Source organism: Theropithecus gelada, chromosome 13, assembly GCF_003255815.1.
Source record: "Theropithecus gelada isolate Dixy chromosome 13, Tgel_1.0, whole genome shotgun sequence".
NCBI classification, from domain to species: Eukaryota; Metazoa; Chordata; class Mammalia; order Primates; family Cercopithecidae; genus Theropithecus; species Theropithecus gelada.
Window position 1 is genome coordinate 11,441,573 of NC_037681.1, and position 121,896 is coordinate 11,563,468.

At 44.1% G+C, this 121,896-nt stretch overlaps 1 protein-coding gene across 10 annotated transcripts; it reads left to right on the top strand.

Moving 5' to 3' along the window:
• The first annotated feature begins 42,954 nt into the window (after positions 1-42,954).
• Positions 42,955-120,260, top strand: FHL2 (four and a half LIM domains 2). 10 transcript variants are annotated; one of them, XM_025353587.1, is made up of 8 exons: positions 81,860-82,529; positions 84,647-84,697; positions 91,011-91,131; positions 94,746-94,925; positions 107,119-107,293; positions 113,345-113,514; positions 117,625-117,811; positions 119,656-120,260. In XM_025353587.1, exons 4-8 carry the CDS (start codon positions 94,770-94,772, stop codon positions 119,805-119,807), a joined length of 840 nt encoding a protein of 279 aa, XP_025209372.1. In that variant the 5' UTR covers positions 81,860-82,529; positions 84,647-84,697; positions 91,011-91,131; positions 94,746-94,769; the 3' UTR covers positions 119,808-120,260. The 10 variants fall into 10 exon arrangements, with proteins under 10 accessions (XP_025209374.1, XP_025209378.1, XP_025209375.1 ...); XM_025353591.1 differs by lacking the exon at positions 91,011-91,131 and adding an exon at positions 102,646-102,767 and having other exon boundaries at positions 81,860-82,401; XM_025353583.1 differs by lacking the exon at positions 91,011-91,131.
• The last annotated feature ends 1,636 nt before the right edge of the window (positions 120,261-121,896 follow it).

Genomic DNA, 121,896 nt, shown 5'->3' on the forward strand with positions numbered 1-121,896 from the left:
AAGGAAATTCCCCTTTTGCCAATTTTTAAAACCTGATTAGGTGATGAATTTTACAAATGGTTTATTGGGCATTATTTGAGATGATCATATGATTTTTATCTTTTGTTCAATTAATATATGAATTATATTCTTTATTTTGAATAAATTATTGAATTGTTTAATTTGTGGAATAAACACCATTGGTCTGCTTCATCATCTTTTAAAAATATCACTGTATTAAATTCGTTAATATTTTGTTCAGAATTTTTGTATCTGAGTTTATGAGACATGTTGGTCTATAATTTTTCTTTTTGTAATGTCCATGTCATATTTTGGTATCAAGGTTGTGCCAGCCTCATGACACGAGTTAATAAAACTTCCTTTATCTTATAATTTCTGAAAAGTTTTTATAAGATTGATATGATTTCTTCCTTATATGTTTGATGATTTCAGCAGTGAATTATTAGAGTGCACTGTTTTCTTATGGGGACGAGATTTTAATTGCAGATTTAACTTCTTTACAAGGATTATGCTTTTTTCAAATTTCTTCGGTCAATTTTGATAAATTGTGTCTTTAAGAAATTTGATCATTTTATTTAATTGTCAAATGTAGTGACATGAGGTTGTTTATCACATTCTTTTTTATCTTTTTAACATCTATATATTCTATTCTGATTTTCTGGTATTGGCAATTTGTGTTTTTACCCTTTTTTTCCTTGAGTAGTATGGACAGGAGGTTACTAATGTTATAAGTCTTCAAAATATCAACTTTTAGTTTTGTCGTTTTTTTATTATGTGCTTGTTTTTCATTTAACTGATGTATTTTATAATATTGTTTCTTCTATTAGGGGCATTGATTTTTCAACATTTCTGTTTTTTTTAACATGTGCATTTAGTCCCAGGCATTTTGGGTTTATTTTTTATATTTATTTACCAGCTTCTTGAGACAGAAACTTAAATTGCTAATTTTCAACATTTATTCCTTTATAATATATGCAGTTAGTGCTATATATTGTCCTCTAAACATTGCTTTAACTGCAACTCACAGGTTTTGATGTGATATATATTCATTATGAGCCAATTCAAAATATTTCAATTTCATTTCCATTTTTTGTTTTACGATAGGCTATTTAGAAATGTATTTCTTATTTTCCAAATATGTATTGATCTGACAGTTTTCTTTCTCCTTTTGATCTCAAGTTCAATTCCATTGTGATCAAACAATATACTGTATGTGATTTCAGCCTTTTGAAATTTGTTGAGGCTTGCTGTATGGCCCAGAATATGGTCTTTGTTGTTATGTGTTCTTTGTGGTCATGAAAAATTTGTATTCTATCATTGTTGCTTGCATTATTCAATATATATATATCTCAAATAAGTCAAGATGATTTTTTGTGTTGCTCAATCTTTTACATTCTTAGTGGTTTTTTGGTCCACTTGTAACAGTCCCAGAGAGAGGTGTGTTAAAATCTCCACTTATAATTTTATGTTTGTCTGTTTCTCCTTTTAGTTTTGTCACCTTTCCTTTATATACTTTAAAGCTATGTTATTTGGTGCATGGCAATTTAGGACTGTTATATCTTCCTGTTGATTTGGTGTTTTTATCATTATGAAATGTCTCTATCACTAGTAACTCTTTTTTTCCTAAAGTTTACTTTATGTGTTGATAATTTATCTATACTAGCTTTACTTTGGTCAGCATTTGCTTGGTATCTCTTCTATCCATTTACTTTGATCCTATCTGTGTCTTTATATTTAAGATGTGTCTTCTATAATCAGTATATGATGATATTTTTAATTTCCCATTTGGTATTTTTATCTTTTAATCTCAATATTAATCTATTCACAGCTAATGCAACTGTAGATATATTTAGATTTGTCTATCATCCTGCTAATTTTTTTCTATTTGTCTTCTCTCTTCTTTGTTCCTTTATTTCTTCCTTATTACCTTATTTATCAATAAGCATTTTTAGTCCATATTTTTAATCTATTAGCCTGTTACTTATACATTCTTGTATTATTATTTTGTTGATTAACCACGAGATTAAGACTCTATCCTTGACTTAGTATAGCCTATCTTAAATTAGTACTTTTACTTATTTCTGAATAATGCAAGAAACTTAAAACAGTTTACCTTCATTTACACCCCTCCTGTTTTTTTATGTGTGTGCTATTGTTGTCATATACTGCACCCATATTTCAAACTCCTAGTTATTATTATTATTAATTTAATTTACCTTCATATTTACTCTTACAGGGTAAGGGTGCTCACTACTTCTTTTTGTATTTTTATAATTTCTTTTAAAATCATTTGCTTTCTGCCTAAAAAATTCCATTTAATATTTTTTTATTGAGGATGTTATGTTAAAAAATGTCTTGTTGGCATTTTTTTTTCAACACAATAAAGATGTCATTGTCTTCTGGCCAGATAACTGGCCAGACTTTTATTAAAAAGTCAGTCATCAGTCTTACTCTTACTGTTTTAAAGATAATGCATATTTTTATTATGTCTTCTCTTAAAACTTTCCTTTATCTTTCACTTTCAACCATTTGACTATGATGTGACTAGATTTTGTTGGCTTTATATTTATCTGCTGGCATTCTCCAAGATTCTTGAATTTATCGCTTTTGGTCTTTTATTAATTTTGCAGACAGTATTTTTAAGCAATATTTTAAAACATTATATCATTTCTGTCCCATTCTCTGTCTTTCCTCTTCTTCTCCTGGTAATCCAATTATCCATACATAGCCCTTTCCATCATGTCCTCTGTCTTTCGTGTCCCGTTTTGTGTTTTCCATCTTTTTTCCTCTCCATGCTTCAATCTGAATACTTTTGCTTATCCTGTCTTTAGTTCACTAGTCCTTTCTTATACTGAGTCTAATCTTACAATAAAACTGTTGATTTAACTATAGCATATTAATCATAGTTATTTTAAAATCTAGTAACTCAATAAATTACCTGCAAGACTTGTATTGGCAATTTGCGCCAATCTTCTCTTGTGCTAATCTTCTCTTGGTGTTCTGTCATTTCGGCTTAACTGTAGTATGATTTGTGATTTATTTTGAATTACAGATAGTGCATATTGAAAATCACAGGGGCTTTGAAAGATGTCTTTCTGTGATTGGATTAATTTTCCACCTGCAGGCAGAGAGCATGCCTGCTGACCACCATGACCCTGTCATGGTTAATTTTATGCAGACAGCATTGGTCTGTTTCAGTGTTGCCCTTTCCTCTGTGGTGTAGCCCTTATTCCTAAGACAGGGCCCTTCTGGGAGCTCAACTGAGATTCAGTCATACCAATGCCTGTCCTCCTTCCTAGGTCTTAAACTCCATCTCTGTCTCCCCAGCACCTTGTGGCTGCTGGAATCCCTGATTATCTCTTTAACCTCCAAGTTGCAACTTTCTGTTGGTTTCTCAGGCTTGCCTGTTACACCTTAAGAGTTGGCAAATGTTTCAAGGGAAAGTGTGTATAGAAGGTTCATTTCTCTGCAGTTCCTTTGTTGATGCGTTTTAGCCCTTTTTCTAGCCCTGAACTTCAACCTCTCTTTCTTCAGCACCGTGGGACTCTGAACATCCTGCTCACCCAGGCAGAGAACTGGCAAATAAGGTCAAGGAAAGAGGCCAGTTCCCCACAGTGGGTCCCTCCTCTCGAGGATTGCCTCATGTTTGGTCCTGCCAATGTTCATTGCATTTCAATACCTTCAGACTGTTTATGGTGTATGTTTTCCAGCTTTTGTTGTTTTCAGCAGGGGGGATAGTTTAATACTACTGACTCTATCATGGTTAGAAACAGTATTCTCTCCCCCTTCCCCAAATCTCCCTAACATTTCTGTCTTTATCATCAGTTAGAGTCATACTCTGCCTCCTTCTGGGGCACTTGAACTGCATCTTCACACAGAGAGAAAAGATGGGATTCTTTTCTTACAAATGACTTATGATTTAAAAAAAAACACAACTATTTAATTTAAGGAAACTCTCAAAAAATACGTAGCCACAATTTGCATCCCAAGAATCACTAATATCTCTATGTTCAGTGTGTAATACTATATTCTCCAGCCATGGCTGACCAGAATGTTCCAGACCCACCCTTCCAAGAATACCAGAAAAGTAGGCCGGGCATGGTGGCTTACACTTGTAATCCCAGCACTTTGGGAAGCCAAGATGGATGGATCACTTGAGGTCAGGAGTTCAAGACATGCCTGGCCAACATGGCGAAACCCCATCTCTACTAAAAATAGAAAAATTAGCCAGATGTGGTGGCATGCGTCTGTAATCCTATTTACCCCGGAAGCTGAGGCAGGAGATTCTTGAACCCTGGAGGCGGAAGTTGCAGTGAGCCGAGATCGTGCCACTGCACTCCAGCCTGGGTGACAGGGCAAGACTCCATTTCAAAAAAAGAAAAAAAAAAAAAACTGGGCAAGATAATAGAAAATCTATCTGAAGTTATCAGAGAGCTGTGAAGGCAATGCAGATTCAGAGGATCAAGATTTGGGGAGACGGGGGCGTATAGAGGGAGTAGAGGGAAGAGCAATCAGAGGGGTTAGGCTAACATTTTGTGCCAGTTTGCCTTTGAAGCCTGTGCTGATTCCAAAGGAAACAGAGAGGACTCAGCAATTGGTCACTGATGATCATCATTGGAATAAATAAACAAAATGTTAATGACAGGACCCTGGACCCAAACTCATGCCTGAAACACTGTCATCAGAAATCCAGAGCCCAAGGGATTCATAGGTTTATTCTTTGTGTGTTCTTAATTAACTTGGAAAATATTTGTGGGTAGAAGAGGGTGGCCTGCCTGTGCTTCACCCATTAAGAGTAGCCCAATCAAAGAGGAATGAAAAGTCGGAGGACTAGGTTTCTATTAAGTTCAACATGGAGGTAGCAGTAGTATTTATAGCAGCTCTCTCTACTGCGTGTGCACTACCGGTCTATCAGGCACAGGGCGAAGTATCTTAGACCCCAAGGCTCCAGAGGGCCCCAGGTCAGCCTCATCTATGCCACCAGAGAGCTGGTTAGAAGTGCAGAGTCTGGCCAGGCGCAGTGACTCACGCCTCTAATCCCAGCACTTTGGGAGGTCAAGGCAGGTGGATCACTTGAAATCAGGAGTTCGAGACCAGCCTGGCCAACATGGTGAAACTCTGTCTCTACTAAAAATACAAAAGTTAGCTGGGTATGGTGGCACACGTCTCTAATCCCAGCTCCTCAGGAGGCTGAGGCAGGAGAATTGCTTGAACCCGGGAGGCAGAGGTTGTAGTGAGCAGAGATTGCACTACTGTACTCCAGCCTAGGCAACAGAGTGAGACTTTAAAAAAAAAAAAAAAAAAAGTGCCGGTTCTCAGGCCCCACCCCAGACCTACTGAGTCAGCATCTGCTTTCTAGCCAGATGACTAAGGTGATTCATGTGCAAACTAAAGTGTGAATGCTGGTCTGGGCTCATTGTTTCATGACCCCTCACTTAAACAGTGGTCTGGGCTCCTTATTTTAATCCTCATAACAAGCCTACAGGGGAGATACTGTTATCACCTTTCTTTAATAGGTGTGAAAACTGCCTCTCACGTTTCTCTCCTTGTCAAACTTTTCATCTCCATGTGGCTGGCAGCACTGGAGCTAGATCCTGGACCCAAGTTTCCCTGACACCTGAGCTACCGCATATAGGAAATGTGGCATCACATTGCCTACTGGCTCCTTCTACTCTCAGTATCTGGCTGAAGTCCCACATAATAATCCATGATCATTCAGTTTTTTTCAAATATTTAACAGCTTCCTTGCATCTACATTCTAATTGTGTTAGGACCTGAATTGTGTCTTCCCAAAATCCATGTGTTCGTGTTCTAACTTCAACACCTATCTCAGAATGTGACCATTTTTAGACACAGGGTCTTTAAAGAGGTAATTAAGTTGAAATGAGGCTTTTAGAATGGGCCCTCATCCAATCTGACTGGTGTCCTTATAAGAAGAGGAGACTGGGACACAGACACACACAGAAGAAAGAAGGTCATGTGAAGACACAGGGAGGAAACAGCATCTATGAGCCAAGGAGAGGGGCCTCAGAAGAAACCAACCAGACTTACAGCCTCCGGAACTGTGAGAAAACACATTTCTGTTGTTTAACCACCCAGTCTGTGGTACTTAACAATGGCAGCCCTAGCAAACTGATACAAGTTGATATACTTACCTCATGGCCCAAGCCTACCAATCTATTCTAATTTGCACAAGTGAGTTAGGTCTAGTGCTCCATTAGTCACCAACTTTAAGTGAAGTTCTACTATGTCATCCTTACTGTAATTCTATATTCAGAAATAGACACATGGTTCATTTAAAAATTAGTCCACTCAAATCTTATACTTGAAGATCAAAAAGTACCTGTATGATTACTTGACTCACCAAACAGCATGCATTTTTACCTGCTTGAGCATCTTAGCTATGCTGTGTGCCATCTAGATTTAAGATGAAACAGCAGGTCTGAACTCATGTAAGTGTGGGAAGACAGAAAGTGACTGGTGGGGAGTTGGATCCCCAAGGATAACACAGGACTTACAACTGGCCTTCACTAGTGAGTCACCTGTGCTAAGCATGGGAGATGCCCTGAAAAGAACACGTGCTCTGTTTTCTCGGAAAGCTTGTAATAGCTGAAGAAGCTGAAAGTTAAGTGACTTAGTTTAAACAATATCATAAAACAATTAATGGCAACAAAGAGTAGGAGGCCACCATGAATCCCCAGAGACTCAAGTGCAGTGATTCCAGTTACTGTTTTTCTCAATGGGCTACGGGATAGATTCAGTTCCATGTGACCTGGCATTGTAGACCTCTTTGAAACCACATGAGCAGCGCTGGCTTTTAGACCCCAGGGGCATCACACAGGATATTCTTGATATAGTTGCACGAGTTTGGTGAGACAGATGTCTGGTGTTGTCCTCTGATTTAGGACTATTGCACTCATGTGTAGGGGAAAAATGAAGGAGGATCCCTCTGGTTGGAGGTGGAGTTGGTTTGGTTCCAAGATGGACAGTGTACTCCCCTAGCTCCAACTGTCATTCAAGACCAAGCCAGCAGAATAAAACTCAACTCATTGTGCTGTCCTGGGTCAGTAACCTCGTCAGTTACTTCACCTCTCAGGCCTCAGATTCCTTGTCTATAAGCTGAGATGACTTCCCCAGTGCACATGATTATACTGGGATGAAGATCACAGGTGGGGAATGCTCTTTGTTTTTAAGGAATTGGGAGAACTGAGGGCAAGGCAGAAAGGCGGTGGCCTCTGTGACTCCGCGGATGTAAACCCTGCCCTTGTGTCGTGCACCCTGCCGTCCTCCTGGTTCAGTGGAGGAGCTGTCCACCCTCAAACTGGCAGGCTGGGTGTGATGTTGTTAATGGTTCTCCCTGGAGATGTGCCCTAAAGAGAAGGAGTGGGGATTCCATTTCTAAGGCCTCTGCTTAGAGAGAGTACCCGGTGAATCGTCTCAGGAAGTGCTCGACTAATAAGCCAGACTCCACCAAAATGTGCTGGTGTTGAGGTCAATTGTGAACTTTCCCATAGGCCAACGCAGGGACGGAAGTATAGACAGATGTATACGTCACTAGTTAAGCCACTGCTGGGTCAATTTAGATATTTAAACTTTTCCTCTTTCTAATTGTTGTTATCTCTTCATTCTGTTTTCATTTACTCATTTACGTTCCATTTCCTTTGTTGTTGTGGTTGTTTATAAAACATACTCAAAAGATTCTGGGATGTGAGTTTAAAAACTCCTTCAAAATCCAGATACAACTGCCACCCTATTTGAAGCACATCCTCAGTTGTGCTTCTTTTGAAAGACATTCAGTGAGAAGGTACCACTTCACATCTGTTATGATGGCTGTTACAAAACGAGCAGAAAATAACAAGTGTTGGCATGAATGTGGAGAAATTAGCACAGTGTGCTGGCGTGAAATGCTGGAAAACTATATGGTGGCTCCTGAAAAAGTTAAACACAGAATTACCATATGACCCAGCAACGCCACCTCTGGGGACATACCCAAAAGGATTTATAGCAGAGACTCAGACATCAGTAGTCAAAAGATGGAACAATCCAAATGTCCATCAGTGGAAGAGCGGATAAGCAAAATGTGGTGTGTATGTATGATGGAATATTACTCAGCCTTAAAAAGGAAGAAAACTCTGACACATGCTGCAATATGGATGAACCTTGAAAATGTGCTACGTGAGGCCAGGCGCGGTGGCTCATGCTTGTAATCCCAGCACTTTGGGAGGCCAAGGTGGGCAGATCACAAGGTCAGGAGATCGAGACCGTCCTGGCTAACCTGGTGAAACCCCATCTCTACTAAAAATACAAAAAAATTAACCGAGCGTGGTGGCAGGCGCCCGTAGTCCCTGCTACTTGGGAGGCTGAGGCAGGAGAACGGTGTGAACCCAGGAGGCGGAGCTTGCAGTGAGCCAAGATCGCACCACTGCACTCCAGCCTGATTCTTACAGAACGTCGAATAGAGGTTACCAGGGCCTGGGAGGAGGGGGAATGGGGAGTGAGCTGGTGTTTGATGGGGATGGAGTTTCAGTTTGAGAAGATGAAAAGAGTTCTAGTGATGGATGGAAGTGCTGGTTGCTGTATATTATAAATGAGCTTAATGGCACTGAATTGTACACTTAAAAATGGTGAAAGTGTAAATTTTATATCATGTATATTTTACCACCACCACAACAAAAAGACACAAGTGGGGAACAGCCTGGACATTTCCCACTCCCTGGTGTCTGGTTGATCAGACTCATTGCCCAGGAGATGTGTATGGATCTCACAGGCAGCTCATGGGTGGAGTAGAGAGATGCTATGGCAGATGTATCTAGTGGAAAATGCGTATTTCTGTAAAAATGCTCTTTACATCAACCAAGCAAAGAAAACAGGGCCATATATTTTCCTTCTTCCAGTTAGTTGAAAATAGTGAACTGAACCCAGGCCGATGTGCTGATAGCTCTGTTTACTTTCCATCTCAAAGACTTCCTGCCTGTTCTGGGGAAAACTAAGGAACATTTTTGCGTGCATGTCTATGTTTTCTGAGCCTGAGGAATGTGATTGATCATGGCCAGAATTTGAATTGCCAAGTTCTTAGAAAAGGTATGTTTTTCAACTCCACACCCCATGACCCAATGTCCTTTTTTCAGACTCTCCAATACCCTAATTTAACTAAATTTAACTGGGCTGCTGCTGTTTGCTTTCCAGTGCTCCCCACACCCCACCCCAGGTCATGATTTCTAAGCTCACACTCTTCAATTGACAGAGAATATTGAGAACAAATCAACCTAAGGGATGTTATTATAAAAATTAAAATCTCAGGATCACCTCATTAAATTTTAAGTCAGACTTTCCAGTCCAGGGCATCAGAGAAAGTATTTCGTGACCAAATATTTTATGTGGTTTTGTGGTCCTAATCTTACCGTCATAGCCTAAGAGTGATTTTCATCTCATTTTATTGACTTGAGCGTGAACATTGCATCTCATTAGGCCAAAACCTAAGTTGGCATGGACTGGGTGCTGCTGCAGGGTTTCTCAAAGTGGATGCTAAAAAAAAAACCTTCTGAACCACGGAAATGCCCTTGAGCTGCTTGGCCAAAATGCACCTTTAACAGAATTTTTTAGTCATTCTCTTTTCTGTTCCATTTTAAAATTGGGAGTTCAAAAGAGCTTCTACCCTGAGCTAAAACAGAAGACCAGGTCTGGGAAAAAAAAAAAAAAAAAGATTGGCTCACAGCTGTGGAAAAGTTCAGGCAGAGGTCCCTTGAAAAGGTGTGGCCGGGCGCGGTGGCTCATGCCTATAATCCCAACACTTTGGGAGGCCGAAGAGAGAGGATCATGAGGTCAGGAGATCGAGACCAGCCTGGCTAACATGGTGAAACGCTGTCTCTACTAAAAATACAAAAAAATTGGCCGGGCGTGGTGGTGGGTGTCTGTAGTCCCAGCTACTCAGAAGGCTGAGGCAGGAGAATAGCATGAATCCAGGAGTTGGAGCTTGCAGTGAGCCGAGATCACGCCACTGCACTCCAGCCTAAGCAACAGAGCAAGACTCCATCTAAAAAAAAAAAAAAAAAAGAAAAAGAAAAGAAAAGAAAAGTTGTACTTGTCTCTCTAGGTTCATATTGGCTGTTCTGAGCGTAGAGAAGGGTCTGTATTGGATGTGATCCCACTTGAAGGAAGCCTAGCATAGGGCAAGACTGTTAAAGGAGACCTATTATTCCCCTGACGGGTGTAGATGTTTGTGAACTCCGAGTCTCTTGATCTCATTAAAGTGTCCAGTTAAGGCATAAGCACCCTGTCTCATGTGATGGAATGGTTCACTGAAATTGTCATCACATTATTATGGAGGAGTGGGGATGGTCACCAAAGAAAAAGGCAGAAAAACCGAGGGGCTAAGAACCTGGGCTTCAGTCTCTGCTATTTATAATTGTGTGACTGTTAGCAGGTTACTGAACTTTTCTAAGCCTAAATTCCATCATCATCATGCAATAGGAATAGGGATATTACCTAACTTATGGGATGTTTGTAGGGATTAAATGAGGTTGTCTGGGCAAACACAATATAGTAGCCAGTAGAGGGTAAAGCATGTGCTAGTTATTATGTCCAGGTAATTATCTCAATTATAACTGTCATGGGCCACACACAGTTCACATGTCTGTTCATCAGCTGGGGTCCGCACAATGCTGTTTGCATCCAACACCCTGGGAAGTGCTAAGAGGTACATCCCTATAAGGTAGGTGATCTGGGAGTTCACAGACTAATTCAGGAAAGAAAGAAGGGTACACTAAATTCATGGTGAATTGTTTCAGAGTTCAGAGAAGAGCTAGGTCTTCAATAAGCAATAGACTTCAGACTGTACCCAAATAGCAGGTAGAGTTTGGGCAGAGGTTCTGAGCCAGCATTCTAAGCTACACCCATGTACCCAAGCGTGTTCCCACCTGACCTCATGTTCACATCCCTCAGGTCAACATCTCAGAGCAGCCCTGACGTCAGAAGACACAGACCCATCTTTAGGATGAGGACCCCAGATTAGGAGGTGAGGACTGCGAGGACCTGAGAAAAATGTGTTCTTGACCTGATGTTGGGTCACCCTCAGGGGTATGAACACAGGAAGGAAGGAAGTTAAGGGACTGGCCCTTTTTCAACCCTTTAATTTGTTGACAAAGAAATGATGCTCAAAAAAGGTGATCTTCTTCCTTGTGTTTTGCTTGCTCAACATGTCTATGAATTCAGGTTGAAAATAAATCTTTACCCCAAAAAGATGACTACTACTTACTTCTTATGCATCTTTTTCTGTGTGATTCTTTGTCTTTTACGATAGCCAGTTTTACACGTGGCAGAATGGCTTTTCCAGTCTACAGAACATGCGACTTGGTTTCCTTGATTCAGACTCTAGAGAACCAGAGAAAGCCTGGGGGCTGAGCACAAAAGTCACCGAGCCAGGCAGGGTCCAGGCAGGAAACAGATGGCACTCTGCAGGAGGGAGGTCTGCAACGAGTTTAATAAGAGGACTGTTTTAACAAGGGATAGTGGTGTTCCTTAGGGCAGGCAACAAGTAAAAGCACGTACCAGCTGGGACTTGGAGGGATGGGGAAAATGTGATAGCCACCAGCCTGAGAGAGAGGCAGGAGCTGTAAAGAGGGCTCCCTGGCAGAGCTGTTGCTTTTCACAAAGAAAAACAGAAAGAGGCTGGGCATGGTGGCTCACGCCTGTCATCCCAGCACTTTGGGAGACCAAAGCGGATGGATCACTTGAGGTCAGGAGTTCGAGACCAGCCTGGCCAACATGGCAAAACCCTGTCTCTACCAAAACTACAAAAATTAGCCAGGTGTGGTGGCATGTGTGTCTGTAGTCCTAGCTACTTAGGAGACTGAGGCAGGAGAGTCGCTTGAACCCAGGAGGCAGAGGTTGCAGTGAGCTGAGATCTGAGATTGCACCACTACACTCCAGCCTGGGTGACAGAGGGACACTGTCTCAATATATACATATATACACACACACACACACACAATATATAATAGAATATATATAATTAAAATGCATACACATTTTATTATGTAAATAATAAATATTTATTGTTAAAAAAGGAAACAAGAAAATTATTAAGAAAAAAATAAAAGTTACCTACAATCTTATTCAAAGATGACATTTTTAATATTTTAGGGAATACTGTTTCAGTCTTTTTTCTGTGCACGTATGTGGGTGTTTTTATATAACAAAAGTTTTTGTATGACAGAGTGGGATTGTGCTCCTTATTCATTTTTTATGTTTTTATATCCAACTTTCTTCAGTTAAGGTGACAGGTGAGCATGTTCTTGTGTGGCTGGCTACATGGGGCCCGCCTTACTGGTACATCATAATTTATTAGACATCTCCTCGCATTGGACATGCAAGCTGCTTCCTGTTTTTTTTTTTGTTATTATAATTAGACCACAACGAGAGTATGTACACTTTTGGAAAAAGGTGTATCTGATGTCTTGTCCTTGTTGCCTAAGCTCTCTGAAGTACAGAAAAGCAGCAGAGTTTCAAACACATCTTCAAGGTAGAAAAAGTGTACAAACATGAGCCACTCGTGCACAGATTAGGCCTCACTCTTGTTATGTACAGATCATACGCGTGTCCTACCAAGCTCGCCTCGAGTCTCTGTTGTCAGTGGTCTCCTGACATTCAGCAAGAGGAGAGACAACACTGGAAAGCAGGTGACTCCTTCAGACCCTGGGGGGCAGTGTGGCTTGTGTGTCCTTGGCTCCGCACCGCCCTACAGGAACAAGTGATCCCACTGGAGAAGGGCCTGGGATGGAGCACACGTAGGCAGGTGGTTGGGCCTGGAAGACTTTGGATGCATCAAGCTCTAGGTTTCTATTTGGTGTTGGTGTTCACACATCACCATTGCTTTCAACATAGGGCTGCTGAACAGGACCAATGTCCACACGGGATTACCATCTGCACCTCCCCTACCCCAATGTGTGGAGTGCCTTTTAAGTGACTGGAATATTCTTCCTTCCCCAACCCTGCAGACACCCCCACCCAGCCCCTTCTCCTCAGTCTCTCTGCTCTGACCAGCAAGAATTATCCTCCTGGCAAAGGCTTAGATGAAATGAGTTTTCAGAAGGAAGAGAAGGTTAGAGGACTCAAAACCAAAATAGAACAGTTAGCACAAAAATGGTTTCCTGTTGCCTGTTCTCTGGCATAGGCTTACTGGAACCCATCTGCTCCCAACAGAATTGTAGAAACATTAAAGAAGAAATGTTTTTAAGAGTTCACTTGGGGAAGTCTTGCAAGTCTAACCCACTCATAGGAAGAGAACCTGCTCCACGATACTAGCGGGGACTTTAAGATAATGCACTGAAAAAATAATAATACTAGCTCATCGGCAGAGTAGAGAAAACTGCTCTGGCAACACCTAACACTCTGCATTTCCTATTCTCTGGCAACATGGGAAGTGCTGGCAGCACGGGGCCTGTGTGTCCTCGGGGAGCACCCCGAAGTGAGTAGAGGCTGCTTCTCTGCTGGTCCCTCCCCTCAGTCCCAAGCAGCGCTGTCTTGGGTCCTGCATCTCAGTGATGGGGACTGCACTTCTGACAAGTCAGGGAGGCCCCAGGCCTGTCCACTCTCCTGCAGTTGCCTGTTTGGCAGGACAAGAGGAGATGGGAGGGTCTGCTGGGGGCCCATTATGGGGCTCCGAGTCTGAGCCAAGGAATTTAGACCTTGTCTTTGCAGGTGCTATTTGAGAGTTTTACACAGAGGAGTGACAGTCCAGTAGGCAGTGCCGTGGGAACCGCTGGGGGTGACTTGCGGGCCTTTCAGTGATCTGACTTTGACCCTCTCACAGCTGGCTTCCGTGTGGCACCTGGGGGCCCAGCAGAGGGTGTGAACACCTGCAGAGAAGATGCAAAAACATCTTCTCTCCAAGGGTCTCCAGCACCCTCTCCCCTTCCTCATTCTCAGCTGATCACCTTGATTTTTATTTCACTGAGAAAAGAAAAGCAATCAACAAGAGAACCACCTCACCTCCCCACCACCAACTCTCCCCACACAACTGTTACTGAGGCTCCACCCTGCTCCCAGTCAAGGCAATTGCGTCTTTTGTTCACTGGGTCTCACCCCTTCCTCCTATCCAAGGACTTCCCCTGCATTTTCCTCCTCCTGTCTCTCACCCTCTTGCCTTTCCTTTCTGCTGATTCTTCTCATCAGCATACGCACTACACTGTTGTTACCAGAAAGGGGTCCGATCCAGATGCCAAAAATGGTTCTTGGACCTTGCATGAGAAAGAATTCGGGCCAAGTCCATACAGTAAAGTGAAAGAAAGTTTATTAAGAAAGTAAAGGGATAAAAGAATGGCTACTCCATAGGCAGAGCAGCAGCATGGGCTGCTCGCCTGAGTATACTTATAGCTATTTCTTCATTATGTACCAAACAAGCGGTGGATTATTCATGAGTTTTCTGGGAAAGAGGTGGGCAAATCCCAGAACTGAGGGTTCCTCCCCTTTTTAGACCATCTAGGGTAACTTCCTGATATTGCCATGGCATTTGTAGACTGTCATGGCAATGGTGGGAGTGTCTTTTAGCATGCTAATGCATTATAATTAGTGTATAATGAGCAGTGAGGACAACCGGAGGTCACTTTCGTCACCATCTTGGTTTTGGCGGGGTTTAACTGTCTTCTTTAACAGTTTTATCAGCAAGGTCTTTGTGATCTGTATCTTGTGCCGACCTCCTGTCTCATACTGTGACTAAGAACGCCTAACCTTCTGGGAATGCAGCCCAGTAGGTCTCAGCCTCATTTTACCCAACCCCTATTCAAGATGGAGTTGCTCTTGTTCAAGTGCCTGTGACACTATCTTCAATCTTAAACATAAAAACAAACTAACCAGATAAGGCCCCCTTTAATTGCCTCTCGATTTTCCGCTCCCCTTTGCAAGCAGAACCCCCTCAGGAAGGTTGATGTCTCCAGTTCTTTTACTTCCTCACCAGCAATTCCAATGGGGCTGGCATTAGTACATTTCCACAAGACTTCTTTGTCAAGGGCATGGGTGCCTCCACTCTGCATAGCTGAGGGTCCCTTCTGTGTCGTATTTTATACGTCTAGGGCACTGGCCACCCCCAGCCAGTCCCTCCCTCTGGAGATACTTTCTTGGCTTGGTTTTTGGGGCACCATGCTTCCCTGGCTCCCTGCTTTCCTACCCTGTGATTATCCCCATACACACACCACTATTTCCAATATAGGACTTGGTTACTTCGACTTTTGGTCTCCCCAGTTGAGCTCCAAGCTCCGATCTATGCCATTTTCTTCTCTATCCTGAGTGTCCAGACTACCCTGGCACTCAAGAAAGGTGAGCTGAAAAAAGGGGCAGTAAATCGGCCTTCGTTTGTGCAATGCCCAGTGGAGCACAGAGGTACATGTGATGCTTAAGAAGGACAGTCCACTCCTATGGCTGCCCTTACAAATGAACACAGACTTGTTTCAAACAACAGAAATGTATTTTCTCACACTTTTTTTGAGAGAAGTCCAGAGTTTGCATGTCCACAGGACCACACTCCCTTCCTAGGCATTAGAGAGAATACATCCTTGTCTATTTCAATGTCTAGTGGCTCTTGGCATTCAATGGTTTGTGAAGGAATGACTTTAATCTCTGCTCCATCGCCTTCTCCCTGTGTCTTGCTGGGTCTACGCCTGCCTTTCCTTCCTCTTTTAAATACACCAGTCACTGGATTTAGAGCTCATCCAAAATCCAGCATCACAAAAAAAGTTAAAAAGTAACTAATTAATTATATGTGCAAAGACCCTATTTCCAAACAGATCACATTCTATGATTCCTGGTGGATGTGATTTTGGGGGATCCCTATTCAACCCACTATATACAATAAGTTTAGATCTCCCCTTGATATTTAGATTTTCTAAATACCCAAAACAGTCACTAGAGATTCATTTTACTGAGTCTGAAAGATATTTCAGTTCTTCAAATCATATTCTTGAACATTCAAGAAAATGTTTACAAATTAATGGAGCAGACAGTGGTGTGGCATTCCTGACCTATAAACTCAAGTATGTACAAATGCATCTTCTTTTATTCTCTTATCAGTGATTTTTAACTTTCACCTTGCGCTCCCATTCCACCTAATGGAGAAAATCAAGCCAGTCATTTCCAGATCATTTCAGTCTTTTTTCAGTCATTTCAGATTGAAATACATCGAATCCTACTTTCCACTCCAACCACCATCTCTCCCATTTCTGCTTCCATCCAGATCCCCAACTGGCACCGTGAGCAGGGTCTCTGGGGACCTATTTATACCCTGGGGTCGTATTCCCAGGACGACCCTTAGGACTGAGCGCACAGACCCTTTGACCGTGGAGCCCCAGACTTGCTGCCAGTTCTGTGCCTACCACAGACTCGGCACGTACCCATACCAGTGTCCACTTCCCTACATCGTCTCCTACTTTGCCCCTCTTTGCTCCTTCCCTCACTTTATCTAGGCTTGGGAGGGTAGGAGATGAAGGTCATGAATAGAAAACAGGCCGGTTCTGCCGGATGGTGTTATACACGGATTTTCCCTTTTAAAAACTTGGACAAAGGTGTTTTTGTTTTGATTTGGTTTTCATGTTTTAACTTAAAAAGCCAAGAATTGTCCTTCTTCGATCTCAGTTTCCACTGTGGCCATTTTCTCTGAGACAATGACTCCTGTTACTCAGGGCCCAAGTGAGGATGTTCATTAGAGAAAGGATGGAGAGTCCCTGCTGCCAGGACCACGTCCTTACATTAGACCATCCACAGTGCAAGGAAAGACCGCCCATCCCGCCAGAGGCTCTGCTCACAGCACCCTTAGTGTCTGAGAAATCACTGTGTGGTGGCTCTAGGCCAAAGACATACCCACCAGTTCTTTATGTTAAGAAATTACATTCAAACCACTTGGTAAGTATTTATACCCTAACAACATAGCAACCATTTGGAAAAAAAAAAAAATACATCTAAAGTGAAATAAATAAAATGTTTATTTTATTCTGTAATAACCACAATTTTGTATTATTCAGATTCATGTCTATAGGGCACTGAAGCACTTTTCGAACATCACAATCAGATTAAACACCACCTGTTGTGGACTGAATGGTGTCCCCTCAAAATTCATATGTTGAAGCCCTAACCCCCAGTATGACTGTATTTGGAGACAGGACCTTTAGAGAGATAACTAAAGTTAAATGAGGCCATAAGGAAGGGGTCGGGCGCAGTGGCTCACGCCTTCAATGCCAGCACTTTGGGAGGCCGAGGCGGGTGGATCACCTGATGCTGGGAGTTCGAAACCATCCTGGCCAACATGGTGAAACCCCATCTCTACTAAAAATACAAAAATCAGCTGGGCGTGGTGGTGCACGCCTGTGATCCCAGCTACTCAGGAGGCTGAAGCAGGAGAATCACTTGAACCTGGGAGGTGGAATTTGCAGTGAGCTGAGATGGCGTCACTGCACTCCAGCCTGGGCAACAGAGTGAGACTCCATCTCAAATTTAAAAAAAAAGAAGAAGAAGAAAGAAAAGGAAGGGATGCACTAGAAATGTACATGCACAGAGGAAAGGCCACGTGAGGACAAAGAGAAAAGGTGTAGGGGAGGACAGTTTTTTTTTAGGTTTAATACTTCGGGCCTGTGAATTAAACTAATAAAAGATACATTAACAGGAGAAAAGATACATCATTTTTCTCAACATCTGCATGTATAGGAATTCACAGAAAAGAAGCAGAACTCAAAGCAGCTGTTAGACTCAGGGACTTATATATCATTTTAACAAAGAAAGGGGGTCTGGGCTTCAAAGGATGGTGAATCTTAAGTTGATGACCAGGTAATATACGGGAGAACGCGTGGCAGATAAGGTTTAGTAAGGTCTGTTTATGCAAACTCATCTCAGTGCTGACTCCTCATCTCATTGGTAAGGGTGTGCTTCTCTTCCAAGGGAAAGGAGGAAAATTTCACATAGGGAAATTTATGCCCTGCTTTCAGAGAGACAAGGAGAGAGCAGATAGATCTTCCTATATTTGTTGGTTCTTAACTGCCTTCAACTCAATATGGTCCTTAAGACAAAAAATATTTTGGGGTGGCATATTTTGATTCCCTTCAATGGTATCTGTCAGGCAAGAGAGAGGCCTCAAGAGCAGCTAAACCCACTGACACTTTGATCTTGGACTTTCAAGCCTCCAAAACTGTGAGAAAATGAATTTCTGCCATTTAAGCCACCCAATCTGTGGCACTTTGTTATGGCAGCCCTAGCAAACCAAGACGCCATCACCCACATTTCCTTTCTCTTTTTTTTGGAGACCAAGTCTCACTTTGTCACCCAGGCTGGAGTGCAGTGGCGCGATCCCGGCTCACTGCAACCTCGGCCTCCCAGATTTAAGCAATTTTCCTGCCTCAGCCTCCTGAGTAGCTGGGATTACAGGTATGCACCACCACACCTGGCTAATTTTGCGTATTTAGTAGAGATGGGGTTTCACCATGTTAACCAGGCTGGTCTCGAACTCTTGACCTCTGGTGATCCACCCACCTCGGCCTCCCAAAGTGCTGGGATTACAGGCGTGAGCCACTGCACCCGGCCCACATTTCCTTTCTTTACATTTTATTTTATTACAGTGACTTGCCTTTGACATCAAACAGCATATCATCTAGGGCTGAAACTACAAACTACCTCCAGCTTGGAGTCCACATGGTGTGGGCTAGAGTCAAGCATCATAATCTTCCCCACTAGAATTTGAAAGTCCCAGGGATTCTGTGAATTTGCTGTAGCATATCCAGGGCACTGCAGTTTGGGAACCATGGCACCAGATTAAAAAAAATAAAATTATGTCTTTCTCCTTCAAGAGTCATAGGTTTAATGATATGGGTTAATATTTTTTCTTGTATATCCATCCTTACTATTGGGTTCATTTGACTAATAATCTTTGCATCTGCATAGTATTTATAAAAATTCATGGTTTTTAGTATTTGATATCAACCTTATAGGCAAAGTACGGATATACCATTCAAAATAGTGGAAGAAGAGAATGTAAATGTTATGAATTCTATCAAAGAAAATGAATGGAATTGCTTAAGAGTTGTGAGGTGAAGGGCAGAGAGGGGTGCAAGGTGGTGTGGGGGTTTTGTATTCTATAAATGTAGAATAGAAGAATGAAAATAAATATTAAAAAATGAAGGGGGTGGAGAAGATGGGGGAAATACCTGTGAACCAAATTCTTCACTTACATGATGGAAAGATAATAGATTTCATCTAAATCGGATCAATTACCAGAGGGATGAATATGTGCTATTAAATTGTTTTAGATGAACAAGTAAAATGGATACAGGTGGCTATTCCTGGGGTACACTACTGTGTGTGTAGGAGGGGGTTCAAGTTGAAGCAAGATGCCTTTAGTTTCCATTTGATAGCATTCTGCTTTATCTGAATTGTTTCTGGTTATTTGACTTGATCGTTTTCATAATCTAAGTTTCTAAGGAGAAAATGTTGACCCAATGTTAAATGGAAAAAAACAGTATCCATAACAGAATATACAGTATGAGCCTAAGATTCTTCTTACATCTAGTTTTAATATATATTAGGGAAAAAAGAGTGGAACTGAACATTTCAACAACTTAGTTAAGTTCGAATTGGCTTTAATCAATGGTTCATGAATCAGGCAGAATCCCTTGTAAAGATTTAGAAAGATACTCTGATGGGCTGAGCTCAAGAGATGAGCTTTATGGCTCCATTCTGATTTGTCTTGTCTGTTGGGGCCCCGGGGCTCAGTCTAAAACAATCACCTCCCATGCCTTTTATTTAACAGAAATAAACCACACCATTAGCAATGGCTAACTCTAGATGGTGAGAATAACAGTGTTTTTATTTCTGAAATTAGTAGGTAAAACAGTTATAATTGGATAAAAAATTATCTTAAGAGCTGATACCAGACTTTTTATTAGGAAAAGAACTAAATTTTCAGTATATAAGATTTTTGAAAACACTTTCTTAGCCCTTAAGGGGTAGGTGATAGCTGTAAGCACGGATGTCTGCCAACACCCGGGCACTGCAAAGGAACATGCTCTGCACTTTTTTTTTTTTTTTTTTAAGACAGAGTCTTGCTCTCTAGTCCAGGCTGGAGTGCTGTGGTGCCATCACAGCTTACTCACTGAAGCCTTGACCTCCAGGACTCCAGCAATCCTCCTGCCTCAGCTCCCAAATAGCTGGGACTACAAGTGAACACTGGCATGCCCAACTAATTTCTTTATTTTGTGTAGGGGCAGGGTCTTGTTGTGTAGCCCAGGCTGGTCTCGAACTCCTGGGCTCAAGCGATCCTCCCGCCTTGGCCTCCCAAAGTTCTGGGATTTCAGGCGTGAGCCACCATGCCCAACCTCTGCATCTTTTCTCAAGCTGTAGCGCCAGCTTGCACTTGATGACCAAGCCCCAGTCACAGAGATGAGACCACACTCTGAATTGCCGCTCTTCTATAAACTGCTTTTCTGCCAAATTATTTGGCAGTATGGTTCCCACTCTGGTTTCCAAATCTCTATAAAAGTCCAAAATAGCCCCAGGCTGGAAGGATGGCTATCATGGAAGTCTTCATAGGCCTCACGTAGAAATCAGCATGTACAGATTGATCCCAGGATTGACATCAGTGTTTAGGTGTAGCTGTGGTAGATGGGGCAGGAGAGGTTGGTTCTGGCATGAGCCACAAGGACTGTCTTCTTTTTTCCAAGGAGCTTCTTAGGAGACTCAACACATGCTCACACCATGAGATTGAAGTGGGTTAGGAGTCACCGGTGGGTAGGTCTATGTGGTTAGGTCAACCCGGCATTGTCAAAGCTTACAATGTCAGGGCTATGTGCATAAGAAAAACTGCCAGGTAGGTATTGATGGGACACACTGGGGGCAGGTACCTTCCTGTTCCAATTTTTGCATCTCCTTGGAACCTGCTAGGAGCACTTTCACTACTGAATCTACAACCTTTAAGAGAAAGTCCAGAGGTTGCAAACTCATGTGCCTACAACCAGATGGGTGCATGAATGTGTGACATGGACCACTTAAGACAAGAGGAAATAGAGGAGAGACACTAAAGGGGACAAACAGAACCACAGAAAAAGGGTGCAGTGGGATCCAAGCCCCCAGCTGCAGGCAGCCAGCCCTGGAGGAGAACCTAAGGCCAGTCCGGCCAGTTTAAATGATAAGGCCACTGGAAAATCATACCAGGGTCAGAGGCCTTGGTCCCAGCAGTGCTAGCCAAGGTTTCCAGACATCTTACGTGGAACCCTAGCTCTTCCAAACCCAGTTATGTGCAGCAGCCTTTTGCTCTGTTGTTTGCCCCACTTCTTTCCCCTTTCCCTCTCCCTCCTACATTTTTCTTTTCCATTAAGCAAAACAGACCTTGAGTTTCTTGCTTCTGGAATGTTACTGAAAACAGCTTACTTAGAAATTTCCATAAATATCTCAATTTATGAAGAAGAGAACATGATCACTGGGAAGCTGCAGACATTCCTGATTAGTTTCTGTTTGCTTGTTTGGCTTACTCAGGGACATCGGCCAAGGGACACATTCTTTTCAGACCTGCACATTAGTTCTGGAGTCAAGACTAGAATTTCTTAAGCCAAAGGAGTTTACAATCAATGACTCTTCAGAGCCCACTGATGGGGGTAAGAGGAAGTTCATTATCCACATATAGAACACGGAGTTAATGACATTCTGGGTTTAAATGTCTTCATCTGGATATGCCCAGGTATATCAAAACAAGAGATTAAAGCAAGACAAAATCATTTACCTTAATATCTTCATCCACCCCTCATGATGTGTTAGCACAGTGGGAGAACAGAGCAACCCTGAAACTTTCTAGAATAAAGAGCTAATTGGGTACCACACTTATCAATGTGAGGCCGAATACCTAGAGGCTTCCTTTTCTACTGAATTAGTTGGGTTTTCCATACTGAATTCTAAAGCCTTTGGAAGTAACCTTTTCTCTCCACTACTCAAACTTCCCACCACTGGCTATCTCACCCTTTATTGGAGAGGTTGGTTTTGAGAAAAAAGAAATAGGATGTTTTTGTTTTGTGGTTGTTTTATTTTATAATCTGAACTTCTACTTCCTGCCCACCTTAAGTGTTTCAAAATCAATGAATAGCTTCATAAGGGAAAATGAGTATTGCCTCCTTACTCAAAGTCCTTTCTGTTTGATTCCTGTCCCAAATTGAATATTAACTTCGGATGCCCTCTTAATCATACCTTTTTTTTTTTTTTTTTTTTTTTTTTTTTTTTGAGACAGAGTCTCACTCTGTCAACCAGGCTGGAGTGCACTGGCACAACCTCAGTTCATTGCAACCTCAAACTCCCAAGTTGAAATAATCCTCTCACCTCAGTCTCCCAAGTAGCCAGGATCACAGGTGTGAGCTATCATGCCCACACCTGTTTTTTTTTTTTTAATTAAAAAAAATTTTTTTTTTCTGTAGAGATAGGATCTCACTACATTGCCTAGACTGGTCTTAAACTCCTGGACTTAAATAATCCTTCCGCCTTGGCCTCCCAAAGTGCCAAGATTACATAGAAATAGATGATTATGAAAAAAGAGAATAAACATTATGCATTGGAAGAATGGATATGTCACAGTACATTATTGTCACCAGTTACACAGCTGCTTTTTTTGAGACAGGTCAAAACCTGTGCTGTGGTCTGAATGTTTCTATTCTCCCAAAATTTGTATGTTAAAATCCCAAGCCCCAATGTGTTGGTATTAGGAGGTACGTTTTGGGGAGGTGATTAGGTCATGAGGGCTGAGCCCTCATGCATGGGATTAAAAAGACCCCAGAGAGCTCCCTCACACCTCATACCATGTGAGATTATAGTGAGGAGGCACCATCTATGAACCAGGAAACAAGCCCTCACCAGACACCGCATCTGCCTGCTGCTTGATCCTGGACTTCCCAGCCTCCAGAACCGTAAGAAATAAGTTTTTGTTATTTGCAAGCCACCTAGTCTATGGTAGCTGTTATAACAGCTCGAATGGACTAACACAACCTGTATGTAAGAAAAAAGTACACATGGAGAAGATTAGGCAACTCCTTGAATTAGTTCCTCATGATATGCTTAGAAAGGTTTGCTATCTACTTTATCCTTTTGACTTTTTCTTGGAGGGGCATCCCATCCATCCCCTTGGCAAATAAATTGTTGGGTGTGTGGTAGCATTTTCATGTGACATTTTAGTTTCTGGATGTCTTCTAAATCAAAACAAGATGGCTGCAGTCCTGCTTGTTCCTGGCATGCATCTTCTATTTATGTTTCTCACCACCCCCAGCTCCCTCTCTCTGTCCTCTCCCCCGTCCTCCTCTCCAGCACTCTCACATCCTTCCTCCCCCTCATTCCCTTCTTTGTACTCAACCAACCCTGCTTTTAGACCTGAAGTCCATAGTTTTCAGCTTGAGGGTAGAAATCCAGCCTGATATGATCGCTAATCTCTTGTGGCCACCTTTCACCTCTCCCAGTTAAGTGGCAATTCTTCGTGCCTCTGTGCAAATGTCTTCACTATACTACCAACAAGAAATCAGAGAATCAATTAGTGCCAAGACCACTCACATGTGTCGGGAGAGTTTTACAGGTCAATCTATGTTGGCTTAAAACCATCCATATTTTCATAAATTATAATGGTCAATGGTCTGGCACTGTGAAGTGAGCTGGAGAACACGGCCTCTTGTTCTACACAGGGAAGAGTTCATTTCAAGGGGACGTTGACAAATATGGTGACATCTTGATTTTGTCAAATGTCACTATTTATTTTTCAACAATTTTAGCTCAGCAAAACCAAATCTCTCCCTTCCTGGATTTTTTATAACTTTACTGTGACTGTTGAATTTCATGTGTACTTTAGATGAAATATAACCTCTATGTTTCTACAACATTTGCGCTTAATACAACTATTATTTTCTTAATGTCCGAGAACACTTTTAAGAGATTTCAATAAGCCTCTTTTAAAAGGCTTTCTTATGCCCAGGCCCCAAACCAGGAAACTATATTTTACTAAGGGTAAACAAAATTTTGTCATTTCCAAAATTCAAGTGTAGCCTCCACACCAGGCACCCAACATAATTAAAGAGCCTGCTGAATTTGACAAAATGTGTTCTGTTCCCTTTGGTTCAAAAGTGTGTGCCTGTGAAACTCCCAAACAAGTTTATAACCACTAGATACATACATACATACATATATATATATATATAAAATGACAAATATATTCTATAATTGCATTATATATCTCGGTATCACCAACTTAATGCTTCCATTCAAGTTCTGATGCAAAGGTCTGTGAGTGGTCTTTCAATCTAAATACAAGCACAATCAATAAAAGATTTTATATTTAAATCAGGACCTGCTTGACCTGGCATCGCCAGAAGCCTTCTCACATGGCACCTCTAGACCCCATTGCCTTCCCACTCGGAGGCTGTCTGTCCACCATCATCTCCTCCACCCGAATGCCATCCTCGGGCTTTTATAGCTAATTACTTCAGTATGTTACCTAAATTGGTCTCCAAGCTCTTAATGAAGTTGCAAAGCTCATTTGCAATATGACTGCTGTCCTCTTAAAACTGGTAAATACCACCATTACTTTCCCTCCAACTAGGCTGGGCTTGCAGCAGAATGTAAGTGATATATGTGTGTTGCTTTGATGGGGGACACTCCTTTAGACCTTGAATGCTCAGAAGCTCAATGCTTTGTCTGCTTAATGATTTCAAACTCCTGCTAAACATGTTACAATTGCCCAGGACCCATGTGTCTCAGACATCAAATTAACTATTTTCATGTATAGATATGCAGATCTTGTCAAAATATTTGACCCTATTTTCACCTTTCATGGTGTCACTGAAGAACATAAAAAGCATAATTGTCAAAGGAAAGATGTATTATCACAGACAAGACCTTGAGAAAATCTCTAAAGCATTATGTTGAGTCTGAGGCTGTCTCTTGATGTTTCTTTGCTCCCTTAAATATGTGCCTTGAGATTTTTTTCTATGCATCTTCTCCGAATGGGTGGGTGTCACTGTGAGCTCAAAAGCCTGAATCCAACCTTTTCCCTTACTTAATAATTCAGATCACCATCTGGTTTATTCCCCCACAGTTTATCTCTGTGCTACACAGGATAGGGTGTCTTCAGTTCAGCCCAGTTGGAAGATGCTGGGGATGTTCCAGGAATATACTTTCCTACCATGATCACTTGGCTGCTAGTTGTAATCCTCATCAATATGCTCCCTTTTGTGTGTGCCAACAACAGACTTAGGAAAGGGTTCACACCTAATTCACATTCCTTGGTACCCTGCAAGTAGACATGCACACACGCACACGCTCATGCACACAGACATGCACCTAGAGGCACACGGGATTTTCTTTATTCCCACATATCCCGGAATCCAACAAGCTTTCCACTGCCATCCCAAAACCAACTGTAAAATCCCAAGCCCCAATGTGCTGATATTAGGAGGTGTGTTTTGGGGAGGTGAAGCTTGTTAGATTCCCTGAATCCAACAAGCTTCCCACTCCAGCGCCCAAAACCAACTTTAAAGCATAGCTTTTAGCACAGTTACTCCAGTCGTAAGCAAGAGGAATTTCAGTGTGTGACTTGGGACCCAGGACAACTCCCAGCTGGCTTTGACTTGGTAACCTCAGAAGGATGCTTGTCCTCTAACCAGCTGTCTTTTGTGGTATGGCCAACAGTCAGGTCTGTACTCTCTGATTCACTCAGTAGGAAAGACAGGAGAGACAAAGGCTGGAGGGGATGGTATTTGTTCACTGACTCAAAGGCAAATCATTCACGTTAATGCTTCTTTATTGGCATTTGTTTCCTGAATGCGTTGATAACTGGCTTTCCTGCCTCCCATGTGGTGTGCCCATGGCACTGCCCTGAATACAAACACCCTAGCTAGAAATTGGAAGAAATGAAAATATAGGGAGAGAGCGAATGATCCTGATGATTGCTATCTGAGGGTAGGAGAATGAAAGTGGAGGTTTACAATTTAAAAAGGAAGTAAACAACAAAACGGGAAATTCTGACATAAAGTACAGGAATAGCCAATTAAGATAAACATTTTTTAATAAAAATTTCTTTTGTCCAACCCCTAATCCTCAGAGTTACTGGAGATCCAATGGCACGTAGTTCCATGGTTGTGGATCTTGGATTCAGTTTTCTTTAAAAGGCTTGCCTGCCCGCTGCCTGACTTCTTTCAGTCCCAGCCTAATGTCATTCGGGTTATAGGTTATTGGCTGTTGGCACTTGAAGCATCCGTGTTGTGTGTGTAAATCAGTGACTATAGTTAGAGAAAGAAGTTCAAAGTCTGGAATTAATGACTCATGTTGCTGGGAGTCATTTGACCCAACCCTCTGATGTGTCCCAAACCCTAGTTTTACTTGGCCAGAGTCCTCATGAGTGCTCAGTGAGAAGCTGGAATTAGAAATCAGTTCTCCTCTTTGAAATGCAAGCCTGATGGTGGTACAATGATGGAAAGAGACAGAAAGCATTATCCAAGCACAAAACCAAAGCTTACCCTCTGGTTATTAAAATATTGAAATACTTCCTTATTCCTTGGTAACAGCAGCCTCACAAGCTCCCCCAGGTGGCCCCACTATGGCGTGAAGATGCCTAAGTCCCCCCACACTCTACTGGACTGCTGCCTGCTCCAGCAACCTGATTGTTACCCCTGCACCTCCACAGCAGAAGGCCTCTGTGCCCAACTCCATTCCGATTGGCCAGCATCCCATCAGTACAATTCTTTCAATGTCATCCCTGCACCAGTCATCACTCATTTTCTCTTTGGGAAGTTCTGGTTGCCACAATTTTAAGAAGACTCAGTGGGACTGAAGTTAGGTAACTGAAACGTTGCCACAGAAAGTCAGAATACAGTTGAGAATTTTTTGTCAAGAGAGACAAAAGCCTGGAGAAGGCAATGGTTGAATAGGATGCTCCAGGTGAACCAGGGCTCAAGCTCAAACCCGAAGAGCACCTCCTACCAAAAGTATAGAACAGGTGTGCTCAGACAAATGCAAGAAAGTGCTAATTTGTACAGCCTGTTATAAACTTAGGAACACAGCATAATATCCAAGATTGCTGAAGATGTAAACAGCTTCAAAGTGCATAATCAGTTTTTAAAACGTGAGCATCTGTTAGCTTGAATGTGAATGTGCATCTTTTTTTTTTTTTTTTTTTTTTTGAGACAAAGTTTCACTCGTTACCCAGACTGGTGTGCAATGGTGCAATCTCGGCTCATTGTAACCTCACCTCCCAGGTTCAAGCGATTCACCCGCCTCGGCCTCCTGAGTATCTGGGATTACAGGCGCCTGCCACCACGCCCAGCTAATTTTTTGTACTTTTAGTAGAGACAGGGTTTCACCATGTTGGCCAGGATGGTCTCGAACTCCTGACCTCAGATGATCCACTCGCCTCAGCCTCCCAAAGTGCTGGGATTACAGGCGTGAGCCACCATGCCTGGCCGAATGTGCATTCCTAAGGGGCGACTGGATTCTCTGCTGTAGGATTATAACTGTTTGAGGCTGCTGCCAAGGATAGTCATACCTCCAATTATTATCTTGGTGCTTCTATTAAAACAGAATTTTGAACTGAGAGTGATATGTCCACTTGGACATCAGACACTTTTGTCACTGCTGTCATTGTTGACATGGTGAGGTTCAGAAGAGGATGTGGAAATTCTTCCCTAATGGATGGAGGAGGAACCTGAGAACCTTCCTATTTCTTGTCAGGGAAATCTCAGAAGTTTCTAATGGAGCATCCCCTCACTCCCATCATACCGCTACCCATGGAGAGAACTTATGGCTTGGGATTGCTGGTGCAACGTACAGCAGCTGCACAACAAGGTGGGTAAGAAGAGATTAGACAGAGGATCCAGGAGGTAAAATTTTAGTTCCAGCTGAGCCCTTGAATCTTTGTGGATATTTATTATTTGATTAAACATAACTTACCTTTTTTCTGACTAAAAATGATACATATTTGCTGAGTGAAGTGGCTCATGCCTGTAATCCCAGCACTCTGAGAGGCTGAGGTAGGATGATTGCTTGAGCCCATGAGTTTGAGACCAGCCTGGGCAATGTAGTAAGACCCTGTCTCTACAAAAATATTAAAAATCAGCTGAGTGTGGTGGCATATGCCTGTGGTTCCAGTTACTCAGGAGACTGAGACTAAAGCATAGCTTGAACCCAGGAGTTTGAGGCTACAGTGAACTGTGATCATGCCGCTACACTCCAGCCTGAATGACAAAGCAAGATCCTTTCTCAAAAAAAAAAAAAAAGAAAAAAGATATGTGTGTATTATCAAACATAATAATCCAGAAAAGTATAAAGCATAAAATAAAAACCCAATTTCCCACTACCCACATGTGACCCACTGGGTCTAATGTTAACATTGTATTAAATGTATTTCTGGACAGCTTTCTCCATAATATGCATATAAGTACACAAGTAATATGCCATTTATATCAGTTGAATCATACTATACATACTATACATGACACTTACTTTTTTTTTTTTTTTTTTTTTTGGAGACAGAGTTTTGCTCTTGTTGCCCAGGATGGAATGCAATGGTGAGATCTCAGTTCACCACAACCTCTGCTTCCCGGGTTCAAGCGATTCTCCTGCCTCAGCCTCCCAAGTAGCTGGAATTACAGGCCTACGCCACCATGCTGGGCTAATTTTTGTATTATTAGTAGCGATGGGGTTTCACCATGTTGGCCAGGCTGGTCTTGAACTCCTGACCTCAGGTGATCTACCCGCCTCAGCCTCCCAAGGTGCTGGGATTTCAGGCTTGAGTCATGCACCCAGCCTATAATATGCTTTTTACACTCACTATATAATAAGTCAATAAATATAGCCATATTTCATCTTGTTTTTTTTTTTTTTTTGAGTCAGGGTCTTACTCTGCTGCTCAGACTGGAGTGCTGTGGTGCCACACCATGGTTCACTGCAACCGCAACCTCCTGAGCTCAAGAGATCCTCCCACTTCAGTTTCCTGAATGCCTGAGGCCATAGGTACATACCACCATGATAGGCTAATTTAAAAATGTATATATTTTTTGTAGAGATGGGGGTCTCACTATGTTGCCCAAGCTGGTCTTGAACTCCTGGGCTTAAGCAATCATCCTGCCTTAGCCTCCCCAAAAGTAATTGCAGTTTTTGCCATTACTTATAAAAAAAATGGTAAAAACTGCAATGACTTTTGCACCAACCTAATAAAACTCTGCAGAAAAGCATTTAGTTTGTTTCCATTTTTTCTGCTATATGTTCATGATGACAATTCTTCCATCTTATGAGACATGTTCTTAGACCAGAGTTCCAGATATGGAATTTCTACACCAAATGGCATGCTTATTTTAAATTTTAACAAACGTCGTTAAACTGCTCTTAGGGACCTCTAGATTTGTGTGCATATATATATGGATACATATAGATTTGTGTGCATATATATATACACACACATACACATATATGTGTGTGTATATATATATGGAGAAAAAGCAAAGGAAAAAGGATAGATCTATTTACCTATGTATACAAAAAACAACAGAGAGATGTGTAAGGAATTGACTCATGCAATTATGAAGGCTGCTAAGTTTCAAATCTGCGTAACTGATGTCTAGTTCTAGATAAAGAAACCAGCAGGCTGCTGTAGAGCCAAGAAGACCCGATGATTCACGACTGATGAAGACCACCAGGGGGAAGGATTCTTTCTTACTTGGGATAGGGCCAGCCTTTTGTTCTATTCAGGCCTTCAACTATTTGCATGAGGCCCACCCATGGAGGGCATTCTTCTTTACTCTGTCCACTGATTCAAACACTAATCTCATCCAAAATCTCCCTCACAGAAGCACCCACAGTACTGTTTGGCCAAATATCTGGACACCTTATGGCCTAGTTAAGTTGATGCAAAATTAATTTTCACACTTGCCCTCTAGATATCTGACCTAATATATACTCACACTGACAGTACACCAGAGTTGCTCTTTGCCTTCAGTGGCACCAGCATTGGTTACTGCCAATTTCTAATTTTTACCAGAGTGGTAGGAAAAAGTGGTATCTTGATATTGCTAGGGTTTTCTTTACTTTGCACTTTTTTTTTTTTTTTTTTGAGACTATTTCCTCTGTGGCCCAGGCTGGAGTACAGTGACACAATCATGGCTCACGGCAGCTTTTACCTCTTGGGCTCAAGCAATCCTCCCACCTCAGCCTTTCCAGTAGCTGGGACCTCAGGAGTCTACCACCACTCCTGGATAATTTTTGTATTTTTTGTGGAAATGGGATTTCACCATGTTGCCCAGGCTGGTCTCGAACTTCTGAGCTCAACTTCTGCCCATCTTGGCCTCCCAAAGTGCTGGGATTACAGGTGTGAGCTACCGTGCTGGGCCTGCACTTCTTTATAACTAGTGAGGTTAGGCACATTTTCATTAGGTCATTGACGTCTTTTGTTGTTGCTTGGTAAATTAACAGCTTTATGTACTTGACCAAATTTTCTATTGGATTGATTACTTTTGTTATATTAATGTATAAAAACTCTGTATTAGTAATATTAATACTTTGTCATATATATTATAATATTTTCTCCAGTTTGTGTTTGCCTTTTAACCCTTGTAAGTCATGTGTTATGTTATGCCATTTACTTTTTATGTGGTCCAATTCAATGTCTTCCTGAATAGTTGCTATTATGGATGCCTTCCCTTATCTCAGACTTCTGAAAATATTCCATTGTGTAAGTTTCAGCATCTGACAATTAGGGGGAATCCAGCTTCCAAGTTCAAAAATCCTATGTGTTCTGCTTGTTAACACTAACTCTATTCTTTGCCTACAGAGCCAGTTTCTACCCCCTTTCCTAAATTCTCTTTATAGTGCCAAGATGATCAAAATCAACCCATCCCTCCCACTGTAGTGATAGAAGCTCTCCATCAGCACTGGACCAGCCCAGTGCCAGGGGTTGGATTACCGGTTAGGTGCCAGGAGTAACTTTGACATGATCACAGAAAATACACATTAGTTAACACAGCAACAGCTGTGTGGCTGTGCTTCCAAGACACTTGGGTCCACATGTCTTCAACGGTGCCCATGTGCTGAGCACAAGCTAATGCCAGTGACTGCAGTCTGAGAAGTTAACCCCTCGTGGGACCTTAAAGCTCAGAGTGATTTTTGTTTGTTTGTTTGTTTGTTTCGTTTCTTAGCAATTTCATCTACAGGAGACAAGAATTTTCAAACTGTACCAGACTCAAACTTTTAATTCTATTACACAAAGCTAAAGAGTGGCTAAAAATAAAACGGGGACTAATTGAAAGTCAATTAGGGGGCCAGGTGCGGTGGTTTATGCCTGTAATCCCAGCACTTTGGGAGGCTGAGGCAGGAGGATCACCTGAGGTAAGGAATTCGAGACCAGCCTGACCAACATGGTGAAAACCCCTCTCTACTAAACACAAAAGATTAGCTGGGCATGGTGGCGCATGCCTGTAATCCCAGCTACTTGGGAGGCTGAGGCAGGAGAGTCGCTTGAACCCAGGAGGCAGAGGTTACAGTGAGCTGAGATTGCACCACTGCACTCCAGCCTGAGCAACAAGAACAAAACTCCGTCTCAAAAAAAAAAAAAAAGTCAATTAGGAGATCAAGAATGAATCATTAAACATGGATTTTATTTGGACATCTCTTCTTAATATGGCAGAAGCATTGGGTTTTTAAGGTAATAAGAAGCCATTACATTAAGGTAGTGTGAAATGAATACCCAAGGTTGTGTGCACTGGCACCTGTCACTTAAGTGGCAGTCTGTAGGGGTTTGTTGAATGAATGTACAAATGAATGAAACTCAAAATACATTATTGTTGGATCAAGTAAGGCTTAAATAATATATCTGTGGTAAACCATGATAAAGGAACAAACACAAATGATTCTGATTTCTAGTTTCTTCATATGCCATTAAGAGAGGATTGTTGCAAATATCTTTGAGGGTAACTCTCAGACAGAGAGATTGGAGGTGGAGGCAGGGATTCATTAGAAACATCTGAGCAGCTTTTCTAAGCTAAACATACGCCACTTCCTTCTGCTATAATGGTGTGCATGGCCCCACCTCCCTATTCTTTGGCTCACTCTAAGTGGAATTCACTCCTTTGGTGAAATGGGTTCCACTTACAACGTGGGACATGCCCAAAAGAGCCCATCCTTTGTAAGTTTCTCCACAGGTCTTCTCCTGAGCCGGAACTAGCCGTAATACAAAGTGCTGCTCCACCCCTCATCAATATCAACCTCCTTTGCTTGTTAATGACCTCACCGTGATACTGTAAAGGGCAGAGCAGCTGATAATGCACCGAGTCTCTGTGCTCAGGAAGTCTTGGGTGCTCAACATCTGTTGTATCTCTGGCTCAAGTGGGTGATAGTGCCATAAATCAATAGGTGTTCATGAGTTCACTTTGCCTCACCTACCTGGAGCCCTGGGTGCATGGAAGGAAGCCTTGGAGACTGGCCTAGGTGCTGCAGTCCTGCCCCTCCCAACCTTGCCCTACCTGAACAGGCACCTGGACAGGGCTCTGTTACACCCTCAGCTGCCCAGCCCAGCTCTTGGCTCTCCTGCTGTCAGACACACAGTCCCGTGAACTCACTGATTTAATCCATTTTGTTACCACTAACTAAATTTAAGACATTTTCTCCTCTAATACAATAGAGTTTTCTTCAAATTAAATACTCATCGAAGTGATTAATTAAATGAAAGGCTAGTGTATTTATGCTCCATTTTCCGTGTCTGCTTTGCTGCTACCCTTTGTAGTCTGGACTTTCGCATTTTCTAGCTGTCAGAATCCCTTCTTCCCTAATTTGGAGTGTATTTAGCTAATTCCCTCTGCAAAATCCTATTCACTGATTTAGGCTGGTTAAGGAATTCCCCTTCTCAAAGTGTCGCTCTACCGATCTTAGAGGACACCCAGCTCACTTCAACATGAAAATATAAAATAGAGAGGCTCCGAGGATGGGATTATATTTCTAGTTAGTTTGTTCAGACCTTCATATATAATGACACTTTAATTTACATACACTCTGTCAACCTCCAGAAATGGTTTAAAAGGTCTAAATAGGGCCAGGCGCAGTGGCTCACGCCTGTAATCCCAGCACTTTGGGAGGCCGAGGTGGGTGAATCACCTTAGGTCAGGAGTTCGAGACCAGCCTGGCCAAGATGGTGAAACCCCATCTCTACTAAAAATATAAAAAACGGTGGTGGGCACCTGTAATCCCACCTACTCGGGAGGCTGAGGCAGGAGAATCACCTGAACCTGGGAGACAGAGATCGCGCCATTGCGCTCCAGCCTGAGCAACAAGAGTGAAACTCTGTCTAAATAAATAAATAAATAAATAAATAAATAAATAAATAAATAAACAAAAGGTCTAAGGAGGAAAACAGAATCTACTTCAAGCAATTCCAATAGAGGGAACTTATACTAGGCACCAGGTGCACGGATGATGGGGGTGTTGAGAGGATGAATTGGGAGAGTGAGGAGGAGCCACTGCCAGTGGCCCGGGGACTGGGGTCACCCAAAAGAAGCTCAAACCATGGAAGGGACCACAGCTCTGCCAGAGACACCAGCATAGGCACAGAGAGGGGACCACCCAGCTAAGCCCCAGAAGCTGGGAAAGGAGGCTCCAGCACAATGTGCCCTGGGAACCCGGAGCAGAGCAGGCAGGAGAAGGGCTGCGAAGTGGACCGGAGGCAGAGGCCTAAGCCAGGGTCCCAGCCTTCCTTCTCCAGGCTCCAAAACAGTCCACATGATGCAGGCAGCTGAGGCTGATCCATGGCTCCTGACAGTGAGACGTGTGCCTCTGTCCTCCGGGGCCCACTTCACGTCCACAGGATTGAAGAAAATAACTGTCTCACCCCCCTTCCAGCCGCATACTCAGGCAGAGTCTTAGCCATAGTGCTTCCCACGTTGCATCTTTTAACAGGCTGGCTTATGTTCCCAAAATGGTGTTGGACAACTAAGGAAATAAAGAGAGTGATGTTTCCTGCAAACCTACATTCCTAGGCTGGGATACACACCTGCTTCATGAAACACCCGTTCTTCTAACATCTCTCTTAACTGAGTTACACAGGTTGAATTTTTCTGATGTTTAAGTTATGTCTGTGTGAACTTATTCTGAAGACTATTTGGTGATTTACTGAAGAAAGCAAATATTGACCTTGTACAATGCAGGTGTCCATCCACGGGTAAAAGAATAAACAAAATGGAGTATTATTCAGCCTGAAAAAGGAAGGAGATTCTGCCACATGCTGCAACATGGAATGAACCTTGAGGGCTGTATACTTAGTAAAATAAGCCAGTCACAGAAGGATCAAATACTGTATGATGCCACTTGGAGGGGATATCTAGAGTGATCAAGTTTATAGAAACAGAAAGTAGAGTGGGGGTCAGCAGGTGCTGGGTGGGGGGTGGGTGGGGAGCGGAGAGGTGTTCAGTGAGGGCAGAGTTTTAGTTTCAGTTGGGGCAGGTGAAAAGAGTTCTGGAGATGGATGGTGGTGACAGTTGTACGGCAATTTGAATATACTGAATGTCACTGAACTGTATATTTTAAATGGTTAAAATGGTCAATTTTATGTTTACCACAATAATACATTTAAAATTTTAAAAATACCTATTTACCTTGTGGCTTTTTCCTGTACTGGTATCCAGGGAAGACCTGGGCACCTGAAGACCTGACCTCACTCTTCTCCTGCATTTGTTCTCCGGGTGACTCTTCCCATTGGCTAAACCCAACCAGAAGCCAGACAGCAAAGGAGGTCTTTGATGCTTGTTCACATCAGCCACCCTGTCACACAGCAAGGGTGTGGGGGGAGCAGCAGAGTTGCCCAGGGTCCCTTCTGTTCCAGTATCATGTCTCCAGGGATGGTCAGGCTTTTCCAGTGATCTGCCACATGGTGGTTGAAAACGGCCCTAGAATTAGAGTCTTGTTGAACAGATTACAGCCCATTATCTACAGCAACGGACAGGCACATCTGGGAGTGGCTTTCTATATAAACTCAGGGGCTAGCATGGCATTTGGTCCACTCCATGTTCTCCCTCAGCTGCTATTTGAGGTTTGACATGTCACCCGTTCACGTTTCGTCCCTCTGATTGAGAGTGTCGATCGCTGCTAGAGTACAAATAAGTTTAGCCAAGGGATCACCAGCTGTCATCTATAATGTAAGTTGGTGTGGATAAAGACTCTACGCATAAATTCGAGAGGGATTTGAGGGAGAGAAAATAAGGGTACACAGGATCCGGAATGCACAGAGTGATACTGACCTATTGGTATACTGTTATATTCCATTTTTTGTGTATATTTTTAGCATGTGACTTGAGACAGAGTGATGTCCTGAATTTAACTGATGTTTGAAAAGCCCAGCCTTGTCTTCAGTAAGCATGCTTGCTTTCTTGCTGAAGATATGATAATGTAATATGAGGTGCCAATCGTAGTCCTGGAAAGCATTACAGTCCTGAACTCTGTAATCCCAAATGCTGAAATCCCTAAAGATCAAAATTTCTAAAGCCTAAAACCCCAGTTTAAAATAAGGTAACACACAGCACTGTTGCTGTTTGATCAGCAGTGTTGTTTCCACCAAATTTGGGGTCTGTATAGGCATGTGTGCAGAATGAATTTCCCTGTACACAAAACAACTTAGATGTATGGCACAGAAGATGGGAAAAATTAACGGGGATTGCTCATGTCAGTGTACACGGACTCATAGAAGAATTTCAAAAAGAACAGCATCATATAAAAAATGGAGGCGAATGTATTCTCTGAGGAGGGCCATGTCCTACAAGAAAATTTTTGGTGTAAGACTTCAAAATAAAATTAATGATAGTGAAAGTCAGCCAGCATTTGTGGACTATCTCTGTGCAATTGCCCATGATGCATCCCTGTACTACACTTTTTCACATGCTGAATTTTCTTTTTAGTTTATGTGGGGGAGGGTTCTTTTTAAACTTGTTTCCCACTATTTTAAACTGGCAGCATTATGTTTTACAATTCTCTCTGCTATATATTTCATTCTTGCATCATTTCCAATACTGGAGGTTTAAATCGTGTAAAGACTTTGAGAGAGTTCTAAATTGTTTTATTATGCTTTTTTTTTTGCAAATTTGACTCCATGAAAGTGCATTATCACAATGTTGATTTTGTATGTAAGCATTATTTGTGTGCATTCTCAATAAGTAAAGACGTCCTTTTTGTATATCCAGGTTTGTGAAAGACAAAATTTCTCAAGGTCTCGGTTCTTTAGGTGACTGCATATGTGGTAGTGACCATCATGTCAGTTTTTGTTTTTTTTTTTTTTTTTTTGCTTTTTTGTTTTTTTGAGACGGAGTCTCACTCTGTCACCCAGGCTGGAGTGTAGTGGCGTGATCTCGGCTCACTGCAACCTCCACCACCTCCTGGGTTCAGGTGATTCTCCTGCCTCAGCCTCCTGAGTAGCTGGGATTACAGGCATCCACAACTACCCCTGGCTAATTTTTGTATTTTTTTTAGTAGAGACGGGGTTTCACCATGTTGGTCAGGCTGGTCTCGAACTCCTGACCTCGTGATCTGCCCGCCTCAGCCTCCCAAAGTGCTGGGATTACAGGCGTGAGCCCATGGCTCCCAGCCTCATGTAGTTTTTGATCAATCTCATCAAAAGACAGGTTGTCCATAATGATAGTTCACATGACCACAGTTAGGAATCTGGTTCACCTGCTCATAACTGTTATACCCGTATGACTATCGTTAGTATACCTAGAGTGTTTGTGCTTGTAAAAAGATATATGTCATTATTGACTATTTTATTGCGTTTAGTGGCCTATGAAGTAGTCTTTTTTTTATATTTCTCTAATAAGTCCCCTTTTAAAAATGTAAATAAATGTCTTGTAAAGAATTTTCCATTTTTTTTCCTAGAATTATATTTTGGGGATTTTGATCTTTAAGGATTGAAATTTGGGGGATTTAAACTTTAGGGATGTGGGTCTTTGGGGAATTCAACATTCAACGTTATGGCCTTTGGGACTGTATCTTTCCAGGTTATGGCCCGAACTCCTTAACGTCATACTGAGATTATTATTGAGTCAGTTCCCTGATAGGGTAACGTGGTTCATTTCAACACCTAAACTAGGTTCAGCACAAGCCAAGTTCCAAAAGAAGAGGTGCCTGGATTCTGTACACCAGCAAATGGTGGTGCTATTTTTCAGGTTGAAACTTCCCAGAGCTGATCGTAAATGTATTTACATTTACTGGACATTTATGCAACCTTTCCTGCCTGTTTATTGTTCCGGGAAGTGCGAAGGAATGTTTATGTAGAGGTTTCAGGAATAGCGAATGGAATGGCTAGGCAATCAAAGGTATTCACTTGAAAACGAGGCTGGGCTTGTCCTCCCAGATTCTGCAGACAGGCGCTTGGTAAGCAACGCGGTTCACAAACCACTCATCCTCTGCACCCCAACACACACTGGTTCTGCATCTGAGGACTTTCCAGTTCAGAAAAACAAGGCTTTCCTTGGTCTACACTCTTTTCAACTTACAAAAAATGATATCGTTTCATGCACTCCCTCCTAAAACCCTATTCTCTCTGCCCCAGCACTAAGTGCTTCTCTTCTTACCTCTCTGTTATCCTTCTCTGGCTCCTTGGCTAGCTGTCTTCCTCTGACATGCAAATCACGAAGCTAGCAGGGAAAAGCCTGTCCATGGTGAAAGAGACCCAGCTCCCTCTAGCCAGGGGCCAGGTGCGTTACCCCCAACCCCATGGCATCTCAGTTCAGGGAGGGAGAGGAGGAAAAGGCAGTACCAGCAGCAGTCTAGCTGGGTGGGATAGAGGAAATGGAGGGAAACGTGGGCCTGGCTGGTCCTTGTGACAGATGAGAAGCACAAACAGCCCCCGGCAGGCTCAGCAGCGCTAGGCTTACAGCCATGGGCCTGTGCTGCACGCAGGTGGCTGACCGGACGATGCGCCCCATCCCACATACAAAGCTCAGCTCTGGCAGGCTCCAGGAGCCACAGAACCAGGTTCACAGAAAGTTTAAGGCTGCCCACCCCAGAGCAAGAAGCTGTAGTGACAGTGACTCCCTCAAAGATGAGGGTGGTGGCAACAGTGGTAAATGGCACCTACAGTGACTGTAAGGGAAAGGTGCTCCAGGTTCAAGGTGAGAGCCTCAGGCTATGACAACAGTGCACAGTTAGTTCATCGCAAGCTCCTTGACCTGAGGTTCTTCTGTTATGTTCAGGACTGAGGCTCCAAGACCTAGTACAATGCTTGGCACATGGAAGAAGCTCCATGGGCAGTTCTTGGAAAAATGAATGAACAACACTGATGGATGAACAAGAAGATTTTATGTCCCACGGGCAAAATGCCTGAGTGCATGGGCCTGGGGTGCTGAGATTGTGCAGGAGACACTGCCCATGGTGGGGTGCCCTCACCCAGGCTGATAGCTGGGGATAAACTGGAGGAGCTCATGGCCATCTGTGAGTCTCCGTTCTGTCTATCCTCGTGCCTGTCAGTGTCTGGTTCCTAGTGGAGGCTCAGTACATATTTCCCAAATTGAATAAAAAATGTTTGTTTCAGACCTATCTGTCTTGTGGTTTTGGTCTCCAAGTTTTTGAAAACATGACCAAGAAGTATCTGTCCACCTTTCCCCTATGATACCATAGAAGACAGGCAAGTGCCACATTCATGGGCAGTTTCTCTCCTTGGCATGCCCAGTCCTGACCACAGTCCCAAGTCCTGGCCACAGCACCCCCGGCAGATGTGGTTCCTTCCCACAGTGTCTGCTCTGGGTAGTGAATGTCAGGCAGGCACCCTCCTTCACATCTCACCCATCCCCAAGACTGTGAGAGTGAGTCAGCGTGGAGCGGGAAGAATGTGAAGCAGGGCTGCGTGGAGGTAGAAACATACAATACCTTTCCTCGCCTTCAGCAGGGTCACAGCCAACACTTCTCTAACAAAAGACAGGCCAATGAGAGAAAAGCATAATAAGCTTGGTGCAATGGCTCACATCTACAATCTCAGTACTTTGGGAGGCTGAGGCAAGAGGATCACTTGAGCACAGGAGTTTGAGGCCAGCCTGGGCAACATAGCAAGACCCCTGTCTCTACAAAAATAAAAAATAAAAAACTAGCCAGGCATGGTGGTGCATGCCTGTGGTTCCAGCTACTCAGGAGGCTAAGGCAGGAGGATTGCTTGAGCCCAGGAGTTTGAGACAGCAGTTCGTGAGCTGTGATAATGCCATTACATTGCAGCCTGAGTGACAGAAAGAGACCTGTCTAAAAAAAAATTATTTCGTCAAAGCTTTATGTGACATGGGAGCCTTCAGAATGAAGACCCAAAAGGCCCAAGGAAAGCTGTCCATTGTTATGCTTAGATTTGATGAGGGTTGGACAGTCACGTGGAAATACGATGAAAAGGGAATGATCTAACGCTAACAGGCTGAGTGGGAAAACTCAGCAAGGCCTGTCTGCTCAGATTCTTCTTGGCCTCTCCGTGTGGCAATCCTTCCTCCCAGCTATAGAGCAGAGCCTTCTGGAATGAAGATCTTATGATCTCCTTTCAGATGTGGCAGCTCAGAGAATTTCTTTACAGCCAGCTCTTGCCCAGAAAGGCAGGAGAAGGGTAGAGCCATACTTTCAGGTTTTATGGCTGGCTTTGCGGGAGAGTTCTGATTTCTATGACCCACCTTGGGAAGAGGATTCTGGTTTCTTTGAAAGCTGCAGGGGAGGACAAGAGGTGGAAGACAGGAAGGCTGGAAAAGGTCAGAGGGGCTTGCTGCTGAGGCTGTTGCTGAGGCCTTCTGAGTAGTCAATTTGCCAAAGCCCCATACTTAGGAGTATTGTTTCCTGAGTCCCAACAGATGCTGTTGTTAGAGACCAAAATACGCCACTCCTAAATATGCTGGAAAAGTTACCCTTTTGAAGAGTATTTACATCTATGAAGGAAATCTCCATTCCTGCACCAGGAAGAGAAGGATGACCAAATCCCTTGACATGTATCTGTGGAGATGGTGCCAACTTAATATGATCCATTTTGTTCATTTTCTTTGCTTTCTCTGGGCATTCCTCTCTCCCATAACAGGGCTTTCCTACACCATTTTTTCTGTGTTTCAGAAAATGATATATCAGTCCAAAGTTTCAACTCCCTCTTGGATCTACCCTAGAGATTTGCTCAGCTCACTGTGTAACTCCCATGGATATAGAAGGTATCCACGCTATTTAATATTCAACTTGTTTGTTTTTCTCCTGTTGATCTGTCTTGTGTTCCAGGGCATCCCAGCTAAGAACGCATGAAGGGTAGAGAGAAAACTGTTTTCCTCTCGTTCATTTTGGGGGGCTGTTCCCAGAGATCAAAGATGAGACTTGCAAACTGGCGAGCCCTTTCAGAAAGTCCTTTATTTGGGCACCCCAATTCCTTGTCCTCCAGCCTAGCTTCCTCCAAGAGAGATCCTTCCTTAGGACTTTTAGTGCCATCTCTTCCTGATCTTGTCCTTCTCTTGAGAAACTCTACCCTACTCCAGAGGCTGACCTGAGACTGGAAGTGCCCCCTCTTCCCTGGACACCTGCAGGATGCTTTCCATGGTTCAGCTGGCTAGTCTCTGCGGTAGGCAGTCAGCACTTACTCGAGAAGGACTTTGGATAGTCCAAGCAGGGCTTCGGCACCGCAAATTCAAATAATAGTCCAGAGAATGGGTCTCAGCCTGCAGGCTCTGCCCAGGGCTGTGTCTGTCATAGAGGCTCCTCTGGCAATAAGACTCAACACAAAAGCATAGAAACCACCCAGTGCTATGTCTTAGGCCAGGTCCTGTTCATGGGGGAGGCAACCCCATGCTGGTCTCTGTAGACAGACGAGGGAATTAAAGGATTTCGGGCCCTCCGTACTACAGGAGCCAGGTCAGGAAAGGGGTCCCCTCTTCCAACATACATATCACTGAAAATGAGTTCGAAGTAAAAGAAGAGTTCCTCTATATCACACAGTCAGATCGGGAGGTCATTACTTACGTTAAAAACAATTTTTAAAAAACAAAACAATCATCAGAACATGCACCTCCTTTAAACAAAAGGCCCGTTAAGTGCCTTTCTAATGTCCTGATTGGAGCATAAATGGGGCATGTTAGGTCGGATAAAAGTGACTGGGTGTGATAAAAATATACATTATGATTGCATATATTATATAAAGTTTATTTCCTTTTTCCTTCTTTTTCTCTTAGTGCTTTTTTTTTTCTTTTCTTTCTCTCTTTCTTGCTTTGCCTTTGTCTTGACAGGGGCATTTGGAGGATTCGACAGATCCAGCTACATCAGATCATTGGAACTGGCATGAAAAAGAGCTTCTGGGCCTTACATAGGTTTTTTGAAAGAGTGGGGAAATCCCAAGGAAGTCTGTAACCTTAAAATAAACTGAGATTCATTAATGCAGAAACACAGAAAGCTGTCTTCTGATTCTCAGAAACTAAGGTTTTAGATGAAGTTAATTTTCTTATAAAAGAAATACAACATTATTGTAAATAATTTAGAGATTGCATATAAGACAAAGAAGAAAATAAAATCAGCCATATCCGTTCCTCCAGCCATCACCACCTTCCACATTTGTGGCACATCCTTTCAGGATGTGTGTGTGTGTGTGTGTGTGTGTGTGTGTGTGTGTGAGGGGGTGCTTACCTGTGTGTAGTAACCTCATATTATACATACGCCCTTTTCCCCTCAAGGGTGACCACTGTTGTTGCCCAGGCTGGAGTGCAATGGCGCGATCTTGGCTCACTGCAACCTCCGCCTCCTGGATTCAAGCGATTCTGCTGCCTCAGCCTCCCAGGTAGCTGGGATTACACATGCCCACTACCACGCCTGGCTAATTTTTTTTTGTGTTTTTAATAGAAACAGGGTTTCACCATGTTGGCCAGGCTGGTCTCGAACTCCTGACCTCATGTGATCTGCCCCCCTTCGGCCTCCCAAAGTGCTGGGATTACAGGCAGAGCCATGACCTGCTTTTTATTTTCAATATATTATTATATGTATTGTTCCTATATCATTAAATATTCTCCTTTGACATTTCTAAAGGTTGCAGCATGTTTTGCTTTGCTTTATTTTTGATTTTATTTTTAGAGACAGGGTCTTGCTTGGTTGCCCAGACTGGAGTGCAGTGACACGGTCATAACTCACTGCCATCCTGAACTCCAGGGCTCAAGTGATCCTCCTGCCTCAGCCTCTCAAAATGCTGGGATTACAGGCATAAGCCAGTGTGACTGGTCTGTTCTGCTTTTTTATACACTATTTCTCATTTAATCAGCCCCCTTTTGTTAGCCATTTAGGTTGTTTCCAAGTTTTCCTAATTCCAAGAAAAAAAGAGCTTCGAGAAATGTCCTTGCGGTTACGTCGCTGCCCACATCCACTATTCTTTCCTTGGAATAAATCTGCGGGCTTAGGATTGTTGTGGTAATGCAGACAGCTGTCGCCAAACAGTCCTCGGAAGAGGCTGGCCCTCGTCGTGGGTGAGTGCCTTTTCAGCATACTTGTAAGTAAGACATTAAGGAAGAATCAGGAGCTGTTGGTCCCCCAAATCAGTTTTCTCTTTCCTCTCCCAGCATATGGCTTTAAAGAGGCTCCGGGAAGATTCCACTGTTGTAATTCTATAGAGAAAACAGTGTGTGGCTCAGGAAACCCTTATAATCACGCATGAGCAGGGAGGATAGGGAGGCAGAGAACTTTCTGCGAATGTATTCCACTCCACGGCTTCACAAATGCCTGGCATTTGTTAAGCCGATTGTTCGGTCTTCCCAACATCCTCTCACCCAAGCAAAGGCCCTCGTAAGCCAAAGAGAAGGTCAGTGAGCTTGTTCCAAAAGGCAGCACTGGAAATCCACATTTCCCAGCTCACCGAGGTGCTGTGTGGCCTGGGGGAAGTGTCCTTCCACTCCTGGGCCTCCAAGCCAGTCACCTAATCTGAGGGGTTCACAGAGATGGAGCTGGGCAGCCTGTTGGAGGCTCTGCCTCTTGTATGACAAAGTGAGGTCCCTTTCTGGCGCTGATGGCCTTCCCAGTTCAGCCACCCTTTGGATTCCTGGAAAATATGATGCCTGGGCTGTCCTTGAAGCAGGCAGGACAAGTGAGGACATGGCAGCCCCTTCCCATCTGGAAGCTGAGCCTCCTTTAATCTGGAGACCTTAAAAGGCATGTGGGAGCCAGGGGCTGGGTTCTTATCTCCTGGGCCTGGCCGATGTCCAGACGTGCCTTATTTATAGCGCCACTGACAAGGGCAGCGCAGCTGGCTGGCAGCTGCACAGAAGGTTGGGGCCATCCAACCCGGCCATCTGCCTGCACGGCCGCTGTCCCTGCTCATCGGGCTGGAGGACAGAAGACAGAACCCTGACATCGCAGGTAAGCGCCACTGGTTCCCCCGTGCTCTTCTCTCACCCTTGCCATCCTTCCCAGCCTGTCTCTGCAGCAGGCTTGGACAGCAGCTCTGTAGGTGTCTTGTTCCTTGCAGACAGAGGGAGTGTCCCAGCCCTGGGAGGAAGCTCTCGGGCACTGGGAGCTCGCCGACCACAGCAGAGATGCAGGTGGTGCTGGCAGCTGGCTCCCACCAACGACAGAGCCCAAGAACAGAAGCCGCCCTGCCCAGAGCTACCAGGGGTGTCAGCTTGAAGACAGAGAACCCCTGCTCATCGGGAATGAGGAGAGATTTAAATAAAATTGAACTCCTGCCCCCTCTCAGTGGGAATCCGTTTTAAACAACGGAAAACATTTTTTAAGGGGAAAGCAAAAGAAGAAATATTATAAAATAAACATTGGAAAGGGGGCAAACCACAGTGCACTTGAACTTTTTCTCCCTGACAGAATTTCCGGAAAGCCTGGGCTGAAATGGCAAATTACTGATGAGCCTGATTACTCTGGGAAAGTGTGTTTATACAACATGACTCTTCGCAGCTGATGGTTTGAAAGCCCAGAGAGCTATTGCATGCTTTGAAAAGGAAATGCATGAATATTTTACAATTTCCAGAGCAGGGCAAACTCCAAGATACACAGTCCTAAGTAATGCTCAGGTCAATTGTGTAACAATCTCAATACTGATAAGATGCCATATATATGATAATAGAATCATATATATAAACATCCTCTAGCCAGAATCCATGTAAGACACTTTATCAAGTCTAATCTAAAAAGAAAAAAAAAGTTGTCTGTCCAGTCTTTTTTTTTCTAAATTATTCTGAGGTCCAAAGATAGTGTTAATAAACACCTGCGTTACAGATTAATGCTATTGTAGCTCATATTTGCTGTATGTAAGTTTATTATCATTGTTTTATTTGTTTCTTGAGGAATATTATTTGAATTTTATTTTATTGCTAAGCTTTTAAAATTTTATCGATACATAATATTTTACATATTTATGGGGTACATGTGAGTGTTCAGTATATACATAGAATGTGTAATGACCAAGTCAGGGTTTTGGGGTATCCAGGATGGGCTGGAATAAGGTCTATTACATGTTGAGATCCATCTGACCCCTTACACAAGTTTTTGTATTTAGTTGAGTAGCTGACTAATCCACTCAAATGATGACATTTTGGAGGCATTTTCTTACATTAAAAAATATTTTAGTGCATAACTTCCATGAAAAGTTGCATATTTTCCAATACAATGTTCCCTGACTGCTCACCCACCATCTTGCCTTTCAGCACATTTCGTACTTTTAGGTTTCATTGTTCTATTCAGAGTTTCCAGAGTTCTCCATTGATTTCAGATCCCCAAGGCCAGGCCAAGCCATGCCTCTCACTGCATTCCCATGACCTAAAGCACAGGGACCTGCACGCTTTCTACCGATCTCTAAAATATTTCATATTTACAAGATATGGCCCAGAGACTGTTTAATTCATTCTCTCCCCACCAAAGAAAGAGGTAAAATTATATTGATAGTTTTTATTTTTTCACTCTACAAATAATCTATGTTTACTATAAAAAATACAGACCAGCAAAAAGAAGAAAATGGAAAATCGTACATACTCTTACTACTTAAAGATAACTATTCTTGCAATTTATTATCTTAATTATTGATTCTAAGATGTCTTTGATTGAAAGATTAACCATTAACTTAATAGTAGTTTTTTTTAAAAAAAATACCACTGTGAGATATTTTAAGGTGGATCCAAAAACATTAAATTATGTGGGAAACTGTAAATTATAATTAACAAAAACATATATATGTATATATATATACTTATGTATATGAAAAATCAAGTTATTTGGGTCTTCTGCTTTCTGTCTAATTTATGGTCAACATCTTTTACTGTTAATTCAAAATCTAATTCCTTGAAAATTGGTTATCTCTATATATCATTATGACCAATTTGTTTAGTCAACATATTAAAATATTCATAATAGCTGGATAGATGAGAAGTATAAAAAGATAAAGATTTAGATAAGACATGTTATTAGAATATAGCAATATAACATCAGTTCAAAGTATGATCTGGTAATTGACTTCTACACTATTACTGGTCCCTTTGGAATCATGAAAAGCTCAACCACCTTGTGCCTTGATTTGCATGCCCTCCATGCCCCCACAAAATCTGTTTAATGATGTTTTTTAATTACCATTGATTTGTCAGCACCTCCTCACTTAGTCTCTAATACACTAAACTATGGATGAAAAAATAGAAAAGAACTCACATTAAGTTCTGAGAAATTTAATGTTTTACAATTTGGTACTTCATCTGAATTTCGTGGATACATTTTAGATAGAGAAAAGAGGAATAAGAAATCCATTTTAACACAGGACTTTTGTTGCAGTTAGAAAGTAATACAGAAAAATTAAACTGAACTAAAACTATATCATGGCAACAATGTATAAAACATGCTTGATGTGTTTTATTAAGGAGGAACACGTAATTAGATATTAAGAGGAAAGTGCAAGAATTTCATTTTGGTCTTTTTTAATTGTTTGCTTGTTTGTTTATTTATCTTTTGAGAAGGAGTCTCACTCTGTCACCCAGACTGGAGTGCAGTGGCACGATCTCGGCTCACTGCAACCTCCACCTCCCGGGTTCAAGTGATTCTCCTGCCTCAGCCTCTCGAGTAGCTGGGATTACTTAGGCACCTACCACAACACCCGGCTAATTTTTGTATTTTTAGTAGAGATAGTGTTTCGTCACATTGATCAGACCAGTCATGAACTCCTGATCCCAGGTGACCTGCCTGCCTCAGCCTCCCAAAGTTTTGTCATTTTTTTAAAGAGTAAGCATGTCTAGATGGTATCTGAAGCGGCTGTGGGAACCACCTATTTTCATGTTAAGTAAAAGCCATCATAGTGCTTTTTTGCGTGGACTTAGATCTGTGCAGATAAATCTAGACTAATTTCAACGTATCAGTTCATGGTTTTGTATGAATACAAAATAGAAAATGACATGATTTGAATATTCTACTCCAAGTCGTATCCTTTGTAGGAAGATGAAATGGTTAAGATGAAGGCACAATGGGTTATATGAAAACATTTTCTATATATATATGTATATGTAATAATATGTAATAACTTAAACCAACAAACAGTGCAATAGCTCAAAAGTGAAGCATTGTTAAATAAAATATGATACAGCTATAGTATGGAATATATGCAACCACCAAAAATAAAGTTTGCATAGAACTTTTAATTTTTAAAATTCAGACTAGAAAACAATATTCATAATATATGAACTGAAAAAATACACCAAAATATATAAAATTATTGATTCTGAAGGATAAGATTAGTAGTAATTTTACATTTTTCTCTACATTTTAAATAGGTTACTAAATTTTCTACAGTAAGACTAATCATGAAAGTTTTGGTAATGCAAAATTCTATGCAAACACAAAACAGTCTAATTATTACCACCAATTATAAAAATTGTAAATAACCAACCAGAAAGATTTAGTCTATTACAAATAATAGCTAGTTTCGGAGGCTGAGGTAAGAGGATTGGTTGAGCCCAGGAATTTGAAAACAGCCTGGGCAAGAGAGCAAGACCCCATCTAAAAAAAAAAAAAAAAGTTAAAATGTATTGAATGATCCTGATATCCAGGAACTATGTTTAAGCTCATTTAACACAGCAGCCCTATAGGTAAACATTATTATTAATTTTATTATTATTCCTATTTTCAGAGAAGGAAACTGAAGCTTAGAACCGTGTCATTCATTGCTGAGGGTGCAACCAAGTTAAAGATAATGTCTTTTTTTTTTTTTTTCCTGAGATGGAGTCTCACTCTATTGCGCAAGCTGGAGTGCAGTGACACGATCTCAGCTCACTGCAACCTCTGTCTCCCAGGTTCAAGTGATTCTAGTGCCTCAGCCTCCTGAGTAGCTGGGATTACAGGTGTAGGCCACCACACCCTGCTAATTTTTGTATTTTTAGTAGAGACAGGGTTTTACCATGTTGACCAGGCTGGTCTCGAACTCCTGACCTCAGGCGATCTGCCCGCCTTGGCCTCCCAAAATGCTAGGATTACAGGTGTGAGCCACCGTGCCTGGCCAATGTATTTCTTTCCAGTACTTTCTGATCCAGTTAGCATTAGACTTGAATTGCAAAAGAGCAACCCTGTTGCCATATGCAAGGGACAACATGGTTTGAATGACATAAACGAATGCTTCAGGTATTGAGGGCAAAAATCTATGATGTTTTTAAATACTTGGGGTAAAGTTTACAGAGAAAGGGACGTGGCGCCTCGAGGAAAGGAGAAATTAGCAGACACTGAGAACATTACAGGTGGGAAGGAATGTGAACAATATGCAGATGGAAAGTGATAGGACTTCTTCGAAGGTACCAGAAAATATGCCAGATGTGTTGAGGGGTGGGTAATGACTTAAGGACGAGACTACCTCACTTCTTTTTGTTCTCTTTTGGACATTTCAAAAATCCACCATTTTGTAAAATGAAATAAGGAAGTCTCTTGGCTCCCCAAAGTAAAAGGGGAAAAAAGAAAAAAGTCATTTTCATAAAGAATCTGGAATAGGACTAATTTGGATTCCAAATTTAAAATAAAGCAAAGCTCTGAATTAGAGAGATAGTAGTTGTTGACGTTTGAGTGCTCATGGCGTGTGCAGCAGTGTTGGGTGTGCTGCACACACACACACACACAGATGTGTAGGGTGGCTCTGTGACGAGTGCTTCTGGTTTCCTTGTTTACAGGTGAGGACACTGAGGCACTGAGAAGCAAAGGGGCACAGAGGCAGTACAGGGAAAGCGGGATTTGAATGCAGGCAGTGCAATGCCAGTTTCACACTTATCCCACTAGAAATTTGGAAAAGTCCCCACAACGGAGAAAGGACCTCATCTTAAAAATGAAGCCAGGCGCGATGGCTTACGCCTGTAATCCCAGCACTTTGAGAGGCCGAGGTGGGCAGATCACCTGAGGTCAGGAGTTCAAGACTAGCCTGGCCAGCATGGGGAAACCCTGCCTCTCCTAAAAAATACCAAAATTAGCTGGGCATGGTGGCATGTGCCTGTAATCTCAGTTACTCAGGAGGCTGAGGCAGGAAAATTGCTTGAACTTGAGAGGTGGAGGCTGCAGTGAGCTGAGATCGTGCCACTGTACTCCAACCAGGGTGACAGAGAGAGACTCCTTTTAAAAAAAAAAAAGAAAGAAAAAAAGAATGAGGACTTGAACTTATTTTTATTTTTCATTTTTAATTCTCCCTTTAGTTTCAGCACCTTCTCAAGAGGCTGGGAAGTATATTCATCCACCCTAGTTAAACCCTGAGAGCTAGCACTGTAACTTGCACACAGTGCACAGCTGCCTAATAAATATTTGCTGAACCAAACTGTTGCGTTTAATTCAGCTGGGTTCAAGGAGTGTTGAAATCCAAAGGAAGGAGCTAGAAGTATTTCTTCTTGGCTAGTACTTTTCCCTTCTGCAATCCTGGCTGGGAACCAGGTTTCAGATTCACTCCCTACCTTTTGATACGTAGCACAAGGACGTATTTTTTAAACGGAATTTTTGAACGCAATAAGTATTAATATCTGATGATAATGTATGCTTAAGGAGTAGATTCCCTGACTTGGAAGCTTCCATTTACTAATGTATTAGTTTGTGTGGGTGTGTCTGTGTGTGCACATGTCTCTGTGTACACGTGTCTCTGCGTGTGTCTGTGTGTGTCTCTGTATGAGTCTGTGTGTGTCTCTGTATGAGTCTGTGTGTGTTGGGGGAAGAGAAGAGGATGGAAATGCTGAAAAAATTCTGAACTCTGTAAACTTCCTTTTAGAAAAGCTGTCCAATTTTCTTCAGAATCTTTTAATTAACTTACTAGGAAACTGTAATATTTTGCTCTCTTTAAATATACTTTAGGAACCAAAAAAGCAGGCGAGAGAGAATAGTCTCTTTACTTCAACTTTATTTACATTGAAGAGAGAACCAATGGCCAAATGTTATGCCCTTCCAATCCCAAAATCAAAGACAGAGGTCAAACAAGACGTCCAAATCAGTTAGGTCCAGTGAAAAAACAATAGCGCGTGTAAGACGTAAAGCTAAGATGTGGAAAGTGCCTGAGACAAACTCCTTTTAAGCCCCTGTTTCTCTACTCTTGCAAATTGAAAATGCAAAAATCTATGAGCAGGTGCAAATGTGTCGGCACTCCAATTAACCAGCATGGGCGATCGTCCAAGTGAGGGGAGAAATAAGAACACCCACAGTTCCGTGTCTACAAACACTCTCAGGTGGAAAAACTGCAGGCAGTAAGGAAGAGTGGGCTGAGGACCTTCTAATTAAGACAGGGCTCTCCACAAGTCAGCCAGTTTGGAAACTCACAGTGGCAAGCTCAACACTGTTAAAGTAATGAAAGTTGGGTAGAAGGATTGATAAACCCTTCAGCTACTATTATGAAGCAGCAGCGGCAGCATATCCTCCACTCCGGCTGCTGATGAGCCCTGGCAGGATTCTGGCATGCTGCCCTGAGCTGCTTCTACTTTTGTCTGCTGTGCTTCACTCTTTCCTGGGAAGTGTCAGCAAACCTCCGCCAGCCTCCGCCAGGAGCAACCAGGCAACCCCAGAGGCCAATGTGAGCTCCACTTAACCACAGGTCTCTGTTTAAAATTAGTGATCATATTTGTAACTTAAATTAGACAGTGTGTCTCCTTTTCCCCAATGTTCCAATGGCTTCCCAAGTCGAAATAAAATCCTAACTCCAACCGTAGCTGACAGATCCCTACATGATCCATGCCCCAGGAATCTGACCTCATCTCTTCCTTCTCTCTCTGTCCATCTAGAGGGGTTCCAGTCATATTGCCCTGACCCAGCTGTGCCAAACACTGCCCTGCCCCAGGGCCTATCACACTTGCTGGCATCTCTGTCAGACTCTTCTCCAAGACAAACACAAGGCTTCCTCCTTCCTTCATTCATACCCAATCTGAGATCTTCCCCTAAACACTTCATCTAAAATGACACTCCTTATCAATCTCTAGCTCCTTACCCTGATTTACTTGCTATCTCACACATCTACACATCTGCATACATATATATATATATGTTTATCTCTCCTCCAATAAAATGTGAACTCCAATGAATGCAGAAACTCTATTTTATTCACTGAGATATCCCCAATACCTACTACAGTGAATGGTGTCTAGTAGGTGCTAAATAAATGTCTGTTGAAGGATGAAGGTGTGAATAATCTATTGGTATATGTTTAATTTGAGATCTTAGAAACTTTTTGACTGTAATTCATATTGTAGAGGTGGAATGGTACAATACTCTTCCTCCCCATTATAAGGGTCATGGCTGGCATTCCTATTACAAAATCTAGATTAACAAGAGAAAAGCATAACTAATTTATTTCACGTCATGGGAGGCTTCAGAAATGAAGACCCAAAGATCCCAGAGAAGACTGTCCATTTTTATGTTTAGATTTGATGAAGAGTGTATAGTGGTGTAAAAATGTGATTGGACATAAAGGGTATGGCCTAATGGCAACAGACTGAGTGGGGAACCACAACAAGTCCTGTCTGCTTGGATTCATCTTGGTCTGGGAGTCCTTCCTCCCAGACACAGGGCAGGACCTCTGTGGAATGAGGTCTTAGGATCTCCTTTCAGACAAGATAGGTTTGGGAATTTCTTTATAGCCCATTCCTAACAAAAGGGCCAGGGATACCTTACAGTAATATTTCTAGGGTTTTGTTAGACGGAGTTTTGCTCTTGTTGCCTAGGCTGGAGTACAGTGGCTAGATCTCAGCTCACTGCAACCTCTGCTTCCCAGGTTCAAGCGATTCTCATACCTCAGCCGCCCAAGTAGCTGGGACTACAGGTGCCTACCACCACACCCGGCTAATCTTTTGTATGTTTAGTAGAGACGGGGTTACACCATGTTGGCCAGGCTGGTCTCGACCTCCTGACCTCAGGTAATCTGCCTGCCTCAACCTCCCGAAGTGCTGGGATTACAGGCATGAGCCACCACGCCTGGCCTATTTCTAAGTTTTATTTTGTAGGAAGAGTGGTTTTGGCTTCTCTGACCTGCCTTAAGGGAGGAAAGGAAACAGGAGGAGGACAGGAGAAGATCAGAGACAGACTTTGCTTCAGAGGCCTTTCCAGTGTGCTTCGATTCAAAGCACTCAGCAGGCCACAGTGCCACACTTTGGGTTGTCGTTTGCTGAGCCCCAACAATGCCTATCACTGATCACAGTGTTCTTGTTAGGATCCAAGTTTAATGTCCCTTGTTCACCACTGCAACTTCACTTTAAAAACTTCCACTACACTTGCATTTTGTCAAGGAAGGGAGGTGGGAGCTGGCGAGTCAGGTTGCCAGGGCTCAAGGTCCTAGTTCTACCACTCACACTGGGCCCAGGCAAGGTTTTAACTTCCCAGAACCACACCTGTAAAATGAAAATAATAACAGTGACCTTGTCCGTCACTTGCAGGGATTCAAGGAAGCACTAACAGCCATGGCTACCGTCAACTGAGCCCATCCTGTATGGCAGAAAGTACCTCGTAGGCTTGACTTGCTTTGCACTGTCCCGCCGTCTTCACAGCGGCCACCTGGTGCAGGGACAATTACAATTCCTCAGTTGCAGATGATGGAATAAATCCAGAAAAGTATCTGAACTAAGGAGCTCTAGTCGCTGTACTAGTTTCCTATGGGTGTCCTAGCAAATTACCATAAATGTTCTGTCTTAAAGCAATACAGATTTACTGTGTTAAATTTTTGGAGGTCAGAAGTCTGAAATGGGTCTCACTAGGACAGAATCAAGGTATGAGCAGGGATACATTCTGGAGGCTCTAGGGGAGGTATGTTTCCGCACCTTTTCCAGCTTCTGGAAGCTGCCTGCATTCCTTGGCTCATGGCCCCTTCTTCCATCTTCAAAGCCCAGAGCACAGCAACTTCCCATTTCTCTTTCACCCTGGCTCTCCAGCCTCCATCTTTCATATATAAGGGCATTGGTGATTACATTGGGGGCTGCCCAGTTGATGTAGAATAATCCCCCTATCTCAGGATCCTTAACTTAATCACATCTGCAAAGACCCTCTTGCCATGTAAGGTGTCGTATTCACAGGTTCCAGGAATTCAGACGTGCACATTTTGGGAGACTATCATTTTGCTACCAATTACTAAGAGGCAGAACTGCGATTTCTTTACCATCATATTGTGCAGTACAGTCTCTGGTGTTTATTAAGTCGTTTTTCCCTCCTTGTGGCAGTGGAGGGAGGGCGGAAACTTCTGGATCCCAGATTCGGGTTTTGTATGCCACATTAAACAGGACAGGTCATCCCCTTCTGCCCTTCTCCTCTGCAGTAAAGGACGCCAAAGGCTCACAGTCAACTTTCAACATTGTTTTATCTTATCAAGGTGAGGTTTAAAGCAATCCATCTCACCTGATCTCCAAATACATTATTGACTTTTAAGCAATCACAGACGTTCGATAAAAGTAGGTTACAAAGTAAAAATGAAAGCCCAGCGTGGGGACAGGCCATGACATGCCTCCCGTCAAACAGGGTGTCTGTACAGAGTACAGAGCAGCCGCCAAGGGCAGAGCTGGAAGCAGGATCCCCACAGCAAGAGGAGCAGATAAGGAAGAGCTGAGGCGGCCTAGCTCAGGGTACTCCAGTGAGGGACACAGGGTCCGGCCATACAGGTGACCAGGGACAGGGTGGTGACCCAGGCCACAACAGGAACCAGCCTAGCAAGGTGGCGGAACAAGCTGACCCACATGAAGCCAAAGGACAGGACAAGCGTGGTCATGGGGCAGCCACGGGAGGGCCTGTCCGCAGAAGGGCGTAGTGGGAGGGTCTGTCCACAGGAGAGGGTAGTAGGCGGGCCTCCAAGTCAGGCTGGCTGCCTATGAGGAGCACAACCTCTCAGGGATGGAAGGTAGTTCCAAAACCCAGCAAACGAGCCAGCTTTGATCCACCAGGGAGGGAGCAAACCAATGGGACACGAGAATTATTTGTGGACAAAAGAAGTGGGGTTGCAGGGAAACTAGAAGCTGGAGATGAGCTGCAGTTTGGGGAATATGGGGTGTTCACAGCTCAGCAAGCCCCTGGCTCCCAAATCTGTGTCAGCTGAGCTATGTCTAGATCTCACCTATGAATGGCATGGGCCGCCCCACACGTATATTCATACCTCCACCCACTTGGGGACAGCGCAGGGCCTCCAGGACTGGAATCTAAAAGGACCTTTGTTCCTCCAGGTGGGAAGGACTAGGGGACACCCTCAGCAGGTTTTCAGCTGACTGGAACCTTTTATGACCACGCGCTCTCGGAACAGGATTACTTACCTGGTACCCGGTTGCGTTACTTTAACCCTTTCCTTAATATGAGCATCACAGCGTTAGAAATCAGAGGTGAATTTACGTGGGTTGTGTGTTTTTGTGACAAAGCAATAAGAATAAAGTAGACTGCATACTCTAGATATACCTTTCTCAGTTATTCATAATTAGGGTGACCGTTGAATTTATGGTCCAAACTGAGGCGCTTTTGAGAGCGCTTTTAGTAAGTATGTGAGGTCCACAGGTGTAACTGCAGATTCTCAGGGCCCTGTCAGAGGGGCTCCCTTCTCTGAGCCCAAAGCCTCATACCCAGGCACCCAGGGCCTAGTGAAGCTGCCTTAACTATAAGCACAATGGTTTAGAGGGATTCTTCAACACCTAAATGCCTGCCTGCAACCTCAAACACTCTTATTCCTTTCACGTGAAAGACAAGAAATGCCGAAGTAAAGTTTCTTATAAGGCGGACCAATGACGTAACTCCCTCACAAGGGCCTCTGTTTGAAGGTCAGGGACACGTTTCTCCTATTGATTATTGACATTTGAGAGTTGCCCCTCCATCCCCCAAGCCCCAGAGCTCGCTTTTCTTTTGTGACATTGTTGTAAATTGGGGTGCTTTTCTGCTGCCCTCTCCACGTGTTCACGAGACGCTCTGTCTTGTCCAGGCTTTACTGAAACAGAAGTGTTTCAAGCTCGGGGTCAGTTTCATAGTTCATGTTATGGGTCATGTAACATCCAGTTCAGTGGATTGAGATCGGTACATTGTTAACAACAAAATGAAATTGACTAGAGCAGGAAAAAATAGAATTAAAGGGAACAGAATGCTTTTCACATAGTAAGAAATTCTTTCCAGAATTTTTTCATGACAGTATATTTTTCTAGCATTAAATGTGAGGGTCTTTGAAGTGGTTGTGATGTAAAAATGTACTTCCTGGTGTGGGGAGCCACCAAAATTTGCAGTCCCCTGCTATAAACCATCTTTGCAGGTTTTCTTTTTCCTTTTGCCTGGATTCTTACAGTGCCAAGGGCGGCTCTCTTACTCCCACACACCCCTCTCAGGCATCCTCCATTCTCTGCAGATAGCTTACTTGGATCCTTTAGGCTACAGCCCATGAAATACCTTCCTATTTGATCAGTTCTATAAACATAAGTCTTTATCAAAAAAAGGAAAAGAAAGAAAAAGCCAAAACCTTGCACCATTCACCAAGGAGTGATAGGGCCACGTGAGTAGAGATCTCTGAGACGCTTCAAAGCAACTGGACTGATTCTCAGCAGCCCCACACCTCCTCGACAACATCTGCACCCCAGCACTATTTGTGCCTAAGTGTGGGAGTGCCGGGTGTTGCCGTGCGTGTATTCTCATGCACCTCCCTTCTGTGCCACAAAATAAGTGGAAAATATCCCCGCCTGAGTGCCTGGCCCCCCTTCTGCATTGTTTCAGGGTCTTTGCAGCAGCGCAGGGGCTGCCAGCCTCTTCCTGTAATTTTGCAGAAGGTAGATGCAGGAGTGGGGAGCCCTCACATCAAAGGCTGCCTTCCAGGACTGCTGGCTCAGGGAAGGGAGGAGGGGGACCCTGGTGCAAAGCAGAAGAGATCGACCCTAGGCAGGATGTCTGGAAGGAGAGATAAAAGCAAACTGCAAAGGTATTTTAATAGACCATGCCGTTTCCATTCTTTACCATGTGTTTTTCATTCTGCTTTTGGTTGCTTTTGACTTGAATTATGGAGCCTGGTTAAGGTAACTTAGATGCAAATACTTTTATACATCAAAAATGAATACTGACTTTTCCTGGTGGGGCTGGGAGTGATGGGAAGTGGCTAAGACAGAACACACATTGCCTTTTAGAAAGCTGGAAAATTCTTTACTTCTCGCTTCCTTATGGAAGCAGAGAACCTGCTTTTCCAAGAGCTAAGAGCACTTTGACAAATGCACCGGGTAAAAACTTGCATCCAAGATAGAAAGACACCCTTGATGATGACATGGTGTGGCCATTACATTGCCAAAGAGGAAGCAAATACCATATATATATACCATATATATTGCCTGCAACCTCAAACTCTCTTATTCCTTTCACATGAAAGACAAGAAATGCCGAAGTAAAGTTTCTTATAAGGCGGACCAATGACATAACTCCCTCACAAGGGCCTCCGTTTGAAAGTCAGGGACACGTTTCTCCTATTGATTATTGACATTTGAGAGTTGCATCTCCATCCCCCAAGCCCTAGAGCTCGCTTTTCTTTTGTGACATTGTTGTAAATTGGGGTGCTTTTCTGCTGCCCTCTCCACATGAGGGCATATATATAAAGTTTATTTATATATAAATATATATTGTATTTATATTTTATAAATCTATATAAAATCTATATAAAATCTATAAAAATATATAAAAATATATAAATATATAATATTTATATATAAATATATATTATATTTATATTTTATTATATATAATACTTTATATATAAAGTGTGTGTATATATATTTATATGTATATATATATAAAGCCCTCTCCACATATATATAAAGTTTATATATATATACAAAGTGTTTATATAAAGTGTGTGTGTATATATAAAGTGTGTTTATATATAAAGTGTGTGTGTATATATTATATGTATATATATATAAAGCCCTCTCCACATATATATAAAGTGTACATATATATATATACACACACACACTTTAAGTTCTGGGGTACATGTACAGAACATGCAGGTTTGTGCACATGTGCCATGGTGGTTTCCTGCACCCATCAACCCATCATCTATATTAGATATTTCTCCTAATGCTATCCCTCTCCCAGGCCCCCACTCCCCAACAGGCCCCGGTGTGTGATGTTCCCCTCTCTGTGTCCACATGTTCTCATTGTTCAACTCCCATTTGTGAGTGAGAACATGTGGTGTTTGGTTTTCTGTTCTTGTGTTAGTTTGCTGAGAATATGCCAGCTTCATCCATTTCCCTGCAAAGGACATGAACTCATCCTTTTTTATGACTGCATAGTATTCCATGGTGTATATGTGCCACATTTTCTTTATCCAGTCTATCATTGATGGGCATTTGGGTTGGTTCCAAGTCTTTGCTATTGTAAACAGTGCCACAGTAAACATATGTGTGCATGTGTCTTTATAGTAGAATGATTTATAATCCTTTGGGTATATACCCAGTAATGGGATTGCTGGGTCAAATGGTAATTCTAGTTCTAGATCCTTGAGGAATTGCCACACTGTCTTCCACAATGGTTGAACTAATTTACACTCCCACCAACAACGTAAAAGTGTTCCTATTTCTCCATATTCTCTCCAGCATCTGTTGTTTCCTAACTTTTTAATGATCACCATTCTAACTGGCATGAGATGGTATCTCATTGTGGTTTTGATTTGCATTTCTCTGATGGCCAGTGATGATGAGCATTTTTTCATGTGTTTGTTGACTGCATAAATGTCTTCTTTTGAGAAGTGTCTGTTCATATCCTTCACCCACTTTTTGATGGGATTGTTTGTTTTTTCTTGTAAATTTGTTTAAGTTCTTTGTAGATTCTGGATATTAGCCCTTTGTCAGATGGCTAGATTGCAAAAATTTTCTCCCATTCTGTAGGTTGCCTGTTCAACTCTGATGATAGTTTCTTTTACTGTTCAGAAGCTCTTCAGTTTAATTAGATCCCATTTGTCTATTTTAGTTTTTGTTGCCATGGCTTTTGGTGTTTTAGTCATGAAGTCTTTGCCCAAGCCTATGTCCTGAAGGGTATTGCCTAGGTTTTCTTCTAGGGTTTTTATGGTTTTAGGTCTTATGTTTAAGTCTTTAACCCATCTTGAGTTAATTTTTGTACAAGGTGTAAGGAAGGGATCCAGTTGCAGCTTTCTGCATATGGCTAGCTAGTTTTCCCAACACCATTTATATAATAGGGAATCCTTTCCCTATTGCTTGTTTTTGTCAGGTTTGTCAAAGATCAGATGGTTGTAGATGTGTGGTGTTATTTCTGAGGCCTCTGTTCTGTTCCACTGGTCTACATATCTGTTTTGGTATCACTATCATGCTGTTTTTGTTGCTGCAGCCTTGTAGTATAGTTTGAAGTCAGGTAGTGTGATGGAAGCAAATACCCTTAACCAGAAAGACAAGACACAGATATAAACATTCTCCCTACTACAGAAATATGGTGAATTCCTCAGTGACTGTGATCTTTAAAAAGAGAAGCAATTGTTGTCCATCGAGTAGCTAAAAATACTGTTAGAAGTATATGTCCCTTGATATTGTCAGAAGTTTCATCAAAGCCTCAGGCAAGTATAATATGTCCTCTCTTTGTACCTCAATCTCTACTCCTGCAAAATGCAGATAATTATACCAGTAAAGGGCTATTGTTAGAGTTGATGAAATAGGTTTTTGAAATCTTCAAGTGGCTTGCAAGTAATTCAAAACTGAACTGTAATTTCCATTCATTCTAAAAGCTGCATCTTTCATTTCTTGGAGACATTATTGCTCTGTTGGCTTTTTCTAACATATGAGTATCACTGACAGCCTCCATTCTGTACTAAAATCTAGAAGAATCTTCATTCCTCTGGGGGCAAACATCAGAGAGAGGAAGGGAAGAGCTGCCCCAGGGACCTGGCGCTTGCCACCACTTCCTGGGTCAGGCCCAATGCAAGCATCCTCGGCTTGCTTTCCACTATGAGGGAACTGTAATGGGTTCCCATGCCATCTGAGCTGCAGGAAAAGGCAAGAAGCAGGAGAGAAAATTAGTTTCTGACATTATTGATGGAAGCCTTTACTCTGATTTCTTAGTTATCTGAGAGGGACAGTGTCTATTGAGTAAAACTATCAGAATGAAAAACAATGGTTCTGCAATGATTTTGGTATCTTGGCCAGTGCAACCTATTGTATAACTGATCCAGACGATCATTTTCTCAATCAAGTAGTCAAGTGATAAAATAAACAGGACAAAAAAAAGCAACCTAAAGATGCAAGTTCATGGCAGTATTAAACTGCAGACAGTATTTAATTTTGATTTCTTTCATCTGGAGCCTTTTTTTTTTTTTTTTGCCAGAGATAAATCACATCTGTCAGAACAACAACAACAACAAATTAGCAGAAAATTGATTTTCATCGTCCTGATGTCTCTAAGTGGCTTGTGGTTTGGTTTGTAGATCATGTCTTATCTAGTGCTATAATCCTGTAATGAAAAAGTAAATTAAACCAAGAGGAAACTATAAATAAAAAATATATGTTTCTCTTTATGTGATCCATTATTCCCATCACAATTTTGCTTCCTAAGTAGTTTTGTCTTATCTGAGAAGCATCAAGGATCCATCCACATGGGGCCTCTGCAGTCCCCATGCACATGATATTCATCTTGCCACCAACTTGAGAATGCCAGGAGCTGGTTATGGTTCACAAGACATAGGAGTCCTTGCCATTGTCACCAATAGCACCAGCATCTTGAAAACCCAAAGCAAAAAAGCAAGCAAGTTACAAACATAGGCAAACCAACACACCTTCAAGCCAAACAGCTGTTTCTTACTATGGCTTTTCCTTTCTGGTCCATAACGCCGCCAAGATCACTGCTGGACATGCATGGTGTTGGAGGACTTGCATGCATGTGGGGAAGGACCGTCCTCCACTGTAATTCTTTCCAAGGGGCAACTCCTCTGAGCTACGCTGCCAGTGCACACAACAGGACCCCAAGAGGGGAAAAAGCTGATGGGAACAAAAAGATGTACCAATGAACTCTGGTCTCAATATAAAAATAGAAAAATAGCAGGGTGGGAAATAGAAACATCTTTTCCATTAAATCAAAGAAACAAATCTGGAAAACTAAATCCTAGAATGTTGAGTCCCTGATGGCATAGACCGTGCATTGCAAGCTCATGCATGGAATTGTGCCCTCTGCCTCACAGAAGTACCTCCATTTGACAGTTACAATATCAGTGTCATGAGACTGGGATACCTCTCTTGGTCAATGCAAGGCATAGTATAACTGAGCTAGACAATCATTTTCTCAATTAAGCAGTGAATTGATAAAGAGGACACAAAAATCAACCTAAAGATGGAATTTAGTGGCAGTGTTAAACTGCAGACAGTATTTGATTTCTTTTATCTGGAGCATTTTGTTGCCAGAGATCAGTCACATCTGTCAGAACAAAAAAAAAAATGGGCAGAAAATTGTTTTTCATCATTCTGATAGCATTTGTCCTAGAGATAGCATTTGTCTTAGAGAAGAGTGTTTGTCTTTTAGATCAGGAGAGTTGAGGTTATGGTCTTACCTCAAGCATTGGGCTTTCTGTAGAGTGGTTGTGAATACCCCACCCAACATCCGCACTCTAGTGACCAGGCTTTTGGGTCACTGGTCTTTGAACCTTGGCCTGTAACCTCAAGCAGGGCAGAAGATTGCCACAAAGCCCCAGATCACTGGCACCAAATCAAATTTGTGAGGACTCTGTCCCAGACACTCCATGTGAAACTGGCGGTCCTTACAAGCCAGAGACAAGCCAGTGACGATGGGACCGGGGACAGTTCACTTTCTTCCCATTGGATTACCTTCTTTATCAAGGGAGGACTGGACCACATGGAGTCCGACCATAAACTGCATCTGTCTCATGAGCCGGATCCAGTATAGGACAGGGACACAGGGATACCGGGCCACCACTGGCTCTGTACAACCCCAGTGCCCCATTCTCATGGTGTGGATGGAGCCCCTTGTTCTCCTAAACTTTGCCCCATTAGTTCAGGGGTTCCCCAATCCCCGGGCCATGGACTGGTACTGGCCCGTGGCCTGTTAGGAACCCAGCCGCAAAGCAGGAAGTGAGTGGCAGGCGAGCAAGCATTCCCACCTGAGCTCTGCCTCCTGTCAGGTCAATGGAGGCGTTAGATGCTTATAGGTGCATGAACCCTATTGTGAACTACACATGTGAGGGATCTAGGTTGTGTCCCCCTTGTGAGAATCTAATGCCTGATGATCTGAGTTGGAACAGTTTCATCCTGAAACCCTCTGCCCCCCACCTCTCAATTCATGCAAAAATTGTCTTCCATGACATGGGTCCCTGGTGCCAAAAAAGTTAGGGATATCTGCACTGGTTCCTCCTCGCCATCCCTCTCTCTGCCCCACCTCTATTAGATTCTTCCTCATGTTACTATTACTTATGAATAATTTGCTAGTATTATTAGCAAAGGTGTTATGGGTTGAGTGTCTCTCCCTCAAACTCATATGCAGAAGCCCTAACTCCTAATAACTTTATGGCCTTATTTGGAAATAGGGTTGCTAGAAAGTAATTAGCTAAGAGGATGTCATTAGGGTAGCCCTAATGCAATATGAGTGGTGTCCTTGTAAAAGGGGATATTAGGGGGACATTTGGGCAAACGCACACACAAGGAGATACTATGTTCACTTGAAGACAGAGATCAGGGAAGTGAGTCTACAAGCCAAGGGATGCCAGAGATTGCCAGCAAACCACCAGAAGCTAGGGAGATGCATGGAGCAAATCTCCCTCAAGGTCCTCAGAAGGAACCAACCCTGCTGACACCTTGATTGTGGACTTCCAGCTTCCAAAACTTGGAGACAATAAATTTCTGTTGTTTAAGCTACCCAGTCTGTGGTACTTTGTGATGACAGCCCTGACAGACTAACACAATGGGGCATTGGGTGACTTATCTTTGAGAAAATGAAGAACTGAATCCAAGCAGTCAATTCTCCTCTTGAAACCTTGGCCAATGCATCCCCTTCCACCCTCAGCTGAACACTTTCCCTTAGTGACTATGTGTGTTCAGTCATACTGGACTACATAGTTTAAGGGAGGAAAATAAAATTTTTCCTTGACCTTCTTCTGTTCTTTAGCTGGGGCCTGTTAATTACACTGACAAAAGTGAGACCATCAGGAGAAAAGATACACAAATCTTATTTTATGTTATTATTTTAATTTTTGTGTGAAGGGAAATTCATAGAAAAGAAGTGAAGAACCAAAGAAGCTGTTTCACCCAGGAGTTTATATACCATTTTAACAAAGGGTGATAAATTTGCAGAGAAGTAACAAAACAAGCAAAAAGCAACCTGGGCTTGTAGAAGTGGGAGAGTAAACATATAGGGGAACCTAATGAAAGGTAAGGGTGATATCGATGAGGTTTGTTTGTGCAGACCTGTCTTGGTGCTGAATTTCTGTCTCTAGTGACAAGAGTTGTTCTCCTCTTGGTATGGAAGAGGGGAGGAGAAACACCTTCACAAAGGGAAATTTAGGTCCTGCCTTTTCTGCATTTGTTGCTTCTTAATTGTCCTCATCTCAAAACAATCCTTATGCGAATGATATGATGGACTTTGGGGACTCTTGGAGAAAGGGTGGGAAGAGGGTGAGGGATAAAAGACTGTAAATTTGGTGCAGTGTATACTGCTTGGGTGATGGGTCCACCAAAATCTCACAAATCACCACTAAATAACTTACTTATGTAGCCAAACACCACCTGTTCCTGAAAAACCTATGAAAATAAAAAATTAAAAAAAAAAATCCTTATGCCAAAGTGGCATATTCTGGTGTGACATATTTTGGTGTGGCATATTCTGATTCTCCAGTGGCCTTCTATAGATCTACTTGTCTGTCTTTCTAATGTATGGGTACAGGAAAGCCTACTTTGTGGACAGACATATACTAAATAAAATACTCATATACAAATATTACACAGTAGTCCCCCCTTATCTGGTGGGGATAAGTTCCAAGACTCGCAGTGGATGCCTGAAACTGTGGATAGTCCCAAACCCTGCATATATTATGTTTTTTCCTGTGTATACATACATATGATAAATTCTAACTTATAAACTAGTCACAGTAAGAGAGTAACAATAAATAATAATAAAATAGAACAATTATAACAGCGTGCTGTAATAAAAGGTATGTGAATGTGGCCTCTCTGTGTCAAAATATTGTATTGTACTGTAGTCAATCTATTTTCAGCCCTACAGTGGACCATGAGTAACTGAGAGTGTGGAAAGAGAAACTACAGATAAGGCAGGGCAGAGGGAGGGCACTACTGTATGAATAAATACACTTTACAGAGAGATATATTCTTAAAGAAGAAATAGAATACTCTAGGTCTGCACATACTTTATCCACAGTTGCATTCACAAAAATGGAAAGTGCAGAACGGAAACTACTCACTAAATCAGCTCAACTGAAATATCTGGATAATTAGTGGTACCTGGTCTTTTGGACCCAATTCTCATGAAATGTGCAACTCTGACCTACTTATGAGATTAAAATGGGTTTTTGTTTGTTTTTGTTGGTGTTGTTTGACCGCCTGGGTCTCTGAGGCTTATTTTCAACAGGAAGAAAATAAGTGGTTTCTGTTGGGGAGAATGTTTTCCTGTGGGCCAGGTGGCTTGCCCTGGTGCTCATCTGCCTGGCCTGTACATCTTTCATACCAGAAGGCCCAGGAGTTAGGATATCCAGCTCAATAAGCCCAGCACCATCTCAATGATGAGCCCTTGGCAGCCTCGGGTGGCCATTCACAGAGTCAAAAGTAAGGACAGATACAAAACACTAGCTATACAGACTGTGTCTGGATCTCCACCATTTACCCACATGGTGGAAAATATACTACCTCCATTTCTATTACGAAACATAATTCAGTGGTTCTCAATGTGTGGTCCCTACACCCCTGAGTCCCTTTCAAGGAGTTTGTGTGGTTGAAGCTATTTTCTTAATACTAGTAAAATATTACTCATCTTTTCACTGTGTTGACATTTATGCTGGTACAAAAGTTGCGGTGGAAAGACTCCTAGTGCCTTAGCAGGAATCAAGGTGGTGGCTCCAAACCACCTTGTAATCATGATATACTTCATCACCAAGCAGTAGGGGGAAAAAGAAAAGCCCAGTCGCTTTCCAGAATGACCTTGATAAAACAACAGTAACAAGTATTAATGTTATTAAATCTGGACCCTGGACACACACCCTCTTTTTTTTTTTGGAGATGGAGTCTCACTGTGTTGCCCAGGCTGGAGTGCAGTGACACAATCTTGACTCACTGCAATCTCCACCTCCCGGGTTCAAGCAGTTCTCCTGCCTCAGCCTCCTGAGTAGCTGGGACTACAGGCACACGCCCCCACACCTGGCTCATTTTTTATATTTTAGTAGAGACTGGGCTTCACCATGTTGGCCAGGCTGATCTTGAACTCCTGAGCTCAGACAATCTGCCTGCCTCAGCCTCCCGAAGTGCTGGGATTACAGGTGTGAGCCACCGTGCCCAGCAACACCCTTTTTTTTTCTCTTTTTTTTTTTTTTTTTTTTTTTTGAGATGGAGTCTAGCTCTGTTGTCAGGCTGGAGGGCAGTGGCAAGATCTCGGCTCACTGCAACCTCCACCTCCTAGGTTCAAGCGATTCTCCTGCCTCAGCCTCCCAAGTAGCTGGATTACAGGCACATGCCACCACGCCCAGCTAATTTTTGTATTTTTAGTAGAGACAGGGTTTCACCATGTTGGTCAGGATGGTCTCAATCTCCTGACCTCGTGGTCCACCCACCTCAGCCTCTCAAAGTGCTGGGATTACAGGCGTGAGCCACCGCTCCCGGCCGCAACACACATCTTTTTAATATTCAGTGACGAAAGGGAAGATGCATGAAGCACTTCTGCTCATATCAAATAACTGTGGCTGTTTTGCAGAAAGGCAGTTGTGCAACGGCCCAAGTTGTGAGTTCAACAAGCTGTTTCTTCCATTTTCAGTTGAAAGAACAACTGAAGACAAAGCATACTTAGATTCTGGCAGTAGATATTTTCCCAAAAATGAAGAGTAGCCTGTCATTCTAAGGGAAACAACTGACAGTATTTGTTTTTGTTCTCAAGGACAAAATTTGAGTTTTCAGGTGAAAATTAGCATTTTGGGAAACTGTGAGCGTGGCAGCTTCCCAGTGTGTAAAAACTTTTCTGATTAGATGGATGGTGATATCAATTACTATAATTTGTTAATATTGTATAATGAAATGTATCAGCATTTGGAAGATCTATAGAAGCAATATTTTCTAAATCTAACAAAATAATGTGTAGGTTAAAGATCTATTTAAAGCTTAAGATAGACCAAATGGGCTTTAATGTAATAGGATATGAAAAGTTTACTGATGTGGTTTCGGATTCCACATTGCAGTCTTTAAGCAGTAGTTAAGAAACAACTGCAGGCCGGGCGCGGTGGCTCACGCCTGTAATCCCAGCACTTTGGGAGGCCGAGGCGGGCGGATCACAAGGTCAGGAGATCGAGACCACGGTGAAACCTCGTCTCTACTAAAAATACAAAAAATTAGCCGGGCGCGGTTGTGGGCGCCTGTGGTCCCAGCTACTTGGGAGGCTGAGGCAGGAGAATGGCGGGAACCCGGGAGGCGGAGCTTGCAGTGAGCTGAGATCCGGCCACTGCACTCCAGCCTGGGCGACAGAGCGAGACTCCGTCTCAAAAAAAAAAAAAAAAAAAGAAACAACTGCTTGTCAAATTTTGGTGTAGAATCTATCTATCTATATATATAGAGAGAGATGATGATCTGAGATGGCTATCAAAATATTTCTCTTTTCCAACAACATTTCTGTATAAGGTTGCGTTTCCTTCATAAATTTCAACCAAAACCACATACTCAACGGATCGAATGCAGAAGCAGACATGAGAATTGAGCTTTCCAGCTGTCTTCTATTAGGCTCAATGTTAAAGAGATTTGCAAAAATACAAAACCACATCACTCTTCTTACTAGTTGTTTTGTTTTGGAAAGTGTAATTATTTTTCATGAAAACATTCTGTGTTATAGAATGTTATGGATTTTAATGTTGTTAACTTTAAATGAATTAATGTTTTAGCTTCTAAGTTCTATTTTCTAATGCAGTAAATATAATAGATATAACCCACATAAACAAAAACCCTTTAGGATTCTTAATGATGTTAAAGTGTAGAGATAAGGCTGTACTCTTTGAGGCACTCTTTAAAAATAGGGGTTAAGAGTAGCTGGCTTAATTAAACTTGAAATTAATTGAATACGGTTCCACACACAGTTTCAATTCTTGTTAATATTCCCCATCTATTCCTATTGTATAAAACACTGAGTCAAAGATGTACTTTTTGCTGAAATCATCTAATTAATTGTACCATATGGGCCATGCTCCCACCATGGGGTACCATTCGGCTCCAAGGAGTCCCTGGTGCTTAACTTGGGATTAGGACCACAAAGAAATAACTTAAAGATGCAGGAATCCCGGTGCTTTTAAGAAATTTGCATTGCTTAGTTTATTTGTTTATTTATTTGTTGTTGGTTCTATTTTAGGAACAGCTTTTCTTCAGGCTGTTTCCCAACACATTTTAATGTGATTTTCACAGACACGGTTTTTGTTCTTGCAAATTGTGTCACATATTATTTCCCTGCCCATTGTGAAACCATCTTCAATCTTTGTTTAAAAGTGTTACTGAATTTAATTGTTTGAAGACATTATTTAAACCGCCTTTGCTGTGGTAAGAGATGCTGATTATTTATTTATTTTATATTATTTTAGTCATTAACCAGATAATCAATGCACACGGTGCAAAATTCAGACGGAACAAAAAGAATAATGAAAAGTAATTTCCCCCCTCCCTCCATTCTCAAGTCTTCCTTAGTTCTCCCCAGAAGCAACTACTATTGCCAACTCCTTGTGCATCCTTCCAGAGATATTCCAAACGTGTATAATGGCCACGCATCCTTTTCTCACAAATGGTAGGACACTCCACACAATGACTTGCACTTTCCTCTTTCACTTAACACCCTGTCTTGGAGATTGGCCCAGAGAGTGAGATTTTGCCTCACTATTTATAGCAGTGTAGTGCTTGCTTCATTGTATGGACGAATGACTTGACTCTGCCCCTACCTATAAACATTTAGATTGTTTCCCAACTTATGCTACCTTAAAGAATGTTCTAGTATTTGTATACATCTGCGTTTGTGTACAACAAACATATACTAATATAACTTTCAGGATTGAAAGATAAGTAAGCCAACATCACTTAGACGACAGTTGTATTAGAGAAAATTGTAAGTCATAGGTTACTGAGGAATTGTAAAGAAGCTGGTGATATTGTGAAACAGATATTTGGTCTTCTTTCAGTTTCCTGACTTACAGCTCCTGGAATCCTTTAAATCTGGCCAGGCACGGTGCCTCACACTTGTAATCCCAGCACTTTGAGAAGCCAAGGTGGATGGATCACTTGAGGCCAGAAACTGGAGACCAGCCTGGCCAATATGGCAAAACCCCATCACTACTAAAAATACAAAAATTAGCTGGACATGGAGCGTGTGCCTGTAACCCCAGCTACTCTAGAGGCTGAGGCAGGAGAATCGCTTGAACTCGGGAGGCAGAGGTTGCAGTGAGCTGAGATCCTGCCACTGCAGTCCAGCCGGGCGACAGAGTGAGACTCTGTCTCAAAAACCAAACCAAACCAAACCAAACAAAACCTTTTAAATCTCTTGAGTGATAAGAGTACTTTTGTATGCTAATGAGATAATGGCAGCTGGGGAGTCCTAGGTAGCTTCAGGAAGGGGGTTGATCACTGGAAAGAACAAGGCTTGACTAGAGGGTTGGGACTTTCAGCCCCAACCTCAACCTCCCAGGAGGGCAGAGGGGCCCAAGGTTAAGTTGATCACTAGTGGCCAATGGTCTAATCAATCATACCTATTCAATGAAACCTCCATGAAAACCCTAAAGGACAGGGTTCAGATGGGTGTCCGGATGGCTAAACATAGGGAGGTTCCTGGAGGGTGGTGACCCCAAGGAGGAAACAGGAGGTCCACATGCCTTACCCTATGCTTTGTTCTGTATCCCTCATAATAGCTTTATAATACATGGGTAAACATTAATAAAGTGCTTCCCTCAGCTCTGTGAGCTGCTCTAGCAAGGGTTCTAGGACCCCTCTCCCCAATTAATATCCTGTTGGCCAGAAGTTTAGGTGACAACCTACTACTTGCAAGTGGCATCTGAAGTACAGGGTGGCAGTCTTGTGAAACTGAGCCCTGTGGGATCTAACTCCAGGCAGATAGTGTCAGAATTGAATTTGAGGACACCTAGCTGGTGTCTGCTGGAGAATCATTTGCAGAATTGTTTGGTATGTGGAGGGAAAATCACACCCATCTGGGGGTCACAGAAGTGTTACTTGCGCTGTGAGCATCCAGTAGGAGAAAAACAGCTTGGGGTTGGGTGTGGTGGTGGCTCACACTTATAATCCCAGGGCTTTGGAAAGCCAAGGCAAGACAATTGCTTGAGGCCAGGAGTTTAAGACTAGCCTGGGCAACATAGCAAGACCTTGTCTCTACAAAAATAAAAATTAAAAAAGATTAGTTGGGTGTGGTGGAGAACCTGTGGTCCCAGCTGGTCGGGAGGCTGAGGTGGGAAGATCACCTGAGCCCAGGAGTTTGAGGTTACAGTGAGCTGTGAACGTGCCACTGCACTCCAGCCTGGGTGACAGAGCAACACTCTGCCTCTAAAAAAATTTTTGTAAACTGTTTTTTTTTTTTTTTTTTCTGATATCTTACAAAGTTCTATGGTAAGTAGCCCTTAGCTTTGTTGTTAACTGCTAGAATAGGTCCAGGAAGAGGTGCTGCTCCTCTTTTCTTTAAAAGAGAGTGGAAAGAAAATAAATTGTTTCCTTAGTCTGACTAGAAAAAGAAATCAGGCTTTATGCTTCCTGATTTTGGACATTTTTCAGTCCATTTTTGTCAGGAGAGTGAAGAAACAGGGAGGAGGGTTGTGGAGAGGCTTTGCCTCTCTGTTTGACTATTTTATTTCTTGCGCTGGTTGAGAAGGAGACGCTATAAGGATGGGTCATGAGAGCTCAGAAATTGATCACTGCCTTGCTTCAGGAGGCAGCCTGGTGGAAGGGACGGAACCAGGAAACGTGAGCAGTCACATCAGTCACACGCTGTCCTGATTTGCATCCTGTCCTTCTAAACCATTAACTCTGACTTTGAGCATATTATTTGCCCTCTCTGGGCCTCAGTTTCCTTACTGAGCTATGTGGAATTTCTTCCCTTTTTTCCCATCAGACCTCTTATATCACCATCTCCACACCTTCCATTGTCACTCACCCTCAGCGCACTGCAATGTGCTTCTGTCCCCATCATGCCACTGATCACATTCAGACGTCACCAACAGCCACTGTGCTACCACGTGCAACACACTCTCAGCAGCCCCTGGCCACTGCTCCTTGGCTGCGTCAGTCACTGGCTTCACTGCCCCTGCATCTGACTCTTTCTCCTCGTCCTTCCTTGACGCTGCCTCCTCAGCCACCTCTGCGGATGCTGCCCCCTAAACCTTAGGCTCCCCCTGGAACTTGACCTTTGACCCACTCCTAACCATCCACGTGCTTTCTTGCATGACCTCACTCATGCTCCTGGTTTATTTATTTGCTCTTTTGCTCTACTGGTTTTTACCTACCATTTGGCTAATGACCCCTATGTTCATACCACCAGCTCCAACCTTCCCCCTGAATTTTACATTTCTACAAGTCTGGGAAATTTGTCTATTTGGATGGCCGTCCCCAAACTGCTTCTGTTTCAATAGGGCAAAATTGAATTCATCCTCCACCACTAGCTTGTTTTTTCTATTTTCCTGAGGAGTATACCTTTTGGTTATCCAAGCTACCTCTGCCTTTTGGGTTCAAGAGATTCTCGTTCAAGCTTAGCAAATGACCTCAAGGTTCATCCATGTTGAAGCATGTGTCAGAATGTCCTTCCTTTTTAAGTGTGAATCAGATTCCATTGTACGGATGTACTACATGTTGTTCACACATTCACCTATGTATAGAAGCCTGGGTTGCATCCATCTGTTGGCTATAGTGAATAATGCTGCTGTGAACATAAGTGTGCAAGTATTTCTTCTAAACTCTGCTTTCAATTCTTTTAGATGTATATCCAGAAGTGGGGTATACTTCCATATCTTAACCTTGACCAGAACTTATTGGAGTTTCATCTTTACTCAGCTGGCTCCCTCCCTTCCAGTCACACTGGACTTCAACCCTTAGAAGGGATGGAGTGAGATTTATTCATCTTGGTGGCATTGTGAGGATGAGTCACTTAGCAATCAACAAGTTTCTGCTCAATAGTTTCCCTCTGGCTCTCTACTCAATCCAATTACTAGGAGAAAGACACGATGTGAACTTTTTTTTTTTTTTTTTGAGATGGAGTCTTGCTCTGTTGCCCAGGCTGGAGTGCAATGGTGTGATCTCGGCTTACCAAACCTCTGCCTCCTGGATTCAAGCCATTCTCCTGCCTCAGCCTTCCGAGTAGCTGGGATTACAGATGCTCACCACCAGGCCCAGCTAATTTGTATATTTTGAGTAGAGACAGGGTTTCACCATGTTGGTCAGGCTGGTCTTGAACTCCTGACCTCAAGTGATCCACCCGCCTCGGCCTCCCAAAGTGCTGGGAACCATGAGAACTTTTAAAGTCAAAAAACCCCTAAGTTCAGGACCACTTACAAATTCTTCGTTTCAAAGATGAGGATTCTGGTTGAGGAGGAAAACAGAATTCTCTCTAAAACCAGGAATAAGAGACAAGATTTATCAAGCTGTGCTTGAAAAAGAATGAGAAAAAACAACGACAACAACACTGTATATTATACTTTTTAAAAAAAATTCGCTCGGTACGTGACAGCATTGATAGTTGATAATACTGTTTCTAAAGTTATCATCTGTTTTTATCTTTAAAAGTTACATTTTAAAAAGTCAAAGATAATACTAGGAAATTGTGCTAATAACCTTTCATGTGTCTACAGTTTAGGACGTAGTGGGTGTCAGTCTGCCTTAATTTTAGAATCAGTTTTTTGACTGAAATGACAAAGGATGAATCTAAGGATTAGAGTGATGGTGGTTATGTACACACCTGTGTCCACAGAGGCTCACTGGTACTTCTCTTACGTTGGGTCATATTACTGTTTCCCTCTCCCCTTCGAATTTCACAAAGATTCAGTAAGCAAGTTGTAGGTTCAGGGCCAAAATGGCGGACATTTTGTAAATGATGAAATGGAACTGTGGAATCTTAAAAACCTTCTATGTACTGGTCCTCAGGCATCTCAACTGAGGTTGGCTCAATGTGTAGCACTTGGCTTCCTAAAATAACAGTCCATTTTCGAATGTTGGCAGCTGTAACTGCCACCTCCAGGGTCCAGCACTGCTAACGTCTATCTGAAAGGATTACTCATGCCATTGCTCCTCACCTTAAATCTGGCAGCACTTTTTTCCACCAGTGCGGACACCTCAGGTTTCCAGCACAACAGAAACACAAGCTGATACAGGAAGACGCGCATACCACACACTTCCCTCTGCCTGCCTGTGCCAAGAATCCTTCTCGTCTGAGAAAGACCAACGTGTTGGTTTTGGACACCACCACCAAATAATAGCATAGGATGTGACACGTTTCCCAGAGATTAGCAGTCAAAACTTTAGACTTCAAAAGGCATCACCGTGCTAAATCTGCTAGTAGGTAGCCTAGCACCATTTGAATGATATCTACTGAGAGACTGGTGCTGTTAGAGACCCTCTATTAAAATGGGTCACGGCCCCTGACACAGGCTCACATTCAGTTTAACTCTCACCTCTCCAACTGCCAATACAATGGTCATGGACCCTCTAGAAGCAGAGAAGAGAAAATAATAATTCATTTTGCAGTTGTGTGGGGTTATCTGCTTGGGGAAAGCAGGCGTGCAACTGAGGTCATTAGAAGGTGAAGCAACTGCCAGTAACCTGCCTGGGTTTAAGACTGCTCAAGTGTTCTGCTAGCTGGCAGGCTGCGTCTCTGGCCTCTGCCTGATTCCTTTTGGGAGACAAAACTGTCCTGCTGCCCTCCTGCTCTGAATCTGAATCTGATTCTGGGTTGGACCTAGGTTAGCAAACTTCTCCCGTGTCCCGATTCTGGTGTGATCCCTGAACCCTGTTTGGGTCCTGCCTTCTGGATGGCAGACTCAGCTTCCAGCTCTGCCTGAGTGCACACAGTAACCTCGGCATCCCCGGCTCAGCCTGGTAACTGGGCTGAGCTCCTGGTATTCCTGATCCTCGGCAGTGTCCCTTCATTCCAGTGTACTTGGCACTGGCCCTCGTGTGGGCGTCCAGGCATGAGTCGGCTTGCTCTCCTGGCGGAGATGCTAGGGCAGGTTTCCCAGGCAGGAACCGTGGCTTTGTTACCTGCTTCATGGAAAAGCGCAGCCACGTGTTTTTCCAGTCTGATTCACACAGGCAGCTCCAGGTTTTCAGAACAACCAGCCCTGAGACGGCTCCACGGTAGATTTCATATCACCCCTCTGCGTCCTCGCTCCTGGGACAAAGAGCCTAGATGGGCATGTGAACAATAATATCGCTTTATTTACTAACACATCAGAAATGGGACTCTCTCAAACAAGGAACAAAATGGTAGCATTGGTCCTAAGCACATATGCATATTTCAACCGGCACCAAGCTGTAAATTACATGAATGCCTTTATTGCACAAAAATGTAAAATTTACTATTAACTTGGGGACTGACCTAAAGAGCTGGCAAATCTCCCCTATCCTTCCCTATCTGGCTATCTTGCTGGGCTTGCAATGCCAGGGCCTACTTAGAATAGCCACAGCCACACACGGGCATCATGGGAGACCGCTGGGGGCAACTTCAGCTTCTTCCTCGGAAACGATTCCTGACTCCCAGAAATCAGCAGGTGAATTACACCCAGAGCCCTTGTTTACACATATAAATTGCACAGCTGCCAAGTACAGACTCCTCGAACATTTCCCCAACAAAAACTTCCTTTGGCTTGCTCTCCCCATAGTCTCTTTGTTTTCCTCACTTGCCCATTTTTCCTGCAGAGGGTCTCCTTTTGTTCTCACTGGGCCTGCTCCTCCCAGCTGGACTCTGAGTCTCCCTCTCTGTGAGCTAAAGCCTCGTGGCACAAAGGCTTTCTCCTTCTTCGGGCCACAGCCCCCCGTCTCAGCCATTCCTACCCCCACCTCCTGCTGCTTTCTTGCACCCACAGAGAGGGCACCATGACCTGGTGCTGCCTTGGCTCAGCCTGGTCTCCCCTCTCCCCTCGCTCTGCTGCTTGTTACATCACACTGGATGTAGGCGTCCCTCTGAAACTGCCTCTCTTCTGAGAGCTTCAGACGGAAAGGGGAAGAAAGTAATCTTTCAAGACTCTAAGAGTAAGACCCACTCTGGGTCTCACCTTCCTAAACCAAAAATGCCACCCTCTCAGCACTCAAAATATGCTAATAAATAAGATAAACATCATGGTGGTAATCATGGTGGTGGCAGTGATGGCGAATGATTGCTCCTCCAAACTCCACTTCTAGGATCAGGGCTATCAGGTGTATGCTCACTAACTGTCTGCCCCATTAGTTCTGCTCCAGCCGGGAGCTGCTCTCCTTTCTCTGCATCCATGTGCCAGTTGTAAATGAGGAAGAGAGACCTGTCCAAAATAAACGAATTCGCAATACAAAGCCAACTGGCTGGGTGAAGCTGTACTTCTGGTAAGGGAAGGCTGTAATTCTGCAAGTGCCAAACTGCTGGTGCCAGTCTTGGTTGGAAAGTGTGCTAAGGCAGCCTGCGAATGCTCAAGTCAACATTAGGATTACATGACTTGGAAATTCCCAGTCGTCTCTGTGGGTTTGGATGGTGATAGTCAAGGAAGGTGTGCATATATTAGTCGAACCTATCTTTTGAAAATATTTATACATCCAAAATACGTGCAAGTGCGGGGAAAATACCAGTTTCTCAATCCAAATGAGTCCACCTTAAAATAGGTGGGGTTGAAGGGCAGTGGTCCTATGTGCGCCATTTCTGCCGGCTGCCTAGCAAAAGCACACCACAACTGTGGAGGATGCCTCTGCAAAGCCACAGAAGAATTGTTGTCATGGCAAGCAGGCCTGCTTCCACAAATGACACATGCTCATGCTGGCAGAGATGAAAGAAACTTTATAGAAGTTCTGTGGGAGACAGAATTTTTGTTGAACTTTTTATTTTACTATTTGATTTGTATAGACAGAAATGTTTTTAAGCATTTGATAGAAAATCGACATGCCCCAAGCAGAGAAACTAAAGACATGAATTCCCCAGATAGACTCCTAAAAATTAAGATGGTGATTTCCATTTGCAGGATCCAGACTTCAAGGAAGTCCCTCAATGCGTGACCTTCTCTGCGATTAAGGCCTAGGCTGGTGGTGGTGGTGGCAGCGGGGGGAGGATTGGGGCAGGAGAAGCAGACCCTCACTAGCGAAGAAAAGCTGGGCTCTGAGAAGGAAGCACCATCCCAAGAACGTCCACATGCACACTTCCCAGCATCCTCATTTTCAGCTCTTCTTTGTATCTGTGGATGCTATAACCTGGGGCTACTTCCTTTAATTCAGGCAGAGATTCCCAAGTTTGCATCTACTGACATCTGGAAGGCCAAGCTCTCAGCTTTGCTTTAATTCAAGTTATTTGCCAACTGGATCTCAGTGCCAAGCCCAGATAACTCAACTGCCTAAATGGGAAATGGGCCTGATGGGTTTGTTCTGAGCAGGGTCATATAGAGCCATTGTATAGCAGCCTTATATTGGTTTAGGCATTTTCTTTTTTTTTTTTTTTGGAGACAGAGTCTCGCTCTGTCGCCCAGGCTGGAGTGCAGTGGCACTATCTCTGCTCACTGCAAGCTCCACCTCCCGGGTTCACGCCATTCTCCTGCCTCAGCCTCCCCAGTAGCTGGGACTAGAGGCGCCTGCCACCACGGCCAGCTAATTTTTTTGTATTTGTAGTAGAGACCGGGTTTCACTGTGTTAGCCAAGATGGTCTTAATCTCTTGACCTTGTGATCTGCCCGCCTCAGCCTCCCAAAATGCTGGGATTACAAGGGTGAGCCACCGTGCCCGGCAGCTTAGGCATTTTCAAGAAAAGTGAATTAAATTCAGTAACACTGATCAAGTTGCAAAGTGCTGTGAACACAGATTCAAATGTCTCAGTTCTTGCCCTGAAGGAGCCCACCGTCTTTCCTCTGTTGTTATAAACATGGGAAAGAAGGAGTGGACTGGTCAAAAATGAGGCTATGATGGCTACCCATGCAGCCTTCCTAGCGGGGACACCTTATTTGGTCTAAGGATAAACAGGAGTCCACCAGGCAGAAGACAGTGAGGAAGGCAGTTCCAGGAGTCACAGGATGAAAGGCTCGCCCCTCACTGGCCACAGGTGGAACGTGTGAGGTGCAAAGAGAATGAGTCTCGAGGGCTCTCAAAGACTCTCCCGCACAGGATCGCGGCGTCTGCTTTCCTGACCTCATCACTTTCCAAACATATTCTTGGAAAAAGAAAACCTCTCAAGCATTCTCTCCATCTGCTTCTACCCTGACCTGGAAATTCAAGGGACCAGAAGCAATACAGCAATACAGACAGATGCTCCATGCAGAGGGTGAGACAGAGAACTGAGTCCAGAAAATGTTAGCAAAGTCGGGGAGCGAGATTACATTACAGCCATGTGCCACATGGAAATTGAATTTCAAGTTATTAAAAGGAAGGCAAATATATATATATATATATATATATATATAAAAATAAAGAAAAAGCCCTCGCCTGGAGCTCAAAGATGGCTACATGAAGAGTTCGGATATCTGATGGTAATTTACCACCGGAACCTCTCCAGCCCTCCGCGGAGACAATGACTCCTCTGGTCCTACTGAGGAGTAATTGCTCAGCATCTCTGACTGTTCACATGATTCCAAGTATATTTATAGTGTTAGGATGGCCCAGAATTTTTGAAGGTTTTTTTTTTTTTATTTTTGGCAAACAGTCCTGCCAGGAGATGCTGAAGGTCAGATATTTTAGAAAATCTGTTTCCGGTACTTCAGCAGTCAACTACTACAGCAACGATGGAGAAAGATGCTTGGTTGTTCCAGGAAGCTCTGTCATGACTCCCAGGTCCAGTTTTAAAGCATCTTCTGAAATAGGGGGAAGATATGCCTAAACATGCTTTCTAGAACTTAAAGCATAGTATTTCATCCCACACAAATCTGTACCATGGGGCAGAATTAGCCACAGAAGACATTCTCAGTTGTCAATTAGCCATGAAAGCGGCTTGAGGAAAATCTAGATAATGTGAAATAACTCTTTAAAGTAAAAAGAGAGGTGGTACATTCTTTGTTTTACAGGTAGTGTAAAAAAGACACAAAAAGGTGAAAGGTGTTACCTGTGGCCACACACATTGCTCCATAGGAGCTCCTGGGCCTGGGGTTCGCCCCCTCCCTCCTAGAACCTGGCCAGCCCAGGCTCTTTCTAGTTAGACCATTTGGATTTTCTGTTAGTGACCCTAATCAAAGCAGAAATAGCACAAAATGACCTTGGTGGCAGTGGAGAGGGAACTTGGGATTTCAAATTTTTAATGTTGACTCATAAAGTTAATTCACAAAGAATAACAGATTTCGATGTGATTTAAAATAAACATTCTTGCTAGGCATGGTGGCTCACACCTGTAATCCCAGCACTTTGGGAGGCCGTGGCAGGAGAATCACTTGAACCAGGGAAGGCAGAGTTTGCAGTGAGCAGAGATTGCTCCACTGCATTCCAGCCTGGGTGACAGAGTGAGACTCCGTTTCAAATAAAATAAAATAAACATGCTGAGGAACAAGTGAGTCATGAGACTCTCCCATTTCAGAAATGCCTGGAAGAATCTCCCATTTCAGGTATTTTAGGGAAGCAAACCGTTCATTCAGAAGAGAATTTTGCCAGGTTTGCACAGACTTTAGACATTAATACTCCCTTGAAATGGATTTTGGAATCGTTGACAGAGGAAAAAAAGAGTAAAACTGCAAGAGAGGCAAGCAGAGAAGTGAATGGATTGCTGCTGAAAAGGACTGAAATCAGAGACAAAGAGATCTCAAATAAGAAGCAACATTTTTCAGAGTCTACCTTACAAATACTTTTCAACTGAAACCATCCAGCAACATTTACTGGCCCAAATGAACTATGGGTACGAATAGTTTCATTCTATTGGTCATTCATGTACCAAACACAGCCTTTCTTAATGAGGTATCAAACCCACAATGGAAACTTGTATCCAACGCTCCAAATAAACTCTAACCAAGGATGGGAAACTCGGAATCATGGAGTTGTTTGTGGATTTGGCTCAAAGTCTGGCATGTTTTTGAGGCTTGAAACACTGACTATTTGCATCCAATAAATCAGTTTGTGAAAAAGGAGAGCGGGAAGAAACGGGATATGGAAATTTTGTATCTCAAGAAAGAGCCAAGCATTTTCCCTCCTAACCAGAGCATGGCAGAAGGGAGAAGAAAAGGAAAAGAGCTTGCCTTTTGTGGAAAGCTGAGCTTTTCCTGAAAGTCTGACAGGCAAAGGAACAAAGTTTGGATCCTGCAAGATCATTCCTGTAACCAGATCAAGTTCCTCCTGTTTGCTGGAGGCCCTTGGGTCTCCCGTCACAACTGCACCCAGCTCACGGGCACAGGCAGGTGTACACCCTGCCTCTGTAAAGTCATCTTCCATAGACTTTCCTGCTGGAGCCAGGCAAATAGTGTTTTCAGAAAAAGTGAATCCAGCTTTCTGTGCCACCACCCTGGGATCTGTACTGTGTCATGGGAAGGCGTGCAGGGACTTGCCTTCTGACCCCACTGCCAGGAGGCGAGCTGGTTTGATCACTCCTGACCCCTTCCCGCCAGCGTTTATGATCTTAGACACTTACTCACCTTCCAACCATGTGAGGCAATTAAGAACGATTACCTCTGAATCAAGGGCAAATCATCCACCAGTTTCCTGGCCAAGGTTTGAGTGGGAGGAGCAGCTTGTGTGAAATCCTTTAACGGTGACAAAATGCTTAACAATCTTGATGGCAGTGGTCAGTTAGGGTAACAAATGTAGGGGGGTCTGACCTCCAGCTCATGTTTTCCTGTGTTCACTTTCTACCTGGTAATGGTGAGTTCATCCTAATCCCCCTGGGGTAGCCCCCATCCGGGTAGGAGGCTACTGTTTGCCCCTGCACAGATGGGTCTAGCCCACCAGCCTCCCCCACCACGACCTCACCACAGAGTGGCAGTTGCGAGCACACTCCTGGAAGCTCTGCCTTTCTTCCGCCTCTCCCAGAGAATGAAATTTCAGCATTTGTACAGCTCAGACCCACTGGCTGAAACTTTTCTACCTCCTGCTTCCCTGAGTGAAGTAACTGATAGAGGAAGTAGTACTTCTAACTGGATTTTAGAGTTCCTGAGTCTAGTCTATGTTTAGTCTATCTCTGTTTCACTCTCCTTCCCTCACCCCATAAACTGACATTTTGTAGATTTCTGGTAAATTACTGAGTCGAGAGTTGGAAGCCCTAAGAGGTATTTATTTTACTTCAAATCACCTTTAGTCATCAGAATCACCTGGAGGGCTTGTTAAAGCAGGAGCTGGCCTGACAATGTGAACTTCTAATAGGTTTGCAGGGGATCCTGCTGCACTGTGGGACCAGGCTTTGAGACCTACTAGCCACAGGAAGTCTCTTCCTCTCCTTCCTCCCTTCCTAGCTGTGTCTCTCCCTGAAGCCCACCTACAGGAGAGACGGGAGACATTATGGGCAGTGTTGTCTCAAGAAGGAATGTAAGGATAATTGGAATAAACAAAAGAAGAACTTGAATAACTCATCACAGTCACCGTTGATCCTTTGCCCAGGAAATAGTACTTCTTAATGTTTTTTTTTTTTCTTCCATGAACTAGCCTTTTATCCCTAGCAGAGAGGTTTTCTCTCAAGAAGATAATCTGTCATCTTTAGAACAGGATCTGAACCTTAATTCTTCTTTCTTGTGGGAGTTAAGTCCATTTACTTCTTATTCTGGATTAATTTCCCCTTTGCCATTGAATAAAACAGAAGACTTTACTAAGGGCCTACTTCATGCCAAGTAATGTGCTAATAGTGCTAAGTGATTTATGCGCATCGAAAGACCTTTGCCACAATTTCACAAACTATATGTTATTAACCCATTTTACAAACTAGCAAACTGAGGGTTAGGGAAGTTTTGTAGTTACTGGAGATCACAGAGCTAGTCATACGTTGAACAGAGATTCAAATCCTGGCTTGACTTCAAAGATCTGCCATAGATAGCATTACACAAGTCTTACACACTATAGTGAAAGACTTGCCACAAACAATTCTGTGATCTGTCACTTATTCAATACATGTATTTATTAAGCACATACTATGTGCCATGCTCTATAACAAGGTCCCAGGAATATAATGATGTACAAGACAGATGGAACTTTTCAAAACACATTTTCCTAGATTGTCTCATGAAAATTTGTTTTTAATACTTTGTCCTTCGATGGACTTGCTCATCAAAGCATACATGTCATTAAACCCAGAAATTGCATTCTCTTCCTCTATTTCTTGCCAACCTCCTTTGACTTACAATTCATCTCAGTTTAACAAATTTGTTTCCTATTTTCCTTAAAGGAGTCTGTGTGTTGCTTTTATTTTTTAAATATTTTTAGTTTTTGGGCCAGGCACAGTGGCCCACGCCTGTAATTTCAGCACTTTGGGAGGCCGAGGGGGGCGGATCACAAGATTAGGAGATCAAGACCATCCTGGTTAACATGATGAAACCCCATCTCTATTAAAAACACAAAAAGTAGCCGGGTGTGGTGGCACATGCCTCTAGTCCCAGCTACTCTGGAGGCTGAGGCAGGAGAATCACTTGAACCTGGGAGGCGGAGGTTGCAGTAAGCCAAGATGGCGCCATTGTACTCCAGCCTGGGCAACAGAGCGAGACTCCATCTCAAATATATATATATTTAGTTTTTGAATGAGTACAACATTAACATAGCTCAAAATTTACAAGAAATAAAAATGTGTACAGTAAAAGTTAATCTCCTTTCCACCCCATGACCCCTGACCACCCAGATCTCCCCAGAGGCAACCACTTATAAGTATACATTGTCTTCCCTGGTCCTTTCTTTGCTCATGAACACAAGTGGTTGGTTTCTACCTACAAAGTGTTCTCTACTTTTATTTTTTCTCAGTTGATTTATCTTGGAGATCATGCCAAATTAGTAAATATAGTTACCTCGTTCATTTTAACAGCCACATATGTAAATAATTCTAAAATGCACCATACTGTATTGAACTAAGCCCTTTGTTGATGAACACATAACATGGTCCAGTATTTTTCTATTACAAACAATTCTACAATGACTACCCTTGTGTGTATACAGTTTTGCACATAAGCAAGCATATCTACAAGATAATTTCCTATAAAGGGAAATGCTGGGTAAGGAGCCAATGGTATGTTCATCAGTAATTTAAAAATCTTTTCGTTATGGGATTTTTCAAGCATTACAAAAGGAGACAGACTAGTAAGATAAACTACTGCATATCTATCATCAAACTTCAGCGATTATCCACAATCCATGGCTGATCGTATTTCATATAGATATAGGCCCTATCCATTTCCCCACCCCAAATTATTTTGAAACAACTCCAGACATAATGTTATTTCATTAGGAAATATTTTGGCGCTGTTCTTGAAAAGCAAGGACTTAAGAAAAGAAAAATATATGTATGTGTGTAATCACACTATCACCCCTAAAATAAATTATTCATTAATACTAGAAAATATCCTGTCAGTGTCATATTTTCCCAGATTGTCTCATAAAAATTGATTTTCTACTAGTTTATTCTTTGATTAGAATCCAATAAGATCCAAAAAAACAAAAAACAAAAAGAATCCAATAATATCCATACATTGCAGTTGGCTAAGTCTTTTTTTAATCTATTGGTTTCTCCCTCCATCTCTCTTCTTTTTCTTTGTGCATTGTTGTTGTAGAAACTAGGTATGTTTGCTTCCAGAGTCTGGATTTTACTGATCCTATCAAATTACCACAGGGTCATTTAAAATGTTCTGCTACCCATTAGGTCAAAAATGAAACACAAAATTAAATCGCAGAATTTCTTAATAATAAAACAACATCGCTGAAACTATGTGGCACAGCTAAAGCAGTTATTAGAAGAAAAATAACAGAACTAAATAAATCTATCAGTAAAAAAAGCAAAGTTAAATGGATTACACCCATAAGTCAGAAAGCTTAAAAAAATCGAAATGTAAGACAAGAGGAAATCGAAAGAAGATAAATGCAGAATTAATGTTTCATCATTTTAGGACTCGTTTTTACAAATTGCAGCTTAAGGCTCACCATTTGAGAACTAGGAGACCATTTCCTAATATGTAACGATAGCGACAACACAGCTAGGTAGGTGTCAGGGGCTGGGAGCCTTTTCTACACAAACTTTACTCTGAATTTCAAAATACTAGCCTGCCTTGACACTTAGCGGAAATTCAGGTAGGGTGGCCTTAACTCAGGTTCTTCAGGGAAGTGTCCTGTTTCAGGGACACCGTGGGGTGGGGTTAGGGGACGGCTGTATTCCGCACATCTAGTTCTGGCTGGGCTTATGGCAAGTCTCAGTCCTCTGGAGTCACCTGAGTGACTGAGGGATGAGAGGCATTTCTGATCCCGTAATATACCTACATGGTTTTGCCATCTACCGGACTCCAGTTCAAATCTCAGCTGGCACAGTTACCTTTCACGTGGCCTTGAGCAAATCTCTCTGAGCTGAACTTTCCTCACCATAAATCTGGTAAAAATCTTTATCTTAAGGAAGTGTGGATCAAATGAGATACCAGGTGGAGCTAGTGCTCATAGAGTGGAAGCTAAGGTGATGAAACCCTTGATTCTCAAGTTCTGTGATTCCATGATGGAGATCCATGAGGGCTACCAGATGGGGAGTATCAACTAAAAGAAAGCAATCACGGAGTTCTTCCTGCCTTCTCTGGAGGATGTATTCCTATGAGCTGCCCTGAATGTTAAAAATAATACACCTGCCCCCAAAGTGCCTAGGACGCCTTTGTTGTCCACCTGCTCATCATCCATCGGTTTCTGCAAGTGGACCAGTTACCTGCTCAGGAGCAAACGTTTCTATCACGATGCACCCTCTCCCAGGGATGGGCTCAGCCTGTGCTCTCCCTGCGACAATGCTGAACAGTGCCATCTGTCCCTACCCAGCGTCAGCCTCACTCAGAGGGCACAGGCTTGGAGTGTGGGAGGCACGCTCCCAGCTCACTTTGCTTTTCCCGCCCTGGAGGGGAATCCAGGATGTCTAACTAGTCTTCTGGCCCCGAGAGGGAGAGGTGGGGATAGGACCTTCCTTTAGTCCCCTCCCTAGTGGAACGAACGATTCTTTACGGTCATCTGTGGGGTTCTTTTCGTAAAGAAGCATCTGCAGGGTAAGAAGGAAAAAAATCCACCGTGCAAATACATCCCAGGCACATGCCTCCTGAGAAGTGGCCCCCTCCTCCCTCCGCCGCCCCTGGCACCTCCTCGGGCTTCGCCAGCTTCCTGCTCCTGGGAGCAGGCAGAGATCCCGGCGTGGGCAGACCCCTGCCACTGGCGTCCAGGCCCCGTCCGAAACTCACGCCCACGTCGGAGGAGACTCTCGGGATAACCACGGTGCCCCCAAGACCCGGAGGGCAAGAAGAAAGAGCCCTGGCAAACAAAGGGCACGGGCCGGGAGCGCCGCAGCCCGGGGCAGGGGCACGGCGACCGCTAGGCCAGGGGGCGCCCGCCCCCAGCGCCCCACGCCCGGTGCCAGCGAGCCGAGGCGTGCATCTCCTTATATGGTCAAATGACACGGAGGGGGTTCTCGAGGGCGGGAGCCGCGCAGCGCTCCACTCGGCCGGCAGCGGAGCCGCAGCCACCAGCCACCCGCGCCCGCCCGCGCCGTCCGGGAGTCCCCGGGCCGCTGCGGCGCCGTGAGTACCTCCAGCTCCCTGCGCCCCGGAGGGAGGCCGAGGGGCTTAGCCACCAGGACTCGGAAGAAGGGGCCGAATCCGGTGCGAGACCCGGGGAGAGGGGAGCAGATCCGGAGTTGGGGAGACCGGTGAGTGGAGAGGAGAGCTGTGGGTCGGAGAAGACCACTGGGAGAGGGGAGCCGAACCGTGCGGAGAGAAGCCGGGAGAAAGGAAATGAGCTGTAGGGTAGACCCGGGAGAGGGGAGCAGATCCCTGGGGGCTGGGAGTGGGGAGACCACGGGAAGAGGGGAGCGGAGCAATGAGAGGGGGCTAGACCCTGGGGGCGCTGGAGCTCAGAGGAGCCCACGGACCCATCCCCAGAGGGGGGATTACAGCCCAAGTCCTCACCAGGTGGGGCACCGCCATGCGGGCAGGGGCTTGGCTAGCCTGGGTAAAGGCTGGCCGCGGGTCCCAGCCGGCGGCTGCGGGGAGGTAACGCTGTCCCCTTGCTTCAAGGCCCGACTCCGAAGCCGGTTGTCCTGGCACGGTGGTCTGCGCGGGGGTGTCCGGGCTATTTCCCTTCAGTAGAAATAAGTGGAGCTTGCAGTGTGACCTCACTCCTTGACTCGTGTAGACATTTAATAACTGAACCATTCGGTTAAAAAAAAAAAGGCGTATTTTAAATGAAAAAGATTCTAAGTTTTTCTTAAGTTGCACTCGTGTGATATCTTAGCATACTAGAAATTGAGGGAAGAAAATACTGTTTTTCTGATTTTAAATGAATCAATCATATTTACTTTCATATCCCCAGTCAGGTTTTAATTGGAAGTAGGCTAACCCCGTTAGCTGAAATGTGTAGCTGGCCTCCAAGCGGCAGTGAACTTAGACAGCACTGAACTTAAGGCCCGCACTCCCTTCCACATATTTTGGAAGGTAATAAATCACAATTTGGGCTTAGAATCAGGAGAACTGTCTTCAAAACACAACTCCAAATACATCTCACATTTTTGGTGCTGACTCTACTAACGAATGTTTTATAATAATATATTAAAGAAAAGAGGTTTTGCACTATCCTGAAGATGTTTTAGACAAAAAAAAAATTTGCAGCAAGTCTTAGAAGTACAGGAATTCCTAGTCTATCAATTTAATTTTAATAAAATCAAACTCAAAGAACATTTCATTGTGCATTTATATAAAATTTTTTCAAGTGTTACTGGATTTAGATCACCCTCCAATTTAGAAGATCATCAATTGATACATAGAATTGTGTTTTCATGGTGTTTATTAGCCTGCCATGGTTTAAAATGCGTTTACACCATCATATGTCGATGAAGGCTAATGATGGGCTTACTAAAGACCAGAAACTGTTCTGGGCACATAGATTCTGTCTCATTTTAGCTCACGGTCTCACAAATAGCCACAGGCAGATGCGGTAGGCTAGAGGATGCGGGGGACTGCATCTAGGCTGCCTAAATTTACATCCGGGTCCCTCAACCTGTGCAGCCTGGGCCAAATCACTTCATCTCGTGGTGTCTCTGTTTCCTTCACTGGGAAACAGTGACAACGATGTTGTCTCTTTGGCAGGGTTGTTAAAAAGTCTGGACACCATAGACAGTGTGTACATATTTGATAGCCTCATTTTTACAGGTAAAGACACTGAAAACAGAGATCAAAGTAACTTTAACTCAGGGTTTCCCAGGCTGTAAATGGTAGCCCTGAGATCTGACCCCAGGCAGCTTAACTTGAGAACCTGAGTTCTAACCACTAAACACACCACGGGAGGAACATTTGAATATATATATTTTTTAACATTTGACTATTTCTATGAGGCCTTATGCTGCATTCTTTGACCCAAGATTGCGTGTTAAGCCACTTCCAGTACTGAAAGATATTTAAATTGCAGTCAAAAACACCCAGTAGAATATTGCACACACACACACAAAAATCAGACTAGATAGCAGGAGTTTACTCCCGTCCTGTGCTGAGGGCCAGTTATTCAGCCCCTGTGACTCAGGCAGCTTCCTTTGTCAGCACCGGGGCCTGAGTTGGTAAAGTTGGTAAGCGGCTCTCTGACTCAGATGCCCTGAGGTAAAAAGTTCCTTGAGCCTGGGTGAATGGAAATGTCAGACATTGGGTTCTTCTGTGCGGTTTTATTATGAGAATTTGATCAAAGCCACATTTATTAAGTGTCCATCTCAGGTTGCGTCATACTGAAGTCGCTTCCTCAAGATGACCATCTGAAACAAAATGCATGTGCTTTCTCTAGGGGCTGAGAACTGTGTCTTCCTGGAGACTAGGCTGGCATTTTGACTTTGGGGTGAGTCAAATGAATTTCCTCTGTCATCCTAAATTGTGGATTTCAGTTTTAGCTCCCGTGATGATTACTTTCATGTGTCAACTTGACTGGGCCATGTGGTGCCCAAACATTCGGTCATATGTTCTGGGTGTGTCTGTGAGGGTGTTTTTGGATAGGATTGACATATGAATGGGTAGACCGAGTCAAGCTGGCTGCTCTCCATAATGTGAGTGGGCCTCCTCCAAACAGTTGAAGGCCTGAATAGAACGAAAAGACTGAGTAAGAGGGAAGCCCCGCTGCCGGACTGCTTGAGCTGGGACATTGGTCCTTTCCACCTTTGGACTCACATTGAAACATCGGCTCTTCTTGGGTCTATAGAGGCTGCTGTTTTCAGACTGCAGCTTGCACCATCGGCTCTCCTGGGTCTCCAGCCTGCTGACTGCGGGTCTTGGGACTTTTTCACCTTCGTACTTGCGTGAGATAAATCATTGCAACAAATCTCTCTATGTACATCTCTTGTTGGTTCTATTTCTCTAGAAAACCCTGACTACTACAGCTCTCTGGTAGCATCTACTTAAATATTCTCCCCACCAGCTGTCATTCTCCCTTTCTTAAAGATTTGATCACTACTTTGCTCCTGGGAGTCTTGGCTTTCCTCTTGCTGTAAAACATGCTCTCTGCATGGGAATGTCACAAGGGGTCTGGAGCAGCATCTGGTCTCCCGGGTCCATCCCAGTGCTTGTGGGTGGTGTCTTGCCTGGTGTGAACTCAGACTTCACACACATCCTCAGCCTTCGTGACCCATGCCTTTACTGCCCTGATTCTGTCTGCGGCTTCAAGATCCTCCAGGTGTACAGTCCTGAGTGAGAGGAGGGATGTCTGTGGCAGAAGCAGCTGCCCTTTTTTCATGGGTGAACAGAATTAATGCCAGAATGTTCTTGCAGTATATAAATATGGAGCTTGTCAGTCAACAAGGAAATAGACCTGTCTGTTTGGGTTAATACAACTTTCGGAGGCAGGGAAAAGCAGGCAGGCAATGAATGAAGCAGAAGGAAGCGTGCAAGCCTCTCGGGACACAGCCCTGTTGCAGTGTGCCAGAGAAACCCCACAGAGCCGCAGGACTGCAGTGAGAAGGAGGTGGCCAGTCATTCATGGAAGCTGCTGGACACCAAGGGAAAGGCCAGCATGGGAGTAGGGGTCATAGGCACCTCAGATGGCTGGGAGAGTGAAGAGTGAGCCACACTTGGGAGGTGAGGGGAGACCCCTGCCATGAAAAAGAGTGGGTGGTTTTCATTTTGTAGGTGTAGAAGTGTTCGTAACTCACTGAGGGAAGGCATGGTAGAGCCATAGCATGCAGGATGGAGTCACCCTCGGTCCCCACACTGGTGTGATTGACGGACCCGAGGCCACCCGCCATTCTAGCCTGTGCAGCTATGGTTGACCTGCATGGCTGCAATTGACGTGTTTTGAGATTAAACGACAAGATGGGATCTTAAAGGTGTTTAAATTATTTGGAGCTAGAACGAGACTGGAACTCATTCCTAGACTGTGTGTTTTATCTCAGCTTCCCGGTGCCTCACGTAGCACATGGGAAACAGTGGTTACTCAACACATTCTTGTTGGCTGGATTCAAAAGCCTGAATGACATCAGAACAAGTGTAACTCCTCTTGTAGTCATGGACTTCAGATCAGAAATTTGATATTTATTGTTTTCCCATTTCTTTTTAGTAATCAATATTCAAAAGACAATTCAGAAGACAGCAGTTTACCTTATTCAAACATTGCCTCACACAGAACCACCAGAGATGAATGGAGATGTTTATTTATTTATTTTTAAGTTGGAAGTTACCAGTTTATGTAAACTATAATACACCTCTGACACCTGCCTGTACATGCATGTAGTAAAGGCTCATTAAATTAATCCGTAAATATATTATACAGTGGTAAGCTAGTCAATTTTATACCTTACAAACCAAGATTGTTTAAAATCCAACAATTTAAAAATAGATTTCCAGTGGATGCTAGATGACTTTTTTTCTTTCTTTCCTTCTTTTTTTTTTTCAGGGTTTCACTATGTTGCTCAGGCTGGAGTGCAGTAGCTTTTCACAGATGCTATCATAGCTCACTATAGCCTCAAACCCCTGGGCTCAAGCAGTCCTCCTGCCTCAGCCTCCCAGGTAGCTAAGACTGCAGGCACACACCACCATATCCAACTGATATAATTTTTTGTTTGTTTGTTTGTGGAGACCGGGTCTTACACTATGGCCCAGGCTGGAGTATAGTGGCAGCACTACAGCTCACTGCAGCCTCGAACTCTTGGGCTCAAGTGATCCTCTTTCTTTAGGAACTCCAAGGCTTGATCCGTTATTCTAGTTTATAAAACAGCAACTTTCCTTGACATGATGGCCCTCTCCATTTCATCAGAATTTCTGTTTAAAACAAATCGTTTGGCTAGACAAATGACGAGTGTTGGGGGTGAGCAGTTTTTGTGTGTAGACACTCCCATCCATAGGAAAACAAAATGGTGCAGGGTATTCTTTGAGCACATTTCCAGGTGTGAGAGTCCCGTGCCTTTGAATGGAGGATCTTTGATTATAGGCAACACGTGTCTGTAGAACATCAGGGCCTTGTGCTGACACCTGGAGCCCCTGTTGGGGATCTGTGCGTTCTTCCCAAAGTGGGTAAGACTCCCAGCTGGCTTTTTGCTTCTTGACCTGGCCAGGCTGCATCCTGGACTGTGCAGCTGTGTGTTCACATGGGATTGGAGTCCAAACACAACAAGAAGAGTTCTATCCGCTGCGGAAGCAGCAGCTTATCTGGAAGAAGGGACGAGGGCAGCGATGGAAGCTCATGATGTCATATGCCAAACCACATTACATGTTGGGTTTGCTATGCAGGGTGGATTGTTCACATAATATGTTCCTAATTTTTCATGCTTGATTTTTGCCTGTATGTTTGTACTCCGACATGTTTGCATTCACTCACCCGTCCATTCATTTGTTCATGCATTCCACAAGTATTCACAAAGCCCGTGGTCCTATGTGTGTTCCCTGCTGGTGAGGTCTCAGCGACAGGTAGTGGCACCCTTCCCAATGCTTACGGTTGGCAGAGGACAGGGAAATTGCATGAAAACATGACACTTTTATAATATATTTTTTTAAAGAGCCCACATAGACCAGTTTTCCTAATTGGCTCTGGAAAGCTCTGGTTGATTATTGATAGGCAATTGAATGTCCCATGCGGATCCCCGGTGGCATCTAAAGATCCAGAGACTGACTTACCGAAGCTGCTTTTGCATGTGTTGAAGGGCTGCATGCAGGAAGAACTTGGGAACATTCATAGATTTCTCCTTAGGAAATGACTACATTAGAGGAACCTCCTGCAGCAGGGTTGATAGGGAGAAGCACTTCGGGTTTCAAAGGGGAAGGAGAAAATGGGCCCACTGGGGTCAGATGAAAGTAGGTAGCCAATAAAAGGTGCATTGAAAAGGATGCTTAAATAGACTTCTTTTGCTAATCTGACCTCTTCAGGCTTAACCTGTAGGGATCTGCTAGGCTCCTGGAACTCCAAGGCCTGAGCCAGCAAGCCAAGCGAGGCTGTCTATCATGGCAGCCCTTCCTTTGATTGAAATCTTTCTGGTTAAAAAAAAAAAAAAATTAGCTGGGTGTGGTGGGACACGCCTGTAATCGCAGCTACTTGGGAGGCTGAGAAAGAGAATCGCTTGAACCTGGCAGGTGGAGGTTGAAGTGAGCTGAGATCGGGCCACTGCACTCCAGCCTGGGTGACAGAGTGACACTGTCTCAAAAAAACAAACAAAGAGCTTTCTGGCATGTGGGGTCCTTGCCTCTCTTCCGCCTCATTTCATTTACCCGCCTCCTTCCTTTCTTTGTCCTGTCACTACTCCTCTCCCCTTCCCTTTACTCTTTCTGTTTTCCTTTTCCCATTATGTTCCCCTAGCTTTGACACTTTCCCCACTCATACTTTGTTTTACAGTTTTTGAATCTGAAAATTTAAAAAATAGATCACATTGATAAGCTTGTGAACTTTTAAAATTAGTATGAATTGTTAGTAGGAGCTGTGCATTGTCGCTTCCTGGCCCTCTGAACCTTTATTCTTACATGCTTTTTATTTATTTATTTTTTGAGACATGGTCTGTGTCACCATGAGGCTGTTTCCTTGAGGTGGGAGAGCAGGGGTGCTATCGTGGCTCACTGCAGCCTCGACCTCCTGGGCTCATGCCTCCTGAGTAGTGGGGACTACAAGTGCATGCCACCACACCCGGCAAATAGTTGGTGTTTTTTGTAGAGATAGGATTTCTCCATGTTGCCCAGGCTGGTCTTGAACTCCTGGGCTCAAATGATATGTCTGCCTCAGTCTCCCAAAGTACTGGAACTACAGGCATGAGCCCCTGTACACAACCTATTCTTATATCTGAGTCAAAGCTGGGCTGGTGAGAGACTCAGAGATCAAGGCCTTCCCTGGGCCATCCCCAGACCTCCGAGCTGCACCTGGCACCTGCCTCAACCATGGCAGTTCCCTTGACCTGGAGTCAAGCCTGTACCCTAAGATCCACCTTTTTCAAATACCCTGTTCAGGGCCGAAGGGGTAATGACATCATGGAATGATTTAGCTTGGTGAGGAATAAGAACTCCAGGAAACTGTGATTTGGAATTTGATTCAATGAAATAACAAGAAGGGGTGGCACCTTATGTTTGGGTATCTCCCTGCAAGCTGTTGCTGGATGCTTTTAGCATTCCTGTGTACCAGCTAAGGGGCAGGAATTATTGATAACCTGTCAGGAGGGATGAAGAGTTCAGAGAGAGTAAATGGATTGTACACAATTAGGTTAATAAGTCCTTATAGAACCAAGATGTCCTACTTTTATTTGAAGAAATGATTCAGAAATGGACTGTGATACCCTGATACGTTTTTTAGAAGTCATTGCCCCCCGTCTTGCATAGTAAAGGCAGGCTTCCATGCAGTAAACTTTCACTGGGCTGTCCGTCACCCCACTGCCTGCTTGGCACACCCAAGTCCATGAACAAGGCGCCCAGGCCCTCATTGCCTTGGCTGTTGACTGGGTCTTCCATCTTCCTGAGCTCTCTGCCTACCCTACTCTGTCTCTCATTTCTCTGGCTTTGCCTACTCCACCCCGTGACCTGACCTGCCGTATCACCTGGCTGACCTGTTCCCAGCACAGATAGCATCTCCCCTGGGATGCCTGCCTGCTCTCTCAGCGGCTCCTCCTCTGCGTGCCCATCATACCTGTGCACCTCCAGCACGCACTGAGTACGGGGCTTGGTAGTCTGTTTGGTATATATCTCTTTTCCTCACCAGATGACAAGTTCCTTGAGGGGAGGGGCCTGCATCTTAGTCATCTTTGTATCTTCAGCACTTTTCGTGACATTAGACACATAGTTCCAGCTCAACCAATGTTTATTCAATGAATGAAGGAGCAATCAGGTATTTATGGGATTTAAAAAAATGCAAGTGACTGACGCCTGTAATCCTAGCACTTTGGGAGGCCAAGGCGGGTGGATCACCTGAGGTCAGGAGTTTGAGACCAGCCTGGCCAACATGGTGAAACTCCGTTTCTACTAAAACAAAACAAAACAAAAAAAAAAATTAGCTGGGTGTGGTGGCGCGTGCCCATAATCTCAGCAACCAGGGAGGCTGAGGCAGGAGAATTACTGAAACCTGGGAAGTGGAGGCTGCAGTGAGCCGAGATCATGCCACTGCACTCCAGCCTGGGTGACAGAACAAGACTCTGTTTCAATAAAAAAAAAAAAAAAAGCAAGTTATAGGAGATTTCTAATATAGGACTATAGTTATACTTTTAAACACGTTGTAATAGAAGGGAAGCTTTGAGCTTGCTTATTAGCTCACGGATTGTTTTCTGACGCTCAGGGTTTGTGCAGTTTGTAACTGTGTGGACCTCCTTCAGGGGCCTGCTTTCACACAGTGCATCCTGCTGTGCTCCTAGGTTCCTGCAGGTGCCCATTTTATGCTCTGTCCTGTTGGTTGGAGTAGAAATGCTCTCTGCTCATTGTAGAACTCTACTGACCTCTTAGAAGATGAGGAACAAGTTGGAAGAGGGATCCACCCACTCTCAGAAAGAATTCTGTAGAATTAGAAGCTGAACCACAGGGCCAGGTGCCTCCTCCCAGGTGGACCCACTGAGCAGATAGCAGCTGCTACTGTTCCTGCTGGGAGCTGGTATCACTGATGATGACATTCATCATGATGACATTCATAACCTGAGTCATACTTTGAGCAAATGTAGAACCCTACTTATTTTTAGAGTTTATTTCCTTAGATTTTTTTTTTTTTTGAGATGGAGTCTCGCTGTGTTGCCCAGGCTGGAGTGTAGTGGCATGATCTCAGCTCACTGCAAGCTCTGCCTCTGGGTTCACGCCATTCTCCTGCCTCAGCCTCCCAAGTAGCTGGGACTACAGGCGCCCGCCACCACGCCCAGCTAATTTTTTTTGTATTTTTAGTAGAGACGGGGTTTCACCGTGTTAGCCAAGATGGTCTCAATCTCCTGACCTTGTGATTTGCCCGCCTTGGCCTCCCAAAGTGCTGGGATTACAGGCGTGAGCCACCGTGCCTGGCCAGATTTTTTTTTTTTTTTCTGTCCTGGTCCTGTAGATTCGGAGGAGGTGAAAAACACACATCAGGTTATGAGCATCATGATCATGATTATTACCTCAGAGGAAAACAGATGCACCCCTTTCACCAGCTGCCAACAGAATTGGAGCTCTGCAGAGATTGACAGAGGGTGTAGACTGTCTCCCTTCCCTAGCAGGGCTGGTGCTTGTCCTGACCCACACAGACGGCCTTTCAAGTTAGATTGGGAGTTCATTTTCTCTAAGTCAGATGGCTATTTGAGAAAGCTCAGTGGGCCCTCCTTTTCATAAATATGCCTGGGCTTCAGTTTTTCCATCCATAGAATGAGGAAGTTGTCATAGAGAATCTAGGGATTTGTTTCCAGCTTTTACAATTCCACAATGTATAGTTCTCTGTCCTTTCATGGTTCTTATTTCAAATTCCCAAGTTATTATTCTTATGTTTGTGGGCACAGAATGGGCCATGAGCCTCTTGTCCCACAGCTAAATCGCACCCTTTATCGGAAAAATATATATGTTGGAAAAGCAGCTCTCAATTGCAATGAAATAAATGACAGGCACTTTCAAGGCCAATCACTGAACAATTACAGGAAAGCATTGAATCTTGTGCCAGCATGGCTGCTCCAACCCGAGATGGCCGCGGTACAAAGGATATTTATACGTTGGGTTTCAGAACAATAATTCAAGTGCTCAAGAGCCTCATCTTGTGATGTTATCACAAGAATGTCCAGGCAATGTTTTCTTTAACTCCAGGAAGAGTGATTTAGAAGGATGGATCTTGCCACATGTGTCCAGCTGCGTATTTATTGCTCTTGGAAGAGAATTATTCTGTAAACACAGAAATATCCAAGAATGGATGCTTGAAAGATGATCTTTTCCTTGCTTACAGTTGTCAGGACCGTGTATATGCAATAGTACAAAATTAATAAACTCTATCAAATTTCCTGTAATCATAAACCAGGCAGCAATATTTTATTTGCATCAGAAGGTCTGATTCTGGGATTTCACTCTCCTATCGTTTGAAGACTGCAAATTGAACCAAGTTTTCTTAGAGCCTGTGAACTCTTGCTCACAGTTACATAGCCAACCAGTCTACTTATTTTTTTTTTTTTTTTTTTTTTTTTTTGAGACGGAGTCTCACTCTGTCACCCAGGCTGGAGTGCAGAGGTGCCATTATCAGCTCACTGCAACCTCCACTTCCTGGGTTCAAACGATTCTCCTGCCTTAGCCTCGTGAGTAGCTGGCATTACAGGCATGCACCACCACGCCCGGCTAATTTGGTTTTTGTTTTGTTTTTTGTATTTTTAGTAGAGACAGGGTTTCACCATGTTGGCCAGACTGGTCTCGAGCTCCCGACCTCAGGTGATCCACCAGTCTTGGCGTCCCAAAGTGCTGGGAATACAGGCGTGAGTGACCGCACCCGGCCCAGTGTACCTATTTAACAACAGAGAAAACTTTCTACTTTTAGGAAATGGAATATTGCCATTTATTCCTGAAGAAACTTGTCTGTTTTTAATGCCCTATGGACGTTTCTCCACACCAGCTATTCCTGTGGTAGGTGTTTTCTCTCCAGGATCATTCTGACATGATTTTATAGGAATGGTCATAAGAGAAGGGCCCATCCCTTCCTGCTTATGCACACCGTGTATTCATCCTAGGAAAAGTGCAGTGTGCCGGGCATGAAGACGACTTTTTTTTAACCTTTATTTTCGGTTCGGGGTATATGTGCAGGTTTGTTATATAGGTAAACTGTTGTCACAGGGGTTTGTTGTACCTATTATTTCATCACCCAGGTATTAATCCTAGTACCCAAGTGTTATCTTTTCTGCTCCTCTCTCTCCTCCCACCCTCCCTCTCTGCTCAGGTAGACCCCAGTGCCTGTTGTTCACCTCTTTGTGTTCATGTGTTCCCTCATTTAGCCCCCACTCATAAGTGAGAACATGCAGTATTTGGCTTTCTGTTCGTGCATTAGTTTGCCAAGGAAAATGGCCTCCAGCTGCATCCGCGTTCCCACAAAAGACATGATCTCATTCTTTTTTATGGCTGCATAGTGTTTCATCATGTATATGTACCACGTTTTCTTTATCCAATCTGTCATTGCTGGGCATTTAGGTCGATTCCATGTCATCGGTATTGTGAAAAGTGATGCAATGAACATTCCTGTACATGTGTCTTTATGGTAGAATGATTCGTATTTCTCTAGGTGTATACCCAGTAATGGGATTGCTGGGTCAAATGGTAGTTCTGTTTGTAGCTCTTGGAGGAATCTCCATACTGCTTTCCACAGTGGTTGAACTAATTTACACTCCCACGCACAGTGTATAAATGTTCCCTTTTCTCCGCAACCTCGCCAGTGTCTTGTTCCTGTTGAAAGGGCTTGAAGTGTTGCCCAGAGAGCCACTGACTGCAGCCACTGCATTTCTGACTATTCCATATCGTTGTTTTGGGAAGTGAATCTTTCCCTTTATCCTGCTCTCAGGATACCTGGGCAGCCGCAGGATGATCTTTCCCATAGGGAGCAATGATTCATCCTCAGGGACTTTGGCAGTTTCTCTTGTGCAAGGTCAGCTTGCACTCCCAATGCAAGGGTAATAGTGGCCTCATTGCATCTAATCTCAGGTTTCCCAGGTCAGATCTCCCTCCCTTTTGCCGCTGTGATTTCTTCCTATTCAAATCATGAATCATAAAGAGGAGCTCATGGAAAATCTTTTTATAGAAATGGACATATTATTTCTATGCCTGCCTTTCTATTTTGGGGGCAGGGAGAAGGGGAAGATGCAAGGCTGGGTCACAGCCGGACAGGATGGGGGCTCTGGTGCCAGCCCTTACCTGTATTTAAAACTGAGATAGCTTTTTCTGACACAGTAAAAAATAATTCGTGCTTTTCAAGAAGTGGAATGTGACCAGGTGTGGTGGCTCACGCCTGTAATCTCAGCACTTTGCTAGACGAGGCGGGCAGATCACCTGAGGTCAGGAGTTTGAGACCAGCCTGGCCAACATGGTAAAAGCCTGTCTCTACTAAAAATATAAAAATTAGCTGGGTGTGGTGGCAGGCACCTGTAATCTCAGCTACTCGGGAGGCTGAGGCAGGAGAATCTCTTGAACCTGGGAGGCAGAGGCTGCAGTGAGCTGAGATTGCACCACTGCACTCCAGCCTGGGCAAAAGAACAAGACTCTGTCTCAAAACAAACAAACAAACAAACAAACAAAACACGAAGTGAATGCATTCAAACACAAAACTGCCTTCGCTAATGAAAAAGAAAACAAAAAAGGTGTTATCATTGAAAATTATGACCTATTAAAGGGTGAGTTTTAATTATTCATCCAGAGGAATTAACCACCTTTCAGCTAAAGATGACAGACAGTGGGACAGTTAATGTATTTGCGTGCATCTCTTTCAGAGAGTGCTCAATGGGACCTGGATTTTCCCTTCTTTTTGATAGGTTGCTGCAAAGCCAGGTGTCAAAATGACCGAGCGCTTTGACTGCCACCATTGCAACGAATCTCTCTTTGGCAAGAAGTACATCCTGCGGGAGGAGAGCCCCTACTGCGTGGCGTGCTTCGAGACCCTCTTCGCCAACACCTGCGAGGAGTGTGGGAAGCCCATCGGCTGTGACTGCAAGGTACCTGCCACGGGACTCTGCGGGTCCCCGGCTGCTCCCCCAAGAAACACGGGCTTCTCTGTGGTTTGTGCTGAAGCCCTGATCCACCACTGAAGTCTGTCTCTTGAGCCCCCTCCGAGAGGTGCGGACCCTGCACGTAGCCTTTCGGAAGCTTCTTCCCTCTAGCTAATGTGATCTCTGCCCACAAGCACTGGGTGAGGGCCTTGCCAGGACTTTCGTGCTTAGTGTCTCTGAGTACATTTTCTGTGTTCTAGTTATTAGTGCCCTTATCTAACCACCCAGCTGCCTACCAACACTGTAACTTTCTTAAGGGCGGTGCTCTCTTCCTCTTGTCTGTTTGCCCCATGGTGAGTAACGCGGAGCAGGTGCTGTGCTCAGTCAATATTTGATGAATGAATGTGTGCATGAGAGAACCAGAGTGGGTTCCTGGATAAATGGGCACATAAAAGCACAAAGTCCTTGGAAGATTGTGGGCTCTTTTCATTTAATGAGAGAAGGACGGGATTTGTATTGTTTCCTTTCAATGGGGAAACGCGTTCACGGCTCTCCTGGGATGGCACAGCGTGGTTCAGCAGAGACCACTGGTCACTTGTACCAGTATTTAACAGGCCAAGCATGAGAGTTCAGCCACCAGACTGCCCAGTTCCAGCCTGGGCTCCCTGTCTCACTTGCTGTATGGCCTTGGGTCAGTTACTTGACCCTTCCGTGCACATCCCCACATCTATAAAATGGGGAGAACCAGGCCAGGCACATAGGCTCGACGCCTATAATCCCAGCACTTTGGGAGGCCAAGGCAGGCAAATCACTTGAGGCTGGAGTTGGAGACCAGCCTGGCCAACATGGTGAAACCCTGTCTCTACTGAAAATACAAAAATCTAGCTGAGTGTGATGGTGCATATCTGTAATCCCAGCTACTTGGGAGGCTGAGGCACGAGAATCACTTGAACCTGGGAGGTGGAGGTTGCAATGAGCCGAGAATCATGCCACTGCACTCCAGCCTGGGGGGCAGAGTAAGACTCTCTCTCAAAAAACAAACAAACAAACAAAACTGGGGAGAACCAGGGGTCTGCTTCATAGGATGGTTCTAATATGTAGATACAAGCCCTCACACTCTTCTAGCAGTGGACAGGGTAAGCTCCAGACTGCCACCTTTCTGCTGACTGCTTCCTTATTCTTTTTTTTTTTTTTTTTTTTTTGAGACAGAGTCTCGCTCTGCCACCCAGGCTGGAGGGCAGTGGCGCGATCTGGGCTCACTGCAAGCTCCACCTCCCAGCTTCATGCCATTCTCCTGCCTCAGCCTCCCGAGTAGCTGCGATTACAGGCGCCCGCCACCTCGCCCGGCTAGTTTTTTGTATTTTTTTTTTTTTAGTAGAGATGGGGTTTCACCGTGTTAGCCAGGATGGTCTCGATCTCCTGACCTCATGATCCGCCTGTCTCGGCCTCCCAAAGTGCTGGGATTACAGGTTTGAGCCACCGTGCCCGGCCGCTTCCTTATTCTTTTTGTGACATGTCCCTTCCACACACCTTTCAGAAACTTCACCCTCTCTCTTTGTCGCTTTTCATTTTGGAAACATCAATAAAAATGTCCAGTTTGAGGAAGAACTAGATGGCCCGAGAAAAATACAATTATAAAACTTCACCTGAAAAAGAAATACTTAAGTAGGTGAGTGATTCAGATACCATCTGGCAAAGGGTAACTCTCACCTTCAAGGACAGATTTTGGATATTTGGGGCTAATCATCCCTGACCAGTGGCTGAAATAAAAACAAAACAAAAAATCACTTGCCGTTTCTCCAGTGAGTTAGTGGAAAGATCCTTAAAACCAGTCATCCTTCCACGCATGTTTTATGAGCAAATAAACAAGAGTCTCCCAAATGCAGCCAAAATCATCCAGGCTGCTGTCAAGCCAGGAGTGAATTGTGCTGAACTTTTCAACTCGGATTCATGTTTTGAGATACGTGGGGTTACACTGTATGATTTTCTACATTTTGGAACAAAAAGAGACATTGAGTTGAAGCGAGACCTTGGCATTTGGGGCTTTTGATGCTTTAGGCGTGATTTTCTTGACTTTCAAAAATAAGCAGGTAGTTGGGTTTGTAGTGGAAGCAATGATAGAAAAGAAATGTTCCTGTTTTTTTCTGGAAGTAAAGCCCACAGTCCTGGCAGGCTGGGAGATACCTGACAGAGGAACTGCGCTCTTCAGTCTGGTGGCCAATCTCTTCTCTTAAAATAGCACAGCCACCACGGGCCTCAGCTACTTCTCTCTAAAGGATGTGTTCATGTGTGTAAATTTTAAATGTTGGCATGCCTATAGGAATTAGGCTAATTTTGAGAGTCCTGACCTACTTCAATGAGACAGGCAAGACTTCAGAGCCTGTTCTATAGTTTGAACATCCTCTCTATATAGCCACTGAATTGTAACCTTTTTTTCTATTAAGTTACTCTGGGAAAATGCTGTGATCTCAAAGGGTAAAGATTATTGATTTGTATGGCCAGTATAATAGTGGAGAATAGGCAGTGCTAATACAATGTTACGATCCTCTGACATTACACCCTTCCTGAATGTTTTCTTGGATACCTGTTAATATTAACAAAATATTTTTGTAGACTGATTACAGAGTTTTTGGGAGATCTACCTATGTTCTGGGCTTCAAAAATTCAACAAACTAAAGAAAAAATAGGGCTGAGCACAGTGGCCCATGCCTGTAATTCCAGCACTTTGGGAGGCCGAGGCAGGTGGATCACTTGAGGCCAGGAGCTGGAGACCAGCTTGGCCAACATGGCAAAACCCCGTCTCTACTAAAAATACAAAAGTAAACTGGGTGTGTTGGTGTGCACCTGTAATCCCAGCTACTTGGGAGGCTGAGGCAGGAGAATATTTTGAACTTGGGAGGCAGAGGGGTTCCTTAAGCCGAGATCACGCCACTGCACTCCAGCCTGGGTGACAGGGCGAGACTCCATCTTAAAAAAATAAAAATAAAAAATAGGCTGGAGTTCCAGAGATGGCTGCTAATACTGTGCATTTAACAAATTGGTGATTTTAAGCCCTGGGTGACACACCTAACCCAGATTTTGAATGTTCCATGGGTCTGCAAGCAATGCCATGAAATCGGACGGGTTACCACACCCACCTATGTGCGTAGAGGGTGCTACGAAGAGAAAAAATTAATAATAAACAAGAACAAAAGATCTGCAGATCAGAAACTATAATTCAGGGTTTAGCTTTTAGTGGTAGTCACTGAAACCACCGTGTGTCGCCTGATGACTTGTTCCAGGCACTTGTAAACGCCTAAACTGCATGATCTAAATTCCTCCTAACACCCTATAGTAAGAACTTTTTTCATTCCATTTTATGGAGTAGTCGCTGAAGCCTAGAGAGGATGAGGATCCTGCCCAGGGTTAACAGGATTAGGAAGAATCCGAGGTACAATTTGAGCCCAGACCCGGAGGGTCCTCACCTATCATGCGATGCCACCTGCCACCTGCAGCCTTGGACAGGACTCTGTCTACGCGACTCTTGGGCCAGATGTAGTCAGTCCCTGTGAGTAAGAGGTGGTGACCACCTGGCCTCTATCAAGTGACCTTCAGTCAAAGGCCTCTACTCTTCTTGTGGCCCCCTTTAGATGGTCATGATTGCCGAATTGAGGCTCAAGTTGTTTCACAAACTCTCTCTCCAGCTTTTGTAGTTAATTAAATAGGAAACACTGAAGTGATGATCAAATTGGCGGAGGTTTACCCATCATGCTGTAAAAGTCTCAGTTAATGTTTGGTAATGGACAGAAAAGTTCAGTGGTATTGTGGCAGAAAGCAACCTGTCTCTGAAATAGGAGACGAAGGTTTTCACACATGCGGGTTAAATCTAGATGCCTCTGGTATATTCTGGAAGGTTTCTGACCAAGCCTCGTGAAAGGTGTAAGGTCAGGTTTGAAAAATCCATCCTTCTGTCCTTGGTGTGACACAGGACTCCCCCGCTGGTCTTTCTGGACTCTTTTCTGGGAAGAGCAGCTACTCCAGTCACATTCTCAGGGTCCAGCCTGCCAACCTGGTGCTTTTTTATTTGTTGGGGTGGTTTTTAAGTTCTCAATGAGAAAACTACCTTTTTGGATCTTCTTCCATGTAGAATTTGTCCACAGAGTTTGTAACGAGCAATGAAAACGTGTATTTATTTGGATTTCCTCCTACAAGAGAAAAGTCTGTTTGTGAAGGTAATTTAATCAAGGAGGGTCCTAGGATCAGGAGCAAAGCTGTTTGGATGAATTCCATGAGAAGGACCTGTCAGTGTGTGAAACCAAAAGTTCAGCCACAAGACATAGCAGCAGAGGTGCACAGAGCTCAACAGTGACGTCGCATGCACTGAGGCTGGACCCCGGAGCCGAATCTCCCTGGCTCCACCTTTGACGAACTGCACGAAGGGGACAAGTCCTGCCACCTATAAGCCTCCGTTTCCATGTCTATAAACTGGGGTTCCGAGCTCATGGGACTGTCGGGGTAATTGAATGAGTTAACGTCTAGGGAGACCTGTGACGTGCCAACACAGAGCTGTCATTTCTGCTGTTGTCCATTTTTCCACATCTTTATTTGTAAGGATTTGAAAGAATGTACAGTTGGAAACCTGATGATCTCAAGCATAGAATATCTTTTCATAATGCTGAGCATGAATGATGTGAGAATCCATTGCTGAAGTGAAATCGTATGGATCTGAAGAATGGCTGGTCCCAGCCCTGGTGGAACGGGGTGCGAAGGAGGGAGGATGAGAGCCAGCCGTTTCAGTCTGGTGACCCTGCCACCCAGACCGTCCATGAGCTGCGGGGTCCAGGGCTCCCTCCAGGCCACTTGCCACTAAAGCTCAGCTAAAGTCTTAAAAAGGACACATTTGGAGCCAAGCAACAGGCACAGCCCATGTTAGGAATGTTTCTGAAATGGAAAAATACAAAACCAGAAAGGAAGTATGCGGGCCTAATCTTACATGTTTATCAACATTTTACTGCAATGTATGACATTTCTGTGAGCACAAGATTAGCCTTGGTATTTTTTTCTGGGAAGTATAAAAGACTCTTTTTTTCTTTCTTTTTGTTTTCAATTTCTCTCTAGGGGAATTTAAAACCGGATATTTCCATCTTAAAGTTCTTCAGCAAGTCTGTCAAGGTGTCCGTATTTCTTACCCTGTTGCCTCTCAGCATCTAAGTGCAATCTCTGTTACACTCATGTTTGCTGTTCACAATGGAGTACTAAGGAAATAGCAAAATCAAGCTACTGGCATGGTGCTAATAACTGAAACTAAAAATCGGTTTTGGAGCTTTTCTGTTTAGAAAGAGTCACTTGAGCCGGGCATGGTGGCTCACGCCTGTAATCCCAGCACTTTGGGAGGCTGAGGCAGGAGGATCACTTAAGGCCAAGAGTTTGAGACCAGCCTGGGCAATATAGCAAGACCCCTGTCTCTAAACAGATATATGATAGATAGACAGACAGAACAGATAGAAGAAAAGAAAAGGGTCACTTGGCACTAGGTCTTCACAGGTAAAGATTCAGAGTGTGGTAGGAAGCACAGGCTCAGGGACCTGGGTCTAATCAATGACAGTCTCGCTTCTAGGCCTTTTGGTGGCATTTTCCAGTCTACCTCTAAGCTCTAGGGAACCATGTGGCTAAAATCTTCCCTCCTGCTGAGACTCAGAGAATACCATGTTGGCCAAGATCTCTAAAAAAAATCAAACCTGGCAATATTGAGTTACCTTCCTCTTACCATAAAGTATTTCCTCACTTCCTCCTTACTGTGAACTTTCTTAAGAAGCGAGTCCAGGAGGAAGCAGTGATGTGAATTTATTAACTTGACTCAGACTTCTAAAGAGAACACAAACTAAGCGCCCCATTCAGAGAGTGACAGGGAAACCCCGTGGCATAATTAGTTACCTACGAGTTTCCAAATAGGATTTGGAAAGAGACATACAAGCTAGGTAGCCGGCATGGCACATGGCTTCCCTGAAGCCAGCATTGCCCTGGCCAAGGAAGCTTTGCAGAACAGATGAGATTTCAGCTGGGACTTGCAGCCAAGTGGGATTTGGCCTTTTGGGGAGAAGGGAAAGGATATTCCAAGGCCAGGGACAGAGCATGGTCAAAGGTATGGAGATGAGGAAGAGGGGACCAGACCAGAGGGTCAGGTTGGAAAGCGAATTGGGGTCAACTTGCAAAGGGGCTGATGTGCCAGGTAAAAAACCAGGAGCACAGTTTAGTTCTGTTGGATCATTTCAGGTGGAAGGGCAGTGGGAATGTTGGAGAAAACACTTACTGGTGTCGTTACATTGAATCTGCTTATCTATAAGAATAAAACTTTATTTCATAGAGTTATTGTATGGCTCAAAATAGGTATGAAGAATTAAGAAAAAGAATTTTAGATTTAAAAGGGCTGAGAAATGAAAAAGCACCTGCCAAAGGAGAGTGGCAGAGTTACCAACGTGGAACTTTAAGATGGCAGATATTCTCATTGACAGGACTGTCTTCATAAGGAAATGTAGGTTCAGCAAGTGACACATTGAGGCAACTCTTCTCATTATTAGCTGTGATCTAAATAATGACTTATAGTAACATCCATTGAGCAACTGCAGTACACACCAGCAACTGTTATACATGCTTGTCACAACCAGTAGTGGGTCTATTATTCCTGCTGTACAGGTCAGAAATCTGGTGAGAGAGGTTCAATTACTTGCCCATGGTGATGTACCTGACATAGGGCGGAGCCCGGATTTAAGTTTAGTCAGTCTGGCATTTGGGCCCTTGAATTGAACCCCTAGGGTGAAATAACCGAGCACTTTAATCACGGGCTCCTGGGATCCCAGAGGGGCGGACGCTTGGCCCACAGTGGTACAAGAGATGTGGACTGTGGGACCCCATGCTCTCCCGTCCTGCTTGCATGCAGCCAGCGTTCAGGTATTGCTCACCCAGGAAGACCATCGCCGTGTACTGCAGCAGGGAGGTGGGCCAGTTCTCTTCCCACTGAGGACCCAGCAACAACAGTGATGCAAGCTTGTTTATGGAGTATTTTTAGTTATTGTACATCACAAAACTTAAGAACGTGAGCACAGGTTAATATTTATCTTAAGGGAAAAGAGTTTCCTGTAGAAGGTTTTAGAATTAGGAACTGCTGCATGCATATTCACTCAGGAATGCGTATGTGTGCAATTCATAGAGGTAGGCTGAGAGAAACACTGGGAGCTGAGTGCAGACGGCCCCAGGGAATGATGCCGAGATAATGCGGCCCTGGGCAGGAAAAGGTACTTTCTGGAAGGCACTCTGTCTTCTGTTTCTTAGGACAAAACCTGGATCTCTGCATGCCTCAACCACTCTACACCAGCCTGAAGGGAAAGGGCAGCTTCTGGCAGGAGCCAAGGCGAGATGGTTCTTAGGGGATATAGCAGACCAGGTTGTCCTGAGAGAATGCAGCCTGCACCTTGCGAGGTGGGATCTGATAGAGCAGGGTGCAGGGGACAGGCCGCGCCTGCAGAAGGTCCTCAAGTCTTGCATGGATGCTTAGCCCAGTAACATGAGGATCGTATCCACATTAAGAGGGACAGTTTCAGGTGTCACATGTCTCTGTCAACGGATCAGTCTTAAACCGTAGCTATTGCATTTTTAAAAGTGCCATAAATATTAACCGTAGGAAAAATGGAATTCTGCAGTGCCTTGGGTCCATGTGCATGTCTTAGCCAGCTTTTCCATGTCTGTCCAGGGACGCTGATGTGCTCTTTCCTCCATCTGGGGACTCGATGACCAGAGTGCAGGCTGTGGTGACATCTAGTGGCTTCGCTCTCATGTTGACTTTGGAGATTTCTCCCTCAGTTTTTCTTAAAGGTCAGCCCCAAAAGGCAAATTTCCTAGAAATTGTATTTCTTTTCCTTCTCTTGTCACTGATAACTTGCCACCCCTCTGTGTGCAATGCCTCCTCCCTGGGCAGGGCTGTGGTAGTTACCATCTTCCCAGAGGGAGGCCAGGGATCTCCTCCCCTCTCCCGAGTGCCTGCTCCTCTGGGTATCTCATCCCATCCAGACAGTGAATCCTGGGTCATGGAAAACATTCTGCAGCTTGTCCCCAAACAAGCAGTCCTCTCAGAGGTGGCTCGCCTGCAGAGGGGGACAGACGTCACTTCTGAAAAGGTGTTTTTCACCTACTACATAACAATCAAAACTTACTTTCTTTCTTTTTGGGACAGTTTCACTCTTGTTGCCAAGGCTGGAGTGTAATGGCACAATCTTGGCTCGCTGCAACCTCCACCCTCCACCTCCCGGGTTCAAGGTTCTCCTGTCTCAGCCTTCTGAGTATCTGGGATTACAGACAGGCACCACCATGCCTGGCTAATTTTTGTATGTTTAGTAGAGATGGGGTTTCACCATGTTGGCCAGGCTGGTCTCTAACTCATGATCTCAGGTGATCCACCCACCTCGGCCTCCAAGTGCTGGGATTACAGGCATGAGCCACCTCGCCCAGCCAAAACTTACTTTTTTATTCTTTTAATTGTGGCAAAATACACAGAACATCACACTTACCTTAACCACTGTTAAGTGTACTGTTCAGTAGTAAGTGCATTCAGATTGCTGTGCAACCAATCCCCAGAGCTTTTGCTTCTTGAAAATCTGAAATACTGCCCCCATCAAACCCATTTATGCCTAGTATTCCATTAGTGGAACGCTAAGCATGTGGGAGTTACATATATCCTACTGCTCAAGATCATTGCCAAGGTCTGATTGCAAAAATTCAAAAAATTGCAACCTCAGGAATGAATGGGTTACAGGACCCATTCTCACTCCCATTCCCCTCTCATCCCAGCCCCTGGCAACCACTCTTCTACCTTCTGCCTCCATGAATGTGACTTCCCTAAGTATCCCACATGTGTGAGATCACGCAGTATTTGTCCTTTTGTGACCGATTTGTCATTTCACTTAGCATCATGTCCTCAAGATTCATCCATGTTGTAGCATGAGTCAGAATTCCTTTCCTTTCTAATAAAGGAATAAAATTCCATTATATGCACAGACCACATTTTGTTCACCCCTTCACATGTTGATAGATGCCTGGCTTGCTCCCACCTTTTGGTTGTGGTGAATAATTCTTCAATGAGGGTGGATGTACAAATGTGTCTTTGAGACCTTACTTTCAATTCTTTTGGGTATATATCCAAAAGTACAACTGCTGAATCATATGGTAATTCTACTTTTAATATTTTGAGGAGCTGCCATGCTGTTTTCCATACAAAATTTATTCTTAATGCATTTCTTCCACAATCAGCATTCTAACAGTGATAACATGAATAAAATCTCCATCTCTTCTTAAATTAGGCTGATTACTGTTTTGGGTGGATAGGGCTTCTAATGGTCTGTTCGATTGTATTCAAAGTCTAAACAAAGGCAATGCTGAGCCACATTCATTTAGGTACAAAATACGTTCTAGAAAGTTGCGAGAATTTGGTCGTTTCTGGATTTCTTTTAATGGACACACACACACATCTCCTCAAGGCTATCTGCTTTGAAAGCAAAGAGTAACACAGACCCGACCAGGACTTTGCCTGGGCTGGTTCAGTGGAAATAACTTTTGCATCAGGAGGACTTGAGCTCCAAGCTTGGCTTAGCTCCGTGCCAGGTATGTGACTGGGCAAGTTACGGAACTTCTCTGACCTTCAGTAATAACATTTACCTTGCAGGGCTGTGCCGTGCCTGGAGTCCGCAGATGGGGTAATGATGGTCATCACTGGTGTTTCAGATGTCTTTTTGAAGCTGGGGCGTGTGCGTGGAAAGAATGGAGAACATGCCTGTTCCTGAACGATGATGATGTCCATGTGGATTGTCGGCTTTCCTGTTTATCATGAGTTCACATGTGTAGACATTAACTCAAATCAAAGCAGTTTGTCCTCTATTTCATTTGTCAAAATAACCCATAAAACACAGGTGATTTTCCCCTCAGATTTCTGAAAATACTTTAAGCTAAAAATACAAAAGACAGGGCAGCCCTCTGCCCTCAACTCCGAGTGTATACCCAGTTTGGGTTCTCAAGGATGGAGAGGACTTGGACATTTGAGCAAGCTGCCCTGGAGTCCCCCTGGGAGGCAGTGCCTACCCCAGGGGACCCACGATACTCAGAGGTGGTGGGCTCAGGTGAGAACTAATCCCACAGAAACCAGGGCATTTAGTCCTGCTTTGAGAGCACTCTATGCTTGTCTCACCTTCATTCCTTTTTTTTTTTTTTTTTTTGAGACGGAGTCTCCCTCTATCGCCCAGGCTGTGCAATCTCCGCCTCCCAGGTTCAAGCGACTTTCCTGCCTCAGCTTCCCAAGTAGCTGGGACTACAGGCACGCACCACCATGCCCGGCTAATTTTTGTATTTTTAGTGGAGATAGGGTTTCACCATGTTGGCCAGGTTGGTCTTGAACTCCTGACCTCAGGTGATTCGCCCGCCTCTGCCTCCCAGAGAGTTGGGATTGTAGGCGCGAGCCACTGTGCCCTACCTCTCCTTCACACGTTATCATCTTGCATCAGCAATAATCCTATTCCCAGATGTTCTAGGAATTAAACTTCTAACAAGGATAGCACACGAGGTCGCCCCTCACAAAGGCCATAGTCATGACTGTCTTCCAAGTGTCTCAGTGTTCACATTTTAAAAATTCCTTGAACTAAAACAAAATGTGCAAAGAGATCACCAAATCAAATAACTTTAGTTTGGTTCCAGGTTCCAGGAAAACACAAACACACAGACACACAGACACACAGACACACACACACACACACACACACACACACACACACACACAGATACTTCAGCAAAAGAGATCTGTTTGTTCTAGTTTTGGTTCCGAGTTAGTTGGTGTTTTAGGACTTTCTAATCAAGGCTAAGATCCATGTTTTCACATCCTACACTCAGCATAACTCCAGCTTCGACTTCAGTTTCAGTAACAGAGACATCGTGGGCAGGCTCTTCTGCAGGGCCATCGCGAGAACAGCCCTCCTGCGCCCTGTTCAGGATACTTACCAACTGGAAGCTGGCCCAGGAAACCGTGCAGAGACTAATATTCTGTTTCTGCCTCATGAATAAATGGATGATGATTTGGGGTCAGAGCTGGAAACACAAAGACAGCAATAGAAACATATTCTTTCTAAGATAAAGCTGGGCATAAATAGATTGTTATTTTAATGTTTTATTGGCACTTTAAAGATGCCGTATGTCATTTTTAAAAGGCAAATGTGGAAGGTTCTCTTATTTCTCAGGCAAGATGAAGCCAAGTGTGGAGTCGAGTTTTCCGCAGGGCTCCTTTCTGTCTCTCATCTTTTACTCAAAAGCATGCATCTGTCTTCTCAGGGCCTCTCCCATGTGTGCCCAGTTTTTGTCTCACTTCTCTCACCCTCACCCCCTTCCACTCCCACACCCTTACCTGTCCCCCAGTCTGAGCACTTCACTCTCCTGTTGAAAAGCAGCTCGCCACTGCCTTCAGGATCAACGGAATCTCTACGCAGACATAAAAGGCAAAAAGGCAGCCATATGTTCCGGTCCAGCCAGGCCGGGGGGGCCCTCCCACCTCGCCCCCGGCCTGTGGTCCCTGCAATCTGACGTGCTCCCCGTCCCCAGATCTTCTGTGTCTGTGCCCTTTCTCTGCCTGAAATTTCCTTCCTCCCCCAGCTCACTGCCACCCACACAGGTAGCACCCACACAAGCAGTCTGTCCTGATTCTTTCCCACCAATCAGTCCTTGGGCCTCCTCCTGGTGAACATCCCGACACCCAGAGCCTCTCTGCCACACCGGTGACCACGGTGATCTGGGTTGGGCAGGGCTCCCTCAGGCAAGGACCTCCTGCAGTCTGTTTCTCTGTCACCGGATGTGGTGTGAGACGAATTGATAGGTGTTCATGTTTTCTGTTTCTCTTTCTTGCAGGCAATGCACAAGGGAAATCCCTTTGTTTTCGAGAAGCATCTCTCACAGACACGTGCATACATGCACATCTGTCTAACCTGTTGCTCCAAAATGCAGCAAGAGTAAAGCAGCCTAGTCCTCACTGATTTCAGCAGTTAGGTGGTCCTGGGGCATGAATGTGGGTGCGCCAGGGTGCCTCGGCCCACCTTCATTCCTTGTTTGCCCTGCAGATTCGCAAGGGGCCCCAATGCTGTGGGGTCCAAGCCCTCCTATCCTGCCTCTGACTGTCTTGTGTGGTCTGGCCCCACAGGACTTGTCCTACAAGGACCGGCACTGGCATGAAGCCTGTTTCCACTGCTCGCAGTGCAGAAACTCACTGGTGGACAAGCCCTTTGCTGCCAAGGAGGACCAGCTGCTCTGTACAGACTGCTATTCCAACGAGTACTCATCCAAGTGCCAGGAATGCAAGAAGACCATCATGCCAGGTCAGGAGACACACCTTTCTCATGCGTGAGCCAGTCTAGCTTCAGGCCTTGTGCACGTTCCTCTGACCCCCTGTTCACATTGACTTGGTTCCAGACACTCGCGTTGACTTTCCATTTTTACCTTGAATTACAGAGGAGTATTTAGAGTCCTTACAAAGCAGGCACATACGGGTTCTATCATGGGCAGTAATGGGATCTTTTTGCTATGCACATGGCGCAGTGTTATGCAGTCAAATTGTTAGAGTAAGTGAATGGTGGGCATTCCCCTTCAAAATACATCTCCTGCATCAGCCCCCACTTTCCCACCACCATAGATGGTTTCTCTTTTCTTCGCTTCTACCTGCTGAATGTGTACTCATTCAGTTATTTCACCAAGTGTGCATGGTGCTCTTGCGTGCCAGGCACTGGGCTCAAGCCGAGCATCCATGGGGTGTGAGCCAAGGTGCACTTGGTTCTCTGCCCTTGTGGAGTTGGTGTTCTAGATGGATAGTCAAAAAGGGCACAGCTGCAACTGGGCCAGGTGCTGAGGACGGCAATAAAGGTGCCTTGTGTGTTGATAGGACTATGTCCCTCATGGGGTGTGTGTGTGTGTGTGTGTGTGTGTGTGTGTGGCGGGGGGAGTTATTTGGTTTTTTGTTTTGTCTTTTATGTGAGAGGGCAGAATCTTTTATTTTGAAAAGCAAAGGGGACAAAAAGATATGGAATTTCAAAATACAGAAAGAAGCTGGGCATCGTGGCTCATGCCTGTAATCCCAGTACTTTGGGAGGCTGAGGTGGGTGGATCACTTGAGGTCAGGAGTTTGAGATCAGCCTGGCCAACACGGTTCAGTGGTGCAATCTTGACTCACTGCAACCTCTGCCTCCCAGGTTCAAGAGATTCTTCTGCCTTAGCCTCCTAAGTGGCTGAGGCTACAGGTGTGCACCACCACACCTGGCTAATTTTTGTACTTTTAGTAGAGACGGGGTTTCATCATGTTGGTTTGCTTTGTTTTTGATAATAAAGAAATACTGAAGAGACTGACATATAGGAAATAGTTTTAAAAGATATGTAGGATGCCAGGTGTGGTGGCTCACCCCTGTAAATTCCAGCACTTTGCAAGGCTAAGGAGGGGGGATCATGAGGTCAGGAGTTTGAGACCAGCCAGGCCAACATGGTGAAATCCCATCTCTACTAAAAATACAAAAATTAGCCGGACATGGCAATGTGCGCCTGTAGTCCCAGCTACTCGGGGGGCTGAGGCAGGAAAATTGCATGAACCCGGGAGGTGGAGGAGGTTGCAGGGAGCTGAGATTGTGCCACTGCATTCCAACCTGGGTGACAGAGTGAGACTCCATCTTGGAGGAAAAAAAAAAAAAAAAAAGACATGTAGGATAAGGAATCATCATTTTTAAAAAGGCAAGGAGGTTATTTGACCTTCAGTAAGATGGTTTCTTACTGCTACTACATTTCTCTGGTTAATACAACTTAAAAACAACTGTGACACACTATGACAGGGAAGAAAAATGCCCAGGCTGACACAACCCCAGCCCTGTTGGCAGCTGTAAGGGAAGACAGGTGGCAAGGCTGCATGGTGACTTTAGATGAGGCAGCTCCAGGCAGGAAGACCTCGTCCAAGATCACATGGGTCCTGCAGAGGCTGGAAACTCGGGCCCCAGTGCTGTACGACACTGCGAATGAGAACCGAAGCCCGTAGAAAGCCAGGCTGACCTGTGTCCTGCCCCACAGGGAGTCACTGCAGAGACACAGCACTCTCAGTAACAACAAGAACCACAACATGAATTGAAAAACAAATTAAACCCTTACTAGTTTCCTGAACAAGGGCCCAAGGAAGCTTCCACTGGGGAGTCTAGGGGCTATTTAAGACTTTAACTGTTAGCACCAACCATGACATAAAAAGTATGCATATTTCCCGGATTTTGAATTTTTCACCTGTCTTGACTTTCTGTGTTTGTTAGGTTCTCCAGAGAAACAGAATCAATTGCAGAAATATATACACGTAGATACGTATATATGGGGGGAGAGAGAGAGAGAGAGAAAGATGAGAGAGAGAGAGAGAAAGATGAGAGAAAGATGAGAGAGAGAGAGAGAAAGATGAGAGAGAGATGAGAGAGAGACAGAGATGAGAGAAAGATGAGAGAGAGAGAAAGATGAGAGAGAGAGAGAAAAAAGAGAGAGAGAGAGAGAGAAGGATTTATTTCAAGGGATTGGCTCATGAGATTGTGGAGGCGGTAAGTCTGGAATCTGTAGAACAGCCCAGCAGGCTGGAGGCTCAGGGAAGAGATGATACTGCAGTTCCAAATGGGAGCGTTTGAATTCCATAGGGCAGCAGGCTGGAAACTCAGCCAGGGTGTGTCTATTGCAGTCTTGAGAAGAATGAGTTGCCCTTAGGGAAACCTTAGTCTTTGCTCCTAAGGCCTACCACTGATTAGATGAAGCCCGGCCCTGATACGTGGGTAATGTGCTGCACTCGAAGCTTACTGACTTAGACGTTAATCACATCTAAAAAACGCCTTCACGGCAACAAATAAACCTGTTTTTTTGACCAAACAACTGGGTACCAGAGCCCAGCCACAATGACACATAAAATTAACCATCACACCTTCTCTTTCTTGTGGTGTTTACTGGGGAGGGAAAGAAAGGAAAAACATGATCAGATAAGAAGTAAAAGCCCAATGTTCAGTGAGGGGTAACCCATACTGAATATCTGAGAATTAACTGGCCAGCAGTCTCTTCTACTAAGGAATGAGGGAAGCTGGAATTCAGGCTCTGTGGTAAGAAATGCTGTGTAGTAATAATAACAACACAGCCACAGCTACCGGCCCCTGAGCACACACAGAGGGGTCGGACACTACTGCTTTACCGAATCCCATTTAATCTTCAGTGTCCCCTGGGTTGGATGGCTTCATCCCCATTTTACAGGTGCCTCCGCCAGAAGAAATGGACTGAGCACCAAAAGCAGGGTGTCTAGAAGAATCCTGGTGTATGCAAAACAAACAAACCACCACCAACAAAACGCTGAATGAAAGCACTTGCCTGCCTGGCTTTTGATTTTTAACACTTTTGATTTTTAAAAGTGTTCGAACCCATTTAAGATGAATATGGGTTACAGCGTCAGTGCACACAGCTTTTGCAGTGAATTTACATTTAGAGGACGAGTGAAAAAACTCAACCCGCCAGCGCCACACCCCTACACAAGTCAGTGTCCTGATGACTAAACAGGAAACTGGAGTACCATCAGAAACCCCAGTGCTGGTGTTTACCAGCTCTCGCGCCCCTATTAGCAGACGTTGCTTACAGATGCACCACAGCCTCTGCACATGCACAGACTCCAGTAGCGCTAGTGTCTCCAACCCTGCAACCAAATTTCTGGCTCCTCATTTGCCTTTTTTTTTTTTTGAGACAAGATCTCGCTCTTTCGCTCAGGTGGGAGAGCAGTGGTACGATCACTGCTCACTATGGCCCTGACCTCTCGGGCTCGAATGATCCTCCCACCTCAGCCTCCTACGTACCTGGGACCTCAGGCACACACCACCACACCCAGCTTAATTTGTTGTTTTTTTATGTTTTTTGGTAGAGACAGGGACTCCCTATGTTGCCCAGGCTGGTCGCCAACTCCTGGGCTCAAGAGATCTCCCGCCTTAGCCTCCCAAAGTGCTGGGATTACAGGGCTGCGGCACTGCAGCCAGCCTAATTTGACTATTTGAATCCGATTAAGACATCCCTTCCTCAAGACTGCGCTTCGGTCTGCGGGAGACTTGGTTCAGAGTGTGCGATTCAGTTAGGAGAAGGAACGCCCCTGCCACCTGCCGGCGTTGCTGCATATGACCACGCAGGCCTGCGGCCAAGGCTGTCACCTTGCCTGAGATGTGCACGCGCCACCTCCCTGAGGCTCCAGGTGCCCCGTGCATTCCCTGCACGTAGAGTTGCCCTCGAACTGGTGTTGATCTGATAAGACTTATTTCAGAACTCGCCAAGAATGTCACGAGAGTCATAATTGCCCCATATTCATTGGCAAAATCCTTTGGCTTCTGGGCTGCTTGATCAGAATGAAGGTCAGAGATCCAAAGAGCAAGTGACAAAAGTATGCATGGAGGTGGAAGAAAATCTTTGTGAAGTGTGTATCAAAGTCCTTCCACTATTTTTACTTGAATTTCCATTGCTTCACGTAATGTTCGTTTTAGGATTCATCACCCCACAATCGAATTCCATAGATTGTACAGTTTAGTTTTCAATTTTAAGATCACTGCGTGTCATCGACCCAAATTCCCTCTCACACATTGCCCCCCACCACACACCCCACTTATTTTATATAATCTCAAATGTCTGGTCTTGGAAGGACAGGAAGCTGAGAAAATGATCCTAAATAACAATCATGCGATAATTCTCAGCACATTCCTAATTACTGGAGGACAGACATTTCCTGACCAGCTTTCTAGCCAGCTAAAATAAAACCCCTAGCTTTGTCCTTGGGACCATGAGATTTTGGGGCTGAGAGCTACGAACTAGTCTATAGACTCCTATAAGCCACCTGTGTTACTGCAGCTGCTTACACCTGGTCTGGCGCGGGCAGTCCCCCTGTCGGCTTGATTCCCCATCACTCCCTGACCGCTAGTAGAAGTCACATGTATGTGACCCTCATGCCGCAGTCCCCAGGGATTGGCAACATTTTTCCTTCAAAAACCAGATAAATATTTGGGGCTTTGTGAACCATACAGTCTCTGTCACAACTACTCAACTACCACAACTACACAACAACTCTGCACAACTGCACACAGTTGCACACTACTCTGCCATCTAGCATGAAAGCGGATGGAAACCATGGAAGTAAATGAATGGGTGTGGCTGCATTCCAATAAAACTTCATTTGAAAAGCAGGCAGCAGTCTGGATTTGGTCCTTACACAGGGGCCAGGCCCCTCAGCTAGTCCGGGCACTTACAACACTTTCCTGCTTCTTTGTCCCTGAAACTCATTTCCCCAGATCTTTCTTTACATTTGCTTTACAGGAAGGGTACTTGTTTACATGCCTATCTGGAATCATCTCTTACTATAAATAGATACACTTCTTTCTGGTAAACAAAAATGAAAAAAATGTCAGTCAACAAACACCGGGCATTTGTAGTGAGTCCAGCTTGGTGGTGGCAGGGGTGACCCGTAGTGTTTCAGTTCTCTAGAGCTCCTCAGTTCACTTGGAGAAATGGTAGAAATGGATCAAATGCTAATAGTTACTCAAAAGACAATGGATGGCACGGGTTTAGGCAAATACTAAATGGGAGATACAAGTAACACATGAAGATTGCAGCCAGGCATGGTGGTGTGCATCTGTAGTTCCAGCTCCTCAGGTTTAGGCAGGAATTTCCCTGGAGCCCAGATGTTCAAGGCTGCAGTGAGCCAGGATCATACCACTGCACTCCAGCCTGGGTGACAGAGCGAGACCCTGTCTCGAAAATAAAAAAAACTACATGTAGGTTTTAATTATAACACTTAGCACAGTGCATAAAATTACCAAGATACCTCACAACTTGGTTCAACAGCTAGTACGTAAAGTGAGTGTTGTAGAGGCAGCTCACTGAATCAGGTTAGAGGTTCCAGGTTCATTCACACTCCAGCCATTTCCATCCTGCTGCGAACCAGACAGGGTGTTCTTTATTAGGTGTGCAGTAGGCGAATACAGTCCCTAGACTCCAAAAGTCATGCTCCATAGAAATTAATCGGAGCTATGCCACACTTCCCTTTATACTTTGCATTGCTGAGGCAGACTTAACTTTTTTTCGATTTAACATTCCTAACCACGGTTTTCAATAAATAAATGTTAAGTACCTAAAATGTACACGTGTTGTTCTAGGAGCTGGGTGTACAGTAGTGAACCAAGAGACAAAGTCCATGCCCTGCACAAAATAGGAATTACCTCCATTTAGAGGTGAGCCTTCAAGAGCTGAAGTCACTTGCTCTGGTCATAAAACTAGAGGGTGGCAAGCTCTGAAGGCAATTGCTGGGACTCCACGCCCCTCTAAACATAACTCTGCTGTGTTCCTCTTGACCCTGATGACAGGTACCCGCAAGATGGAGTACAAGGGAAGCAGCTGGCATGAGACCTGCTTCATCTGCCACCGCTGCCAGCAGCCAATTGGAACCAAGAGTTTCATCCCCAAAGACAATCAGAATTTCTGTGTGCCCTGCTATGAGAAACAACATGCCATGCAGTGCGTTCAGTGCAAAAAGGTATTTCAGATTCCCCCTTGGCCCTTGCACATTCTGGCCGGTTTGCCTCCATGGTCCATGTCTGTCAGTTCTCTTTCCAAAAACAAGGATACCTGTGATACTGGAATGGCGTGGGAGCTGTGCCTGTCCTGCCTTACATGCCGAGCTTTATCCATTGGGTCTGGGCGCCCATCCTTCTTTCAAAAACATCAACACCGTTGAGCTCCTGTGATCAAATCGTTTAACCCTGCCTTCTTCTAGACCATTCTAAATATATTCTTATGTCGATGACCTGATGTTAGAGGGAAGGGGAGCCACTATCCCAAAGCTGTCTTGTTCAGCTTCTCTCCATGAATAAAACAAGAAAACAACTGCAAACTTGAGAGGGAGAGAAAGATGGAAGGAAGAGGGGGAGAGGAAGGGAGGGAGCAGGGAGGAGAGAGAGACGGATGTGAGAAGAAAAGTAAAGGAGAAAAGTCTGCCCCCGTGGATATGGGACAGATCATTTATTAAATGTATCTACTCTGACCAGGCAAGGAGGCTCACGCCTGTAATCCCAGCACTGTGGGAGGCCAAGGCTGGTGGATCACCTGTGGGAGGCCAAGGCTGGTAGATTACCTTAGGTCAGGAGTTCAAGACCAGCCTGGGCAACATGGTGAAACTCCATCTCTACTAAAAATACACAGCTTATCTGGGCATGGTGGTGCACACCTGTAATCCCAGCTACTCAGGAGGCTGAGGCAGGAGAATTGCTTGAACCCGGGAGGTGGAGGTTGTAGAGAGCCAAGATCGCACCACTGCACTCCAGCCTGGGTGACAGAGCGAGACTTCATCTCAAAAAATTAAAAAAATAAAAACAAATAAACTTAACTACTCGATCTGTTCCAGTCATGGCTCTGTTAGGGTTAAAGAAAGAAAGGGAACTGCATATCTGTAGGAAGCCCAGTTGCCCCCCGACCTGTGCCCGTCAGGGTGGAGCTTAGTTTTCTGCTGTGCCCTCTGACTCTTACACACACGCAACTCTGATTATGCTGTAGCTTCCAGCGTCTCTGTGCTGTTAGGCTTTGCATCGGCCTGTTGAGTGGCACCCTCCCACGGCTCACTCGCCCTGGGCAATGCCAGCTTTGGAACTCATTGCAGGTTCTGTTTGCTCTCATCCTCTTATTGACCCTGCTCACGCAGCTTCTGCTGTGTTGCCCTTGGGGCCTCTACCCTTGCCTCTGGGCCATGGAGAAACATCCCAGTGCCTCTACCTGTACCTGGCTGGCCTGGGCAAGAATGTCCCCACCTTGCCTGCACCTTTTCTAAGTGCTGAGTATTCTTACCAATTTCCATTCAGCCTTTCTCTCTTGTTTCCATTTGTTTTGTTTTGTTTTGTTTTGTTTTTTGAGACAGAATCTCACAGTCACCCAGGCTGGAGTACGGTGGCACGATCTTGGCTCACTGCAGCCTCTGCCTCTCCAGTTTAAGCTATTTCTTTTGCCTCAGCCTCCCAAGTAGATGGGATTACAGGCAAGCGTCACCATGCCTGGCTGACTTTTTTGTATTTTTAGAAAGCACGGGGTTTCAACGTGTTGGCCAGGCTGATCTCGGAACTCCTGACCTCAGGTGATCAACCTGCGTCCGCCTCCCAAAGTGCTGGGATTGTAGGTGTGAGCCACTGCGCCCAGCCCCTTTTGTTCTTTACTGTTATTTTAGATTTTATTTCTCTTAATTTCCTCTCCATTTATGGTTTTTTTTTTTTTTTGAGACAGTTTCACTCTGTCACCTGCGCTGTAGTACAGTGGCATGATCTCAACTCACTGCAACCTCTGCCTTCCGGGTTCAAGCGATTCTCCTGCCTCAGGCTCCTGAGTAGCTGGGATTACAGGCAGGCGCCACCACCACACCCACCTAATTTGTGTGTGTGTGTGTGTGTGTGTGTGTGTGTGTGTGTGTGTGTGTGTTTTAGTAGAGACGGTGTCTCACCTTGTTAGCCAGACTGGTCACGAACTCCTGTTTTTTTCTTTATTCTTAGATTGAGGTCTCATTCCTGCTTTTATTTTAGGAACCCTCTTCCCTGTTCTCTCCCCTTTTTATTTTCATTTTGGTCTGTTTTTCTCATCAAGACCTAACAGAAGTTCATCTGAATTGCTCTTCCTCTGTCATCTTTCCAGTGTGTGCTTTATTCATTTGCAGAAATGAAAGCAACACATCCTTCTGGGATGCCTTTTGTGCGCATGTTCGTTAAATACACACAAAAACCTTCACGCCAGAAGCAACCATTCCTCGACATGAACTTGGCCCTCTCAGGCACTGGGGATCCGATGCTGGACAAGATGCAGACACTTAACTGTAGTCTAGGTGGAAGTACACTCCAGTGTCAAACCCGTCAGTCGTTACTAAGCAGTGTGCCATGGAGGAGAAAAGCAGAGTGTGGAATGGAGGGACCTCAACTAATCTGAGGAGTTGGGGGCCAGGGTGGCGTTTAGGGAGGGAGTCTCTGAGAAAATCATGCTATGCTGAGAGGCATCGAGTTAGCTGATGTGGGTGGGAAGCATGGAATCCGGAGTGAGGGAGGACTGAGGATGTATGTTGCAGGCAGAGGAGACGTCTTACACACACAGGCTACTGCATGCATACGGATGCGTTGCAACCAAGCGTGTTTTGTGTTCATTCTGTTGTGCGGTGGGGTGGGTTATAGGAAGATGCTTTATGATTCATGGTTTAATGAAAAGAATGCAAGATAGAAGGGAGTCCGGAATTCTAGCTCCTGCTTTGTCATTAACCAGCTATGAATTCTTCAACAAGTCACTTTTTAATTTCTCTGAGTCTCAGTTTACTCACCCATAAAATTAGTATCTTTCTTACTTCACAAGCTTTATGTAAAGACCAAAGGAATTACTGGATGATACTGAAATGTTCAAAAAATAAAAAGCAAAACAGCGTGATTGTGAGGTGCTTGCACTCCATCTTCCATGGCCTTCGTTTGCCAAGCTGAGGCCACCTACACTCCTCTCATAGCTTACTCAGCTCCACCAAGCATGCATTTTTAAACAGAATGTGAGATGCAACATTTGGAGAAAAATACCAGGTAAAATTGAGGTACTGATGGCCGTTCCACCTTGTGTGGCTTTGCAGCTTCACCTCACAGATGTTCTAAGACCACAAGACAGGTGAGAATGAAGGCATCTGGCTTATTTTTCCCAAAACTTCCAAGATGCCCATATCTTCTTGTGGCATCAGCAGGTGCCAGTCCCAGCTGTCCTTTAAGCCTTTTCCTTCTTTTACCGTAAGTGGCTGGAGAGACAGGCTCATGAGTGGCATTGGAGAGGATACCACTTGCCAGGGTTTTTGTTCTGTTTTCGAGACAGAGTCTCACTCTGTTGCCCGGGCTGGAGTGCTGTGGCATGATCTTGGCTCACCGCAACCTTCGTCTCCAGAGTTCAAGCGATTCTTCTGCCTTAGCCTCCTGAGTAGCTGGGATTACAGGCGCACCACCACACCCAGCTAATTTTTTGTATTTTTAGTAGAGATGGGGTTTCGCCATGTTGGCCAGGCTGGTCTTGAACTCCTGACCTCAAGTGATCCGCCTGCCTCGGCCTCCCAAAGTCGTGAGATTACAGGCGTGAGCCACTGGCCCTGCCAGGCTTCTAAGTAAGGACTCCCCATCCACTTGCCTGTTTAACATCACCCTCACTTCCTGGATGAGAAAACTGAGGTGCAGAGATCTTTATTATGGCCTGCTCCCAGCCACAGGTCTGGTAAGGAGTAGGATTAGGATTCAAGCCCACGTCTCCTCGATGCTGTCTTCAATCCCGATCCCTCCACTGTGCTGCTTCCCTGCTTGCGAAGGTGGCAACGCCACTGAGGTGCCCTGTGCCTTAGATCTCCAGCATCCCTGGGAAGGGCTGAGGGCAACCCCCAAGCTCCAGTTTCACTAATGGGAAAGCCAGGGCCTATGACACTGGAATGAAAGCGTGTGGCGAGGGTAACGAGTGACTGTGAGGTTTGTAAAGCAGCTTCATGGTGATGTTTAACAAACTGGACGTTTTCTGAATGAGGATCTTGCATCGTCCAGTGGCAGTAGCTGAGACTGAAGATGTCTCGCAAGCACAGAGACCACACTAACTCTCCCACTTGTCCCTGCAGCCCATCACCACGGGAGGGGTCACTTACCGGGAGCAGCCCTGGCACAAGGAGTGCTTTGTGTGCACCGCCTGCAGGAAGCAGCTGTCTGGGCAGCGCTTCACGGCTCGCGATGACTTTGCCTACTGCCTGAACTGCTTCTGTGACTTGTATGCCAAGAAGTGTGCTGGGTGTACCAACCCCATCAGCGGTGAGTGTCCCGGGGTCCCCACTTCGAAGAGGGATTGGAAGCTTGAACAAGGCCTAGCATTTTAGCATGTGACCCTGTCTATATCCGTAAACTTCCCACACCTCCCTAAGGGTCTGAACACAGCAGACTTTTCTGCCTATCTGCTTTCCTCTCCTTGGTGCACTGGCTATGCTTCAGCAAGTAATGATTACTTCCTCTGCAGCCCACCGGATCACAACCATATGGCCTGTGCTCTGGTTTAGTTTCTGCTTTGGGTTGGATTATCTCTAAAACTGCAGCCTGTGAGCCTGTAACACCACATAAGCACAATAAAAACTGGCCTTTTCAGGCTTAGCAGCTGTGCTGTTTTCTTAGAAGTGTCCCCTAGCATCTTAGGGGGACGGTTGTACTCCAAAGCATCTTAGTGGGAAATTTCTGCCACAAGGCCACAGCTATATGAGGGCAGAGGGTACATTCTAAGGAGTTTTTCATATTGTATTCCCCAAAATGATCTGGCTAAGTGAGAGCCTAAAATCTGGCTGGCCGGCAGACCAGGCTTCTGGACTAGACTATTAAGCAGGCTGGAGAAATTCAGTGTGGAGAACAGATGACTTCACACTAAAGTCCTTTAGATGGTCACCACATATCACTACACAAATTAGTGACTGGGTGGGGAGAGAAAAGTGTGTATTCTATAATAACACAGGAGAAGTTTTATGATGTGGGATTTTCAGTCCCACTGCATTCAGTGGACTGGTTCTTCCCTATCAGAGGAAAGTGGCAGACACATGGAGTACCCGGTGGCCTGGCTTTCCTATGTGGCTTTTCAGTGTCATTACAGAAACACATCTATACACCCCCTGTGTGCTTGTCCTTGACTTTCTTTTCCCTCAGGCCTAGAACCAAGTTCACCTAACTGAGCTAAATCACCTTCCCACGTCACTAAAACAGTTCTCTCACGTATAATGCAGAGCTCATTACATTTCCATGTGAAATTAAAATATGAAGAAAAGCATAGTATTTACAGTTTACCTATGTTAAAATATCTGTTTCTGGTCCTTTATACACCACATTTCCCTTGGAATCATTTAGGGGGAAAATGCAATCTTTTGCCAAACATATTCATCTTTAATGCTGTTTTCAGCAGTGACTTCTGTTGAGGTAAATGTTTATAACATTAAGCTTTATAAAGTGATACAATCTATATAAAAGCACTTCTAAATGTAAAACGTTAGATATGAATGTGAATTGCGGTTATTGTAGCACTGAGAAAAAACACTAGGTAAAACCAACTGTATTATAATCAGGGACCAATGTACCTTAAATATTTGATTCCATTCTGTCTGTCTGCAGCTTTCTCAGGATCTTCCCGCTGCAACAATATTCCTCTGCCCTCATTCCTACCCACATCGTGCTTTATCTGTGAGGCTTTTCCTGGCCACCCCAGGGAGGATTAACTTTTCCTCTTCTACACTCCCTTCGGTGCTTCAATCATTAAATCACACAAATTTGAGCACCAGGCAACATGAGGCACCTAGTGAAGGCATAAGAGAAATCTGCTTCCTGTTCTCACAGAGTTTCATTTTGTGGGAAAACACATAACAAATACAGTCAGCATTCTTTGACGCACTTATCACATCATTTTGGAACCAGTTTCTATCTCTCTTCCGATATTCACGAGATCCTCCAGGCTGTGCATAGAATCTGATTTATACATGGATTCCCAGCACCCAGTCACTAGAAGTTCACACTATCCATATTACACAATCCAAACTTTGAAATGGATCAAACCACAATTCCTTCTTCAGTCCCAGTTGCCTGATTCTAATTTTCTTCATCCGGTATTATTTTCTCTCTGTTAACAGGACTTGGCGGCACAAAATACATCTCCTTTGAGGAACGGCAGTGGCATAACGACTGCTTTAACTGTAAGAAGTGCTCCCTCTCACTGGTGGGGCGTGGCTTCCTCACAGAGAGGGACGACATCCTGTGCCCCGACTGTGGGAAAGACATCTGAAGTCAACACAGAGAAGTTGCTGCTTGTGATCTCACACACAGATTTTTATGTTTTCTTTCTCACCCAGGCAATCTTGCCTTCTGGTTCCTTCCAGCCACATCGAGACTTTCTTCTAGTGCTTTTCAGTGATACTCACGTTTGCTTCAACCTTTAGTGCTTTGTGCTAGTTCAGTCCCAGGGAAAGAGAAAACTCGCCCTAGGCCCTAGGTGGGAAGATGGTTTGAAATTTTTGTAATCGAGTAAGGCACACCCAAATGTAAAAATCCTTTTGAATGATGTCTTTATAAATCTTTCTCTCACTGCCTATTTAAGTGCAATTAATGTATGCCACGAACTTGAAAGTTTTCTAAACTCAGTAAGGTAATGACCAATTGGTATTTACAGCTCTGTAACTTCCTGTTGTGTCAAGTCTAAACCAAGATTATGTGACTTGCAATAAAGTTATTCAGAACAAAATCTTTTGACAGGCACAGTGTGTGAAATCATGATTAAAGGTTGAGGCACTGAGTCTAAGTAACGCTTCATTGCATGGTCCCATGGTCACTGTATGAAGTGCAGTTCCAATGGCCTGGGGCATTGCCAACTGGAATAGCATCACATCACACTCTTTATTTAAAGGAAGCCTTCAGTCAACACCAGGCACCTCTTCCTTGCTACCTTCTCTCCCAATTTTTTTTTTTTTTGAGACAGAGTCTCACTCTGTCACCCAGGCTAAAGTGCGATGGCACAATCTCGGCTCACTGCAACCTCCGCCTCCCGGGTTCAAGCGATTCTCCTGCCTCAGCCTCCTGAGTAGCTGGGATTACAGGTGCCCACCACTATGCCGGGCTAATTTTTGTATTTTTGGTAGAGATAGGGTTTCACCATGTTAGGCTGGTCTCGAACTCCTGACCTCAGATGATCCACCTGCCTTGGTCCCCCAAAGTGCTGGGATTACAGGTGTGAGCCACTGCACCCGGCCACCTCCTCTCTCTTTCCCATACTCTTTCTCTTGGAATGTAATCCTCTGCATTTGATGCAGTAACATCAACTCCTGACAGTGAAGCCAATGTTCAGGTCATTTTTCTTGGCAGGGCTTCTTGGCTCTGTCCCAGTGTTATGGATCCACATCTTACACCGACTTCCATAAAGTGAAAGACTGCACAAGGACATAAGCAACTTGAGGCCAGAGACAACATCCTATTCATCTTTATGTTCTCAACACCCTCGCAACTGAGGGCACACTGGGAGCCTTCCGTGCTTCTGAAAAGGGCAGTAAAGCAGGAGGGACACACAGTCATTACAATAAAAATAACATTCGGAGCTCGTGTGGCAGTGGTCTGTGAAATAATCTCAGACAGCAGTACACAGTTGGGAAGCACAGAGCCAAGGTATGGGATAGGGCACTGCACAGTTCTCTTTAGCATCAGTGACGTTTTTGTCCTTAGTTTTCTAAGACAATGCAATATAATAAAATGATACGCTAAGCAACAGAAAAATTTGGTGGAAAGCAAGTCTGATATATGCTGAGCATATGTGACATCAGTTTCTTAATCTGAGTGGTAGTCACTGTTAGAATGTTCGATAATGTCTGGAATGAGTCTTTTGGATTTATAGTTGACTTGAGGTTTTGCTTAAAAAGAATAATTTCATCCCTTGTTAGTTGTTTTGCTGTTTTCTATTTCATAAAAGTAAAAGCACTCCAGATTTCATTTTGGAACATCTTACTTGTTCTCATTAAAACCACAGACTATCCCAACCTTAAATTACCCATTCTAAAATTAATGGTTAGGGGGAATTCCACTTCTAGTAAATAGCTCCAATTGGACTAATTCTCCTTCAAATTAACAGTCATTCTGGACAAAATATTTATTTAATTGTTGAGAACACTGGAGCACGATCTAAAGCAGGCAGATATTGGAGGCGGGTAGACACTTGGAAGAAGAGAATGACACTGGGTGATTTTCCTGTTTCGGCCTTTTATCCAACGGCAGCCCCCCGCCAGGGATCTAAAACTCTGTTAGGAAACCTGCAGTCTTACTAGCCTGAGGAACCAGAGGCCAGAGTTTGGGATAAACAGCCTCTGGAAAGTGAGGAAGAAAATCCTGAA

Coding starts and splice junctions, on each gene's coding strand:
- FHL2 (XM_025353583.1), top strand. CDS start 82,275: ATGACACGGAGGGGGTTCTCGAGGGCGGGAGCCGCGCAGCGCTCCACT. Junction 82,530..84,646: donor ATCCGGAGTTGGGGAGACCG/GTGAGTGGAGAG, acceptor TGCTTTCTCTAG/GGGCTGAGAACTGTGTCTTC. Junction 84,698..94,745: donor GCTGGCATTTTGACTTTGGG/GTGAGTCAAATG, acceptor TCTTTTTGATAG/GTTGCTGCAAAGCCAGGTGT.